The 144,179-nt window shown below is 43.7% G+C and overlaps 2 long non-coding RNA genes across 3 annotated transcripts; both read right to left on the reverse strand.

Annotated features, from left to right (window-relative positions):
- Positions 1-12,439: 12,439 nt before the first annotated feature.
- On the reverse strand, positions 12,440-50,549 carry LOC309376250. 2 transcript variants are annotated; one of them, XR_014171110.1, is made up of 8 exons: positions 50,321-50,549; positions 47,773-47,925; positions 46,685-46,819; positions 22,797-22,998; positions 21,255-21,383; positions 15,418-15,570; positions 14,636-14,791; positions 12,440-12,750 (listed from the first exon to the last, which is right to left on the reverse strand). It is a non-coding gene; the product is annotated as an uncharacterized lncRNA (long non-coding RNA). The 2 variants fall into 2 exon arrangements; XR_014171111.1 differs by lacking the exon at positions 50,321-50,549 and adding an exon at positions 48,544-49,302.
- Positions 50,550-113,337: 62,788 nt separating this feature from the next.
- LOC309376258 lies at positions 113,338-121,774 on the reverse strand. Its single transcript, XR_014171126.1, has 4 exons — positions 121,657-121,774; positions 118,034-118,186; positions 114,908-115,063; positions 113,338-113,568 (listed from the first exon to the last, which is right to left on the reverse strand). It is a non-coding gene; the product is annotated as an uncharacterized lncRNA (long non-coding RNA).
- Between the last annotated feature and the right edge of the window lie 22,405 nt (positions 121,775-144,179).

Below are 144,179 nucleotides of genomic sequence, written 5' to 3' on the forward strand. Positions count from 1 at the left end.
GCCTATCGCCAGGCCCACCAAGCCGCCGAAGTCCCGGGCCGCTGGCTCACGCCCCCAGCAGGCCGCGGGGGCCCGCAGGCACCCAGCGCCCGCAAAATCGGGGCCTCGCCCGGCTCAGGAGGGGCCCGCAAAGCGGAGGGAGCAGGCCGCAGCCAGGCCGACCAGGCCGCGGCGAGCCGCGGTGCCCGCAGGCCCACGCCCGCCGGCGCAACACCCCGCGCGGCGCGGCCAGCCGAACACGGCGGCCATGCGCCGCGCACCGGAACCGGGAAACCGAAAAGGCCTCGAGGCCTAACGCGCCTCACGGGGGCAGCCGGCGGGGCAGGCCGCAGCCGGCCGACCAGCCCGCGACGCGACGCGGCGCCCGCCGGCCCACCCCACAGGCCGCAAAGCCCCGCGGAGCGCGGCCCACCGCCCGTAGCGGCCGCGCGCCGCGCACGGAAGCCCCAGGCCCCACGAGGCCCCCAAGGCCTGCTGGGCTCCGCGGAGGGAGAAGGCCAACAGGCCCCGCCGCAGCACCGCCGCACCCGCGAGCCCACCCACGGGTGAGGAGGGGGGAAACAGGTCCCGGACGGGCCGACTAGGCCTCACGGAGCCAAGGGGGGAGGGGGGCCCGCGGGGACCACCCGAGGAAGGGGACGCGGCCAGACGGACACCCGGCCCAGCAGCGGCCCGCGAGGCCGGCACGGAGGAAAATTAGAGGGCGGGGGGGCAGAGGGAGGAAAGGAAGGTGACCCCCCACCTGGCCCAGATGCACCGGTTCGGCCGAGAGCCGGGCCGTAGGCCCACCTGGGACCAGAGGGGCTGACACTTAGAATAAATTAAAAGAAGGGATCTCCAAGGGATGAGAAAAGAGAATGAAAAGGGGGAGAGGTAAAGGAAAATCACTGGAATATACAACCAGACTCTTCGCTGAAGGCACACGGTGCTGAGAGATCCGATGTCCACAGCAAAAGAGAAAGAGAAAGCTGTGGACCCTGCTTATATATAGCCGTTAATCCCACCCCTAAATTGGCAACATCAAATTTACCCTAGAGACAGCTTCATCCAATCTGCTCAGGCCCATTGCCATCAATGGCCCGGGTACTAACATGTGGTTTTGTCCGGCCCCATCCGCAACACGTGCTCTCTCTTATGAGAACACGCTTTGTCTGTAATGTCTTGCAGCCTCGGTGATAGTCTTGCTAGTTCAACATATTTCCTTAATTTATTTTGCCAGTCTGATTTAGTTGGGATATCTTCTCCATTTTGCAACTAAAATTCTGGCAGCAACTGTAACATACATAAATACTCTCCTGTATTATTATTTCTTTGCGTTTTTTTTTTTTTTTTTTTTTTGAATTTCAGCTCCAATATTTTCTAGTAGGAAGCCTTCAGGCTTTTTTTGGAAGGAGCATTTAAAGATTTTATTTAATTTGTTGTAAATTATACTCCACAACAGTTTAATCTTTTTGCAGTTCCACCACATATAGATCCATGTATCTTCAGTCCTATTCCTATCAACATAGTTTTGAGGATCAATGATATTTTGAGAGGGGCAAATATGCCAAACCCTTCCTTCCTGAAAAGAAGAGGGGATTTGGAATGAACAGATGAGGGACATATTGGCTGATTTGCCCCAGGAGGGAAGAAGCAGAGTCCAGGCCATTCGTGTCTTGATCCTACTTTGGGTATGATGGCAATCTTGAATGATATCTGAGTTACTTTTTTATCTGAACCTCTATGGCAGAGTTCATACACTGGAGTCACAGAGCTATAAAAGCTTTTCCCCATTTGGTATTTGTGATGCTGGTTACATAGTGAGGGTGTTGAATGTGTAGTTTGGCATATCAAGGTGAAGGACGATCCCACCCATGAGGCAAGGTGAGGCAACCATCTTTTTTTAAAAAAAAAATTATTAAAGTTTCAAAAATTATATAAAAACAAAGCAATAATACAAACAGACAAAAATAAAAACAAGTATAATTTCAATCCCTTATTTTCTTATAACTTACTTCCCCGACTTCCTCATACCTCCCCTTTCTGTATTCCAATTTCTAATTTATTAGTTCATCAAATCCTTTCCCTTAATTTTCATTTAATTTTTGACCTTTCTTTTCTTTTTACTTATCCATTACAGCTGGAAACCATGTTATTTCTAAAGCAACGTCATTCTAACATTCATTAATTTTGCAATGTTTCTTAAGATAGTCCTTAAATTTCTTCCAATCTTCTTCCGCTGTCTCTCTCCCCTGGTCTCGGATTCTGCCAGTCATTTCTGCCAGTCCCATGTAGTCTATCACCTTCATCTGCCATTCTTCCAAGGTGGGTAGATCTTGTGTCTTCCAATACTTTGCGATGAGTATTCTTGCTGCTGTTGTAGCATACATAAAGAATGTTCTATCCTTCTTTGACACCAATTGGCCGACAATACCCAAGAGAAAGGCCTCTGGTTTCTTCAGAAAGGTATATTTAAATACCTTTTTCAGTTCATTATATATCATTTCCCAGAACACCTTAATCTTTGGGCACATTCACCAAAGGTGGAAGAAAGTACCTTCATTTTCTTTACATTTCCAACATTTATTATCAGGCAAGTGGTAAATTTTTGCAAGCTTGACTGGGGTCATGTACCACCTATAAATCATTTTCATAATATTCTCTCTTAGGGCATTACATGCCGTAAATTTCATTCCGGTGGTCCACAACTTTTCCCAGTCAGCAAACATAATGTTATGACCAATGTCATGTGCCCACTTAATCATGACTGATTTCACCGTTTCATCCTGTGTATTCCACTTCAACAGCAAGTTATACATTTTTGACAATTTTTTTGTATTGGATTCTAACAATTCTGTTTCCAATTTTGATTTTTCCACCTGGAAGCCAATTTTCCTGTCCATCTTATAAACCTCCATTATTTGATAATAATGAAGCCAGTCTCGCACTTTATCTTTTAATTTCTCAAAACTCTGCAATTTCAGTTTTCCCCCTTCTTGTTCCAAAATTTCCCAATATTTCGGCCATTTGGACTCCATATTAAGCTTTTTCACAGCCTTTGCCTCCATTGGCGACAACCACCTTGGGGTTTTATTTTCCAACAAATCTTTGTATCTAATCCAGACATTATACAATGCTTTCCTGACAATATGATTTTTAAAGGCTTTGTGTGCTTTAACCTTGTCATACCACAAATATGCATGCCACCCAAAAGTATTATTAAAACCTTCTAAGTCCAAAATTTCTGTGTTCTCAAGAAGCAGCCAGTCTTTCAACCAGCAGAAAGCTGCCGATTCATAGTATAGTTTAAGGTCTGGCAGGGCAAATCCCCCCCTTTCCTTTGCATCAGTTAAAATCTTAAATTTAATTCTGGGTTTCTTGCCCTGCCAGACAAATTTCGAAATATCTTTCTGCCACTTCTTGAAACTGTCCATCTTGTCCACAATTTGCAATGTTTGGAACAAAAACAACATTCTAGGCAATACATTCATCTTTATATACAAGGAAAGCTTCAAATTTGACCAGATTTCTAAATCTTTTTTCACTTCTGTCCAAGATTTCTCATAATTGTCTTTAAATAAATTCACATTTTTAGCTGTCATATTAATCCCCAAATATTTCACATTCTTAACCACAGTTAATCCTGTCTCATTCTGAAACCTCTCTTTTTCAATAGCTGTTAAGTTTTTCTCCAATACATTAGTTTTTAACTTGTTCAGTTTAAATCCTGCTACTTGACCAAACTCTTGAATTAATTCTAGGACCCTTTTAGTATTAGATTCAGGCTCTTGTAATGTAAGTACCAGATCATCTGCAAATGCTCTCAATTTGTACTGTTTAGCTCTGACCTGTACCCCTTTAACCAGCTGATCCCTTCTAATCATGTTCAACAAAACCTCCAGGACTGATATAAAAAGTAATGGAGAGATTGGGCACCCCTGACGTGTCCCTTTTTCTATTTTAAATTCTTCCGTAACCACATTGTTTACAATTAGCTTTGCTTTTTGTATATTGCACCTATACCGTTTTCAAACCCTTGGCCTACCCTCATCCCCCGGAGATTCTTCCTCATAAAACTCCAGGAAATATTGTCGAAGGCTTTCTCCGCATCCAAAAATATCAAAACTGCTTTAGTGTTTATATTCACTTCAAGCTTTTCCAAAATGTCAATTATATTCCTTACGTTAACTGACAGATGTCTTCTTGGGAGAAAGCCCGCCATCAAATCTCCTCCATCAAAACTTTTTTCAGTCTCTTAGCCAAAATGTCACCAAGATTTTGTAATCCACATTTAATAAAGAAATAGGGCGGTAGTTCTTAAGTTGGGTCTTTTCCGTCTCTGTCTTCGGTGAGGCAACCATCGTAGGCAGCTAGTTCCAATTGTCATGAAGTTTGCAGATAAAGCAAATCTGCTGAGCATCTGTAAATAATGTTTATGTGTTTCACCCAGTCATGCATGTTTGTGGGTTGTGCTGTGCTGTGGTGGTGCTGTGGTGGAGAGTATTTGTTTGCCTTAAGGAGCAGGTACTCTGTATGGACTGTTTTTGTAAATACCTGTATATAGCTCACATTAAAAAGACTGCACTGGAAAACCCTGGGACTCTGAGCGTTTCTGCTAAAAGCGCCACGAGGAATTCGCGACAGGGTTATGGGCCCAGTACGCTTCCGCTACGCAAGAGTACAGGTGGCAGTTATCTAGCCGTGGGTGCTGGAGGTGAGCTGCAGGGATGGAGCAGTCCAGAACTGGCGTGTTGCTGGAGAAGCTCACGGCCACGAACTACAGCATCTGGTCGGTCTGCATGCAACACTTCCTCAAGCGTGAGGGCCTGTGGAAAGTGGTGGAAACTCCGCCACAACCCCCAGAGGAGGATGAGGACAACGATGAAAAGCTGGCACTAGCAGAGGCCCAACTAGAAAAGGATGAGAAAGCTTTGGCTACAATCATTCTTGCAGTGGACGACAGCCAGCTAGTCTACGTAGCTGATAAGGTGACGGCAAGTGAGGCATGGAATGCACTCAAGGCTGTCAATGTGTGAGAGACAGCTGGCTCATTGATAACATTGACCAGGAGACTGCGCCGGTGTCGGAAGAAACCGGGGGGACTCCCTGGTGAACCACCTAAAATTCCTAACAGGCTGTTTCCAGGAGCTAGCCTTAAGAGGGAGGCCTGTGGGGGAAGAGGACAAAGTCTTTATAGTCCTGAGTTCCCTTGATGACAGCTATGATATGCTGGCCAATTCCCCCGAGTCGCTAGAGACTGATAAGCTGACTCTGGAATACGTTACTGGACGGTTGTATGCAGAGGAGGACAGGCGTGCAGAGCGAAAGATGACCTCAGCCCAGCTGCTGGAGCATCCCAGAGGGAACAACAGCTGGGAGGAGCAGAGGTGTCAGGAGCCGGAGAAACAGCCAGGAGGAGCTGCTGCAGACCAGCCGGTGGTCAACAAAGTAAAAAGGTGTTTTTGCTGCAAGTCCAGTGGACATCTGCTTCGGGACTGTCCGAGGAAACAACAAAAACAGCAGAAGCACAGGAGGCAGCAGAGAGAGTCTATCGCTTGGGTGTCTGCAGATGGTCAAGAAAATGAAGAGCTGTGGGTTCTGGACAGTGGAGCTTCTCAAACCTTTTGTAAAAGAAAATGATTGCTAACCGATGCTAGGGCTTCAAACAAAAAATATGTAAGTCTTGCTACAGGCCAGAAAGCTAATGTAGCCTGTGAGGGGCAGGTTGCGTTCCCACAACTGGAACACACATTCAGGAATGTGTTGTGTGTGCCTATTTTGCAAAACAATCTCCTGAGTATTCCAGACTTGGCAAAAGCAGGCTTTGAAGTAAACTTTGTGGGAGATCAGTGCCAGATAAAGCAAATTGGGGCAGTGTTGGCAAATGCTAACCTTAGAGCTAATATGTATGTACTGCAGCGTGAGTCTAAGGTTACAATGTGCAAAATGTCCCAACCCATGATATGTGTATTCATCTCCTGCACAGGCGTCTGGCTCATGCTAGCTATAAGATGCTAAACAAAACATTGGGGTTGTGTGGGGGGATGAAAAACATAAAAAGTTGTGATAATTACTTAGACTGTAATATCTGCAAGGAGGGTAAAAACAGGGCTTGCCCAGCAGCAAGAGCAAGCCTGAAAGAAACAAAAAAAAACAAAAAACCACTGGAGTTGATTCATGCTGATGTAACTGGTCCTTTTCCACCAAGTGTCTCCCATAACAAGTACTGTTTGATCCTAGTGGATGACTATTCTAGATTTGGCTGGGTCTATCCATTAAAGCAAAAGTCTGCCGTTGCCCAAACTTTGAAGTTCTGGGTAAGAAGAATAGAAAGGCAACTTGGTGAAAAGGTGTGCTCTATTCAGACAGACAGGGGAGAAGAGTTTATGGCAAGCTCCCTAAGAAACTGGTTGCGTTCCCAAGGGATTAAACATAGGCTTACCAATGTGGCAACGCCTCAGGAGAACGGAGTAGCAGAGCGTAGGGGAGGTGTCTTGCAGACACAAATGAAAGCATTATTAGCAGATGCAAATCTTCCAATTAAGTACTGGGCTGAGAGTATTAAAAGCACGAATTATATTGGGAATCGCTTGTGGTCAAGGGTACTAGATGACATAACCTATAAAATTCTCTATAACAAAAGTCCCAGTTTGCAACATTTGAGAATCTTTGGGACAAAGGTGTGGGTTGACATACCTGTAAAGAACCAAAGAAAAGGTGGGAAAAGGGCACAGCAATGGCTATTTCTTGGGTATGAAAGTGGTACGAAAGCCTACAGGTTTGAGGATGATAAAAATCTTTTGCGTTATAGTCAATCAGCCAGCTTTAATGAGCAAAGAAATTGGCCCAAGATACATGCAAACCTGCTGCCAGAAAAAGTTTCCTGCCGAGCATACCTGATAAGGCAGTTGAAACAAAGCTAAGAATTGGCAGCTCTCCCAGAGAAACTGAAAGGGAGGAGGTAAAGGTTGAGCATTTTTCTCCAGCTGCTAGCATGGAGCAGGGGAGAGAAGAAAGTGCAACAGGGACAGGAGGAGGTAAATCTTCAGAATCAATCCACCCCAAAAGCAGTCCTGAAGGTAGCCCAGGGGGTGAGATTAATGAACCAAGGAGCTCTGCAAGAAGTAATAAAGGTCAACCTCCAGACCATTATGGGTTCCCAGCCACCATAAACCAGGTTTGTGTAACTGAGCCAGAAAACTTTGAAGAAGTGCAAGAGTTACCTACTCTAGAGAAAGAAGTGGTTAAAGGCAATGCAGGCAGAGTATAACTCTCTGCTAAACAACAATGTGTTTGTACCTACAGAATTGCCTGAAGGTAAAAAGCCCATAAGCTGTAAGTGGGTTTTTAAAGTGAAAAAGCTGGCTGGTGGTAGTTGTCAGAGGAAAGCTAGGTTGGTTGCAAGGGGCTTTACACAAAGGAAAATGATACATTATGATGAAGTGTTTGCCCCAACAGCAAAGGCTGAAACAGTAAAATCAGTTTTAGCGATGGCAAGTCTGAGAGGGTTAAAAGTTAATCATTTTGATGTTGCCTCAGCATATTTAAATGCTCCTATTGACACTGAGGTGTATTTACAGCAAATAGCAGGTTATGAGCTGGAAAAAGACAACATGGTGTTAAAGTTGCAAAGGGCACTATACGGTTTACACCAAAGTGCACGTCTATGGCGTGAATGCATGGACAACTATGAAAAGGATGGGATTCAAACAAAGCCTGGCTGATTCCTGTTTATATTCAGCAATGGTGCAAGGAAGTGTTCGTTATTTACTTTTATATGTTGACGATATCTGTCTAATAACAACTGCACAAAAGCAAGTGTCTTGGTTTATAAACAGCCTAGGTAACAAATACAAACTAAAGTATTTCGGAGAGATTCAGAATTACTTAGGAGTAGAAGTTCAGAGAAATGAAGAGGGTGTCTACTCTCTGAGTCAGAAGGAAAAAATCGAAATGTTTCTGAAGACATATGAAATGGAGAGGGCAAATGAGGTTGACACTCCCATAATTACCCAGTACAAAAATGAACCAGAAAGACAAAAATGTGAGAATGCACCAGCATTTCATTCTCTGTTGGGTTCTCTGTTATATTTAAGTTGTTGGACAAGACCCGACATAACATTGGCAGTGCACATGTTATGCCAAAGAAGTGCAGACCCGGCTCAGAGAGATTGGGTAGCACTTAAAAGAATACTAAGGTATGTGAAAGGCACAAAAGATTACAAACTGGTGCTGGATACAGGATATGATCAGCAAGTGTATGCATACGCTGATGCCAGCTGGGGGGACAGAGAAAATGGAAAGTCTACCACTGGCTATGCCATATATATTGGAAATGCCCTAGTTCAGTGGAAATCCCAGAAACAAACATTTGTTGCCACAAGTACTTGTGAAGCAGAGTACTCAGCCATAAGCGAATGTGTGTCACAAATAGAGTGATTTGCTTGCCTAACAAAAGAGCTTGGAATACCTTCTGAAATGCCAATCACGGTGCTAAGTGACAACTTGGCTGCACAACAGCTTGCTAACCAACAGAACTTTAAGAGCAAGAGTAAACATATTGCTATAAGATACGGAAATGTGAAAAATGCTTTGGAAAGAAATGTGTTAAAGGTACAGCACTGTAACACAAAATGTAATGTGGCGGAATTGTATACAAAATGTTTGGATGCTCCCAAATTTTGAGACTTAAGAGAATTATTAGGTCTCAAGCCTTTGACTTAAGGAGGAGTGTTGGGATTCGCAGGATACTGAGTAAGTCTGCAGGCTTCAACAGGCTGATGCCATACTCTGTGAAGTGCTGGGTCAGAGTGACTCAGCAGGAGTGTGATTAATGTGATTGGCTATCACCTGTTTTAAAAAGGAAAGCCTGTTCAACAGTAAGTGTGGTGGTTGTGCTGTGGTGATGCTGTGGTGGAGAGTATTTGTTTGCCTTAAAGAGCAGGTACTCTGTATGGACTGTTTTTGTAAATACCTGTATATAGCTCACATTAAAAAGACTGCACTGGAAAACCCTGGGACTCTGAGCGTTTCTGCTAAAAGCGCCGTGAGGAATTCCCATGGTGGATCAATTTGTTAAGCATAATCATGCTGACACAGACTTACTTTATACAGATTTATGGGTCAGCCAGAGGAAACCCGGGATAAGGAGGGGCTTTGTCAAACTGTTACATCAGCAAGAAGCCAAGTTGATTTTCCTTTTTAAATCCTTACACCCCAAAGGTTTAAACAATGAACTAGTCCTAAATTGTTTTGTGTAATTCCATGTTTGGTTTTGCAGTTGTAAGTGTTGCTGCTATCTGTATTCCTGGGGATGTATATATATTAGGTGCTGTACCTTTAAATTTGGATGTTATCTAATTCACCGGCTGGAGGTCTTTATAATGCAACTTTGTACTAACAGTGTCAGCTAATTACAATGCATAGTGAAACCTGAACCATTTGTAATCTATGTACCCTCTCGGACCTCTTATTTAGTAACATATTATTGTTATATTTTATAACTGAATGTAGAATGTTTTGGTATATCATCTCATTGATTGTATCTGAATTTACTTTATTCCGCATCATTCTTATTAGCTGAGCAAGAAAGTTTGAAACAATTGGTTATCCAGGAAGGACTGTCCTGCTACTGCTTCTGGAGCACCAACTTCTTTCAGCGTGTTCACTGCTAAATATATGAATAAGTCATGAATATAACCAGGTTCATCCATGCTGTGGTTGGGTTGTAATTTAGAGATAGTTAAGGTATTGTACACACAACAGGTAGAATCTGCCAGGGGTGTGTTCAAATGGCAGGTGGTTGCACTGCATAAGTGCTAAGGAGCATAGCTGTCAAGTGTCCCTTATTTGAAAGGACAGTCCCTTATTCCAGTACCATGTCCCACTGCTTTCCCTTATTGAAGGATGTCCCTTAAATATCCCTTAAATGATGTCCCTTAAATTTCAAAGGAAGCAGCTCCTCTCCCTCCCTCCCTCCCTGCCGGCCAGGGAGGAGGAAGGCTCCAACTGTGTTGCTTGGCTTTGTTGCTCACCCAATAAGAAGTCTAAGAACGACTGGGGGGTGGAGCTTGCATGCCTTGTGTGTGGCTAGTTAATGCAAGCTGAGGGGTTTTTTGAATGCTGGACGCCATTTTGTTGCATGTGCTGCTGCAAACTTTGCAGTGCAAAGCCAGGCCAGGGAGCCATCTTAAGTTGAGGCTGCATAGGCCTTGTGGTGCATGTGATTCAGACTCTATTCAGTTGAACCTCTGGTTACAAAGTTGGTTGGACAGTGTTCTCGAAGCTACCAGCATGAGTTTGACCAGACTGCAGGAGGACAGGAAGACTGGAGTGCCTGGAACAGGTGAGGCTGCAGGTCCCTTATTTTGGCTGCTGGTCCCTTATTTTCAAATCTGTAAGTTGACAGCTATGCTAAGGAGTCAAGTGATGATGCTTTGCTGTCATGCTTAAATGGCTGGACACATGCAACTCTCCCCATCACCTGCTCTAAAGAGAACCCTTTGCAATTAAAAAACTGTCACCTGTAATCTGATTGAGTAAGTGTTCTGGCCTGGGCAACACACTCTTTCCACATAACATCAGCTGCTGTGTAGAAGTACGAAATATTTCAGACCAACAACATAAAGTGGCACAGATGGGGATAAAAGACACAAATAACCAAACACCAAGCAGACCAACAAAGCCACAGATCGTTGGGCTTCGACTGAAAAAGAAAGATGAAAAGTGTGGCAGTGGTGAGAATAAGAGTGGTCTCACTGGGGATCAGCAGCACTCCCAAGGTTTCGTTGCTGGTCTCATTGATGTATTTATAGTAATAACAGAATGCTTCTTGCAAAGTTTCGGAGATTCCTGGCTGCCCCAGAGGAATAGGGTGGGGTGTCATGATAGCTACACCTCTGGAAATTTCCAGCTGTGCACAACACCATTGTTTTCAATGAATACCTAAAGCTGTTCAGGGTTTGAGAAAGGTATCTTCAATCTTACCTGGAGCTATCAGGGATTGAAATTGGGGCTTTCTGTATGTACAGCTGATGCTCTACCACTGACCAATCTTATCTAATTTACACTCCTCCCCGCAAAAAAAAAAGACATGCACCAAAATGAAACTTCCCTTGAAAGGAAGACTTGGTTGTTGTTGTTGCTATTGCTGTTTTTTCAAAAAACAAAAAAACCCCACAAAAACCAATAAATTTGTTTTAACAAAGTGAAATAGTGGAGATCCAGGAATTATTTTAATGTGTCCGTATCACACTGATCACCTGTAATTTGGGCCTTTTGTGCAGTCACAGTCTCCCATTACAAAGACCTGATTGAAGCCCAGGAACTCCCTGTTATATGAATCCATTCAAATCACATTTTAATCTGGCTCTAAGTGACTGTCAAATTTGGTCATTATAATTATATGTCATATAGTGGAGACATATGTCTCCCTTTATAGAGGGCAGTGCTGTTTTGATGAACTGTCAGAAGACAATCCTTTCTTTCGAGGGCTGGATCTAGACACATTAAAAAAGTGTTTCAGTTAAATGCACACTAAACTTCATAAAAGGGAATAACATATAAAGCACCTTTTCTTTACAAATGTAGCTGTGTCCAAGGAGTCCTCCATTTGAAAGCTTTCCTGGTCCAGTTCTGGTTTACAGACACAAATCAGTATGCATAAATATTCTGCACACCTGTGACCAGCCTAATGCCTTAGAATCATAGAATTGTAGAGTTGGAAGGCTCATCTAATCCAACCCGCTGCAATGGAGGAATCTCAGCTATGACAGATGGCCATCCAACCTCTGACTGATAATGAAAATGAGGTAGGAGAGACCACATCTCCCAAGGGAGACTGTTGCACTTTAGAACAGTGTGGTGTAGTGGTTAACAGCTGTGGACTCGTAATCTGGTGAACCGGGTTCACGTCTCCGCTCCTCCACATGCAGCTGCTGGGTGACCTTGGGCTAGTCACACTTCTTTGAAGTCTCTCAGCCCCACTCACCTCACAAAGTGTTTGTTGTGGTGGAAGAAGGGAAAGGAGAATGTTAGCCGCTTTGAGACTCCTTCGGGTAGTGATAAAATGGGATATCAAATCCAAACAGCTCTTAATGTCAGAAAGTTTTTGTGATGTTTAGTCGGAATTTCCTTTCTCAACTTGAAGCCATTGGTTTGGGTCCTACCTTTGAGAGCAGGAGAAAACAAATTTGCTTCATCTTTCATGTGACCACCCTAAAACGTTGACTTTCTACAGCTGGGAGATGGATCTTCCAATCAATACCTGTTATACGACAGAGGAACTTGCATTTGGGTGTTTTTTGTGGTACTACATAAATTTAGCAGTAGAGAGAAGTAGGGTTGAACAAAATACTATGCCAATTCTCATATTTCCTGTCAAATACCCTTTCTCACCATTCTACATATTCTGCAAATAGGAAACATAAAGATACAGAATACAGATTCTATATGCCAGAAGAGTTTATTTTGATCATGAATTTCACCAATTCTGGAAAAGAAAACCCGGGAGACCTGAGTCCCTCTTCTTACCACTGGGCTCCTAGTATCTTCTGCCACTACCATGAATGGTGGAATTAATAAAGAGGAGAGCTTTCCTCTCCCCTGTTTACCCTTTGAGGTCAATCTGTCTTGAAGATTTCTCTGGTTCGTAGCATTTTGCTTTAACATTCATTAATGCAATATAGCCAAAGCTAAAGTGTTTTCCATCAAGGGCACACATGTCTTCAGATGCACAGCCTTGGAATTTGATGTCAAAAATATCGTGGTCAGCTAGGAAATAAAAAACATAAGTTTTGCATTAGTTCTTTAATGGGACCTTGTGGGGTGTAGGAATTACTATGGTTATTAAAGTTCAGTGTGCTTGGAACCAGCATACTGTATGATTAATCCAGCAGACACATATATCGCTAGTGCATGCCTTCGGAATCTTACCCTGTGAGTCAAATTAAGCCAAGCAGGCGGCATAATTTGTCCATTTTAACCAAGCAACACTCACTCGCCTTTCACCAACATTGTATTACATCACATTTGTGACGGGTATGTTCACAGCTGCAGAAGAAAAACTAGGAGTCTAGGAAATCTCTCTGAATTGTTGCTTGAGAAGCATGGCTTACAGTCACTGCCAGTCATCTGAATCTCCTGTTGAAAGCAATGTTTTCTACCATTGCCAATCAGCCAAGTGACACTGGCAGTAAGCTGTGCTGGCATTGGGATCAAAAACTGCATATTGCAGTTGATCCCTGCAAGCTCCACGTTTGGCAGGGATCTTCCTTTTCAGTTTGGCTTGAGTTGAAGCAGAATGGGGAGAATTGGGTTGCCTACTGATTCGCTGCCTTGAAGCTGGGTTTCCTGAAAACATAGTGATGCCACTTGGCTGGTAGGTATGCCGCACCACACACTTCTCAAAGTCATTTAGAAAGCCTCCCAACATTAAAGGAGAAAAAGCCTCCCAACATTAAAGGAGAAAAAGCCTCCCAACATTAAAGGAGAAAACCCCAACATTAAAGGAGTGGCAATTTAAATTAATGGATTATTTAGAATTGGCAAAATTGACTCAGAAAATAAGAAATCAAAAATATACAAAAGTTAGTAATGAATGGGATAAATTTAGAATATATATGGAAATAGAGACAAGGGGAAAATCAAAATGTTAATCAGAAATATATATGTATAAAAAAAATAAATCACAGTAGGCACGAGATAACGCTTACTACGTTATAAATTTTATTTTGGAATAGATACAGCAGAAAGATAATTAAGATAACATTATCCGAAATCGAGATAAAGGGAAGTCGATCAATGTTGTTGTAAAATTAATGTAAGTCGCGTCGTTTATGTTGTATGTATTTTATGTTCTTTTTCTTTTTTTTCTTTTTATGTTTATTTCATTTACTTTTGTCTGTTGTATGTTTGTGAAATATATTTATGCAAAACTTAATAAAAATATTTTTTTAAAAAATAGAAAGCCTCCCAATGACATGTGTTGGGAATTAAAAATAAGGGTGAGGAGCCATAAGCAGGACAAATCCCCCACTAATCTTCGCCGGCATGGCATAGTAAACATTAAATTACCATCTTCCACCCCTTGTATTTTGCTAGAATAAGGCTGCAGTTCTTTTGCACACTTCTAAGGCAGTAAGACTCGATGAATACTGTGCAACTCATTTCTGAGGAACAAGGAACATATTTGTACTGCTAGGACCCTTCTTTCTCCCAGCTTCCTTTGCTTTTAAACCTTTGGCCAAGGTGTGTGGCAAGACACAGTCCTCCTGGACCAGCATCCAATGGTTCATACTGCTATAAGGATGAGCAGTGATGTGCTGGCTGGTCCTGCACTCTCCCTTGAGTCCCTCTGCTCTGATGCCCCTTGTGCATTAGAAGAAAAGGTGTGCTGTAAGGAGCCTTTTGTACTTTTGTAAGATGCCCACAAAATGTAAAACCCTGCCATGAATGAGTCTGTCCCATCTAGTTCTTATAGAATTCTAACAGGTAGACTGGAATCCAAAACAGGACAAGAGCATCCTCTTTCCCTCAGAGAAAGAAATCAAAGATATAAAGATATAAAATGCAAACAAAGTTAAGTCAGTGCTTTTTAGGCAGTAAGAAAGAGACAGAGAGGAGTGGACTTTCTTGGATGATTGGCAATATTACTCACACACAAGCATACTAAAATAGTCAATGCACTTGGTCTCATAGGCAAGGCAGCTGACATTCCCCTGACTTTGACAATTCTGTGGTGCTCTAGTTCCGACCATGCTGTAGCAGGCTGGACACTGTAGACCATTGGGGGGAAGATCCTCACGAGGTGGAACTACCAAAGCAAAAACCTACAGTTAGCATATTGATATACCTCATTCCCCACTCTCTTTATTGTTAACATCACTTCACTTTTTTCATGCCTTCTAGTAACTTAATACCATAGCTGGAATTGAACCTCCACATTGTGTCCTACAACTGCCATCAACTTTGCAGATTAGGATTGTCTCTTGATCATCTCTGAATCATCAGGCAAACTATCTGCTGTTTCTAGACTTCCATATCCGAAGGTACTGACAGCTGCTTTCCCTTGGAGGCAATATCTCTCCCTCCCTCTCTCTGTAAGTGCAAGCAAGTACTGGGCAAGATCAGAACCCAAATTGGGCAATGCTATACCAAGATTTTCCATATTTCTTTCTACTTCTCTGCCTCCAGCGCCACCTCCTACCTGTATGAAATTTGACTGATGTAAGTAAGAAGCACTAGATTATTCTGCATCCTAAGAGGAGATCATTTACTCTATCCATTCCAGATTCAAAGATCAACTGTATATACTCTTGGACCCTTGCACACTATGTCTGAATGGACCAAAAAACATAAATGCTCTACTATGCCTGTAACTAGGTGGCTCTTATATAATGGTTTTGCAAGCCTTTAAATTTCATAGATGTAGATACTCACGGTGGGGAGGCTCCAAATTGCACAGTTCCGTTCTGCAGCAGATGACCTTTGTCCAGAGAAATTTACCCTCGGCTGCAGTGACGCTATAATCACCTGAGTGACAAAAATTGGGGTCCTCACATTGACGGTAAGTTTCCTCTTGATACCATTGAACTGAAAGGAGCAAAAATAAATAAACCCCAAATCTCCAAAAATTCTAGTTAATTCACTCCAAATGTATTTATTTTTACTCTTCAGTGAGAAATTACGTAATTCACAGTTCTTGAACCAAAGGATGAACCCAAACACCATTATCCTTCAAAATCCCTATATAGAAGATCCCACTGCTTACCACCAATTAATTAAGTAGAGGATTCACCCCCCTAATTGCCTCCAATTAAATATAGCAGACACACCTCATGGTACGCTAATTAAATGAATGTCTACAATTTACCACAGGCTACCTTGGAAGGGGGTGGTCTTGTGTAAGGGAAAATTTAGTGATTTAGAGCCTTGGGTAGAAGTTGAACAATCAAGAAAAGTTTTATTTACAAAAAGAATTTGTGAAACAAGGTTGGATCAGGAGATGCATTCTTTCAGGTAGAAGGTAACTTATTACTTAAACTAAATATAAGGATGTCACAGGCCTAAAGACAGTATTATAGGCACAGCTCTTCTTAAACTTCAGTTGCTAAAAATCAGTTGGTTCACTTAAGGTAGATGTTCAGGTTTCTAGTGAAGGTAGTATAATGCTTAATAGTTCCTCTCGTTCCTTTACTTAGATATAACAGGTGTTACAGTTCCTCTTGCCATAGATAGACTCCGTGTGGATGTTCAACTCAAATTAGAACCAGTTCTCCCTCTATCATATAATATTGTATCCTAATCACTATCTCCCATCTCAAATCTAGCCCTATCTCTCAACCTGAACCTTATCTAACATCTCAAATCAAGCCCTTTCTAACTATCTCCCCCAGAAACAGGGCTGCCATATTTCAAACAGTGAAAATCCAGACAGAAAAGTTGTTGAGCAGTTTTTGGCAAGATCACACAAACACACAAAAATGATGCTTCTGAGCTATTTTAAGGGGAAATTGGCAAAATCAGCACTTCCGACATGGGCTGCCATACGTCCAGATTTACCCAGACATTTAGCCAATTTCTGCCCAGACGCAGCTGATGAATGTGTTATTCCATATATGTCCAGGAAGTCCTGGACAAATGCTGTTCCACCTCCCTCTGGTTAACTGGTTAACAAAACCAGTCAGAGAGAGGCTCCAGGACTCTGGTGAAATTTCTGAGGGACTGCATCACCAGGCTCTGCTGTCTATCAAACCATAATTTTCTGATTTTTGCTAATCAGTTATCCAGCAAAACAGTACACAGTACATTCAAAGATGCAAATATTAAGGAAACATGCGTGTAAACAGCAGGTGGTATTCAATGCTAATCCAACTCATTTTGGTCAGTGAGCAAGGCTATTTTAGGGCCCTTCATTTCAGTTACAGTGGTACCTCGGGTTACAGACACTTCAGGTTACAGACTCCGCTAACCCCAAAATAATACCTTGGATTAAGATCTTTGCTTCAGGATGAGAACAGAAATCGAGTGGTGATGGCATGGCAGCAGCGGGAGGCCCCATTAGCTAAAGTTGTACCTCAGGTTAAGAACAGTTTCAGGTTAAGAACGGACATCCAGAACGAATTAAGTTCTTAACCTGAGGTACCACTGTATTTACTCAAAACAGTACTTAGCTGAATGCAACTCAGCTATATTAGTTAAAGAACTGACACATGTATATTGTATTAAGGGGAAATGGTTTACAATCACATTTTTATTAGTAACAACTGCATGAAAATGTTTTATTAGGAGAAAATTGCTCTCAAATGTTGACACTTTTTCATGAGTTATTTATTTACTTACTGTGCAAAGCACTATATAAGTTTGGGGGAAATGAGAAAGTAAAAGAAACAAAAATTGACACATTCACCCATTTCTAGTAGAGACTGGAATAAATTTGTCTGTCTGGAAGATACTAGTTGAAAGATGTAGCAGATGGGACTTCCGGGTTAGCGCCATCGTCTAATGGCGGATTCCCTCCGAGCTCCGGAGGGAATCGGCTCAATAGGGTTAGGGTTAATTGTTGGAAACAAAGAAGAACTGAAACAAGTTAACTTGACTTTTGGGCTGGAAGTGGAAGGAATACTAAATAACCAGAATCCCTCTAGAGGGGGTTCAGGGACATTACAAGAATGGCTACAGGTGGAAAAATACAGGCTGAACTGGACAAGGCTTTTTTTTCTCTTGGGAAAGTTGCAAGAGCAAAGTGATGTTTTGGCTACAAGTGTCACAACATTGAAGTCAACAGTAAATAAACTTACTGAGTTGGATTCAAAAAGTCCAGGCAGCTGAACAAGAAAAGAAATCTGAGAAATTTGAGGAAGTGGAGAAAGAGACATATGCTGATCAGGAGGAGCAGGAAGGAGGGGCTGTAATGCTGCAGATGGCAAAGGAGAGCCAGAGGCCTGCCAAGATGGATAGAAAGGAAAATAAGGACTGGATGACAAAAATTTGATTTGAATTAAAGAATGAGGAATGGAAAGATCTCCTTTTGTGGAGATCTGAAGATCTATGGATTATAAATTTGATCAAGGTGGAAGTTGGAGCTTTGGGGACATTTGGACTTAAAAGGATTAAGAAACAAGCTCTGAGCTCCACTTTTAAATATGGAGGTCTGGCTGGAAGAAATATGGACATTATTGGGACAGAGCTCCTCCGAGATTTGGTGTTTAATAAAAAGGACTATCAAAAAAACTGGCAGAGAGGAATTGAGAGAGATTTAAGAGCCTCGGACGTGAGGTCTCCAGGCTGATAGCAGATGGACTGATGGACATTGGTTTGGGGATCGAAACCGGGAAAGGGAGGGTGGGGCTTGGGAATCCAAAGGGTGTATAAATATATTCTGATTCTTTTTATTTTTTTGTTTTGTTATTAGTATAAAAATGGGGAATTCGTGGAAGGGAATTTGGGTCGACCTTAGAAAAAGGTTTTAAGTATAAAGACTGAGGTATATAAGTTAAAATTTGATATACAAAATGAATTAAATATAATAATGAATTAAGGTTAAAAATTGGGGATAAGAACTTGTTGAACTAACATTTGGAAATGGAATACAAGAAGGGGAGGCGAGGGGAAGTCGCGGAAATAGGTTATTGAAAATAAGGATTGTAAACGTTGAGTGTTTTTAATTCTGTTTTTCTTTTCTTTTTTTCTTTTCTGGTTTTTTTTTTCTTTTTTTGAAAATTTTAATAAATATCTTTAAAAAAAGAAAGAAAGAAAGATGTAGCAGATGAAAAGGGCATCTGATTTCTCAGATGGGGTGAATTTGCACCATTCTGATGATGGAGGAATCATTTGTCTAGGGTGTTATACAGACAGGTTTCCCTCACTTATTGCACAGTTGTCCCACTCTGCACTTGTTGATCATTGTTGCTGAAGACCCACAAATTGTAGTGGGTCTATAAATTTCTGCTTTTATACCACAGTCTTGTATCTCAGGTTATTATTCCAGGGCATGCAGGCAATGAGAGAAATGGAAGCTGAAACCTAGAGATGCTCAATGTTCAAGGGGCCTTTGTGAAGCCAAGAGGCCATATAGCCCTTCCTTGTGTTCTAAAATTACTGGATACTCAGGATAAAAGGAAGATGTATCTGCTTTTGAGACAACAATCCTATTAATCCCTCCAAAATGCACAGTGTATGAAGATGCATGGCTTAGTATCATTGCACTTTGATTTTACTATCCCCCTGCAACAAACTGAAGGGGACCAGGGTCTCTGAGACTGATGACATCACAACACACATCTTCTTTCACAGGTTTTTGATGTAAGAGACTGACTAGACAAGGAGGAATGGTGGGAGGCTACAGCCAGGGACCGCCCCCCTCAAAACATCAGAGGGGGAAGCCTCTGAGCCAGGAGAATGATGGTGCTATTCAAAAGACAAATCAGAGGTAGAAGGTGGGGGGGGGCAGGCAGACAGGTTGGAGGCAAAGCAAGTAACAGACTTGAGTCAGAGTGAGGCAACTGAGAAGGAAGAAGCTGACACTTTGACAGACACCCAGCAGGCTGACAGTTCCATGGTTTTCCTCTCCCCTCCTCCCCTGTCTCCAAGAACGAGAAGGGTTTTCCATGTAGCAGAACAAAAGGCACAGAGAGCCCCACCTCAGAGGAGACTGTTGGGAAGACAGCCAGCTGGGGAGGGGCTTTAGGATGAAACAGAAGGCTCATATCCTCAGCTCTGGCATATGCTTCATTGGGCTAGACCGGCCTGTGGAATGCTCTGTTTATGTTTTGTGTCTTTGAATAAAGAATGAGTTTTGTTACTCAACTCCATGCCTGGTGTCTCTATGCCTGCTCCAAGTTATCCTGGTTGGTGTCTTTGTTTTGTCCAAGGGAGCCCTCGGATTTTTCCTGTAACAGCTATGTGTCAGCTCCCTTGATACTTGGAATAATGTAGGAAGGAGAAGTAGGGTTCTAGGACAACCATCTGTTTTCTTTGTACAATCTAATCTGGACCATCTGGTGCAGCAGCAAGAAGAGAAAAAAGCTACAGCTGCCACAAATGATTCCTGCATTGAATTTGTAATAATTTAATTAACTTACTGCCTTACCTTATGATGGAAGTCTAACCAAAATCAAACCAGACTTCATGGCTTCTGGTATAGTGCAGATCGCTGGTTAATGCATGGATGGCTAAACTGTGCCCCTCTAGAATTTACTGAACTATAGCTTCCACCATCTCCATCTATTGGCCATGCTGGCTGAAGTGGATGTGGGTGGTGGTCCAGCAACTTCTAGAGGACCATAGCTTAGCCAGCCCTGGTCTGATGCATGCCAGGATCTCTATGCTGAAACCGAAATGTGATCGAAAGAGACAACCAATGTTGGAGTAAATTCATGAGACAGAGGATGGCTGCTATGTGTCAGGCTAGGACATGAGGTGCCAGGGTTCAACTCTCCACTCAGTCATTAAGCTCACTGGGTGACGTTCAACACTCACTGCCTCTCAGCCTAACCTACCTCACAAGGTTAAATGCATGGGGGAAGTGTTAAGTATAGTGGTTTACTTCACACAGAAATGAAAAAATCTGTATGTATGAAAATGGAAAATGACTAAACATGTATTGGTAACACTAAGCATTTCTAAAGGACTCTGAGCTCCTTGCAGAGTTAATGATTAACTAACTGATTATTGTTATTGGTTAGCTAACATGTCAGCGTTGTAAACCTGAGGTCATGAGAGAGGTACTGGGTTGAAATCCCCATTTCAAAAGAGTTGCCTTTGAGTCTTTGCCTCTGTGGTGTGAAGATGCAAATAGAGTCATCTCTCTAAAAGCTACAGACAAAACAATGTATGTAAATGACTCTCCTGAAGGGAGAGCAAACAGCCTTTAGACAGAAAAGCAGGCTGGAGAGAGAGAAAGCGACCTTTGATTATAGGTCAGTTTGGATTATTTCATATTTTATAAGAAGCTGAGCCTGTGCTGGACAGCACAATATATTATATGGATATTTTTGATGTTTTAATTCTGTTTTGAAGAAGGTTCTGCCAGTAAAAGTTTAAACAATATTTCATAAACAACATTTCATTTTCAAAGGAGTCAGTTCTTATGATTCCAGTCACTTCAAACTGTGCAATATTTGATATCTGTAACAGGAAGAACCATGTACACCATCTTGTGCTTTTTGGAGAAAAGGTGGGATATAAATGCAATAAATAAATAATAAATAATACTAATTTACACATGAAAGTCATTCCTTGGGGTGACCAAGAGTAAGTGAGAAGATTTCACTTACGTATATTGCTCTGCAGAACACCAGAGGAGCAGATTCCATAAGACCTACAGACACGACGTGGATATTTAAAGACGTCACAAGCCTCATAGCCACGTGGCAAACGACAATTGGAACATGTCAGAGATGTCACTGCATAAAGGAGACAGAGGTTGCTGCAGGAGATTTATTGACATGGTAATGGAGTTAGTGGTACTTTGGGTTGGGATGAGACAATCTGGCTATATAAAACACATAAACCCTGTATGCAAATATAAAATATATTTCAGATTTATTCTTTGAAATAGTGAAGTCAAATGCATGTTAATCATCCAACTCCTGTTTTCCTAACTAGTCAAAGTATTATAATGTGGGAAAAGATGTCCTTCTTCCTAAGAGGGTAGATGCGTGTTAAACTGGAAGGCTATAACTTTTTTTATTAATGATTGGGTGTCATATTTATCCAAGGCAATTTCCCCTTCTCCAGTAATTAGGAAAAGAGAGATCTCTCTCTTGATGAGTGCCCATGATTTTATGTTTTGAACATACATAGATAAAATTAATAAATTAAATAATATATTAAATAATAAACAAAAAGTGAATAAATTTAGAGCACCTCTTTTTTTTCTTAATGAGTCCTGAAAAAACTCTTGGAGGTGTACAGTACATATTGTAAATAAGAAAGCCTAGACCAAGAACACTCTCCTGAAAGTGTCAGTGAAAGTTAAACACAGAATATCATAGGAGTACTCAAATTCTCTATGGCATTGAAATCTGAGTCAAACTCCATTAAAGTTTTTGAAACTGTGTAGAATTAAAAAAAGAAGCTATACTCTCTACCATCAAGAATATCAGCAGTTTTTATCCAGGTGGAGCGGAATGTGCTCAATTAAAGTATATATTTTTTAAAATTGCTACTATTCCAATGTAGCATTTCCATGCCTTGTGCTATATGGAATTGAATATCAGTATGTTTTAAACTACCTCTAGTTTCTCTGAACTGAGCTCTGCATTGCCCTTGAATAAGTGTCAAGAAAAGGGGATGCAACTAATTAGAAACACCAAAGTTTTCCCTTGGTATCCACTCCTAAGAATAGAGTATTCTAGCACAAGTTATCTGATCAAATGCTTGCCACTTTCCTTAACAAATGCCACTATTGAACTGCCAATTTCCAAGGGATGCCCAACACAGCCTTCAGTGACTGCTACAACAGACAGACCTTGTATTTGTGATCAGCCTCAGGTAGAAGACATCACTCATTATCTCTTAGCCTGCTCCTTATATAGAGACCCAAGAGACTGCTTTCTGAAACCTTTATTGGCACAAGCATGTAGGTATATCAAAGCAGAAATGGTTTGGTCTATTTTATGAAACAATAATAGCATTGTAACACAGAGAGTGGCACTCTATGCATTGAAGGGGGTTCCTTCCAACTTTAAAATTCTATGATCCCCCCCCCATTATTCTCATCTCCTGTCCCCATTCTTATTCCCTCACAAGGAGCAAGGCTTTTCAGTGTCTTCTAAAAAGGATAAAAATAATCCATTTTACTGGTTCCTACTTACCTGGAGAAAGCAGGGCGAAGAGGAGGCAGGTGCTCAGATGTTCTTTCATCATTTTAGAAAAATAAGGAGACTCAAGAACATGGATGGACCAGTCAAGAGGACTGATGGAGGTAGAGGCTTACTTAGAGATATTTATAGGCCAAGGATTCATACTACAGTCAAAGTGTGTGAAAAATGGTTCAGTGAAGTCTGGCAATGGGACCTGTGTATTTGTTAAGAGAACAAAGAGAGACATGTTGAAATTCAAAACTCAGTGTTGAAATTAATTGAATGATTCATCTTTGATTTAATTAGCTGAATTATTCATCTTTGATTTCATTAGTTGTTTCAAGGCAGTTGACAATTATTTTTCTATAAAATTACGTTACAGTTAAAATGGTAACGACACCAAAAGAAAGAAAGAAAGAAAGAAAGAAAGAAAGAAAGAAAGAAAGAAAGAAAGAAAGAAAGAAGGAAGGAAGGAAGAATCCGGGAACAAAAATGACAAGTGCAAAGCCTATATGGCAATCTCTCTCTCCTAGTCAAGTGCACCTGGCAATGTGCAAAGAGCAACTAAGGAAGACATTTTTGGTTCCGCTGCAGATTAACCCAAGTCATTAGTGCAGCCAAGCTGTGGGATGAGCCAATGGCAGTGAAGCAGTCAGCTGGGGTTTAGGGATGTAAGGTTGAGGTAAAAAGTAAGCCTGTGTAAGTGGAAGTAAAAGACCATGATATTCCATGTGTGATATGTTGTGATATCATTTATTACTGCCTACCAAGGAATTATTATTATTTTTTTGGAAAGTTGCATAATCTTCCATCATGTACCGTTATTTTAAAGCCAATTTTAAAATCCATTAATAATGTAGCCTCTGCTTTGAGAAACGGAGTCAGGGGGGTTGCGGCAGACACAATGCTTCTGCACCCTGTGCCTTTGCCTACCCTCGCATTCCATGAGGAAGTGAGTGTCAGACCTCAGGGTAAACCAAGGATGAAAGTGTTGTATTTCTGCCTCTGTCAGAGGTATGTGCCTATCTGTCCAGGCACCGGCTGAATTCCTTTGACCTCCCTCCGGCGACTCCCGGCAGGAAAAACACATTAAGATTAAGATTAAGATAAATTTATTGTCATTGTCCGTATATACACAGTATACACAACAACGAAAATCAAACACCCAAAGACCGGATTCACATACACATTTACACGTATCTCCAACACTCTCATCCCATTCAGACATAATCTATTAAAACATAACATAATCCAGAATATAACATAACCTATTAAAAGCATAGCATAACCTAAAACCTATCTCATTCCTTACTACTCACTGCTTGCTATTTCTTACAACTGGCCCTGAGATCATTATTTAGTGCAATCAGAGCTCTTGGATAGAAACTATTCAGAAGGCGTGTGGTTCGTGTTTTCATTGTCCTGTATCTTCTGCCCGAAGGCAACAGTTCAAAGAGGTTGTGAGCAGGATGAGTGGGATCTCTCAGGATATTGTGTGACTTCTTCAAGCTGCGAGATGTGAAGATCACACGAGGTCCGTTCCGGCGATTTTCCTCAGGCTGTGAGAAAAACACACCAACTGCTTCTCCTCCTACCTGCTCCCTGCATATCCCCAGGGAGGGGAATCAGACACAGACAGAAATGTAACTACATACTTTTATTCCTGTCTTTAGCAGTCATACAGTGAAAGATGTCTGCTCTCTTTGACAAACAGAGAGAAACTCCAAAATCCACCCATGTACATCCTGTACAGGTCATATAACACACACTGAGCTCACATCCTGTGCTCAATAATGAGAATGGACTGCCCCTTCGTTTCCATGGCAACAGTCACAAACATCCTGTCTGGCTTTGCAGCCACAAGCAGCTGACTGAGCTGCTAGACCCTTTGCTTGCTGCAGCATTGCTGCTTTAGAATAACAGAAAGACCATTCCTCTCAAGCCCAGAGAGGACTTCAGAGAACGGTTTAACCCCCAACATTCTCATTATCTTTATCTGCTTCTCCCTGCAATGTTGAGGGAGGCATCCATTCCTGCTGCAGAGCAGAATTGGAAGCCATCCTTGGACATATCTAGGTAGGCTTGTGTGGATGCAGACCCAATCCAAAAAGAATTGATCCCAATGTCCCTTAGACAGACTCTCTCTATGATAAACTAGCATCACAAAAATGTATCATAAATTCTTGGCCTTGCAGCACCACCCAGCATGAAAAATTTAACTCCACTAACTCCTGCAACTCTCATGAAGTAACCTTGAACACTGCTTGACTGAATCCAACTCTATACTTAGCAAAGTTCATGCTGCACTAGGCCCCTCTGTCTTTTCCTTTCCCAGAGGAACCATCAGTTCCTCTACCATATCACTAAATTCCTATGTCAGGTGAGAACATGAGAACACCAGCCTGCCTCAGCAGGGCATATAAAGAGGATGTCATCCAGATAGTAGACCACATCTGCCAAACCTGTCCACTTCTTGACAGTTCAATTAAAAAACAACAACTGAAGCATTCAAAAGTACGTTTGGAGCACAATTCAAAGTGTTCATGCTGACCTTTAAAGCCCCCATCATTCAGCCTGGACACTGAGGTCCAGTACTGAGGGCCTTTTGGCGGTTCCCTCATTGCAAGAAGTGAGGTTACAGGGAACCAGGCAGAAGGCCTTCTCGGCAGTGGACCATACCCTGTGGAACGCCCTCCCGATGGATGTCAAGGAAATAAACAACTATCTTACTTTTAAAGGACACCTGAAGGCAGCCCTGTTTTGGGAAGTTTTTAATGTTTAATGCTGTATTATGTTTTTAATATTTGGTTGGAAGCCACCCAGAGCGGCTGGGGAAACCCAGCCAGATAGGCTGGATATAAATAAATTATTATCATTATCATTATCATTATCATTATCATTATTATTATTATTATTATTATTATTATTATTATTAAAGCTGCACATGAAATAGAGCAACCCATAGGCAACATCTTCAGTGCCAACACCATCCATATCCCCCACATCTTGGTATTTAACCCCCCCCAAAAAAAGGTCTGTTTCCTTTGTTGACATCTGAGCTTATTGGGAATCTCTTCAAAGAAAGCATCCAAGGAGCATTTCTTATCATGATATGAAGTATAGGTAGAAAAACACCACATCTTTCAAAAAAGGCTGCAGTCCAGAGCACACAGCATTATGAACTAGGTAGCCATCTGGCATCAGCGACGGAGCAAGCCGATTGGGTGCCTGGGGTGGCACGCATGCCCAGCACCTAAGGGTAGGGCCAACTGCCCATAGGGGCGGGGACAGCCCAGGCAGGATTGCTCCATGGTGCCTCCGAGGAGTCTGCCTGCCCTCTCCCACTCAGCTGCCCTACAGCTGGGGGAGGCAGCGGGCAGACTGTTTGGGGCAGTGTGGAATCTGTGGGTACCCAAGCCACTGTGTCACTCCCAGGAGAGATGCGTAGCTCCGACACGCTGCGGGCCCCACGATTAGTGCTGCCCGGCATTTTGTCACCCCCCTTAGTGGTGACACCTAGGGCAGACCACCCCCAATGCACCCCCTTCCTCCGCCCCTGTCTGGCGGAGGAAATCTCACAAATGAAGGGCTCAGCCACACTTACCTTTTGCCTTGTGCTTTCCATGTACAGTTTAGTGCTTAAAGCTCTGCCTTGTGTTGGGAAATTCAGGAAATATTGCTTAACAGAAAGTAAAGTAGTTGGGTGTAATTCTAGAGTGAATATTTGAATAATTTCTTTTGTATAACTTTTGTATAATTGAAAGTCCTTTTTAAAAAATTATCCTTTCTGTTTTTCCTGCTTTCTTTTCTTTTGTTTCTTGTTTTCTCTTTATCTTTCAGGTAGTGTCATAGAAGGACACTGATGTGCAGCACACATCAGCAAAATCAGAGAGAGACAGGATCACACAGTGATGTTTAAAAGAATACAATTCTGCTGGTTCCTACTTACCTAGAGAAAGCAGGGCCAAGAGGAGGCAGGTGCTCAGAAGTGCTTTCTGCATTCTTGAAAGATTTAGCGACTCAGAGCAGAGATGTACCAAGTAGAGTACTGGTAGAGTCTTACATGGAGATATTTAAAGGCTATAGATTCATGATGTGGGCATCTCTTGGGAATAAATGGTTCAGTGAGGTCTGGGGGTGGGTACTGTGTGTTTGCCAAGAAGATACAGAGGGACATAGCGAAATTCACAGCTCTGTGCCAAAATTGGCTGATTTATTCAACTTTGAGTTCCATTAGCTGTTGCCAGACACTGCTCAGAATTTATTTCTATATAATTATTCTACAATTTATTCGTAACTCGTGTTAGCTTTATATTACATGGATGCCCTGAAATGGATATACAGCCAATGCCTGAGCCCAAATTCCACCTACACCATTTTTAATCCAGATCATTGTCTGTGTAAGTTCATTCTATTTCACCCCACAGTACTCACTGCACAGGGGTGGGTGGAACTGCAGACCTCAGGTGTATCGCCTTCACATGGGGTTGCATTACGATGACAGTAAGAGCATTTCAGAGTTGTCACTGCATTAAAGTGATAGAAGTCAATGCAGGAGTTTTTGTGAGATGTTTTGAACTTAAAGGTATATTGGATGGAGATGGAACAGTAAGTCTATATAAAACATGAAAGCCCCACTTGCAAGTATGTCAAATATATTTCAGATTTATCCTACAAATTTTAATTTTAAATTTGATAAAAATCAGAATATACAAGAGTTAAAATACTAAAACAGATTAAAATTGCAAAAACTTTCTAAGCATTTCAGTAGGCTTGTCTAAACAAGAATGTTTTTAGCAGGTGCTGAGCAGAATACAGTGAGTGTCCCTGACTGTTCTCAGTGATTTGACCAGGGGGAAGCAATTTTTTAAAAAATAATGACCTCCATCTGTTCCACTGATTTCAAGCTTTGCCTAAACTGATTCATATTAGTCTCAGACTAATATGAGTATATATGACACAGAGTCCTAAAACGTTTAAAATTGTAAGTACTATTATCTAGGTCTGGATAACCCTTCAACACCTTTTGTAAAACTAACAAATTGATGGGGGTGGATTGTTCCCATAAAACCTTATATATACAATATTATACATTTCTGAATGTATTTCCATACACCCCAAAAGTTCTCTTCTTGGACAGCCCCACCACAAGTGCTAGCATGGCTCCCTCTAACTAAAAGCTCTGCAAAACATTGGTTCTATTCAGAAGAAATAAGGACAATTGCTCTGCAACTGTTTGCTATCTCTGTATTACCGCAATGTCCAAGGGACTATGGAAAGTTATTGTGTCCTTGATGGACAAAGCAATATACTGAAAAGAAGCAGTACTGCAGCCTTTCCTATAACTCAGAATGGGTTCTAACTTGCTTCACATGAGTATTTTTTAAAAAATTCCCCCATGCCTCAAATCAAAGGACAGCTAATCCTCCATGATAAAGTGGGCGCAGGATTTGGGGCACAACATTATGTTTGAAGACTGGGAAAGGTTATGGAACACCGGAATGAAATTTACGGCATGTAGTGCCCTGAAGGAAAATATTATGAAAATGATATACCGGTGGTACATGACCCCAGTCAAGCTAGCAAAGATATATCACCTGTCAGACAACAAATGTTGGAAATGTAAAGAGGAGGAAGGGACATTCTTACACCTCTGGTGGACCTGCCCGAAGGTGAAGGCCTTCTGGGAGATGATACACAATGAACTAAAAAAGGTGCTTAGATTTACCTTACCCAAGAAACCGGAGGCCTTCCTCCTGGGCATGGTAGACCAGAGGGTGGCCAAGAAAGATAGAATTTTTTTTATGTACGCTACTACAGCAGCAAGGATCTTGATGGCAAAGCACTGGAAGACACAAAATCTACCCGCACTGGAAGAATGGCAGACGCAGCTGATGGACTATATGGAACTGGCTGAAATGACTGGCAGAATTCGAGACTCGGGAGAAGAAGAAACGGAGGAAGTTTGGGAAAAGTTTAAGGACTATTTGAAAAAGCATTATAAGTTGTATGAATGTTAAAAAATGCTCCTTTTTAGGAATTTACAGCTTCAGCATCGGTAAATTTTTGAATTGGAAAATAAGGTATAACAAGACAGAAGTGGTGTAATGAAATAATTTTATTGTGTTGAAACTAAAAATCAATTGATTTGGATTGAAATGTTTAGAGACCAGATACCACGATAAAATGGAAGATATATTATTATGTTTAAAATAAGTTAACAAATTGCTGAGGTTTTGAATCTACAGAGAATGCAGTGCTCGGAAGATGGGGGGAGCCCACTAGATTTATGGAAATATGTATTTGGAAGTTGGATTTTGTATATTATAAACTTAATAAAAATTATATTAAAAAAAAACAAATCAAAGGACAGCTAAAGACTCAAGATATGGCACAGGGGACTGCTGAAGTAGCCAAGCTAGATAGCGCTCGAGCGAATTGGACAGTGTTAGGGACATTGTGACGTGCACTGAATATTGGAGTGAGTGCCCCTGACTGTTCCCAGTGCTAGAAAAAGTACAAGCAAAAAATCCTGCAGAGTAACTGAATTATTTTCCTGAAAGACTATTACCCAAAATTCAGCCACTTAATAGTACTCTGACTATCAAAGATGATATGCAGCACACTTTTCCATGTCCCATTAGCTGCTGTGCAGAAGTACAAAACATCTTAAGCAAACAAAGCAATTCAAAGAAAACAACAACAGGCAAACACCCAAACTCCAAGCAGCTGAATGAGGACTGGGCATGTCAGAAGCCCCAGAATGTTGCATGCCAGTTGAAATAGAAAGATGAAAAGTGGGGCAGTGGTGGGAAAAGATTTTGACTAATGGTGGGATTAAGACTTTGACCAATTCTCTTGTTCGTTAAAATACTTCCAAGGTTCTCTGTCCACAAAACAATTCAAGATGAATCAGAATTGCTATGCCTAGTTAATTATCCTTTCATGCATACAATGGCCACCATGGATTTTAACACTTTATTCTTTTTAGTTTTCTAGAATGGGCATTCACTGATTAAAGTAACTAAAAGCAGTTAGTTCTGTACTGTAAAAGGCAGGCCCAGGCCTTTTTGGCTTAGCTATGCCGTTGACTCAAATGAAAATGGAATCATGAAAATAAAGTTTTATGAGATTATTAATTTCTCCAACACTGTATCAAGGTGGTGTGAGATTTGTGAAGCATTATAACAATTATTTGCATGGCCCTTGAGAAAATATTTAAGGCAGCTGTTATTATAATTCCTGGAGGATGGTTTCCTATTTTCCTATAGGCACAATAATTTGGTGTGACACATCGTGGGAAAATGAGCAAATCAGGAAAAGGAAAACAAATGTTCACATTAGTCCCTCATCAGAGCATTGGAAAGAGTGGTTGAATCAATGAATGAGAATGTTGATATTTATTTATAAACTTCTTAATCTCATTTATAAACCCCTAAAATCTCATAAGCCGATCAAAAACCTGGGACTTGAGTCAACACAATAGTGTAATTATGAAAGTGAACAAATAATACCACTTTGATGTAAAGTGGTTTTCCTTCATATGTAGCAGAAAGGCCAGAATTGTCTGCTATTGGGTGGTTTTAAATTGTTTAGGTGCCACGCCTCCATTGTTGGGTCCAGCAGGAATTGGGGGTCACTGGGGGGTGGATGTATCTGTGGAAAGTGCGGGCAGGTGTTGGTGGTGGGGTGGTTTTAAGTTTTGGAGAGGTCGGGTCATGTCCTAATTTCCCTCAGTGGGATGTTGGAGGCTATCAAAGTATCTAATCAGCCAAATGTCTTGTTAGATGTATATTTTCTGACACCTAAAGATACATTATGAAGGTGACAGGAAAGGCTCCCTGGGGAGATCATTGCACAAACAGGAAGATACAGTCTTTAGACATGATGGGAGGTATTTAGGAGGGTTTAAAAGCCTTAAATATACTGAATTTAGCCCCACCTGTCATAAGTGCAAGTTGCTCTCTTGGAGTTGTCCATGATCCTGCAAACAATGGCCAAAAACAAGCAAGCATCATTGAGCCCTGTGTGCAGTTTCAGAAGAAGAGGAATAGTCAGGAGCTTAGAGAGAAAGTCCAGGGATGATTATTTTCACCACCTAACAGCATCAGAACATGGGAAAGCTGTCTCACTCAACATTTATTTATTTATCTACATCATCCATATTTTCCTACATTTCACTGTATTTTCTGGCTCATGGATGAGCCCAGAGGGTATTGTCCAACTCCCTGCAATTTAGAAATGCATTGACACACTGAATGACAGTTTTGAAAAAAGGGAAACAATGAGCTTCCATAGTAGCTCAAATGTGGGGATACAAGTCACAAAGAAGTAGACAGCTGGAAAAAGAAGACTGTTTGAGTTTAGCACAGATCTTCAGGTGGGCTGTGGTTGTGTTTGCTGACATGCATATCCTATTAAATTAATGCTGGGAGTGAGTGGGTCCACAAATCTTCATGGAATGCACATCAAATTGTATCAATCAACTTGGAATTCCAAGGCCAGAATTAAATGTGAGGTTTCTTAGAAAATCACATCTCCATTGGTATCTCTCCCTATGCTCCACTGAAGCTGTTTTCCTAGCTATTGCCCTGAGGCTCATGTGGCCCTGATGCCAAGTTGGATATGGAAGACGTGTACTATCTGTCAGAATTACTTTGTGTTTCTGAAAAACAAATTACCTGATTACAAAATTGTTAATATGTATTTAATAACCATCACATGCAAAATTCAGGAGTTTAATTGTAGCTGTACCACTGAGGCGAAATGGACTTTATAATAGCTTGATTTGCACATTTAGAAGTTCTTTCAGTTAAACCATCTTGGGTCAATATTTATCACCATTTTTGGCTTTTTCTATCTAAAGTTGCTAGTGCATAAGATATCACAAGGTGCTTGGTTGCTTTCAGTTCAACAAACACTCACTGCTACTATTCTGGTAAGAAATACTCAATAATACAAACCTCAATAAGAGAGAACTTGACAATAGCACATGCTACCATACCTTAATATATGACAATGCACAATTCCTCTGTGTTACACTTATGTAGGGAAATTTTAATTAATTAATTTTAATTTGAAAAAAAACTGAGAAATAAAGACATTGTCAGCTATCCAGATACTAGCATAGTCAAACTGAGCTTCTTTATTTATTCCAAAAAAATAGAAAATTGTAGTAATGTGTTTTGTAAGGTCAAGCTAAGAAAAACCAAACAAACACTTTTCCTGCTCTGTTTCCCCTTTGGTCCATCCCAGATACCCAGCAATGCTGTTTTACTTATACATTATTTCCTAAGATTTATACATGACTTGAATGTAAAAGAAAAAAAGCAGCAGTTACAAACAGATAAATATGAGAAATCATCAGAATATACAAGAGTTAAAATACTGTACTAAAACATATTAAAACGGCAACAACTTTCTAAGCATCTCAGACGGCTTGTCAAAACAAGAATGTTTTTAGCAGGTGCTGTGCAGAGTACATTGAGTGCCCCTGACTGATCTCAGTGGTAGAGAAGGTAGCAACTGAATTAATTTACTGAAAGACTATTTCTCAAAATTCACCCACTTAATACTGTAGTACTATTTGACCAGGGGGGAGGCATGCAAGGAGTGATGAATGGACCCAGTGCTCTACCTGCAGCAACTTCCTTAGCGATCTTTTTTTAAAATACTGACTCCATCTGTTCCACTGTTTTCAAGTGTCCACTAAACTGAGAAACTATCAGACTGATATGTGATATGTGTATCCGGGCTACTGCAAGCCTTTCATTTTTATTAGTATTCCCTATTAAAATAAAAAAAGGATTTTGACTTTTATTCAGTATATTTAAGGCTTGCACTTCATACTAGCTTTAGAGCATAAATGTCTAAAAGAATCCAATAATGTTTTGGATAGTGAGGGTACAGCAGATTTTCAGCCAACAAGTAAGGCAGCTCCCTCTTGTACTGATGCTGGGGGTAATGAGGTAGGGATATTGTAGGAACACGGACAGCTCCTACTTAGATTCTTGCTCTGAGAAGGCCTCTAAGTCATTGAATCATAAAATTCTAGAAGAATAGAGTTGTAGAGTTGAAATATATGAAGGTATTCTGAGCGCCATCTTGTCGAAGCTGCTGAAATACAGGATTCTCAACTAAATCTTAAATGACACACAGTCATCCAACCTGATGCCTTCTGATTATCTCCCACCCCCCATTTTTTGGTATCTTCTCACAATACTATGACCAGCAACAATGCTCTCAGAGACTGACTGCTGGCCATAATTTGTTACACAAATGTGAACTAGTACTGCTGCTACTCAGGTGTCCAATGCCTATGGGAAGCTGCTGGGTTTTTCTTGGATAAAGGGATATATTTGCTGTGAGACAATGCCTCTGTCTTTGCTCTTTTTTGCTGTGTGGAGTCTAACTCAGATGGAAGGTGAATATGATGTTTTTATCATCTTCCATGCCCCAGAAAAAGGACTGCTGAGGTATTACCGGCACAGCTGGGGTCCGGTCGTGTGGGAGGCAGCCATTTCCCACCACCGGAAACAGGAAGCCTCAGCCCTAGTCAGCTTCAACAGGGGTTAATAATGAGAGTACATGTTGAGAATGTGTGATGGCCTGGGAATCCAATTCAGAGGTTGAACCGGAGGGATCCCAGCCTGCACAGGAGTCCCCGCCTCCAGGGCCTGCTGAGCTGGGGCAGGGCCTTGAAGCTGAAGCGCCTGCACATGTGCCGGATCCTCAGGAGCAGGCACCAGGTGAATCCACTCTGGCTCCGAAGGTGATTGAGGACACATTGCCTACAGGTGCGCCTCTCCCAGCCCTGTCAGGGGAAGGTGAGTCTCCCCCTGGGTCCAGTAACCATTCAGCCTCTCCTGAGCTGCAGAGGCTCAGGGCAGAGAGGCGGAGGGAACTGGTTTCTCCCAGGAGGAGTGCTCGCCTTAAGGCCAGGAGAGGTGGGTCACCTGGGGGCCGGGGCCGCCCCTGGCCTCAGAGAAGAAAAAGGCCAGTCAGCCCGGTCCCAGGTTGCAGGAGCAATGTCGTTGAAGACCTGTTTCGACCAGCACCCAGGCCTATTCTTCCAGAGTTTCCGTCCTTGCCCGGCTCCTCGCTTTGGACCCTGCTTCGCCCTTGGAGGACAGTCTACAGACTCTCGACCCAGGTCCCTGACCACGCCTCACGGTAACCTCTCCCCGGGACCAGCACAGTTTGCTCCCACCACACCCACACTCCCCCTTCGTTGGGTTGCATTCGGGAAGAGCCAGAAGCCATGGCTGACCAGGCAGCTGTGTTGGTGGCACTGGCCCAGGAGAACCAGGCCTTGACTCACACCATTCAGCAGCTAAGCAATGCGGTTACGGCGCTTTACTGGCTCCTGGGGCCGACGACCCAGCTTCTGGCAAGTACCCAGTGGCCCTGCCAGAGAAATTTGATGGGACCCTGGCCAGCTTTCCCATGTTCCTCGCCCAGGCCAAGCTGTATATTCAGGGACGAGCCTGGAATTTTCCTGACAATCGCACCAAGGTGCACTTCTTGATCAGTTTGTTAAAGGACCAGGCGGCCAAGTGGGCTTTGCCACTGCTCCGGCAAGACTTTCCTTTGCTAACAGTGCTAAATGCACTTTAAAATAGCTTGATTTGCACATTTAGAAGTTCTTTCAGTTAAACCATCTTGGGTCAATATTTATTAGCATTTTGGGCTCTTTCTTTCTTCAGCTGCTAGTGCTTATGATACCACAAGGTGCTTGGTTGCTTTCAGTTCAACAAACACACACGGCTAGTATTCTGGTAAGAAATACTCAATAATACAAACCTCAGTAAGAGAGGACTTGACAATAGCATATTCCTCCATATCTTAACATACAACAATTCACTATTTATCTTTGTTACACTTATCTAGGGAAGTATTAATTACCGTATTTTTCACCCTATAGGACGCACTTTTTCCACTGCAAAAATGAAGGGGAAATGTGTGTGCATCCTATGGGGCGAATGCAGGCTTTCGCTGAAGCCTGGAGCGCGAGAAGCGTCGGTGCACACCAACCCCTCTCGCTCTCCAGGCTGCAGGAAGCTATCCGCAAGCCTCGCATGACCTCCCGCCGGGCGCGCAAGGCTTGTGGGCAGCAGCCTGCAGCCCGAAGCACAGGGCAAGCTGCGGAGCCCACCCCCTGCTTCGGGCAGATGTTGGCAAGTCATGCACACCTGGTGGGACCTCCCGCCGGGCGCGCAAGGCTTGAGGCGGCAGCCTGCAGCCCGAAGCAGGGGGCCAGCTGCGGAGCCCACCCCCTGCTTCGGGCAGATGTTGACAAGCCTCGCGCACCCTGCAGGAGATCCCCCCGCGCGCGCAAGGCTTGGGGCAGCAGCCTGTTCTGGGGGCTGGGGTCGAGGGAAGCTCAGGCTTCCCCCGCACCAGCCCCCGCGCCTGGGGGGGGGGATAAAAATCCCCCCAAAAAAACCTAGGTGCGTCCTATGGGGCGGTGCATCCTATGGGGCGAAAAATGTTGTGTTTGCAGAGTCCCGTACACAGCAGAAGAATGAGCAGTACATGCCACATGCTTAATTTCAGTTTATTTACACTTCAATGCTGAGAGTTTACAAGCAGGCATCTTGCCTCTGCTAGAGCAGAGAGACAACTCCTCTCTCCTCGGAAACAAAGAACTCCGAGAGAACAGTGAAAAACAGGAAACCAGTGTACGTCACATCCAGTCTCCTCTTCCCGTGGGAAAACCCAACAGCAACTGACTGTGGAATGTAAACACCTGTCTCGTGACAAGCACTTCGCTGCACAGAGAAGAAAGCAGAAACCAACAAAAAATACGGTATTAGCTTTAAGAAACAGAGAAACAGAAAACATTGTCAGCTACCCAGATACTAGCATATTCAAATTGAGTTTCTTTATCTATTCCCAAAAAATTGAGTTTCTTTATCTATTCTCACTGCACAGAGAAGAAAGCAGAAACCAACATCCTCCCCCTTTCTGTGAACATCACTGGGCAGCGTGTTCGTACAATATCAGTACAAACCTAACTTCTGTACATAGGTACAGTGTTGATCCCTTGATACAATCTTGGACAATACATCAGCAGGAATTTCATTACCTGGCATATAGGACACTGTTACGAGTCCCTTCTGAATACATTCCCTAGCATGTTGCAATTTCAATTGCAAGTGCTTCGTGCTTTGCTTACAGTCTTCAGAATTCAGCAAAGCCAAACATGCTTTGTTGTCCTGGTAAACCTGGATTGGACATTTGACAGGAATTTTCATGTCTTTGCACAATTGTAACAACCATTCACAATCCTTAAGTGAATAAGACAGTGCATTCAGTTCAGCTTCACAAGTACTTAAGCTAACTGTTGTTTGCTTCTTGCATGACCAATCAAATAGACCCTGATTGTACATATAGCAAACTCCAGACGTACTTTTCCTGTCTGTAGTGTCACTTCCAAAACTTGCATCTGCAAATATCTCAAGACCACCAGACTTCTGATTGTTAAATCTCAGTCTGTAATGCATAGTGCCTTTCAAATAGTGCGCTATGCGTTTCAGAGCTTTCCAATCCTTAACACTAGGATTGTTGACTTGTCTGCTTAGCAAATTACAGCTAACAGCAATGTCAGGTCTTGAACATCTGGCAATGAAGTTTAGCTTGCCTAGCACACTTCTGTATAGTGTAGTGTCAGAAAATGCTTCTTCAGTGTCTTCTACCTGATAACCTGTTGTCATCGGTGTGTCTACAGGGTTAGCATCCATCAGGTTTAGTTTGCTTAACACATCAGCAATTTTCCGTGACTGGTGTACTAGAATGTTACCATCTTGATCTCTCTCTATTTCCAGAGATAGGTAGTTGTTTACCTCACCAAGATCTTTTATGTCAAAGTGCTCTTTCAATTGAGCTAGGGCGTTATTGTACATTGTGACATCATCCCAAAAGAATAAAATATCATCAACATAAAACAAACAATACAGCTTCTTTTGCCCCTCCTCTTTGACAAATACACATGGATCAGCTTTCCCTTGCTGAAAACCTAGAGAAAACAATACTTCAGTGAGTTTTGTGTGCCAACACCGTGCACTTTGTTTGAGAGCATAAAGGGACTTCTTCAGAGCACAAACAAATCCCTGTTTTACCTGTACGCCATCAGGTGGAAGCATATAAAGTGACTCACCTAGAGATCCGTACAGAAAAGCTGTATTCACATCATGGTGACTAACGTGTAGGTTTTCCTCTGCAGCTAGCTTGAGCATAAGCCTAATGCTTTCATACCTCACTGTGGGTGAGTAGGTCTCGTGATAGTCTTCACCTGGTACCTGTGCAAAACCTCTGGCTACCAATCTGGCTTTGTGTCTGACTATCTTGCCAAAGTCTTCGCTTTGAAGACCCATTTGCTTCCAAGCAGTTTCATTCCTGGAACTACTGGAACAAGTTCCCAAGTCTTGTTCCTTTCTAAGGAATCAAGCTCAGCCTTCATGGCATTTAACCATGGCTCAGCTTCCTTTGAATCCAAATCCTGGATTTCTTGGAAACTTGAAGGTTCAAATACCTTCTTGGAGCTTTTAACAGCTGCTACTGCTGTCTTAGCAAATTCATCAGCAAATCTCTTTGGAGGTCTGCTTTTTGTGGCTCTTTGTGACCTACGAATTAGCCTTAAGTCCTCAACACTTTCCTCTTCCTTCTTAGGAGAAAAGTGACCTATTCTGAACAATGGTTCTTCCAATTCTTGATCAGAGCATTCAGAGGGTCGCATAGAGGCTTTTGCACTCTTGAAATCCTCTGAATCATCCGATTCAGTTTCAGACTCAGAATCAGAACCTATCCTCAGTCTCATCATTGTCATCAGGATAACATTGGAAAATTCCCACATTCTCCCCCCACTTTGCATTGTACTCAACACTTCTTGTGAGCTTAATTGTCTTAGAGTCAGTCATCATTATTCTGTAAGAACCTTTCTGATAACCTAGAAAGATACCATGCGATCCACGCTTGTCTAACTTGGAGTTTTGTGGCGAGTGAACCCACATGTCAGAACCAAAAATTCTCATGTGTTTGATATATGTCTTCTTGCCAAACATCTTCTCATAGGGGGTACAACCAATCGCTGAAGATATCCTGCGATTGTAACTGTAAACAAAACACGAGAGAGATTCGGCCCAATAACTCTCTGGAAGATTTGCATCATGCAGCAAGGTTTTTAACCCTTGAAGCAATGTCTGATTTGCCCTCTCGCAAAGTCCATTCTGCCATGGCGAGCGAGGACTAGACAAATCGTGTTGAATTCCTTTCTCAGTCAGAAAAGCTTCAAACTGCTGAGAAGTGAATTCCCCCCCCCCCGCGATCAGTGAAAAGAATCTTTATCTTCTTACCATGCACATTTTCCAACCAAGCACAGAATTCCTTGAATCTTGGAAAAGCCTCTGATTTCTGCTTGAGATTGTACACATAAATATACCTGGAAAATGCATCAATGAGAACCATGAAGTACCTATTTCCACCCAAAGAGGGCGCTAGTGGTCCAACCAAATCAGCATGAACAACCTGGTATGGTTCTGTAGCTTGCCTACTAGACACCTTACCTTTTGCAGCCATTTTCACCTTGTTTGCTGCGCATGCCTTGCACTTCATGTGGTACCTGCAGGGTGTACTAGTCATACCTTCAACCAAGGCAGGCATTTTAGATACTGCCTCAAAATGCAAATGACCAAATTTTCGATGAAAATCGTGAATACATTCTGCATGCAAACTTTTGTTAGAACCTGCAATGCAACAAGTTTCATCCTGCACAACATCATCATAATACAAAACAAACAAACGATCAACATATTCAGCATGCAATACATAATCGTTTTTCTTTGTGATGGTGCACCTCTTGTTCTTGAAGGAAACGTCAATGTTCCGTTCATTCAGCTGCGCAACGCTGAGTAGATTATGTTTGGCGTCCGGTACAAAAAGCACATCCTGTATCGATAAGTCCAAACTGTGAAGAACAACAGTTCCGTAGCCTTTACTGGGGATTGTGTGGTCATCCGCCTGGTGAATCGCACCTTCCTGCAGTGTAAACAACACAAACAGTCGCTTATCGTTGCACATGTGATGTGTTGCAGCCGAATCCACCACGAAGAAAGATCTAGACATCTTCTGGACCTTTGCAACCTTTGGAGTGAAGAAGAAGAAGAAGAGTTTGGATTTGATATCCCGCCTTTCACTCCCCTTCAGGAGTCTCAAAGCGGCTAACATTCTCCTTTCCCTTCCTCCCCCACAACAAACACTCTGTGAGGTGAGTGGGGCTGAGAGACTTCACAGAAGTGTGACTGGCCCAAGGTCACCCAGCAGCTGCATGTGGAGGAGCGGAGACGCGAACCCGGTTCCCCAGATTAGAGACTACCGCTCTTAACCACTACACCACACTGGCTCTCACTGAAGCGTGAGACCATTGCCTTGTGCTGCGTTGTCCTGGACACCGGACCTTTGCCTCTGCTTTGGCCTTTTCCACGCGATGAGCTTTCGCTACGCTGCTCTGTCTTGGCCCTGGGATATCTGCATTCCCTCTTCATATGGCCTAGACGTCCACACAAGTAGCATTTCACTGCCTTCAAAGCTTTGGCGCCATCTGGTGGTTCCACTGCACTCTGGGATGATGTCTGTGAAGACTCCCCCTTACCCATGCAGCTAGCACCCTGGTGGTCTGCTTCATTCTGAATCACGGCAGTGTCACAGGCTACTCTGAGCTGAGCATGTGGCTGATTGGCATCAGATTCCCCACTTGCATCAGCCAGCCTTCTGCAGCTAGCCATCATGACTCTGGCATTAGCCTTCTGCATCATCTCTGCTGCTTTAAATCAAGCTGCTTTATACAAGCTGCGTCTCTGCTGCTTCAAACCTCATTCCAAAGGCACTTCTAAAAGTTACTTTCGGTTTCCCAGCCACCCAAGCCTCTACGCTTGTGCCGTGGCAAACGGCTCTAAAAGCTCAAAGTCCAGCCTTAAAGCCATTAATTAGGAGCTGGCAGGCTGCCCGGAGCATGAGCACATACCTCTCAATCAATCAACTTGACGCAGAGAAGATAAGACCGGTCCGTTTCTCTGTTCCTTTGCCGGAACTCCGACTCGACCTACGGAGTCCATCCTTCAGCTTGATTGCGTTTTTCTGGGCCCAGGACCAAAAATGTTGTGTTTGCAGAGTCCCGTACACAGCAGAAGAATGAGCAGTACATGCCACATGCTTAATTTCAGTTTATTTACACTTCAATGCTGAGAGTTTACAAGCAGGCATCTTGCCTCTGCTAGAGCAGAGAGACAACTCCTCTCTCCTCGGAAACAGAGAACAGTGAAAAACAGGAAACCAGTGTATGTCACATCCAGTCTCCTCTTCCCGTGGGAAAACCCAACAGCAACTGACTGTGGAATGTAAACACCTGTCTCGTGACAAGCACTTCGCTGCACAGAGAAGAAAGCAGAAACCAACAAAAAATACGGTATTAGCTTTAAGAAACAGAGAAACAGAAAACATTGTCAGCTACCCAGATACTAGCATATTCAAATTGAGTTTCATTATCTATTCCCAAAAAATTGTAGTAATGTTTTTCCTAAGATCAAGCTAAGAAAAAACAAACAAACCCTTTAACTGCTCGGTTGTCCCCTTGGTCCATCCCAGATACCCAGCAATGCTGTTTTATTTATACATTATTTCCTAAAATTTATACACAGCCTGAAGAAGAAGAAGAAGAAGAAGAAGAAGAAGAAGAAGAAGAAGTTACAAGCGGATAAATATGAGAAAGCATCAGAATATACAAGAGTTCAAATACTAAAACTGATTAAAATTATGACTTTCTAAGCCTCTGAGTATGCTTGTCTAAGCAAATATGTTTTTAGCAGGTGCTGAGCAGAGTACAGTGAGCACCCCTGACTGTTCTCAGTGCTAGAGAAGGTACTGGCAAGAGATCCTGCGTAGCAACTGAATTAATTTGCTGAACAACTATTTCCCAAAATTCTGTCACTTAATAGTACTCCAACTAACAATCAAAAATAGGCCCGTAAATTGTTCTACAACAATCTTGCCCATCTGGATTCCCGTGCCACACCTGGGCAGCAACCCCACCGCACTGTCAAAGGACACACAGTGCACTAAGCCCAGGTGCACGTCTTGACTGACCCACATTTTGGAAAGGATCAAAGATGCATGAATCAAAATTTGTTCTATACTGTTTTCAGGACCACAAATAGCAGGGATATGACCAGGCGGAAGGCATGTGAGGAGTAATGGACCCAGTACTCTACCTGTAGCAACTTCCTTAGCGATCTTTTAAAAAAATAATGACCTCCACCTGTTTCACTGATTTAAAGTTTCCGCTAAACTGAGAAACTCTCAGACTGATATGTGTATATATGATACAGAAATCCTAAAACCTTTCAAATTGCATGTAATATCATCTAGGTTTGAATAACCCTACAAAAATTTCTGTAAAGGAAAAAAATGATGAAGGTTGATTGTTCCTATACAACCTTATATATACAATATTATACATTTTCTGAATGTATTTCCACCCACCCCAAAAGTTCTATTCTTGGACAGCCCCACAAGTGATGGCATGGCTCCCTGTAACTAAAAGCTCTGCAACTTATTGGCTGAATATAAAATTGTAAAATACAATAAAATTGTTTATGTGTAGCCAAGCTACTGCAAGCCTTTAATTTTTATTAGTATTCTCTAATAAAATCAAAAGGGACACGGGTGGCACTGTGGGTAAAACCTCAGCGCTTAGGACTTGCCGATTGCATGGTCAGCGGTTCGAATCCCCGCGGCGGGGTGAGCTCCCGTCATTCGGTCCCAGCTCCTGCCCACCTAGCAGTTCAAAAGCACCCTAAAGTGCAAGTAGATAAATAGGTACCGCTTTATAGCGGGAAGGTAAACGGCGTTTCCGTGTGCTGCGCTGGTGCAGGCTCGCCAGAGCAGCTTCGTCATGCTGGCCACGTGACCCGGAAGTGTCTTTGGACAGCGCTGGCCCCCGGCCTCTTAAGCAAGATGGGCACGCAACCCCAAAGTCGGACACGACTGGCCCGTATGAGCAGGGGTACCTTTACCTTTACCTAAAAAAATCAAAAAAGAGTGTGACTTTTATTCAGTATATTTAAGGCTTGCACTTCATAGCAGGTTTAAAGCAGACATGCCTCAAAGAATCCGATAATGTTTTGGATAGTGAGGGTACAGCAGATTTTCAGCCAACAAGCAAGGCCTTGTACTGGTGTTGGGGGTAATGTGGTTGGGTTTTTGTAGGCACATGGACAGCTCCTACTTAGATTCTTGCTCTGAGAAGGCCTCTAAGTCACTGAATCATAAAATCCTAGAAGAATAGAGTTATAGAGTTGGAAGGCACCTTTTTGTACAACCCGCTGCAATACAGGATTCTCAACTAAATCTTAAATGACACACGACCATCCAACCTGAGGCCTTCTGATTATTCCCCCCATTTTTTAGTAACTTCTCACAATGCTATGACCACCAACAATGTTCTCAGAGACTGACTGCTGACCATAATTTGTTACACAAATGTGAACTACCACTGCTGCTACTCAGGTGTCCAATGCCTATGGGAAGCTGCTGGGTTTTTCTTGGATAAAGGGATGTATTTGCAATGAGACAATGCCTCTGTCTTTGGTGTGGAATCTTACTCAGATGGAAGGAGAATATATTTTTATCATCTTCCATGCCCCAGAAAAAGGACTGCCTAGGTGGGAAAGCCAAACATAGCTCAGGGGTATTGATAGATGCCAGGGACAAAGAGATATTTACTGAATCTTGTACATTTACTATAAAGTGATTACCAAGAGCTGATGAAATCATTTCCTGCAACTTCATTTCTACTTGTTTCAATCGCATCAGATTCTTGGGAAGGAGTGAAGATACTTTGAGTTATTTGGACTCCTTGCCTTTGGTCACACTGTCTTGACTTGAACCAAGCTAGTTGTTTGCACCTGCTTCACACCCTTCTTCTGTAACAACCTCATCCATATGCCCTGAATTCCCCCTTTTACTGGAAACCAACTTTATTTCTGGTACCTGACCATTTTCCCAACAATGTATATTTTAATTGTTTTCATAAATGTATTACAAAATATCACATAAACAAGATACACACACACACACACACACACACACACACACACCCTCTGAAATCTTGGCAGCTACCACATACATATTCATACCTTTATAACATTTGTTTCTCTCTTAGATTCTCTACAAAATTATCTGGTTATTCCATCAGGGTTGTATGGAAGCATCCACCCAAACTGTGGTCAGCTTCTCCAACCATAGTATCAAGAAGTTCATGACATGGCCACAACATCTGGTTTTGCAGTGATGCTGCAGATAACACATTGTTTAGAGGCTTTTAGCTAAGATATGAAGTAAATGGCCACAGAATAGAAAAAAGGCATCCATTCTTTCTTTCCTTTCAGCACTATTGCATTACAGGTCATTTCCCCAGTTATAGTCAATTTCCATTTCCATACATTGGTGTGATTTGTTCGGTCACCATTTTAAGACGCAGGGGGGGGGGAATCCTGCAGGCAAAATGGCCGCTCTGCAGGTTTTCACCTATTTTGCAGCAACCTTGACAGCTAGGGAGGATAGGGCATTGGGATGGGTTGAGGAGGGGAGCCTTTGTCTGTGAGTCCACACAGGGCCCAATGGGTCATGACAACCCTCCCAATGGAGGTTCAAGCAAGATCATAGCACCTGGTCCATGTCAGGAGTGACCTCACAACTCTGGCTTGAACCCATCCTGTTCATCAGCCAACAGGTGGGTTACTTGATACTGGATCCATATCCAATGCCTTGGTCAAAGCATACACCTGTAATCAATACAAGTTCTGGACTATTTCAACCCAAGACAGATCTCCTGTGTTCCTTTCTATGGTTTGCCCCTCATTTACTATGGACACAGTATGCAGTTGACAGCAAATTGCACTGGGGAAAGCAGTACCACATAGATAGCATTGGATCCAATGTAGCATAGAGCCCACAAATCAAATTCTGCAGAGCTGATAAAGGAGGGTGACATGCTCAATCTTATCAAAAGGCACAGAGAGATCAAGCAGGAGAAGCAGAGTCACACTCCTCCTGCCACACTTCTGGTAAATGTCCTAAATTTTGGTGACCAAGGGTGCATCTGTCCCATAACCAGATGTGAATCCATGTTGGAATGAGTTTAGAACATTCTTCTCATTTAAGAATGCTTGCAGCTGCCCCTACAAAACCAAAATGCTCTTGGAAGCATGACTACCATATAACATGCAAATATAAAGACAGATAAAACAATTACATATGCTAACAGTATGTTTTATTTTGGCACTTCCAGATCCCAATGCTCTTACCCTGAATGGTCTGTAGTGCCCAGCCTGCTTCACTTACAAAGATAAAAATTGTCTGAATGATGAGATCATCAACTCCCAAGGGAATGAAAATCAGTGTGTTGATACTTGAAGTTTATATGTTCAGAAGTAAGATTGTTACTGACCCAGAAAACAAATCCTGCAAATTCCATGACAAAAACATGCCCACCTCATTCTGTCTCTCCCTCCCTTTTTTATTTTGCCACAAAAGGAAAAAGGAACCTTTTGTTCTTCAAATTCCAATATCAACACACACACACACACACACACACACACACACAGAGAGAGAGAGAGAGAGAGAGAGAGAGAGAGAGAGAGAGAGAGGTTTTGGCTCCAAACAACTCTGATGGGCACTGCAGCCCTAATCAGCATCAACAGGGGTTAATAATAAGAGTACATGTCGAGAATGGATGAATTAAGCATTGGCTTTATTTTATTTTGTCCACATCTAACTGATCACAAAGTCTTTACTTTCAGGCGCTTTTCATTTTCTGTTTGAAGAAGGCACCACTTGGTCCAGTGACCTGATTCAAACCTAGGAGCACTTTGTTCTATTAATCCATTCAAATTGTATTTCAATCTGTCTCTAAACATCTGTCAACTTTGTCATTGCAATTATATGTCATATGGGTGAGTCATATGTCTATCTTTGTAGAAGGCAGTCCTGAATTAGATGAACAGTCAGAAGACAACCCTCTCCTTCAAGGCGTCCTTCATTTGAAAGCTTCTCTGGTCCAGTTCTGGTTTAAAGACCAAGAACAATAAGCAGAGAGAATAGGGCTTTCCATCAGCCACTAGAATTGGGAGGACTAAGTGGGCAGGCAAACAGTTCAAAATTAAGCCTGCACCACTATAGTGAGATGAATTTCTAGATTATGAATTTGAATTTATAGAGAAAAATCAGCAAAGATGAATATTGTGCAAACCTGGCATCTCTTCTTTGGCGATACATTTCCCCTGTCTTGTGATGCACAACTGACCAGTCTAATGCTTAGACTGCCTATGACTGGCTGACGGATCTTCCAATAAATATCTGTTTTAGGACAGAGGCATTTGTGTGTGTGAGGTTTTGTGCTACCATGTAAATTTAGCAGTAGAAGCAAGTAGGGCTGAATAAAACACAAAGCCAATTCTCATATATCCTGTCAAATACCCTTTCTCATCATTCCACACATTCTGCATATATAAAACATACAGATAAAGAATACAGATATGTCAAAAGAGTTTATTTTGATCATGAATTTCACAAACAGTGAAAAAGAAAACCCAGTAGGCCTCAGCCCCTCCTCTCAACATAAGCTGTTATTATATTCTGCTGGTACCATGAACAATGGAATTGACAAGGAGGAGAGCTTTCCTCTCTCCTATCTACCCTTCAAGAACGATCTGCTCCGAGGCTTTCTTAGCATCAGAGCATTTGGTTACAATCCGCTCTAAGTGAAGATAGCCATATGTAAATCTTTTCCCATTAAGGGCACACATGTCTTCAGTTGCACAGCCTTTGAGTGTCAGTGGTGGAAGGAAACCATATACATCTGGGAAATAAAAAGTATAAGGTTTGCATGAGTTCTTTATTAGGTCCTAGGGAAGACCATGTTTATAAAAGCTTAGTGTGTTTGGAACCAACACATGGTAGGATTAATCTGTCAGCCAGTCACCACTAGTGCATGCCTTAGGAAACTTAACCAGTGAACGAATGAAGCCCAGCAGGTGGCCAAATGTGTCACTTTTACCAAGGCTATACCCACTTGCCTTTCTCCCAGCCTCCTTTCTTTTCAAATTTTGGCCAAGGTGTGTGGCAAGACACAGTCCTCCAGGACCAGCACCCAATGGTTCATACTGCTGTGCAGAGGAGCAGTTATGTGCCGGCTGGTTCTGCACCTTCCCTTGTATCCCTCTGCCCTGGTGCCCCTTGCACATTTGAGGGAAAGGGTGTGCTGTAAGGAGCCTGCTGTACTTGTTTATGCTCCCCACACAATGCAAAACCCTGCCCCTGAGTGAGTTTGTCTCTAGTTCTTAAGTAATTTTAACAGCGGTAGATCGGAATCCAAAAGAGAATAGAAACTTGTCAGCTGGAAATTCTCAGCTTGCACCAGCTTGTATCAGATGTAGAAATTACCCAGAGACTATAAATGATTTCTACACATTGAACCAATGCTTTCAAGGCAGAACAGTGCTATCTGGTCCTACCCCCCCCTTGTATCCCTATTTTTTGATGCCCCTTGTCCATTAGAGGACAAAAGTGTGCTGTGTGGAGCCTACTGTACCTTTGTAAACATCCCACACAATGCAAACCCCTGCCCATGAGTGAGCCTGTCCCCTCTGGCTCTTACACAATTGTAACAGGGGTAGATTGGAATACGAAACAGGACTAGAGCATCCTCCTTTTCCTCAGAGAAAGAAATCAAAGCTACATACAAATAAACACATATAAAAAGCAAACAAAGATTAGACATTGCTTTTCTGGCAGTGATAAGGAGACAGAGGAGCAGATTTTATTAGCTGACTGGAAATATTACTCACATATAGCCCCGCTAGAATAGTCAATGCACTTGGTCTCATTGCCAAGGCAGCTGACAGTCCCCTGACCTTCGCAGGTTTGGCCGAAGCAGGCTGGGCACCATAGACCATTGGGGGAAAGATCCTCACGAGGTGGAACTACCAAAGTAAATGCCTACAGTCAGTATATTGATAAACATAATTCTCCCCCCCCCCCTTCTCATTACTGTTAACTTTATTTCATGCTTTCTAGTAACTTCTGATCTTACCTGGACTTGCTATCTCCACATTGTGCCTTACTTTGGCCATCAACTTTGCAGAAAAGGCACAACTGCTGAGTGTCTATAAATAATGATTTTGTTTTTCATCTTTTCTCAGGCATGCTCATTTTCATTCTATTTTCCACAGTTCTCACTTTGTATATGGGTATTCAAAGCTACAGTTTATGGGTATTCAAAGCTTTGTATATGGGTATTCAAAGCTATATGGGTATTTGAAGCTACAGTCAGCTGCATTCTCTTGGAGATCATTTCTCTTACTATGGGTGCAAGCAAGTAGTCAGCAGACCCAGACCCCAAATTTTTTAGAGCTGTGTCAAGATTTTCCATATTATTTTCTCTTTCTCTGCCTCCAGCCCCAGCCCTTATGCATATAAAGTATGACTGATGAATAAAGAGGACTAAAGTATTCTGCGTCCTAAGAGGAGACCATCTACTTCATCCATTCCAGATTCATCACAGAACTGTTGAGCTGGAAGGGACCCTAAGGGTCATCTAGTCCAACCCCCTGTAATGCAGGATACCGAGCTAAAGCCTCCAGGACAGATGGCCATCCAATCTCTGCTTCAAAACCTCCAATAAGGTGATTCCACAATGTCCTGATTGAGAACATTCCACAGTAAAACAACTCTTACTGTGAGAAAGTTTTACCTGAAGTTTAGGTGGAATCTCCTTTCTTGAACGATTCAAAGATCAGTTGTAGATACTTATTAGACCCTTGCACCTAGTGTCTGAATGGACTGAAAAACAAAGATGCTATACTTTGCCTGTAACTGGGTGGAAGTTATATGATGGGTTAATAAGCCATTAACTTTCAGAGATGCAGAAACTCACCATAGAGAGGTTCCTTATTACACTTGTATGTTCCGCAGCAGAAGACCTTCATCTGGAGGTATTTACCATTGGCTGAAGTTAAACTGTAATCACCTGAGTGGCAACGTTGGGAATGACCACATCCCCGGTAAGTTGCCACTTTATACTGTTGAACTGTGAAGAACAAAAGGAAACAAATCACAAGATCTGCAAGAATTCTGATTAATTCCCTCCAAATGTATTTATTTTTAATGATGGTTCCTATTAACTAAATTCTTTACTCTTCCATGAAAAACTACGTAATGCACAGTTCTTGAATCAATAGATGAACCTAATCACCCTGTGCTGAACCAGCAGCGTAATCAGGGTACCTCATTAGAAGGGTCTCGATGGAAGTCTCCGTTCCCAGTGGTGGCCTTAGCAAGTCAATCTGGGTAGATTGGCGCCTGGTGAGAGGCCATATTTCATGACATGACCCTGTGGTTTCACCCCTTCAGTAGGCAACTGGAATGGATTTATAACCAAAGCCAGAGCCAAAAGTCTACCTACACCAGTAATCAATAAATTTGTGGCCATTTTTAATCTAGATCATTTTGTGAATGAGTTCATTCTATCACACCTCACACAGGGGAGGGTGACACTGCGACTGGTACCAAAACCATGTACAGCACATAGTGCTCTTTGGAAAAAAGTTGGGGTTTAGATGCAAGTAATAATCAATACATTATATTAATTTGCACATGAACAACATTTATTGGGGTGAACAATAATAAGTGAAAAGTTCCAGCTCACCTATATTATTATCCAGAACACCAGAGACACAGATTGGATTAGAGCGACAGATCTCAGATTTTTTACCTTTACATGAAGTTGCATTACTATTACAGGAGGAACAAATCAGAGATGTCGCTGCATAAAGGAGATAGAGGTTATTGCAGCAGATTTCCTGAGATGGTAAGAAGCTTAATGGTCTTTTCAGTGTCATTAAAAGATGATTAAAAGAATCCAATTCTGCAGGTTGATTCTTACCTGGAGAAAGCAGGGCCAAGAGGAGGCAGGTGCTCAGAAGTGCTTTCTGCATTCTTGAAAGATTTGGTGACTCAGAGCAGAGATGTACCAAGGCAGAGAACTGATGCAGATAGAGTCTTACGTGGAGATATTTAAAGGCTATAGATTCATGATGTGGGCAACTCTTGGGAACAAATGGTTCAGTAAGGTCTGGGAGTGGGGGCTGTGTGTTTGCCAAGAAGACACAGAGGGACATAGTGAAATTCAAAGCTCCATGCTGAAATCGGCTGATTTATTCATCTTTGATGGCACACATATTTTTGGTATGATAAGGTAAAAGCTCATAAAGGATTTGGGAACCACATATTTTGAAAGTCATTGTATGAGGTGTGAGATAGATATAAGCATTTATTAGAATGTAAGACACCATGATGACTATCACCTCTTTAGGCAATGAGTGTGAAAAAGATAAATATGAGTAAAAATTGGGCCACCTATGAACAATTAGTGAAGGAGATGGATAACCAATGGAAATCAAAACCTTATGAGGAGGTCAAAGGTTTTGTGAATGACTGGTTCCATTATCTTCAAATTAATGAAATGTTTAAAGATGATAAAAAGAAAAATGGATTTGGATATATAAAATCGAGATTTGAATTAGAATTATTAAATAATAAATTTAAAATATTATCTAAAATGTATAAATTATTATTGGAATGGCATTTGAAAGATGAAAAAGTTAAATCAGTTATTATACATTGGGCTAAAGATATTGGTCATAATATATAATTAGAGAATTGGAAAAAATTATGGAGAGAGAGGGAATACATTTTACTGCCTGCAGTGCTTTAATAGAAAATATAATGAAAATGATGTACAGATGGTATATAACACCAGTGAAATGAGCTAAAATGTATAAAACAAATAATAAATGTTGGAAATATAAGGAAAAAGAAGGTACTTTTTACCATATGTGGTGGGAATGTAAGAAAGTGAAGGACTTCTGGGAAATGATTTCTAATGAGATTTAAAAGATGTTGAAATATATATATTTTTTAAAAAACCAGAAACCATTTTACTTGGTATTGTTGGTACAGATATTCAAAAGTTTGATAAAAAATGTTTTTATATGCGACAACTGCAGCAAGAATACTATTAGCCCAATGATGGAAGCAGGAAGAATTACCAACAAAAGAAGAATGGCAGGTGAAATTGATGGATTATGCTGAGTTGGCAAAATTAACTGGGAAAATTCGGAACCAGGAAGACCAGACTTTCCTGAAGGACTGGAAGAAATTCATGATATATTTGAAAGACAATTGTAATCAATTGACATCGCTTGTAGGGTTACAATAAGTTTTGTAAGGAGACCTATATGAATTATTGCGAAGGAGGACTAAGAAGGAGTTTATTTAGGATTTGGATTCAATAGCAATAACTATAATAATAAAATGCAAAATTAGAAAGGAAGTAAGAAAACCATCAGTCGAGGTTGATAATAATCTCCACATGAAAGTCATTTCCCAGGGTGACCAAGAATAAGTGCGAAGTTTCAGCTCACCTATATTGTTATCCAGAACACCAGAGGTGCAGGATGCATTAGATTTACAGCCCTCAGATGTATCACCTTCAAATGGGGTTGCATTACTATGACAGTAGGAGCATTTCAGAGATGTCACTGCCTAAAACTGCAGTGTTTCTCAACCTGTGGGTCCCCAGATGTTGTTGGACTACAGCTCCCATCATTCCTAGCCAGCATGGCCACTGGTCAGGGATGATGGAAGTTGTAGTCCAACAACATCTGAGGACCCACAGGTTGAGAACCACTGTGGTAGAGGTTGATGCAGGAGATTTTGTGAGATGGTTAAGAACTTAATGGTATATTGGGTGGAGATGGAACAGTTAGTCTGTATAAAACATGAAACAATTCTCTTTCTGTGTGTGAGCATCCTTTGTTCCAGAAACAGAGAAGAAGTTTCAAGAAGCAGCAGAAGGCTAATTCTTTTGTCTATGGAAGGACATTTTCTTTGAGAACTGTTCTTTGGATGTGCGCAGTGTGACAGGAGATACTGATAACAATGGTTCTGTATAACTTGTAACTTGTTGTGAGTCTGTTGCTTGTTCCTTGTGGTGAGAGAAGCAGAGAGAGATTCATGGACTCTTACTGGACTCTAAGCCTGCCTTGACCACGGCAGTGGTGAATGTCTGCATATATTTGCTACCAATATGCTATTATGTCCATCAAGTAATGTCCTACACTTGACTGAATCTTAAGGCGGCCATGAGTGTTTATTGCCTACTGTGTGTACCTTCCAACCCTGAAGATGCTTCCAAGGAAGGAGCTGCATTGAGATGTAACTCTGCTGAGTATGGATACTCTCTCTCTCTCTCTCTCTCACACACACACACAGAGAGAGAGAGAGAGAGAGAGAGAGAGAGAGAGAGAGAGGAGAGAGTGATGCCCGACCCAGTCCTTCTAAATCATCCATTAGAGGTTGATGGATTGATCCAACACTTTCATCATTTTCAAATGATAAGAAGAATCAGAGAGGAGATGGACCAGGAAGGGGAAGTGATGCAGGTAGAGACTTACATGGAGATATTTATAGGCCAAGGATTCATGATGTGGACAACACTTGGGAACAAATGGTTCTATTAGCTGTTCCCATCTTCAGCCTCCTTAGCTTGATATTGCTTGAATGCACTGGAGGCTTCAACGAGTAAAAACAATCCTCGTATCATGGAGGTAGTCAACTTCCCGGGGGGTAGGGAGTCATGACAAAAGACCTCAGGAGCTGAATGTGTCAATGACTAAGAAATGTACCACGTGAGAACCAAGCACTCACAGAGCCTGGAGCTATCTGTCTCCACCAACTATGCAAACAAGGTCATACCATCAACCACTCTCTACTAGTCATGTGTAAGGCAGCAGGCAATGTACAAAGGGCAGTTGAAGGAGACATTGTTGTTCCCCTGAAAATACCCCAAAGGCCATTAATGCAGAGCCAATGACAATGAAGCATTCAACTGGGTTATAGGGAATCAAGGTTGAGGTAGAAAGTAAAATTGCTCGTGTGTAAAGGTACCCTGAAGGTCATCTTGTCAAACCCGTTGCAATGCAGCATTTTCAATTAAATTTTAAAAATGGTGGCCATCCAACCCAAAACTTTCTGACTATGCCCACCACCAAAATAGAACAACCAATGTCCAAAGCCTAACTGATGTTGCTAAAACACAGTGTCATGCAAGGAGAGAGCCTACCAGAACCCCACCTCACAAAGCAAACTTCCAGGATTGGAAGTGTCTCAGTTCCACAGTTTGGAATTTAGAGATAGTTGAGGTATGCTAAACACAGTAAGTAGAATCTGCCAGGAATATGTACAAAGGCAAAGTGGCTACATGAGCAAAGTGGTTGCTAATGGTTTACAGCTGCTTCAAAACCCATCTTCAGTACAAACCTCATCCATCTTCCCCAAATAGGAGCTATTCAGAACAGGGTGGACAGTCATCCGCTGGGGATCTGCTTCCTGCATTGGAAGTATTCATCAGGTCCAGCTATCCATGTTGGTCCCACATGAGCTGATAAAAGGGTCAAATAGGCAACTTACAGGGTCCAATAGAGGGGGGTCAAACTGGGCCTGGACCAAAGGCCAGGCGGAACAGCTCCATCTTGCAGGCCCTGCGGAAGGATGTTGAGTACAGATTCCTGGCTGTACCAGAGGAATTGGGTTGTCATGAAAGCTACACCTCTGTAAATCTCAGCTTTGCACAACTGTTAAAGGTGAAAAAGGTTGGCCCTGACATTTCTAGATTATGCCTGTGTATGAGGGAGAGACGGGGGGGGGGAGGGAGTAGACAGAGAGTTCTATGTTACTCGAAGCAAGTTAATCCCTTTTGTAGTTGCAGAACGGCTTTCTGTGGGTCTGCTGCAGGGGAAAGGAAGATTCTTCAGTATGGGAAAACATCCCAGGGCTTAGGTTACTGTCTGTCACATCCATAAATAATGTCATGTAAAGGGGTTTGAGGGGCTGTGTCTCGTCAGTAGACGAGACAGTAGTTGCACCATAATTTTGGAACTGGAACATTTCTGAAATGGGGCATTCCTAGCCTATCTGGTGGTTCTGGATATTAAACCTGGGGTTTTCTTCATACAAAGCATCATTGAGCTATCATTTCTCTCAGAAATATTGTTTACTGCAGATTCTTGAATTTGGGCTGAAACCAGCTTCATAGATACTTTAGTCCAAATACTTTTCCAATGTATTGGGTCAATAATTTTGCCTATAACAGTCTCGCAACAAGATTGTAACCCTGTTATGTCACCTGTTTATTGTCCTATTATCATTGTACTTATCTTGCACTAGGGTTATATGACATAACCATACTGTATTCTATTGTTTGAAGTTACATTATAGTTTTTTGGAGCTATCTACATAATTGCTGGGACGCGGGTGGTGCTGTGGGTAAAACCTCAGTGCCTAGGGCTTGCTGATTGCATGGTCGGTGGTTCGAATCCCCGCGGCGGGGTGAGCTCCCGTCTTTTGGTCCCAGCTCCTGCCCACCTAGCAGTTCAAAAGCACCCTTAAGTGCAAGTAGATAAATAGGTACCACTTTATAGCGGGAAGGTAAACAGCGTTTCCGTGTGCTGCACTGGTGCTGGCTTGCCAGAGCAGCTTCGTCACACTGGCCACGTGACCCGGAAGTGTCTCCGGACAGTGCTGGCCCCCAGCCTCTTAAGTGAGATGGGCGCACAACCCTAGAGTCGGACACGACTGGCCCGTATGGGCAGGGGTACCTTTACCTTACATAATTGCTACCCAACGTCAACATCCTGAACCAATTAAAATCATTTTGTCTTCAGATCAGCCCTCATCACAATATCATGCCATTACATATAATCATTTGTCAGTGTCTTTCTTTATTAAGACTTTGACTAATTCTCTTGTTCATTAAAAGTCTTAATTTGAATCCTAGAATTGTAGAGTATAAAGGAGCCCAAAGGGTCTAGTCCAACTCCCTACAATTTAGACATACATTGACACACTAAATGACAGTTCTGAAAGTAAGGGAAACACTGAGCTTCCAGAGTAGCCTGAATGAGGGATACAAGATAAGTCCCAGAGAAGCAGATAGCTGGACAAAGCAGATTGATTTTTATAACAGCTTGATTTGCGCATTTAGAACTTCTTTCAGCTAAACTGTGTTGGGTCTATATTTATCAGCATTTCTGGCTTGGCCTAGTGCTTAAGATACCACAAGGTGCTTGGTTGCTTTTAATTCAACAGACCCACACTGCTACTATTCTGGTAAGAAATACTACATAATACAAACCTAAATAAGAGAGAACTTGACAATAGCACTTCCTACCACATCTTTACATATCTTAACATACTCCAGCATAGTGATCCTACTTTGCAGAGAACTCTGCGAATCGCATCTCTGTGAGGAGAATAGGAGTTCTCTTAGGACTACAGTTCCCATAATGCTTTGGTTGAAGCCTTGAATTATTCAGATTAGCATAACACTGTCTTGCATACATAATACAGATGGGGCCTTAGTTCAATATCACCCACTGGCCTCAGTCTTGTATACCTGAAGGAGCGTCTCCACCCCGGACACTGAGATCCAGCGCCGAGGGCCTTCTAGCGGTTCCCTCACTGCGAGAAGTGAGGTTACAGGGAACCAGGCAGAGGGCCTTCTCGGTAGTGGCACCCCCCCTGCGAAACACCCTCCCACCAGATGTCAAGGAAATAAACAACTATCCTACTTTTAAAAGACATCTGAAGCCAGCCCTGTTTAGGCAAGTTTTTAATATTTAATGCTGTAATGTGTTTTTAATGTTGGATTGGGAGACACCCAGAGTGGCTGGGGAAACCCAGCCAGATGGGTGGGTATAAAGAAATTATTATTATTATTATTATTATTATTATTATTATTATTATTATTACTGTACTTGAATGCACTCTAGAGTTTCAGTTCCCCCCAGTATACATATTTTAATTCTCCTCATGATCTTATTTTTACTTGACTCCCCTCTTGAAAAACTGGTGGGGGGGAGTGCTAATATTTTCCCCTCATTAACCATTTTAAGGAGTTGGTCATACTTGCATTCTGTGGTGGACAATATCAGGTGGGAAAAATGCTTTCTGAACTGCAAATGCTGCATACACAACCATATATCCAACATTCTGGTCAGTGACCAAAATAAATCGATTCATTCATACACCCAAAGCACATGATTCTGCCCCCACCCCCCAAAAAATGGACTCCTGGGAACTGTAGTTTGTTGAGGATGCTGGGATTTATAGCTATCTGATGGGCAAACCATGATTGTTTTGGGAAAATAATGTGGTTTATATGGTGTGTGTATGCTGCCTTTGCCTCATGGCTAGATTTACTGGATAAGAAATAGCTTCTTATGGACAAGAGATAAGAGAGCCAGTGTGGTGTAGTGGTTAAGAATGGTGGACTCGTAATCTGGTGAACCGGGTTCACTTCCTTGCTCCTCCACATGCAGCTGCTGGGTGACATTGGTCTAGTCACACTTCTCTGAAGTCTCTCAGCCTCACTCACCTCACAGAGTGTTTGTTGTGGGGGGAGGAAGGAAAAGGAGATTCTTAGCCGCTTTGAGACTCCTTAGGGTAGTGATAAAACGGGATATCAAATCCAAACTCTTCTTCTTCTTCTTCCCTTTCCAGGGCTCACAGGGGGCAGAACTCTGTCTTCCTGGGAAAAGGTAAGCATCCCTACCTGGCCTCTCCATCCTTCCCAATGATCTGCCCCTTGGAGCAACACTGTATAGGATTGTTGAGCTTTTGCTGGAAGTATGTTGTGGGTCCAATGATCGAACAGGATTGAACACGGACACCCCATGATTGGCCAGTAGATCACGATCAACCTGTTGGACATGCCTGCTGTAGAGAATGAAATCCTACGGTGCAGGGTGCAAAATGCTGCTCCTTTGCAAAAGGTGTTCCCTGCAGAGAAGGTGGTTGAATGTGAGCATCACCACACAGGTTGGACTGTTCTGTTTACCAGCTGCAAGGAACCTAAGGACTCGATCCTGCCAGGTACATTCCCCATGTATATATAAATATATTTGAAGACTTTATAAATCACCTTTGATTTAGAAGCACCTTTTATATAAAGCACATATATAAAGAAATTCCACCTTATTATTCCAGACTAGGCAGAAACACACACACACACACACACAGAGAGAGAGAGAGAGAGAGAGAGAGAGAGAGAGAGAATATCATGTCATTTTAAATAGTCACAATGGCACGCACTGCCCTAAATTCGCCTCTGTGTGTTCTTCCATCCCTGCTTTGTTCAAACTTCTGCTGCTGTTTAAAACTACCAAATAAAAACCTACCTTATCTTTTGCTCCCCTCCCCTGACTTCATGCAAATTCACAACTTTCATTTTCTCTCTCTCTCTCTCTCTCTCTCTCTCTCTCTCTCTCTCTCTCACACACACACACACACACACACACACATCCACACAAAACCTATGCCTCTTCCAGTAAAAATGGAGTATCCCTGCCAGTTAGGGTTTATCCAGACTTCCTCTTGTGCCACAGCATTCCACATTTTAGCACTCAGTAGGGAGCAAACAGCAATTCAGCTTTTTCTCGGATCAACATTTTCTTCTGATTTATCGCTAAAGTGTGGGTTTGCCCTGGGAAAGGAGTGGGGCAAGGGGGAAACCACTTGGACCTTGCTTTCCAGGAAGTGAGGATTTACTTTTTAAAAACTTGCCTTTTATAGGTTTTATATAATTTCATAAATACAAATTGCAGAAAGAAAATTATCTTTCCCCACATAATTAAATAAGCACAACATAGGTTTGGGTTTGAAATTTAATTGGGAACATGTCATAAATAAATGTTATTCCCACCCCCTCCTTCCAAAACAATTACTTTTTTACATGTGCAGCACCACACATGAAACAGTCTCCCCTTTTCCGCTGGCAACTCCAAAATTTATCTTCTCCTATCTTATATATTTCAGTCTCCAGATGCCCACTCTGCCCCTTGTCTAAGGGCTCACCTACCCTTGCCCTATGATTTCTAGGAAGGGGTCTGAGAGACATTTATTTTGTCCCATCCCTTTCCCTGGGAAAACCTACTGTTTACCACTGAATCTGCACAAATGCCAGTCGAGTTTTCTCTGTGGACTGACATATGTTCTGATTCAGCAGCAAGCAGTGGGGAAGTGGTGAGGCAAAAGAAAAAAATCTCATGGACCCATGCCTGAAAATCAAGGGACAAAATGGAAGAAAAGACAGGACAAACAGAAGTGTAGATGACTCCTAACAGTAGTATTTATGTTTCTCCGCATCAATGGAGTTAACTAACATTGTGATCTGTTCAGTTCCTCTCAAGCCTGATTCCTTGCATGTATTTCAATGGAGCCCAGTCATGTTAAATGGCATTTGAGTCCCATTATTTCCTATGGACAATCTTGTCATTCATTTTAGTGCATCCCCACCTAGCCTCCAACAACAGTTCATCTATCAATCTTGGCAGGGAGGGATCAAATGGCTAATGAAAGAATTACCTCTTGCAATCAGTTCATCCCCTGTCCCCCCCTTGGTACCTCCATTTAATTTATTTTTTCCCATCCACACACTATCCTAAAAGCAGAGCAGTGGGGCTGCAGGGGTCCAATGTGCTTGCACAAAGCTTACACAGAGGTAAGATGAAGTCCAGCCTAGAGGGAGCGTTTGTTCCAATTTGTTTTGCAGGAAGGTTAGACTTCAATGATAAATCCAAATCCTGGTTTGCATTTCCGGCGGTTGGTGATACATCTTCCCCTTTACCAGTCATTTGTTCCACATATTTTCCACACCACAAAAAGTCCTAAAGAGAGAGCAGATTTGTTGCGACAGAACACTTTAATCCACTTTCACTGGGCAATTTCTGGGATGTGATCGAATCCCTCTTTGCAAAGGACTGATAGCCTGGAGGCAATCCTAGAGGAGGCGAAGAGCGATGAAGGAAACGGCAGTGGAGATCTCCAGCTCGAAGTGGAAAAGAGGCAGAAGAAGAACCTGCAGCCTTCTCTCACACGTGATCCCACCTCTCTCCTTCCTGCTTCAGTCTCTGAAAAGCAAATTCTAAAACACCCAAGTGTAATATCCACAGTTGCAACCGCTTCTTGTCCACATCTGTGATTTTTACAAGTTTCAGCTGCCTCCCTCTCCCTCTCTTCAGCTGGCAATGACGTCCAGACAGGAGGAGGAAGGTCTTTAAAATAAGGGAGGGAGGCTAGGTGGGAAAGAGCGGGGTGGGGGGAAGCACGGAATCATAGAGAAGCTACAACAGAGGAGGGGGCAGGGAATTCACTCTCACGCCTGCTGTTTCTGAGGTTGAAATTTCTAAAGCTGATGGAGAGTCTAAGAGAGGTAATAGGAAGCGAACATGGGCTCCACACACAAAAACACTGGAACTCCTCAAGAGAAAGCATGTCTCCCCTTCCCCTTTTTAATAACTTTCCAGAAAGTAGTAAATAACAATTAAAACAACCTTTCCTTTCAAAGAAGGTTTTTTTGCTTGTAGAGGGCTGTTTCATTGCACTGGTTTTTGGCTTTTGTTATGTACTGGGTTGAATAGGATCCAAACTGCAGCAGTCTGATTGGTCCTAGAACAATAGGATTCAGAATGTAGCAGTCTGATTGGTTCTAGAACAATGCAGCAGTATGATTGGTTAGCAGGAACCACCCAATCATGCTCCAGATAGAAGTGAATCCACAACCTGATTGGCTTACAGTAGAATTCCGGAATTAGCCAATCATGTGCAGCCCATTGTGTAAATAATGTATATAAAGCAGATACTTTGAGGGGACATTCATTCATTCCTCCTCACCACTATGAGCTGAATAAAGAGCATGAAATCACTTTGCGACTCTGAGTATATTTCAGCTTTCCTTTGTTTTTTAACAACTACAGCTTCTTTGGTTTATCCCAGTCACTCTGCTGCGGATGTTTTTTCTTTTCTTTTTCTATGCTGTGGTTTTGCAGCATTTTAATATATCTTTTATTTTGTAAGTGATGCTTGAAGTAGTTAATCTGGGGTTGGATTTTTATGTGGGCCACTTTCCACTGTTTGTGAGAAAGGGCAAGGTACAAATGTTTTTTAAACAAGGAAGGAACTGAACAGACCTGACAGAACCCAGGGTTCAAACCTGTTCTCTGTCAAAACCTGAAAGCAGCAAAATCTGCAGATCGACTTTGGAGACAGGAAGCCTCTTGGATATTTTGTTTGCTGATGCTCCAAGCCCCCATTTACTCAGGGTTTATGTTCCAGGGTGTATTTGAAGAACTACTGAAGAAGCCTGCAAACACTCCATTCTGCCCCTGCCCCCTTCCAACCCTTTTTGTGACTTTCTTGTGATCTTTTCAGGTCACTTCCGGGTTTGATGTGAGGCATATATGTGCAGTCGCACACATAATGAATGCACATAGATGGGTTGTTTTTTCTGTATAGCACTTATGGAACATTTAACTTACCATTGGAGGGTGATAAGAGGAAGGCAGCTCTGTTTAGGGAACTTTTAATTTCAGGTAGGTAGCCGTGTTGGTCTGACACAGTAGAAATATATATATATATTTAAAAAAATGTCCAGTAGCACTTTAGAGACCAACTAAGTTTATTCTTGGTATGAGCTTTTGTGTGCATGCACACTTCTTCAGTTCTGATCTTCAGGCAGTTTGTGGAAGTGTTTGCTCACACGCATTCCTGTTAAACTAATGCTGGGAGTGAGTGGAAGAGGGGTCCAGAAAATCTAGATGGAATGCCCATCAAATTGTATCAATCAAATTTGAATTCCCCTGCTAAATGTGAGGCTTCTAAGCAAGTCACATCTCCATTTGTTTCTCTTCCTATCCTCCACTGAAGCAGTTGTTCCTAGGTACTGCCCTGAGGCTCATGTGGCCCTGATGCCAAGTTGGATATGAAAATGTGTTACTTTGTGTTTCTGAAAAACAAATTATCTTATTACAACACTTTTAATATGTATTTAATAACCATGACATGCATAATTCAGGAGCTTAATTGTAGCCATACCACTGAGGCTAAATGTACTTTAGAACAGCTTGATTTGCACATTTAGAATTTCTATCAACTAAACTATAATTATTAGCATTTCTGGCTTGGTCTAGTACTTAAGATACCACAAGGTGCTTGGTTGCTTTCAGTTCAACAGACCCACACTGCTACTATTCTAAGAAATACTAAATAATACAAACCTAAATAAGAGTGGACTTGACAATAGGACATTCTACCATGTCTTAACATACAGCAATTCACTATTCCTCTGTATTACACTTATGTAGGGAAGTGTTAATTATTAGCTCTAAAAAAACAGAGAAACAGAAAACATTGTCAGCTATCCAGATACTAGCATAGTCAAACTGAGCTTCTTTATTTATTCCCAAAATAATTGTAGTATTTTTTTCCCCTTTTTCAAGCAAAGAAAAACCAAACAAACCCTTTATCTGCTCGGTTTCCCCTTTGGTCCATCCCAGATACCCACCAATGCTGTATTATTTATATATTGTTTCCTATGATTTATGCATGGCTTGCTTGTAGAAGAAGAAGGAGAAGAAGAAGTTACAAGCAGAGAAATTTGAGAAAACATCAGAATATACAAGAGTTCAGATACTAAAACAGATGAAAATGGCAAACAACCATCTAAGTATCTGAGTAGGCTTGTTTAAACAAGCATGGTTTTAGCAGCTGCTGAGCAGAGTACAGTGAGAGTCCCTGACTGATCTCAGTGCTAGGGAAGGTACTGGCAAGAGATCCCGCATAGCAACTGAATTAATTTACTGAAAGACTATTTCCCAAAATTCAGCCACTTAATAGTACTCAGACTAAAAGTGGAATCATGGCCCTTAAATTATTCTACAACAATCTTGCCCATCTGGATTCCCATGCCACACCTGGGCAGCAACCCCACTGCACTGTCAAAGGACACACAGTGCACTAAGCACAGGTGCACTTCATGACTGACCCACATTTTGGGAAGGATAGAAGATGCATTAATCAAAATTTTCAGGACCACAAACAGCAGGGATGTGACCAAGAGGAAGGCATGCAAGGAGTGATGAATGGACCCAGTACTCTACCTGCAGCAACTTCCTTAGCGATCTTTTTAAAAATAATGACCTCCATCTGTTCCACTGATTTCAAGTTTCTGCTAAACTGAGAAACTCTCAGACTGATATGTGTATATATGATACAGGATCCTAAAACCTTTCATCTAAAACTAACAAATTGATGAGGGTTGATTGTTCCCATACAAGTTATATATACAATATTATACATTTCTGAATGTATTTCCACCGAGCCCAAAAGTTCTATTCCTGAACAGCCCCACAAGTGGTGGCATGGCTCCGTCTAACTAAAAGCTCTACAACACATTGGTTCTATTCAGAAGCAATATGGACAATTGCTCTGCAACTCTATGCCGTCTATGTATTACCTCAATGTCCAAGGGACTATAGGAAGTTACTCAGTCCTTGATGGACAAAGTAATTGACTGACTATGAACCAGTACTGCTGCCTTTCCTATAACTTGGTGTGGGCTCTAACTTGATTCACAGAAGCATTTGTAAAAAATAATCTTCCATGCCCCAAATCAAAGGACAGCTAAAGACTCAAGGTATGGAACAGGTGACTGCTTAAGTAGCCAAGCTAGATAGAGCTCAAGGGAACTGGACAGTGCTAGGGACATTGTGATATGCACTGAATATTGGACAATGGAACCAAAGTTATTACTGAGAGAGATTAAAATCATTATTAGACTCGTGAACATTGTTTCTCTTTGTTCCAATTGCATCAGATTGTTGGGAAGGAGACAGAATACTTTGAGTCATCTCATCTGTTTGGTGAGACTGTATTGAATTGCACCTAGCTTGTCATTTACGCCTCCTTCAAATCCCATCTTCAGTGCCAACCTTATCCATATGCCACATCTCTCTAAGGCAGGATTTGGAGAAAGTGGTTGGCTTGTAACTGCAGATAAAATGGAGAACACTCTTGTCAGAGCTGCCTCCAGGTCCCAGCTCACAGAGGACCAACGCTAGCCGGTTGTAATGTACAAAAGTCTTTATTGAAGTTCAGTTTCCATTTACAAGCCGCAGCGTGCAGCTCTACGTCTAGAACCTAGACCGGCGAAGCTCCGTCTGAGTCTCCGCCCCCTATACACCAGTTTAAGACCCTGGCCTTACTCCACCTCTTCCGTTGTTCTTTCCTCCTCTGGGTCCGTCTGCCCCCCGGGGTCTCCTCCTTCCTGGACTCCTCTGATGCTGACCCCCCTGACTCTTGTCCCTCCTTTCGGCGGGCTTTAGGACCTGGTTCCCTATCCGGGCTACCTGCTGTGCCGCTCGCCTGTACATTTGAACTTGGCGCACGCGCCCAGTGGGCAACCTTTCTCTTGACCGTTTCCGCGCTCTCCGATGGAGGCGTGGTCAATCCTGACTCATCTCCTCTCGCTGGTGGTGAACACCCTGGTCCCGATACCTGGGACTCCTCCCCCCCACTGCGCTCTGGTGGGGAAGCTGGTCCTGATTTCCAACTGCTGCTCTCTGAGTCCCCTCTGGCCCCTTCCTTCTGGGGTGTCCCCCTTGGCACCCCTCTTGCCCTGGCCATAGGCGCCCCCTTCTGTGAATCTTCCGATTCGCTGGAGAGACTCAGGGAATCCCTCGGACCACTGTCATCGCCTACGCTCCCCTCGGATTCCTCCCCCTCGCTTTCCATTTCCTCCCTCTCCTGTGCCTCTGCTCCTGAGCCCCTGACATCCATCCCCCCCTCGAAGCCCCCCTTCCCCCTCCCCTCCTTCAGGTGTGGGTTCTGGGTGCTCCATCGTTATGGGGGTGAGTGCAGGATACAGTTCGTCCCCCGTGGTGTGCATCCAGCCGGATAAGTCCGGATAGTCCTCCATGGTCTCGCCGACGGCGATCTCCTCTGCTTCCATCTCTTTGCCTCCGTGCTCGAACCCAAGGTCCTCCCCCAACACGTCCATGTCCGTCTCTCCCCCGGTCGCCTCGGGGGATGTTGCCTCCAGTTGATTGTCCCACCAGTAAGAGCGGTCTGTGGCAGACCCCGAGGGTGATCCCTCCGGGGAACGTGTGTTGGGTGCTGGTTCCTCGTCCGATGAGAACCCCTGGAAAGTGCTGGCTGAAAGTGTGGGTGTGAAAAGATATTCATCGAAATAATCTGCCGGCATAGGTCTGTGTGGGAAGAGTGTGTGGAACTCGTCCTTGAGGTAGTGCTCCTCCACCGCATAGTACGGCACCCAGCTGTTGGCGCTGGCCGGGGTACCTTCCCTGGCGAGGAGATACTCAACCCCCTCTTCCCCCCATCTCGAGTCTAAAATCTCTGTGACCTCGTTGATAGGCTCCCCCCTTGGTGACCCCCCCTCCGTGGGCGTTTCCCTGAGCGGGTCTGGTACCGTCCCTGGCACCTGAAACCTGTGAGGTGCCTTGTAGGGCGTGAGCACTGATCTATGAAAGACCGGGTGCATTCTGGATCCCTCCGGAAGTGTCAACCGGAAGGCCACTGGATTGATCCTTGCCTTGACTTGGTAAGGCCCTATCTGCTTATGTGCGAGCTTCTTCTTCGCTAACGATCTGGCCGGTACTGCCTGGGCTGCTAACCAGACCCAGTCTCCCACCTGTATGTCTTCCCCAACCCTTCTGTGTCTGTCAGCCTGCAGCTTGTATGCGTGTTTCGCTAGTTCTAACTGCCTTCGGAGCTGTTCGTGGACCTCCTGCAACTCCGACGCGAAGGCGTCCGCTGCCTGTGGCTCCCCCTCCCCCACGCTCTTTAATCCTGGGAAGGTTCTGGGATGCCTCCCATTGTTGGCCAAGAACGGTGTCACCCCCGTGGACACGTGCTTCGTGTTGTTGTAGGTGAACTCGGCGAGCGGCAGGTAGTCCACCCATGTTGCAGGCTGCTGATTCGCGTAGCATCTCAGGTACTGCTGCATGATGGCGTTGACCCTCTCCGCTTGTCCGTTGGTCTGCGGGTGTCTCGCCAATGCTAGGTTGATCTTGACGTTCAGGATGCCCATCAGCTTCTGCCAGAAGTTCGAGATGAACTGGCGCCCCCGGTCGGAAAGGATAGACCGTGGTAGACCGTGAACCTTGAACATGTGGTCTATGAACAGTTTGGCGGTCTGTTCCGCTGTGGCCACCTTCACGCACGGAATGAGGTGGGCCATTTTGGTGAACATGTCCACCACCACGAGAACTGCTGTTTTGCCCCGTGAGCTGGGTAGATCCGTGACAAAGTCCAGAGCCACCCTCTCCCACGGTTCGAGCGGGGTCTGCAGCGGTTCCAGCAGTCCCGCCGGCGGTCTGTGTACTGGTTTGGCCCTTTGGCATGTGTCGCAGCTCGTGACGTAATCTGCGACTTCCCCCCGCATCTTGGGCCACCAAAAGTCTCTGGCTACTAATTCTACAGTCTTCTCTTTGCCAAAGTGCCCGCCGGTGGGTGCGTCGTGCAACTGCTGCAGTACATTCGCACGGAGGTCGTCTCCCGGTACATAGAGGGCCCCTTTGCGGATGAGCAGTCCGTCGCGTATCTGGAACTCGTCATCCTTTGCTGTGCCACTGCGCACCTCCTCCATCTTGGCTCGTGCAAAGGAGTCCGCCTGCAGCGCGCGACGTACGGCGTCCAGGTCCACGGTGGCCGAAGCGCACGCCCACACTTTCGGTGCGAAAATGTGCTTGGCCGCCGCCGGTGCCGCTTCCTCGAGATACTGCGGCTTCCTGGACAGTGCATCCGCCATTACGTTGTTGTCTCCTGGGATGTACTCTATCCTGAAGTCGAAATCCGCAAAGAACTCCGCCCAGCGTATGTGCCTCTGGTTCAGGAACCTTGCCGTGCGCCAGTACTCCAGGTTCTTATGGTCCGTGCGGACCTGCACTGTGTGTTTGGCTCCGACGAGGAAGTGCCGCCATGCCTTGAATGCTGCATGAATGGCCAGCAACTCCCTGTCCCAGATGGCGTAGTTCTGCTCCGACTTGCTGAGTTTCCTGGAGTAGAAAGCGCACGGCCTCCAGTCCCCTTGCGGATCTTGCTGCAACAGGACCGCTCCCACAGCCCTGTCTGAGGCGTCCGTTTCAACCCTCATCGGTTTGCTGGGGTTCACATGCAGTAGCTGCTCTTCGGACGCGAAGAGACGCTTGAGCTTCTGGAAGGACTGCTCCGCCTGCTCCGTCCAGATGAACTTCTTCTTCTTGGAGCTGAGAGTGTCGGTAATGGCCGCCGTCTGCATAGCGAACCCCTTGATGAACTTGCGATAAAAGTTGGCAAAGCCGACGAACCTCTGGACCTCCTTCCGATTGCGCGGGCTCTTCCAGTCCAACACTGAGCGGACCTTGGCGCTGTCCATGGCGAGCCCCTTGTCGGACAATTTGTAGCCCAGGAAATCCACCTCCGTCATGTTGAACTGGCACTTCTCCAGTTTGGCGTACAGTCTGTGCTCCCGTAGCCTCTGCAGAACTTCCTTGACATCCCTCTCGTGAGCCTCCTGCGATTCTGAGAATATCAGGATGTCGTCCAGGAAGCAGACACACTTCTTGTAGAGGAGTCCCGCTAACACGTGATGCATGAAGGCTTGGAAACAGTGGGAGCCATTTTGTAATCCAAACGGCATAACTCTGTATTCATAGGTGCCCAGGGGCGTGAACATGGCTGTCTTCCACTCGTCACCCTCCCGTATGCGAATAAGGTTGTACGCCCCTCTCAGATCCAACTTGGTGAAGACGTGTCCTTTCCTCACCGTCGCAAGTAGGTCGTCGATTTTGGGCATGGGAAAAGCCGTGGGCTTGGTTTTCGAATTCAAAATTCTGTAATTAACCACAAGTCTTTTTTGGGGCGTGTTTTTTTTCTTCACGAAAAACACGGGACTGCCCCCCACTGCTTTGGACTCCCGGATGAAACCGCGCTTCAAGTTGTGATCTATGAACTCCCTGAGTTCTTGCAGTTCGTCTTCCGACATGGAATTCAGTTTCCCGGTCGGCAGCGTCGCCCCCGGCAGGAGGTCAATCTTGCAATCATAGGACCTGTGGGGAGGCAGCTTGTCCGCTTCCTTCTCGCAGAAAACCTCCAAAAACGCTGCGTACTTGTGGGGCACTGCTTGCAGCGTGCCTAATCGTAGCTGCGGGTCATCCTCTTCCCCCTCCGGGCTAGGCAGGATGCAGTGTTCTGCGCAGTAGGAGGAGCAGAAAGTTAGTTGGTGCTGGTACCATGCCAATGCCGGGCTGTGCCTGTGCAGCCAACTCATGTCCAATACTACAGGCGTGTCCGACAGTTGGGTGACATTGAAGCTGATGACTTCCCGGTGATTTCCAATTTGCATCACCATCGGCGGCGTTTGCTTGACCACCTGCCCCCCTAGCAATTCTCTTCCATCGACCGTAACAACTTTCAGGGGCATCGTGGCTGGCAGGAGCGCTATGCAATGTTGCTTGATGAAATCCAGTCCTATAAAGTCTGCATTACTACTAGAGTCGATCGTAATGGGCACTTCCATAGTGAGTCCATTGGGTAGCTGGAGTGATGCAGTGAGTTGCACCACTGGTTTGGGCGGGAGTGGGTCTGTGGGCTGTAAAATCTCTGGGGACTGCTTCACTGACTCGTCTGGCTGGGCCCCAGTGCCTCTGCTTCCAGCCAGACTCCGTCATTTCCCTGCTGTGGTTCTTTCTGCTGAACTGCTTCTGTTACTGTTGCTGAGGCTGCAGTGTGCTTGTGGAGCCTCTGGGGACACTCTTTTGCCATGTGCTGAGCACTTTCGCAGATGTAACACTTCCTGTTCCCTCTAGGAGGCTTCGCTTTGACTGCTCCCGGTGTTAGGGCTCTGGTTGCTGACTGAGCCCTGGCACCACCTATCTCCATCTGTTCCTCTCCCCCTCCCAGCGGAGGCGTGGATTGAGCTCGGGTTGCGTCCCTGGGAAAGAAGGGAGGTGCTCTCGCCGGCGTGCGTCCCCAACGCCCTTCGTCTTTGCTCCACGGACGTTCTTCCAGACACACCCCAACCGTCAGCGCTCTCTGTACAACTTCCTGAGTGCTTTGGGGTCGTTCCCCCCTTGCAATTTCGTCTTTCACAGCTCCGTTCAACCCCTCCCAGAAAAGGTCTCTGACCGCAGCTGAATCTTTCTCCCATCCCAGCGCGTTGACCAATGCAAAAAAGCGGGAGTGATACTGCCTTACAGTGGCTCTCCCTTGTTTCAGTCCATGTATCTCTTTTCTGGCGATATCTACGTCTATTGTTGATAAAAAACACGCATCCAAAAAACACGCTTTAATGAAGGCATCCGCACTTCGGAGAGCGGGATCCTCATCTCTCCACAGATTGCGCAGCCACGCTTTAGCTTCTCCATGGAGATGAGTTAGTATAAAGCCCACCTTCTCCTGCTCATCTCTAAAGTCCTTCTCCAGCAACTGTAGCGCAAATACCACGTCTGCTCTGAAGTTAGGGTACTGCTGCAGACTCCCATCGAAATGAGACACAAGGCTGCCTCCTCTCTTTCCCAGCCCAATCCCCTCTGGTCTGGCTCCCGGTAGCCCCTGCTTAGTCAACATTTCAAACCTGGTTTGCAGATCCCTGCAGGTAGCAGCAGTATCTTCTTCCCTCTTCCTGGATGCTAGTATCTCCACGTTAAGTTGTGTCACTGCATTTTGCAGGGCTACCATTCGTTTTTCGGTAGTCATCCTGTCCTGCTTTTGTGAGCTCGCGAAGCACCAATCTTCGCCCCTCGCTGCGTCCACTCACGTTGCGAGGTTTTAGGGGACGGAGCTTACTGTCAGAGCTGCCTCCAGGTCCCAGCTCACAGAGGACCAACGCTAGCCGGTTGTAATGTACAAAGGTCTTTATTGAAGTTCAGTTTCCATTTACAAGCCGCAGCGTGCAGCTCTACGTCTAGAACCTAGACCGGCGAAGCTCCGTCTGAGTCTCCGCCCCCTATACACCAGTTTAAGACCCTGGCCTTACTCCACCTCTTCCGTTGTTCTTTCCTCCTCTGGGTCCGTCTGCCCCCCGGGGTCTCCTCCTTCCTGGACTCCTCTGACGCTGACCCCCCTGACTCTTGTCCCTCCTTTCGGCGGGCTTTAGGACCTGGTTCCCTATCCGGGCTACCTGCTGTGCCGCTCGCCTGTACATTTGAACTTGGCGCACGCGCCCAGTGGGCAACCTTTCTCTTGACCGTTTCCGCGCTCTCCGATGGAGGCGTGGTCAATCCTGACTCATCTCCTCTCGCTGGTGGTGAACTCCCTGGTCCCGATACCTGGGACTCCTCCCCCCCACTGCGCTCTGGTGGGGAAGCTGGTCCTGATTTCCAACTGCTGCTCTCTGAGTCCCCTCTGGCCCCTTCCTTCTGGGGTGTCCCCCTTGGCACCTCCCTTGCCCTGGCCATAGGCGCCCCCTTCTGTGAATCTTCCGATTCGCTGGAGAGACTCAGGGAATCCCTCGGACCACTGTCATCGCCTACGCTCCCCTCGGATTCCTCCCCCTCGCTTTCCATTTCCTCCCTTTCCTGTGCCTCTGCTCCTGAGCCCCTGACAACTCTATTCCAAACGTTTTTAACATAGGAGCATTCCCACCCCACATGGATAAGTTTTCCATAGCTGTTTGAACATAAAGGGAAAAGGGAGGGTTTAACTTTTGCCAAGCAGATTGGCATCCAGTGCAAGTGGAAGATGACCTTGAGAGTGGTTTCCTGTAAGTGAGCAGAGATCATTTAAGGAGGGGAATGGTCCAGCTCCCTCCCCTTTGTGCTATTCAGTTGTGTGGCCTAATTCTGATTCCCATACAATTTCAAGGCCTCTAACATTCCCCGCTTCATGATCTACTAGATTGCTGTGTATTAGGGAAGCAGCATGTCATATGCTAGATTGCTGCATAAGAATCCTCAGCCTCAGCCTGTGAACTGCTAGCTCTGGAGTTTAACCCTTCTGCCTCCTCAAGAAAGTTAGTCTCTTGTTCACTTTCTGAGGCTAACCCTACTTCTGGGTCCTGGGGGGGGGGCACTTTCCTGACATGGACCTATGGAACCCTATATAGCAATAGAGGTTCTTTGTAAAAAAAGAGCTTTAAAATTTCATTCATGGGAGGGGAAATAAGGTAACCCTACCTGAAACCCAGGAAGAAGAACTGTTCTTAAATCATAAAACCCAAAGGTAAATATATAAGTAATTGGAGACTTTGAGAATAACAATCCTATAAGTGCCAACCACAAGTCTGAAAATGACTGTGTATCTAGTGTGTGTCCTCTTTCTTGTGATCTCATGCCTGGCCCCTCAGGTAACTGAGTGAAGAAAAAAGAATCCATAAGCAATTGAGTTGGGTTCTGCTAAGCTGCAGTGTCTTGTAGTGCTCCAGTTTCCCAGTCACTCACTAGTCACTAGCCAAGGGCTGCCAACTTGAATATTAGGGGGCAGATAAGCCCCATCCCACATAATCAATCACCATTTGACTAGCAATGCCCATAAGCTTTGGGGGAGCCAAACCCCCTCCATTGTTTTATTTGAGGGCTGAAGGGACCTTGGCCCCTGGGAGTTGGGTTCTTCTAAGCTCCAGTGTCCTGCAGTGGTCAGTTTCCCAGTTACTCGCTAGCTTACTAGCATGTGACTCAACTAACTCATCTGCTCTGCCTCTGAGTTCAAGGTTGGGGCCAAGAAGAGTCGGCTGTGAAAGTTTCCCTAATTTCCTTCTCTTGTCACTACAGTTTGTGCTCCCCAGCACCTGAGAGTAGCAGGCTAGCTTGGGCACACTGTTCCACCTTGAGTCTGTTTGTAGCTTCTTCATTGTGACAGTAACAACACAGGTATGTGCCACATAAACAGGTCAATGCATGAGCCTACATAAAACCTACTGTATTCATGACCAAGGTATCTTTCCACTCTGCCTCTGCACAGTCAATGGGATTTCTTAAAGGCACTGTTGGTGGCATACTGGGATGAAGCAACTTGGAGAGCAAGAGAGCCCAGTCACCATGTGTCTGGCCTCCATTTCAGCATGAGGGAAAGATCACCCAGCGGAATATGGGAGTTATATACCATTTGCTGGGGAACTGGACTAAGTGCCTGATACTGAACCTGAGCATAGTAGCCTGTAGAACTCAAATCAGAATGCTCACAGATGCCTTTCCCCTGCTCAGTCCACCTGTTGAGTCGAGTACCTCTGCTTCTACCATGCTTGCCCAATGGCCATGCAACCTTAAGCCTGCCTGCCTGCCTGCCTGCCCAAGGACACCTACAAGCAAAAAAAACAAAAAACAAAAACTGGTGCTGGGTCAGAACAACAGGAAGGAATGGGATGAGGGAAGGGTCAGAATGAAAGGCCAGGAATAGTAATGAACTTTGAATTCCCATGTTAAATGTGTGGTTTCTAAGAATTTCAAGACTATTTCTATCCATTCCAATGCTCCACAGCAACAGCTGTGCCTAGGTTCCCTGAGTCTCATGTTGCTCTGATGCCAAGTTGGATATGGAAGTACTAGCTGTGAAAATTACTTTGTGATTCTGAAAAATATATTATCTGATTAAAGGTAAAGGGACCCCTGACTGTTAAGTCCAGTCATGGACAGCTCTGGGGTTGCAGCGCTCATCTCACTTTAAAGGCCAAGGGAGCTGGTGTTTCATCACAATTTGATGAAAGATAAGTTGAGAGTATTTCAGGAGTTTTACCAAGAGTTATATTCAGCAGATAAGGCATTTGATTGTGTTGAATGGCCACCTTTAAAAATGATTATCGAAAGCTTAGAATTTGGAGAATGATTTAAGGAATTAATAAATCAATTATATTTGAGGAACAAGGCACATGTCATAGTGAATTATGGTATAACAGAACAAATAACACTAGCCTAGTGCACAAGACAAGGATGCTCCTTTTCCTCAATTTTATTTGTATTGCTCATTGAAACTATGACCAATGTAATGGGTGAAGATAGAAATATGAAAGGAATAAGCAATAAAGGAAAAGAGGAAATAAGCTTATTTGCAGATGACATTCTGCTAACAATCAAAAATCCACTGGAAAATATCCCGGTAATAGAGGCACATTTGAGGAAAAATTGGAGAAATAATAGGGTTGCAAATTAATTGGTCCCAATCAGAGATAATGACATTTAACTATGATGAAGATGAAAAATGATTTTTTTTAAGGAAGTAAAAATAGATATAAAATTAAGAAATGTAATAAAGTACTTGGGAATAAATATAACAAGAAATTTAGACAGTTTAGAACAAGAGAATTCTGACAAATTAAAGAGGGAGATTAAGGAAAACATGGAAATTAAGTTTTCATGGTTCAGAAGAGTAATATTAATTAAAATGATTAAAAAATTCTAGATTTTTTTTTTTAAATTTAGAATATTACCAATTAAAATGTCGGAGACAAAAGAAAGGGTTGGCAAAGTATGATCAATATATTTTGTAACTGGAATAAGAAACCTAGAATCAATAAAAGATGGCATAAAACCCAGAAAAGAGGTGGACTGGGTCTCCCCAACACCTAGCTATATTATCAGTTAAGAGATATCATAGATGGGCAACAGAACAAAGAGAGTAAGAATGGTTCGAGAGTGGTACACTGGAAATGAGGGGGAAGTTACTGAAATATAAAGGGAAATTGATACTAGCAAATTCTGCACTAACTCCAGTTGTGATGATAGAAGACTTCCCAGTAAATTTTTAAAAGGAAATTGAAAAAGAAGCGAAAGAGAAGGAAATACTTAAAATAAAGAATTGGGTGGAGAAAATGAGAAGCAAAGAAGAAATAAGAGAAGCTCTAACAGGAAGTACTATAGCTTGGTTTAACTGTATACAACTGCAGCAATGCACAAAGAAGTGGTTAAGGGAAAACAAGAACTGCAAAGAATATACACAGTTAGAAAAGAATGATTATAAAAAGGGGAGATAAAGAAGAAAATACAGTTATAAAAGGGGAAACCAGTGATATTCACAAAATATTTGTAGAAATTGAGGATCAAGAAGTTCAATAAAGAGAGGTGTGGGAAAAGGAGACAACATGGCAGATAAATAGTCAAAGCTGGGGGAAATATGGAAGAATCTTATGTTGAAAATGTTGTCTATAAGTAGAAAAGAAAATTATTATGAATTAGTATTGATATGGTATTTCACACCAGTCAGATTAATTCAAATAAACGAGGAATATTCAGTGTTATGTTGGAGGGGATGCCAGGAAACAGGAAATTATGTTCACATGTGGTGCGGGTGTAAATATGTGCAATTTTTCTGGGAAAGAATATTTAAGGAGATAACAGAAATCACTGGATTAAAGCTGACCGAAAATCCAGAGCTATTATTATTATTATTATTATTTGATGCGGTGGAAGGTTCACTGGTTGTGAAGGACTTGGTCACAAATTTATTGACAGCTGCATGAATTATGATACAGTGGTACCTCGGGTTACAGACACTTCAGGTTACAGACTCCGCTAACCCAGAAATAGTACCTCGGGTTAAGAACTTTACTTCAGGATGACAACAGAAACCATGCGGCAGCGGCGCGGCAGCAGCGGGAGGCCCCATTAGATAAAGTGGTACCTCAGGTTAAGAACAATTTCAGGTTAAGAACGGACCTCCAGAACAAATTAAGTTATTAACCTGAGCTACCACTGTACCCAGGAACAGGGCAAGCAGAATATAAAATGGAAGAATGGGATGAGGAGGTGTGGGATGGAGCTATTAATGATAAATTAACATGTGCCATTAAGGTAAAATGGGGAATACACAGGTGAAATGATTTTGAGGAGATATGGAAGGTGTTTGTAGAATCTGTACTGTTGAAACAGAAAGGGGTCAAACTATTGCAAGTGGTGTTGAAATTTTGGGACTTTGGATAGTTACAATGGAATGGTCTCATTGCTGGGGTGCACATTTTTATTCTTATTTATTTATGATTAGTACTTTGTCAAAATAAAAAATAAAAACAGAATACAGAAGAGTGCCAGAAGAGTTTATTTTTCATGATGAATTTCACCAATTTTGAAAAAGAAATTTCATGAGGCCTGAGCTCTTCCTTTCACCATCAGGCTCCCAATTTCTTCTGCTGCTACTTTTAGGATTCCTCAGCATCATAGCACTTGGCTTTAGTCTTAAAGAATGGAAACTGATAACCGCTAACAGCTTTTCCATTAAGGGTACAAAAGTCTTCAGTCGCACAGCCTTTGAATTTCAGTTCCCACATTTGAAAAGCATCTGGGAAATAAAAGGCATAAGGTTTGAATGAGTTTGCATGATGGTGGGTATGAAAGCCCAGTGTGCTGGCAGCCAGATATCATGAGTGCATGCCTCTGGAACCTTACCCTGTGTACCAGATTAAACCCATCAGGTGGCCAAATTTGACTATTTTACCAACGCTACACCCACTTGCCTTAGAACGACATCTTATTACCAGAGGCGTAGCAAGGTAAGGTAGTACCCAGTGCAGAAATCCCCCCCCCCCGCACTTTGCCTTACATATTATGTATGATATGTGGCAGATAAATCTGCTGCTGCAGCAGAACAGCTGGGAGCTTTGAAAACCACTCTGAATTGCTGCTTGAGAAGCAGGGCTTGCAGTCACAGTCAATAGGCTCAGGTCCTTCTTGAAAACAAAATCTGCTCCCAGTGTCAATCACCCACTTGTCACTTAGGAAGCTGTGCTGGCATCAGGACCCAGAACTCAATGAAACATATTTCTGAGGGAAGATTAACAGATGCGAACTGGTAGTACCCTTCTTTCTCCCAGCCTCCTTTATTTTAAATGTTTGGCCAAGGTGAGTGGGTTGAAACAGTCCTAGTGGAGAAACACCCAATGCTGCATACTTCCTCCACCCTCCCTTGTATCCCTCACCTCTGCTGCCCTTTGTGCATTAGAGGGAAAAGGTGTGCCCTGAGGAGCCTGCTGTACATTTGTCTGCCCCCTCTAGTCCTTATGCAATTCATATGGGGGAATAGTTTGGAATCCAAAAACTGAATAGAGACCCTCCTTTCCCTGGGAGAAAGAAATCAAAAGTATATACACATAACATATACAATTTCCTTGGCTGAATGGCAATATTACTCACGTCCCCCTTGACCGTAGAAGTCAATACACTTGGTCTCATTGGCAATGCAGCTAACATTCCCCTTAATTAGGCAATTAAGTTTCCCTCCAAGAATGACACGACTGTAGCATGCTGGGCACTGTCGACCATTGGGAGAAAGATCCTCACGTTTCACAACTACCAAAGTAAAAATGCAGTGTTGGCCTATGAATGCAACACATTCCCTCCTCTCTTTCTATTCTTAACTTTACTTCAGTAGTTTTCACACCTTCTAGTAATGTCTGACCATAGATGGACTCGGAACGTCCCCATTGTCTCCTACAATTGTCATCAACTTGGCAGATCAGACATGTCTGCTGTGCTTGCTCTAAATAATGTTTTTGTGTTTCACATTCTGTTATGCATTTTCTTTCTCTGTGGATTTTCCAAAGTTCTCACTCAGTATAAGGGCATCAGGCAAGCTATCTAACCTGTGTTTCTAAAACTCCATGCGTGAACGTACAAATAGCTGAATTCCCCTGGAGGTAATCCCCTACCCACCCCCCTTTTTAAAAATATGTTTATTAAGATTTAACAACAAGTTTTAACATAGTCAAAAATTCAAATTACATTTTACATTTTAGATTAGCCCCTCCCCCCTGCGACTTCCCCCAACTTCCCTTTCTGGTTTATAACATATTCGTTTCTTCTGCTTCTAATTTTATATGCCTTATATACTAAACTTAAAATTGTACCTATTCTTAAAATTTCAACCTCATATTTATATATTCTGTTTGTATTTGTTGATTGTAAGTGTCTTGGTCAAATCCTGCAAGTGAGTCCATTTCATTACATTGTTTCTGTATATACATCATAAAAGGTTCCCAATCTTTTTAAAAGTCATTATTATCCTTGAGTCTTTCTGTCAGCTTCCCCATTTAAGCATATTGCATCAACTTTTCTTGCCATTGTTCTTTCACTGGCATTTCATCACTTTTCCACCTTTGAGCTAATAATATTCTAGCCGCGGTTGTTGCATACATGAATAAGTTCTTCTTGTCTTTTGGCAAATCTTGACCTAAAATAGCGAATAAAAAGGCTTTTGGTCTCTTAACAAAAGTCATCTTGAACTTTCTTTTCATTTCATTATAAATCATATCCTAATAATTTTTAATTGTTTACAATTCCACCACATGTGGAAAAAGGTACCTTTCATTTCCTTATATTTCCAAAATTTATTGGACCGTGTTCTAAACATGTTTGCCATTTTCGCAGGTGTGCATCTATACATCATTTCATATAATTCTCTTTTAACAATATACCACCGGTAAATTCTAAATTAACTTTCCATAACTTTTCCCAGTCCTCCATTTGTATATTATGTCCTATATCTTGTGCCCATTTGATCATTACCAATTTGACCTCCTCATCTTTCATCTCCCATTCTATCAACAAATTACAGTCGTACCTCTACTTATGTATCCCTCCAGATAAATGAACTTCGGGTTTCAAACGCAGCAAACTCCGAAGTGTATACTTCCTGGTTTTGCTGCGTGCACATGCACAGAAGTGCTTTGCGTACCATGCGCGTGCGCAGAAGCGGCACCTCTGGATACAGATTTTTCAGGTTGCAGGTTTTTTCAGCTGCCCTGGAATGGATTAAGTTTGTATCCGGAGGGTCCACTGTATACATTTTAAAAATAATTTATTATTAACCTCTATAATTTCTCTTTGGAATCTAGATATAGTATAACCAAATCCTTTCTTATTATCTAATAAATGTTGGAAATGCAAAGAAAATGAAGGTACATTCTTTCACCTTTGGTGGACATGCCCAAAGATTAAGGCTTTCTGGGAAATGATTTATAATGAAATGAAAAAGGTATTTAAATATACCTTCCTGAAAAAACCAGAGGCCTTTCTCCTGGGCATGGTCGGCCAAACGGCGCCAAAGAAGGATCGGCAAGCCCTAGGCGCTGAGGCTTTAACCCACAGCGCCACCCGCGTCCCAACAATTTCGTCTTACTTTTATTTAATTTAAATCCTACTACTTGCCCAAACTCCTGAATTTTTTCTATTACTTTTGGAAGGGAATCTTTGGGATCTTCTACAGTAATTGCCAGGTCATCTGCATAAGCTTTCGATTTATATGACTTTCCTCCTACTTTAATTCCTTTAATATTTTCATCTGTCCTTATGTTTCTTGTTAGGACTTCTAGGACTAAAATAAATAATAAAGGTGACAATGGACATCCTTGTCTTGTACCTTTTTGTATTCTACATTCCTCTGTTACCACCTAATTAACAATTAATTTTGCTTTTTGGTCTGAATATATGGCCTGAATTCCTCTTCTAAATTTATATCCAAAATTTATTTCTTAAAGATTTTTTTTCATAAATTCCCAAAAGACATTGTCAAAGGCTTTTTCAGCATCTATAAACATCAATGCTGCTTTTTTTTTCCATTTCTCACTTCCAGGTATTCTATAATATCAATGATATTTCTTATATATAATATATTTCTTATATTATCCTTCATTTGTCTTCCTGGAAGGAAACCTGCCTTATCATGATGTATATAATCTACTGATTTCATTCTATTGGCAAATAACTTATAATAACTTATAATCATTATTTAATAATGAAATTCTTATGTTGGCTTTATTCAGGCCATTTGTTATGAAATGGAATCTCTGGCATCTTTGTTTTATAATTGGGGGGATTTCCTTGTACATGGCCACCAGACTGCTGTCCACCTGGAGACTGTTTTCATAGCTTTTTCTTTCTTTTTTAAAATATTTATTAAGAGTTTTATTAATACAATAAAAAGAAAAAACCCATTTTATCATAGCTGATTTGACCGTTTCATCCTGTGTATTCCATTTTAACAGCAAGTTGTACATTCTTGAGAGTACCTTAGTCTTAGGTTCTAACAGTTCTGTTTCCAACTTCAATTTTTCCACCTGGAATCCTATCTTTTTATCCAATTTAAAAACCTCTTTGATCTGAGCATAATGTAGCCAATCTCGCACTTTATCTTTTAGTTTCTCCATACTCTGCAGCCTCCAATTATCTCCATCTTTTTCTAGTATTTCCCAATACTTCGGCCATTTGGCCTCCATATTGGGTCTTTTCAGAGCCTTAGCTTCCATAGGTGACAACCACCTTGGGGTCTTGTTTTCTAGTAAGTCTTTATATTTTGTCCAGACATTAAACACTGCTTTCCTAACAATATGGTTCTTGAAAGTCTTATGAATTTTAACCTTGTCATACCACAAATATGCATGCCCTCCGAAAGCGTTGTTAAATCCTTCCAAATCAAAAACATAAGTGTTTTCAAGAAGCAGCCAATCTTTCAACCAGCAGAAAGCTGCTGATTCATAATACAACCTCAAGTCTGGCAGGGCAAACCCCCCTCTTTCTTTAGCATCAGTTAATATTTTAAACTTAATTCTGGGCTTTTTGCCCTGCCAGACAAATTTGGAAATATCTCTTTGCCACCTCCCGAAACACTCCATTTTATCCATAATCTGTAAAGTTTGGAACAGAAACAGCATCTTTGGCAGTACATTCATCTTTATAGCAGCAATTCGGCCCAACAAGGAAAATTTCAATCTTGACCAACTTTCTAGATCCCTTTTAATTTCTGACCAACACTTTTCATAATTATCCTTAAATAAACTCAGATTCTTGGCTGTTATGTTTACCCCTAGGTATTTTACTTTTTTAACCACATTTAACTCTGTCTCTTTCTGAAACCTTTCTGATTCTGAAGATGTCAAGTTTTTTTCCAGTACCTTAGTTTTTTGTTTGTTTAGTTTAAATCCCGCCACCCGCCACCCGACCAAACTCAATTGTAATACCCTTTTTGTACTAGATTCTGGCTCCTGTAAGGTCAAAACTAGGTCATCTGCAAAAGCTTTAAGTTTATACTGTTTCGCTCCGACCTGAATTCCTTCAACCAACTGGTCCCCTCTAATCATATTCAAGAGCACCTTCTTTTTCTTTTTCTTTTTTGAAGGATAGCACCTTTAATTTTTTTAGAAGTGAATGTTACCAAACAGTCTCCAGGTTGTTTTCTAGCTCTTTGTTTTTGAGTGAATTTGGTAGCAACTCTATTGATTCCTCCGGATAGTCCTGACTCTCCATTCATGGAGGGCAAGCTGTAATTCAAATTGATCCTGTCCACCTGATAAACCTCTCATATCAGCCTTCCTGCACATCTTGAGTGATTCCCCCACCCATTTTTTGAGTTTTGGTCTCCAGGTTTTTTACCATTATTTCCATGGCATCCAATTTGTCTGCCACTTTTTCCCCACCTCCCCCCTTATATCCTCCCTGACATTATCAAATTGTAATTGCATTTGTGCCAACATTTCCTTTTTAAAATCTCCCAGAATGAACGACACCTCTGATGCAATATTGCCTTCCGTGACTGAATCCCTTTGGCCTGTAAGGCCTTTGCATTTGGTTGAAGTTGCCATCCCTTATTTCCCTACAGTTTCCTGTCTGTTCTCAAAACACTGGCAAAGCAATAAAATCTCAACACCACTCTTATCAGTTGTTCAAGGCCACCTCTGAGACTTTGTTTCAGTTCTCAGCCTGCTAACAAGAGCAAACAGGGTCAGAACATAAATGGCAAAAAGTTCACAAAAACAAAGAATATGCAGTTAAGAAATATGAACAACGTATCTTAAAGCTTATAAAGATTTAAGCCTTAAGGGTTAGGAACAAATAAAGAAAAATAAAGGCAATATCGTTATTATACTGTTCACAGCTATATATATAAAAAAAAACCAAAAGGAGAAAAAAGAAAAAAGGAAGAGAAGTTTTACAAGGTTCTTTGTGTTCGTATACTTGCTCCTCTTCTTTTCCCTTCAGTCAGGGTCAGTCTTTCTGTAATTCCACTTGAGTCCTGCCACACATGTGTAATTGTAAATCCCAAATAATTGTAAATCTGATTTCATCCAAAATAATTGTAATTAATTGTAAATCCAAAGTAGCTATAAATCCAAGTTAGTGGAAAGGTTCCTTACACTGGTCTTCACCAATCTTCCTATTACATCTTTCAATATATGCCCTCCAGCTAGTTCCAGGCACTCACCCTTCTCAAGTGCCCCCCTCCCCGAGTTGGATGAGTGTTAAGCTGCTTAGCTTTGGGTCAGATTGTGAAGATCCAGGTATTATAAATCCAAAACAGAAACCAGAGAACTAATATTCCTTCATCAAACTCTGAAATAAAATATATCCATCTGATTTGGGACCAATCAGGTGCATGTTCAAAATTCAAAGTCAGGGTCAGTACTCTTAAACTCCAAGTTTAAAGTGAAGGTCAGTGCTATTAAGTTGCCCAAAAAATAAAAGAATAAAGATCTCACCAGGATAATATCGAATATTGTTCCTTTAGCCACTTAATAATTTTTCCCTTGCAGTTGGCTGTCTGCCAGAAAATTGAAGTTTCGCTGAATTTTTGAAATTAAATAAAATGAAATTTTGGGTGCTTACTGTCCACTCAGCTCCAAATGTTGTTAGCAAAATCTTCTGCTTTCGGTGGCAGCCTGTGACTTCAGTTGGCAGAGCCATGATTTAGCCAGGAATGCTCTTGACCGCTCCCTCCCTCACCTTTCAGCTTGGTTTTGGGGGGGATAAGCAGGAGAACGGAGGTTCTGCCCGACCTCTTGACACCTCACAAACCTTTGTGAGGCTTTCTGGGTGGATGCCTAGCCCAGGCACTCTCCCCTCTTGCTCTTATCAGCTTTGGACCAGTTGCTTTAATCAGAGCGATCCGATCTGCGCTGCCATTTCCAAGCAGCAGAAGACCAGAAGTCCCCTAATCACTCTCTCTCAATGCAAGCAAGGAGTAGGCAGGCCCAGAACCCAAATTGGGCAGAACTAAGCCAACAGTTCCCATATTTCTTTCTATTCCACTTCTTCCAGAGCCCCTGCCCCCATGAAATTTGACCAGTGTAAGTAAGGCAGTATTCTGCTTCCTAAGAGGAGATCATATACCAGTACTCTATATATCTGAGATTAAAGAATCAACTATAGATACTCCTTAGAACACTTGCACTCAGTGTCTGAATTGACTGAATAACATAAATGCTATACTTTGCCTGTAACTAGGTAGCACTTCATGTAATGGCTTTATAAGACTTTAAACTTCAAAGATAATTATACTCACAGTGGACATTCTCCTCATTGCACTGCTCGGTATGGCAGCAGTAGACCTTCATCTGGAGGAATTTACCGTAGGCTGAACTGGTGCTGTAATCTCCTGTGTGGCAAAGTTTAGAAAGAACACAACCCATGGCAGATTTAAGTTTCAAATTTCGATCTGTAAAGAACAAAAGGAAATAAATCACAAGATCTGCAAAGATTCTGGTTAATTCCTACCAAATGTATTTATGTTTAATGATATTTCCCATTAAGGGGTTTTTTTTTTTTTTGCCCTTTAATGAGAAACTAAAGCAATTCAAGGGGACGCGGGTGGTGCTGTGGGTAAAACCTCAGTGCCTAGGACTTGCCGATCAAAAGGTCGGCGGTTCGAATCCCTGCGGCGGGGTGCGCTCCCATTGCTCAGTCCCAGCGCCTGCCAACCTAGCAGTTCAAAAGCACCCCCGGGTGCAAAAAGATAAATAGGGACCGCTTATTGGCGGTAAGGTAAATGGCGTTTCTGTGTGCTGCGCTGGCTCACCAGATGCAGCTTTTTCACGCTGGCCACGTGACCCAGAAGTGTCTCTGGACAGCGCTGGCCCCCGGCCTCTTAAGTGAGATGGGCGCACAACCCTAGAGTCGTACACGACTGGCCCGTACGGGCAGGGGTACCTTTACCTTTACCTTAAAGCAATTCAAAGTTCTTGAAGCAATAGATAAACTAAAATTCAATTTTCCTTCAAATTCCACTATTTCTGATATTGCTAAGCAGTACTCCAACCAAACAGTGCACACAAAGATGCAAATATTGAAGAATATGTGCAAAGAAACAGGTGGCATTCCATGCTAGTCCAATACACAATAGACCTACAGCGATTAATGAATGTAGCTATCTTTGGGTCGTTAATTTCAGTTGCTTTCTATGAGCAGGACTTAACTGAATGCAATCCAGCTATATTAGATAAAAAATGGAATTAAGAGAAATGGTTTGCCAATACCTTTATATTAATCAAATCTGCAGGAGAATGTTGTATTAGGAGATAATTGCTCTTAAATGGTGGTGCATTTTATGTTATTTATTTATCTACTGTGCAGAATTCAATGTAAGTTTGGAAAAGAATGGAAAGGTGAGAGAAAACAATATTGACCAATTCACCCACCCCTATCAGATAATACACCCCTATGTGTATTAGATCTGTCTGTCTGGAAGGCTCTAGCTGAAAGACATAGCAGATGAAAAAGGCATCCCATTTATCAGATGAGAGTGAATTTGCAGCGTTCTGGTGACGGAAGAGGGTTTCCCTGACTCAGTGGCATATCATGGGTTGCCAGCACCTGGGGCCATACAGAGGGAATGTCTAACAGTGTCCACATCACCCAAGAGTTTGCAGCCACAGAGATAAGTCATTCCGTTGTCTGCAAAGGTCACTTCCTGGTTTACATAGAAAAGCTGTTTTCAATGGAGCCAAGCAATGGAAGCTCACTGAGTGTTGAAATTTTGCACCCCTAAAAATTTTGTGCCCAGGGCAATCACCCCTGCATGCCAAAAACTACCTCACTTTATGCACAGTTGTCCCAAGTCAGCCTTTGTGTACTTTGTTACTGCTTAAGACTCACAAATTGTGACAAATGATGTCTAACTTTTATACCACAATCTTGTATTATTTGTTATTGTTCTTTATTTCAGGGCCTGCAGGCAATGAGATAAGTGGAAGGTGAATATGAGAGATAGCCAAAATGCCAGGGGCCATTGTGAAGCTGAGGACACACAACCTTTCTTTGTGTTCCAAAATCACTGCATACTCAAGATAAAAGGAAGTTGGATCTGCTTTTAAGACAATAATCCCATGTGTCCCTCCAAAATGCAATTTATGAAGATACATGACTTAGTATCATTGCACTCTGAGTTTCGCAACCATTGTAAGAAACTGAAGGGGACCTGGGTCTCTGGGCAGAATGGCATCATGGCACACATGAAATGCAAAGACAGAAGCAATGCTGGAATAAATTTATGAAACAGAGGATAGCTGCTGTGTGTTGGATTAGAACCTAGGCTGCCAGGGTTCAACTCTCCACTCAGCCATGAAGCTCACTCAGTGACCTTAGACACTTCCACTCACAAGGTTACATGCAAAGGGGAAGAACCATGTACACAACTTTGTGCTCCATGGAGAAAAGATGGGATATAAATACAATTCATAAATAATAAATAATGTTAATTTGCACACAAAAATCATTCCTTGGGATGACGAAGAGCAAATGAAAAGATTCAACTCACCCATATTGGTTTGCCTAACACCAGAGAAACAGGTTTCATTAGGCTTACAGATATGGGTCAAATCGCTTTTACATGTTGTGGTAAAAAGACTATCACAGAATTCGCATCTCAGAGAAGTCACTGCAGAAAGGAGACAAAGGTGGGTGCAGAAGATTTCTTGAAATGGTAATGAAATGGGGAAGCTGGTGGAGCATAACTGCTCAGCTTTTTAATGGGAATTGTTGAACTGAACCTTTTAATCATGGTGGCTTATATTTTAAAGGGTTTTTATAGCAACAGCAGCAACAACGTATTATTTATACCCTGCCCATCTGGCTGGGTTTCCCCAGCCACTCTGGGTGGATTCCAACAAAATATTAAAATGCAATAGTCTGTTAAACATTAAAAGCTTCCCTAAACAGATGTCTTCTAGAAGTCTGGTAGTTGTTTTTTTCTTTGACATCTGGTGGGAGGGCGTTCCACAGGTTGGGTGCCACTACCGAGAAGACCCTATGCCTGGTTCCCTGTAACTTGGCTTCTCACAGCAGGTGAATCACCAGAAGGCCCTCGGCACTGGACCTCAGTGTCTGGGCAGAATGATGGGGGTGGAGACGCCATTTAGGGCTTTAAAGGTCAGCACCAACACCTGAATTGTGCTCGGACACGTATTTTAACTATGGTGTATATCTTAATCATTCTGGATTTTAACGAAAATGCAGATTTGTTCATTTGTGGTTTTTTTTGTACGTAAATGATGTTGAAGCAATTTAGAGATGGATAATTTATTAATTAATAATGGTATAATCTAGGTAGATTTGCTATACCCAAGTATCCCAGACACTGTAGCTTTCACTTATTGGGCCTGAGTGTGGTTAATCAGATTCCTCCATTGCATCAATACATGTTTGGAGCATGCTATACTTGGCTGTCGAGGCTTAAGTGCTTAAATTCTTGAGCTGACTCTCCCCTACTTCTCCTTAGTAACCCAGCAAAATTTGTTCTCTGTTATGCTGACCTCCTTTCCTCACTCTCCTTCCCTCCCAAGGAGCAAGTCTTTTCAGTGTCATCTAAAGATGAAAAGATTTTCATTCTACTGGTTCCTACTTACCTGAAGAAAGCAGTGCCAAGAGGAGGCATGCGGTCAGAATTGATTTCATCATTTTCGAAAGATGAGGAGATACAGAGCAGAGATGGACTAGGAAAGAGAACTGATGCAGGTAAAGTCTTACAATGAGCTATTTATAGACCAAGGATTCATGTTGTGGGCAACACTTGGCAACAAATGCTTCACTGAAGTCCAAGAGTGCTGGAGGGACATAATGAAATCCTAAGCTCCATTTCGAAATTGGCTGAATTAGTCATTTTTCAGTGCCAGATACTTTTCAGAAATCATTTCCTATGTAATTAATTTATGATGCACTCTTAACCCATCTTGGCTTTGTATTGCATGGATGCACTGGAGGCTTCAACTTGTAAAACAGACACATGGCAGACCCATAAGCTGGAGTTGAACTGAGCTACTTTTATTTTGACCTCAAATAAAAATCAACCCAAGGGGTGTACAATGGGGTGGGATATGTGAGCCAAGATGTGAGCCTCAGAAACAATCCATCACCTGAAAAGTGCCTAAATATGCTCACCAGGCTAAACCAAACAATTTCTTTTCCTGCATGTAAACCACCACTGAAAGGGGAGAAATCTCTGTTTAGTCCCCTTTCCTCACCCATGCAGCTCCCTCTACAGGTCGGTAGGAAGATGTCATAGCTGACATCCATCAAATGGACTCCATCTGGCCTATATAGTTTAACCCCAGATAACCCCAGCAGACCCAGATAATTGCTGCCAAGGTATCAACAAAGGGAGGAAACCAGTCATAACACATGCCGCTGTGGCCCAGCCACCCAAGTGAAATCAACTGGCTCAATCCCAGTAGTGTGTCAAAGTTGGAAGCCCGCAGATAGGCCCCAAAACACCATGCTGTGACCGCAGATAAGGACCCTGTATCTCTCCCTCCAGACATAATGCATTTCAAGCATTAGGTCCCAGCTTGCCCCCTAGGGGGCAACAGTAAATTTAAAATACCCTTCAGTGCTACTGCCCCACCACCTGCAAGTGTTGATCAGAAAAACCTAGGTGAGTCATGGTAAATGCTACACCAATATGAAAAGAATGAGTCCCAAATCCAAGCCCAAGTTGTACAGTGCCACCTTAATGACTGCCCAAAATGGAAAATGTATTGGTGGTAAAAGATGCACATGCATAAACAAATATGATTTGAGGATAGGGCAGCATTGGAGCATTTTGCTTTAATTCTAGGGAATGTCAGCTCACCATATTCTAAGCTTCTTCTTTTAAGGGCACAACAGTCTTCAGTTGCACAGCCTTTGAATTTGAGGGTCTCAAATTTCTGAGCACAATTTGTGTAATAAAAAGAATAAACTTTGCATGAGTTCTTTATTGGGTCCTTAGCGACAGGGATTACTGTGGTTATTAAAGCTCAGTTGTTGGGGAGCCACAGTCTGTGGCTGTCTTATGAACATGGGAGTCTGGGGGAATGCTTCTCTACCAGAACAATATAAAATCTTCAACTGCCTGTAGTTTCTTAATTCAATTAAATTTGGTTTTTAGTTCCTTCAGGAGTGATATTCAGTGAGTATTGTAAATTGGTTCCAAAGGGATTACCAAAAGCTGAGGAAATCAGGTTCTGCAGTTTTACGCCTACTTGTTCCAATTGCATCATATTGTTGGAAAAGAGTAAAGATATTTTGAATCATCTGATCTGCTTGCTTTTAGCCATGTTGCCTTTAATTGAATCAAACTTGTTGTTTACACCTGTTTCTCTACCCATCTTCAATAACAACCCCATCTATATGCATTATATTTCCTGGAAACCTTTGTTTTCTGGAACCTGAACCATTTTTCAACAATATATATTTTATTGGTTTTCTTAAATGAATGTGTGTGGGTGGGTGTGGGTGTATACCAAACAGCTACACACAATCAAACTATCCCATTCTTTCTGCAATCTCACCAGCTACCGCATAAGGATTCATATTTTTCAAACATTTGTTCTTCTTTTAGATTTTCTACAAAACACTCCTATGTTCTTTCATCGGCTTTGTATGGAAGCATCAATCCAAAGTGTGTTTATCTTCAATTAAAGCATCAAGAAGGTGGCGACATCCAGATTTGTGGTGATTCTACTGATAACACATTGCTTAGATACTTTGATATCAAGTAAATGGCCAGAGAATGGCATTTAATGCATTCATTGTTTATTTCCTTTCAGCACTGTTACATTATGGGGTTTTTTCAATTATATCCAATAATAATAATAATAATAATAATAATAATAATAATAATAATAATAATAATATATTTCTACCTCGTCCATCTTAGCTGGGTTTCCCCAGTCACTCTGGGTGGCTTCCAACAGAAGGTTAGAAATACATTAAAACATCTGTCATTAAAAACTTCCCTAAACAGGACTGCCTTCAGATGTCTTCTAAATGTCATATTGTTGTTTATTTCTTTGACATTTCATGGGAGGGTGTTCCACAGGGTAGGTGCCATTACCGAGAAGGCCCTCTGCCTTATTCATACATTTTAATAACTTTTGTCTCTACCCCTTTGGTATCTATGCCACCTATGCATTACCTGAATATCCAAGGTCCATGGGAACTAGTTTATTGCGGGATTAAGAGATATGTTGACCATGAACCAGTACCTCCATCTTTGCTCTCACTTGGTGTGGGGTCCAACTTTGTTGGGAGTACAAAGTTAGTTCTCAGGGCAAAGTTTTGGTCTTCAAGGGCCCAGATCAAAATGTAGCTAAAGCCTAAAGGAACAGCTCAGGTAAGTGCTCATGTGGTAAAGGTGGACATAGTTCAGGGGTACTGATGGGTTCCAGGGACACAGTGTTGTGTCATGAATATTGGACAATGACTTCAAAGTCATTACTGAAGCCTGATGAAATCATTTTCTAGAACTTTGACCCTCCTTGTTCTGCTGTGCACAACATCTTAAACAGACAAAACAAAGGAGAAGAAAGAGCCGAGAAAGCAATAACACCCAAACACCCAAACTCCAAGCAGTGCAATGAGGACTGAACATGTCAGTAGTCCCAGAATGTTGTGTGTTAGTTGAACTAGAAAGATGTAAAGTGGGGTAGTGGGGGGAGGGGGGAGAACGCCCTTCCTGAGGAAGAGCAGCATGGCCAACGTTTTGTTGCTGGTCTTATTGGTGTATTCATAGAAGTGACAGCATGGCCTACTGTCTGACTGTTCCATAAATTAATCCAGGAGCATGGATGTGAGGGGCTGGACCTCTTCAGTGGTTACACTATAATTTTGGAATTGGAATGTTTCTGAAATGGGACATTTACAGCCCTATGCACAGGTTTGGGGATTTATATCTGCAAAGCAGCATTGAACTATCATTTTTCTTAGAAATGCTTTTTAGTGCAAATTCTTGATTTTGGGCTGAGACCATCTTCATAGATAGTTTAGTCTAAATATTCCTCCAATATGTTGGGTCAATAGACTTGCCTATGATAGTCTCTCAGCAATATGATATCCCCGTTATGTCACCTGATTCTTCTCTGATTATCATTTTAATTATTTGAAAAACTTGTCTTCCACTGGGTTATATGCTGTATCAATTAATTATGTGGTAGGAAGCTTACATTTCTTAAAATATAACAACCCAAGGCAAATACACAAGTAATGAGAGATCCTGAGAAAATCATTCAGAAGTGCCAGCCAGAAGTTTGAAAATGACTGTGCAACTTAGACATTCATTGACACACTGAATGGCCGTTCTGATAGTAAGAAAAACATTAGAAAAAGTTAATTTTATGTTCGGAAAAACATTGTCAGTTACCCAGATACTTGCATAGATAAACCAAGCCTCGTTAGTCACTCCCACATTTTTCTTAACTACAGCTCTTCTTCTATTTTATATTCCATCCCAGATATCCAGCATTGTTATTTTATTTACAATTTATTTATTTCACTAAATGTATGCACTGCTTATCTGTGAAAATCATCAAAGGGGTTTGCAGAAAGGATAACAATAAGATCGCGATGAATTCACAACCATACTCTAAAACATGCATATATAAAATGCTGAAACAGATCATAAAAATTTTGCAAGCATCTGAGTAGGCTTGTCTGAACAGGAATGTTTTTAGCAGGGGCCAAAAAGAGTACAGTGAGAGCGACTGCCTGATCTTGAGGCTAGAGAAGGGATTGGCAAGTGATCCTGTGTAGCAATTGAATTCATTTCCTGAAATGCTCTTTCTTATAATTCTACCACTTAATGGCACTCCCACTAAAAGTGGAAATATGTTTCTCTAATCTTTTATTTGTTTTGCAACCATCTGGGTTCCTGTGCCAAACCAGGGCACCAAACCCACTTTACTGTGTTTTAAGCACAGTATTCTAAGAACTTACATGGTCCTACAGTGGTGGAATGTGGAGTTATTGATAAATGTTTTAAAGCAAAGTCCCACAACTCAAGCGCATGAGAGAAAGGCTTTAAAATGAAGTCAATCAATATGTGTATCTCAACTTCACAGTTTAGACTTTGGAGACAGTAGAGGTATATACTACATGCACTTGGATATATCTGCTAGGGATGTGTCCATATCAAAGTGCAACACTTTGCTGTCACACTAAAATGGCTGTAGATGTGCAACATCCACTTCCCCCTGCCTAAGGAAAACTCTTAAATTACAAAACAGTCACCTGCAATCTGATTGAGCAAATGTCCTGGGTTGGGGGGTGGTTGTACATGACATGAAGGCAGATGATATGCACCTCAGTATTCCATGTCCCATTAGTTGCTGTGCAGAAGTACAAAACATCTTAAGCAAACAATGAAAAGCCGAAGAAAGAGCAAAGAAAACAACAACAGCAAATTCTAAACAGTCCAATGAGGACTGAGCATGTCAGTAGCCCCAGAATGTTGCGTGTCAGCTGAACTAGAAATATGAAAAGAGGGGCAGTGGGGGGGGGGAGGACGCCCTTCCTGAGGAAGAGCAGCACTGCCAATGTTTTGTTACTGGTCTCATTGGTGTATTTATAGATGTGACAGCATGGCTTACTGTCTGACTGTTCCATAAATTAATCTAGGTGCATGGATGTGAGGGGCTAGACCTCTTTAGTGGTTGCACTATAATTTTGGAACTGGAATGTTTCTGAAATGGGACATTTACAGCCCTATACAGAGGTTTGGGGGTTCATATCTGTGTTACCTAAATGTCAAAGGGACTATGGGAAGTTACCAGTTCCTTGATGGATAAAGCAATATACTGACTATGAACCACTACTGCTGCCTTTCCTATAACTCAGTGTGGGCTCTAACTTGGTTCACAGAAGCATTTGTTAAAAAAAAAAAAATAGTGAAGAATACACTATTCCAAATATTTTTAACATAGGGGCTAAATGCACTTATTGACAATTTGATTTACGCATTTAGAAGTTCTTTCAGCTAAACCATTTTGGGTCTATATCAGCATTTCTGGCTTGTTCTTTCTTAAGTAGCCAAGCTACCTGGATGGTGCTAGGGACATTGTGACATGCATAGAATATTAGACAATGTTGCCAAAGTCATTACTGAGAGCTATTAACATCACTATTAGAATCTGGAACATTGTTTCTGCTTCTTCTAATTGCATCAGATTGTTGGGAAGGAGACAGGATCCTCTGAGTCATCTGATGTGTTTGGTGAGACTGTTTTAAACTGATCTAAGCTTTTCATTTGGGCCTCCTTCAAATCCCATCTTCAGTGCCATCCTTATCCATATGTCACATTTCTCTAAGACAAATTTTGGAGAAAGTGGTTGGCTTTTAATTGCAGATAAAATGAGAATACTCTATTCCAAAAAAAATTAACATAAGGGCATGACCACCACACGTGGATAAATGAACCAAGCTTTCCACAGCTGTTCCAACATGAAGGGGAAAGGGGGGGTTAACTTTTGCTAACCAGACTGGCATCCAGTGCCAGTGGAAGATGAACTTGAGTGTAAGTGAGCAGAGGTCATTTAAGGAGGAGAGTGGTCCAGGTACCCTCTCATTTGTGCTTTTCAGTTGTGTGGCCTAATTCTGATTCCCATACAGTTTGAAGGCCTCTTGCATTCCCCGCTTCATGATTTACTAGATTGCTGTGTATTAGGGAAGTGGCACCCTTCAGGTCAAATGCTAGACTGCTGCATAAGGATTCAAAGAAGGTAAGTGTAAGTAGGTCCTCTCCTCTCTGCTCCAATGAAAGTGCAAAAGAATGTGCCTGAGCTACTTGAAACCCGGTACAGTAGTACCTCGTTTTGCAGCCGGGATCCATCCCGGAGCACCGGTCACTGGTTGAAAAGGATGCTGGACAAAGCGCTGCATCTGCACACGCACGGAGCAGTTTGTGCTTCTGCACATGTGCGAGTGGTGAACCCGGAAGTAACTTGTTCTTGTACTTCTGGGTTTGCTGCAGGCATTCGATGGAATGGGCGCTCGACGAGGCGGGTGCTAGACGAGGTACCACTGCAGTCTGAATGCCTTTTAATTTACCTTGCACTTCCTCTTTGGAGATTGGTTTCCCTCTGAGAAGCTTGCCATGGAGAGTGTAAATGCTTGCATCTTCCCACAAGATGTTCACCTGGTCCCATTCAGTTAATATTTCTGCCAAGATTGGGTTGCAGATTTTGTTCACTGATTGGTGCCCAATTTGGTCCTTTGTTTTATCTCTGAAGTTATTGAAGTTTGTTTTCTTTTAAAATTGTTCTAAATCTGTTAGCGTCTTCCAGAGCATGTCTTGTTGTGCTGTGTTGGGTGTATATAGACTGAACAACATACACAACGTGACAGGCTGTATGTAATTATATTATTATTATTATTATTATTATTATTATTATTATTATTATTATTATTAATTCTTTTAAAATTCTTTTTTTAATGCTATTCAGCGTCATATCAAAATATGTGGTTCTGTAGACCAACTTATCATATAAATCAAACATATTACAAGAAATTAGAGTCCAGCAGATTGACCAGGAAATACAATCTATTCAGTTCTTACGTTAGCAATAACCACAATGTGAAATTCTTATATCAATCTTGTAATGTTCCATGTGAAGATGCTTTTAAGAATTCTAGCCTTCCTCTCTCCTTCCAAACAATCCAATGCAATTGGAACAAGGAGAAACAATGTCCCAGAAACCAATTATAATACCTCACTCTAATGACTCTGGCTCCATTGTCCAAAATTCAGTGCATATCGCTGTGTCCCTGGCACCATTCAATATCCCTGAGCTATTTCCAGCTTTGCTACCCAAGTAGTCACCTGTGCCATGCCTTGAGTCCTTTGATCTGGGGCTTGGAAGATCTGAAAAAAGTACATACTCCTTTTTAACCAATTAGACTCCACACCAAGTTAGAGGAAAGGCAGGGGTACAGGTTCATGGTCAATACATCACTTTAACAACCAAGAACCCAGTAACTTGATTCAATAGTTTCTTGAACATTAAGGTAATACATAGATGGAATAGAATGGCAGAGCAATTGTCCATATACTTTCTCGGCAGCATCAGTGTCTTTGTATGAAGGTTTCAGACATGCAGAAAATAAGAAAAGGATTGCAGGAAAATTCCTTGTTTTGCCCAACCATGCATACTCTGTATTATATAAATGAACAAGATATGATATAGTTTTATACAAAGACAAGTAACATAACACACATACAAAATACAAAATAGTAACTCTACATACTATTTTGTAAATTGTATGTGTAAATATTTGAAGGATGTAAAATGGAGAAACAATTAGATTGGCTATAGTAAAATGTGCAGGAATGATAGATAAGTAAAGTGAACCATGAAAGGGAAAGCAGGGAAGTCAATTGTTACATGGCATTATGTAAAATGTTATAAATAAAAGACTTCACCAAACCTGATTCATATAGTCTGATTGCTTTAATAAATGTGGATGCAAAACTATTCACAGCTGTTGAACATAAAGTAACTTTGTTTGCGGATTGGTGATTGTGCAAGATCCAATTGTTGTGCCTTAATCTTTGAAAGAACATTTAGGAAGTTTCCATTGAATCACAGGACTGCAAATTAATTATGCAAAATAAAAAAATATTACCAATTCATTTGACAGCAAGAGTTCAAAGGCAGCTGACAGAAATGTCAAAGATAGCCCATGGGGGGTTTAAATACCTCAGGATAATCTTCACAGCTGACCTTAATCAATGAAATCAAAGAAATTATAAACCTTTGCTCAAAATGACAAATAAACAACTGTCAAAATGGAAACAAACAAGCCTTAGCTGGCTATGTCATATTGCAGCTATAAAAATGTCAATTCCACAAAATTCGCTTTCCTGTTTCAGGTTTTACCAACATTCTTTTAAAAAATTGCAAAACAAATTACTCTCCTTTATCTCATTAGGAAGAAGACCCAGACTCAGTCAAAAAAATCTGACTTAGACATAGCAATAAAGAGGGGCGAGGAATACCCAATCTTGAATTATACTATGCAGCTTTCAAAATTAAATAATTGATGCTACTCATTAAAGGCAAAGTAGATATTGCATGGGCACAGAGAGAAAGTACCCACACAAGACCATCAGTACGTGCTCTGCCCTTCCTGAAACTGCCTCAAATGGAACACGAAAAGGTGGACAACCGATTTTGCAAAGTAACATTGATGGTGTGGTGGAATTGGAACTCAATATTGGCTCCTAGGCCTTCATCACTGATGCCCCTGCTAGATCACCCCTTATTTAAATATGCAAACAAATACAGTATAACCCATTTGTAGATCTTGAAACAAGTGGTTTCTATAGGATTAAAGTTCTCTTTGTAGGAGGTAAAGCAATCTCAAAAGAGGACATGATGGTAAAGACAAAAGCCATTAAATGGTCCTGGTATCAACAGTGCACTTTTGCAAAGTCTCTGGAATGCAATGGTGAGGGCTTGAGACCCTTGACAGCTTTTGAATCACTATGTAACAGACATAGTCATGACAGGAAAGAGGCAGTTTTGGTGATATGTGGTATGATATTAGACAGCTTTGTGGGCAACACAGAAGAGATGGGAGACAGACATAAGAACCTCAATAAATGAAAAAGCATGGAAATCTATATGGCGTAACCCATCTATAAAAACAATTTTGCCTTGCCTCCAGGAAATTTCCCTTAAAATTACCTTTTGGTGGCGAGGACCCCCACATGCCTTGCAAAGATAAATCCATCAAGCTCACGATTAGATTGGAAAGACTGTGGAGAACGAGGTTCCTACTTTCACCTTTGGTGTGGGGTGTACTGCAGGCCACACCTTTTGGCACAAAGTTTTTCATCTGACCTCCAAAGTTACCAAACAATATATCTATCCTAATTTGGCACTTGCTTTATTATCATGGGATTTGACCCCAAATTCCAACCTTAAATGTAAAGAACAAATTTTCTTCCTGTTCACAGCAGCTGGACTAATTATTGCCCAATAATGGAGAGAATCCTCTAGTAAACCGTATTCGATGACACATTAGAGTTGAGTAAATACGGTACATCTCAAAGTTAAACTGAGCAAGTCCATCCCTCCTTCAAATCTCTGTGGCCGCCACTACTATCTCCTCCTCCTCCCACTGGCTGAGTATGGGGGGGTGAGGTCGGTGTGGGTCTCCCTGGGTGTCATCCCTTAAAGTTACCTTTTGGTGGCATTGGACCACCACAAGCCTTGCAAAGATAAATCCTTCAAGCTCACCATTATGTTGGAAAGGCTGTGGAGTATGATGTTCCTTCTTTGAAATTTGATATGGGTGTCCTGGAAAGAAACCTCTAGTATACCGTTTTCAATGGCCACTACCACCTCCTCCTCCTTCCCCAACACCACAGGAAAAGTTGCTTAAATAAGGCGAAGTGGCTGCTAGCTTTGGAAGGCAAGGGGTGGGAAAGAATTGTGAGTCACCCACCAGTGTCCCCACTCCCGGCCTTTTAAAGCAATGGAGATCTGCAGCAACCACAACACAACCAAGCAGCAGATTTTTACCCATCAGGCTGGCTGGGCCTTGCTCAGAAGTGCCACTGGACATTGCATGTGTGCTGCTCTCTCCCTCTTGCCCCCCCCAACACACACTCCGCTCCCCAAACCCCAAGCCTCCCTCCAGTATGGAAACACTGAGAGAGAGGGGGGGGGACTCAGTGTGGGACTCGAGGAAACCCATGGCTGGCAAGCGAGTGACCCATTCACCAGGGAAGCTGGAGTCGCTCTACTAGGTTGGAGTTTGGGCAGGCAGGCAGGCAGGAGAACTGAGGCTCATTGGGCTTCGCGGCATGCAGGCAGCAGGGTCAAATTGCTTTATGAGCAAATAAAAATAATTAGAGGTTTGATTGATGAGATGGAGAATGAAAGGGGGTCAGAGAAAGATTAAATGGAAAGAGCAGACAGAGACTTTGGAGGACAATATGGATGAAGCATGGCCAGAGCAGGAGAGTACAGGTGTAGATGGGGGCGGTGACAGGCAAATGGTGGAGTTTTGATGCTGGAGGAATGGAATGAAGTCATGAATAGAGAGGTGAAGATGCATCCTGAGCTGGCAGGGAGAACGAGAAAGGACTCTGCATGCAACTTGGAGTGATTTTAGAGGAAATAGCTATCAAACCTCTGGCACTTTTCTTAGAAAACAGATGGAAGCATAAATGGGAGATTTTTTAAAAAAAATTCAAAAGCAAGTTGGAAATCCATGGTAATTACAACAGGAAATGGGAATGAAAGAGACAGAAGTGGGTGTGAATTAATGAGTACATAATAAGCAAAGAACAATGGGATATTATTTTTATTTTTTATCACAATGGAGAAACAACTGTGGATAAAGATGAAAAGATTTACTGGTATATACTGGTAATTTACTGATTTACTGATATACTGGTAATTTAGGTGGCTCCAGCCATTTGTGTGGGGTTTTTTTGCCTACCTGGTAGCAATTGACAAAACCTTGTAAGGTTAAGCTTTGGGTAAGGCTTTGTTTGGATGGGATGGAGGTTGTAGCCTTCACCTGCCCCCCTCACTAAGGGTATCCTATTAAAAGGATCTGGGGGTGTGGTTTCTGTCCAATGCCTGGACATGGGCTGGGGGAATGTCACAACCCCAATGGGGAGCCCACAGGGGTCCCTATTTGATGTAAGTCATAGGGCTCCCCCTATTGGTGGTTTACCCTGCAGATGGGCGGGAGTCAAGATATAGCCTGGCTTCACTCAATGCCTAAGCCAAACCACCCGCATCTGTAAACAATAAAGCTGTGGCTTATTTGAACGCATAAACCAAAATAATTGTGTCTGTGTAAATATTGTCTGTAAGGGTCACAAGACCTTGGCATGCAAGTGGGGCTGAACAAAATAACATGCAAATTCTCATGTTTTGCTTCAAATGCCCTTTCTCAGCATTCTACACATTCTGCATGTATAAAACAAAGAGATATAGAATACAGATTCAATGTGCCAGATGAGTTTATTTTTTTATGATGAATTTCCCCAGTTGCGAAAAAGAAAACCCATGAGGCCTGACCTCTTCCTCTCACCACAAGGCTCCCAATTTCTTCTGCAGCCACCATGAATGGTGGAAACAACAAAGAGGAAAGCTTTGCTGTCTTGTATCTACCTTTCAAGGTCAATTTGCTTGGAAGATATCGCAGCATCAGAGCATTTTGTAGCCATGTTAAAGAGACTCAGGTCACCATATACTAAGACTTCTCCATCAAGGGCACAGAAGTCTTCAGTTGCACAGCCTTTGAATCTGAGGATATTAATATTCCGTTCATGGTCTGTGTGATACAAAGGATACGCTTTGCATGAGTTCTTTATTGGGGCTTTCGGGATAAGGATGACTGTGGTTATTAAAGCTCAGTGTGCTTACAACAAACACACTCTATGATTAATCTGACAGCCAACTATCACTAGTGCATGCCTTGGGAACCTTAGCTTGTGAGCCAAATTAAGCCCACCAGGTAGCCTAATGTGACCATTTTACCCAAGCAACACCCACTTGACTTACACTAACCCTGTATTACATCATATATGTGGCAGGTAATTTCACTGCTGCAGCAGAACAACTGGGAATCTTGGAAACCACTCTGAATCATTTGCTTGAGAGGAGGGCTTGCAGTCACAGCCAATCAGCTGAAACCCTTGGTCAAAGCAAAGTTTGCTTCAGATGCCAGCAGCTGAGTAGCACTGACAGGAAGCTGTGCAGGCATTAGGATCAATAGCAATTGATCCTGCCAAACACAGAGCCTGCAAGCTCCACTTTTGGCAGGGACCTTCCTTTTCAGTCTGGCTTCAGTTTATGCTGTGCTGCAGAAGAAGAAAGGAGAGAACTGGATTGCCTGCTGATTATATGCATTGTGAGCAGGAAGTTACCCTCTGCCACAGTGCTATTTTTCTAGAGAAAGTGGTACCAGAACTCACCATGAGTGCCTCCCTTGTTCCCTTAGAATGTCAATGGCGCCCACCTGAGAGTTGTTAGAACTGAGTTCTGGCTGGAAAAAAAGGTTAGGTCTTCCACCCTATGTATTTTACTTGACTCAGGAATCAGTTCTTCTGTACTCTTGTGATGCAGTAAGATTCAATTAACACAATGCAACTTATTTCTGAGGAAATATGAACAGAGGTGCACTATTAGTTCCTTTCTTTTTCCCAACCTCTTTTACTTCTGAATGTTTGGCCAAAGTGTGTGGCCAGATACAGTCCTCCTGGACAAGCACCCAATGGCTCATACTGCTGTGAGGAGAAGCAATGATGTGCTGGCTGGTCCTGCACCCTCCACTGTATCCCTCTCCTCTCTTCCTCCTTGTGCATTAGAGGACAAAGGTGTGCTGTAAGGAGTCTGCTGTACTTTGTAGGCTCCCCAGTCTCACACAAGGTAAAACCTTGCACATGAGTGAGCCTTTCTCATCTTGTTTTGATGCAATTCATGTGGGGATAGTTTGGAATCCCAAACAGAACTAGAGCATAGCCCTTTCCCTCAGAGAAAGAAATCAAAGCTATACACAAATATTGCTTTTCTGGAAGTCAGAAAGAGACAGAGGCAGGCAATATTACTCAGATGTAATAAAACTCCCATAGTCAATGCACTTGGTCTCATTGGCAAGGCAGCTGACATTCCCCTGACTTGGGCAACCTATTTTGCGTAAAGCAGGCTGGGCACTGTCGACCATTGGGGGAAAGATCTTCACGTGGTGTAACTACAAACAGACAGCTGCATTCTCTTGGATGTAATCTCTCTCTCTCTCTGTGTGTGTGTGCAAGCAAGTAGTGGGCAAGCCCAGAATCCACACTGGGGAGAGAGATGCCCATATTTCCCATATTTCTACTTCTCGTTCTTCAGCCCCACTGACTGCTTGTTTGAAATGTCACAGATGTAAGTAAGGAGGTGATCATCTTCTCCACCCATTCCAGATTCAAGGATCAACCATAGATACCTCTTACACCCTTGAACTCTGCATCTGTATGGACCAAAAGACAGAATTCTAAAATTTTCTTGTAACTAATTGACACATATATTTTGTTCATACAGTGCTTTTTTCTAGAAAAAGGGGGACTGGAACTGTGTTCAGCGCATAAACATTGGGACTAGCCTAGCCATATGTTTAGACAGTCGATGCAAGTTTTAATGTGATTTTATTCTATTGTAATTTTAACTTTTTGGAATTTTATTTTTATTGTTTTACAATCCAGCAGTGTATAAATTTAATTTTAAAAATTAAGTGATGTGCCAAAGGATTTCCAACACTTCTACATATGTCTGCTAAGAATTTATTCCAAGTGAATGGGTCTTGAGAGGCAGTTGGCACACTTAGGATGGCCACTTCAAGGGTGACATACTGATTACCAGCCCCATTGGGAAACCCCTGTCCTTGGTTTACTGTCCCAAGCACTCTGACACTGAGCCCCTTCTGCTGGAGATACTGACTTTGGGTAGGAGGCAGCAGGATTCCCAGCTCCTGTCATAGCCAAGTGCCTTCTTCCCCAAGCCCAGGAAGCATTTGCTCAACTTTGGTCAGGAGGCATGATGTTCTGACAGGGTCCAAGAGTGCTCCCATCACCTCCTCAAAGCCCACCTGGATTTGGGTTGGAGGCAGCAGGGTTCCAAGATCCTGTCTCAGACTCATGCCTGCTTTCCCAAGCTTGGGAAGAATGTGCCCAGCTTAAGAAAGGAGGTGGTCTGATGGGGTCCCCAAGGCCTCCTGCATCCTTCCCCCCAAAAGTTGGCAGAACTATGTCCTAGCATTTCCGCCAGAAAAAGCACTGCTTTTATAAGCCCTTGACCTTCAGAGATGCAGATATTCACGGTGGACAGGTTCCTTATTGCACTCCTTTGTTTGGCAGCAGGAGCGCTTCAGCTGGAGGACTTTACCTTTAGCTGCACTGAAGCTGTAATCACCTGAGTGGCAAGCTTGGGGAGGCACACATCCCTGGAAAGTTGACACTTTATACTTTGGAACTGAAAAGAACAAAAGGAAATAAATCACAAGACTCGCAAAAATTTTAGTTAATTCCCTCCAAATATCATTTTTACTGATACTTTCCTTTAACTACATTATTTTTCTTCAGTGAGAAACTACATAATGCACAGTTCTTCCACCAAGAAATGAACCAAAACACAATTATCCTTCAAAATCCACAATTCCCCAACCAAACACTGCATACAAATATGCAAATATTAAGGAAAAACAAGCATAGAAACAGTGGGTGGCATTTATTGCTAGTCGAATTCATGGAAGACTCAACATAGTTAATGATTGTAGCTGACATAGGTTCAATGATTTCAACTGTTTACTCTGAGTAGGATTTAGTTGAATGCCACTCAGCTATATGAGTTCAAACAACCAACAGAGTTACTTAGTATTAGGGAGAATCACCTGATTTCTCAGATGGGCTTGCAGACAAAGAGAGAACTGGAAGCTGAAACCTAGACTGACCAATGTTCCAGGAATCATTGTGAGGCCAAGGAGCCATATAGCCCATTGTTGTGTGCTTAAATCACAGGATGCTCAGGAGAAAACGATGATGTGGCTGCTCTTGAGCCAGCAATCCCATGTATTGCTCCAAAATTCACAGCCAGTGAAAATGCATGGCTTAGTCTTAGTGTCATTGCACTCTGAGTTTCCCACCACCCTTCTGGGTTAGCGCCATCGGCGAATGGCGGAGTTCCTCCGACTGGAGGAACTGGCTCCGTGGAAACTGGGTCTTCCCGCCGCGGCGAAGGTGGGTACCCGCTAGAAATCCCAGGTGGAGGAAGCCTGGGAACGTGGGGTTCGGCAGGGCACCAGGAGTGCCTCCCCTACTCGCGGGGAACCCCATTTTGGGGCTCCGGAGTGAAGTGGGGTTAGAAGCAGTGCTGCAAACTGATTGCTATTTTCACGGAGGGAAGCCGCATAGCCATTGCCGGAGAGCGCTGACTTTTTCCTGTGGACAATTGGATTCTAAACAAGTACCCGTGAGTAGAAATGGAAAATTGGATCAAGAAACGTTCTAATTTGGAATCGAAGCGGGAAGGTTTAAAACAGGAAGTCCGCCTTCCGCTTTCTGTAAATAAACTGAAGCAAAAACCTTGTAAGCTAACAGCCTGGAAAGTCGTTTGTAAAGGTTGAAATCTCCTTCATTTATAACCACTAAAACCCCCTTGGAAGCAGGAGAAAAGGGGGAGGGGGTTGACTGTTCAAGCCTGCAGGAGAAAGAGTAAAAGAAAAGTAAGTTTCCACTGCCTCAAACCTGGGAACGGGGTGTCAGAGACAGAATTTGTTGGAGACGTTCATTGACTGTGAATGGAACATTTTGACAGATAGCAAGAGAGAGAGAGAGAGAGAGAGAGAGAGAGAGAGAGAGAGAGAGAGAGAGAGAGAGAGAAACTGATTCCAATGTTGCCTTTTGCATCCTAAAGAAACAAAATATCTGAAAAATGAAAGTAACTTTCCTTTGTTGGTTATGTTTTAAAAAGATGGATACAAATAGAAACTGTCTCCTCTAGAGGGAGCTTGTTAATTTGTTGCTGCAGTCCACTAGGGGACTCTACAGCTGCAAGATTAAGATCGTGGGACCAGTCTTCCGACCTTGAATAAAAATGTGTTGGGAGGAAGTCTTGGTGCTGGCTTTTTGTAAAACAAATGCTTTGCTGGAGCATTTGCATGAGAAGATGGATCTGATGAATGAGAAGTTGGATTTGATGACTGCTGTACTCAGTAAATGTGGACAAACAGGGAATACTGACACAGAAATCATACAGGGACTAACTCAGGAAACTGGTTCGATGGGGCAAGTGCAAGGGCAGATGATAATGGAGGAGGTGGCGGATGCACCTCAAGTAATGCAAATGGAGAGATCTGAAGCCCTGCAGGAGCATAAGCTGCTGTCTTTAAAGATGGAATTTGGAGTGGGCCAGGGGGAGCCTGGAGCGGAGGAGGCTCTTAACTTTGGAGGGACTTTGAAATATGCTGTTAACTATTTTTTGGATCACACTGATGATTGCGGGGAGCGGGACTGTGGGGAATGGGCTAGTCTGATGAGGGGAGATGGAAATAACTGTTGGCTGGAATCCCCCAGGGATCTACTCCTCAAGGAGAAAGGAAAGAAATTAAGAAAGAGACCAACAAAAGACAAGGAAAACTGCAAGTATAAACAACAAGAAGAAAATCTGCAGAAGGGGCATAGAAGAGACTTAAGGGCCTCGGACATAAGATCACCAGGTTGATGGACTGGATGGAATGGACAGTAAGGGCTGACATAACCCGAGACCAGGAAGAAGGGACGTTGGATGAAAATTAGAAGAAAGTCTATAAAGGGGAAAAAAAATTGGGAATTAGTGTAAAACTAATGAATATTAGGGAAAATGTTGGAATGAAATTATCTGGCTTTAGTAGAAATGATATAAGGAGTTATGTATAAATAAGTATTTAAATTTTAAACTTTAAGGTATTTTATGGTAAGATAAGGTCAAACAAATTAAGGTAAATTGAATAACAGAATATGGTAAAAGATGGAAAGGATTTGCTAAGTTAATTAATAGGCTAGACTGTCAAGATAAAGTATTCAAATAAAAATTGAGAAAGATGGAAAGAATTTGCTGAAACAACTAATTAAGTTAGAATACAAAAAGGGAGGTGTGAGGAGGTCAAGGAAATAAGCAAATGAAAGATGTAATATGGGATTTGTATTTTTCTCTTTTTGTTGTGGTGTTGCTGTATTGCTTTTTATGTATTTTTTCTTCTTTTTTGTTTTTTTCTTCTCTTTTTTGTATTCTTGAAACTCTGAATAAATATCATTGTTTTTTAAAAAAGAGTTTCCCACCACCCTGCAAGAATTTGAAGGCAACAGGGGCGTACCAACAGGGGTGTGGGGGTGCTGGCCGCACTGGGTGTCGTCCTGAAGGGGGGTGACATTTGGCACTGCCGCCCCTGCCTGTGACTCCCCCAAGTCCAGTGAGTGGCAAAGCGACATGGCAAAGCAGTTACTGTGGCTCTCCCCCTCCCCCAGCTTGCTGTAGGGTTGGGAGTCACGGGAGGGGGGCAACAAATGTCACTCCCTTCAACCCGAAGGGGGGTGAGATTCAGTGCACCCCGCCTTCCACCTCCTAATCCCAGCGACCGGCAAAGCCATGAGCAGGCAAAGCAGTGAGGCAACGGCGCCCCCTGACTCCAAATCCTACAGCAGATAGGACAGGTGTCATCCCAGTGGAGCGGGCGTGATATTAAGTGTGCTCCCCGGGAGGATCAGGTGTTGTCGATGGCACCACAGGGAGGATCGGCATGTCCTAGTGGGCAGATCCCCTCGCCCCCAGGTGCACATCGTGTTTGCCGCTCCGGGTGCCCCAGCGGCTTCCTCCCCCACTGCTTTGAGCATGACAATATGTCACACCTTTTCCTTCACAGGATGTTAGTTGGAGTAATGCAAGAAGGAGCGATAAGGTTGCCAGAAAACCATTTTTCCATTATAGTATCTCATCTGGAACAGCTGGCGTAACAGCAAAGAGAGAAAGAACTTGCAGGTGCCCAAAATGGTTTGGCACCTGCACTGAATTTGTAATAATATATTTAACTGAATACCTTGCCTTATGATGGAAGGCAAACCAAAACCAAACCAGAGTTCACAAACCAGAGTGTGGACTACTAGTTAAGACAGTGTTGGCTAATTTGTGGCCCTAAAGAATTTACTGAACTACAGCTTGCATCATCTCTAGCCATTGGCTATGCTGGCTTAGGTGTTAGGGAGTGGTAGTTCAGAAATTTCTAAAGGGTCATAGGTTAGCCAACCCCAAGGTGATGCATGCCAGGTTGTCTCTGATGAAGCCTGCATGTGATGGAAAGAAAAGGGGAATGCCTTTCCGCCTTATGTGACTGAGTATGGGTGCTGAGTGTTGGACTGGAATCTGAGATGCCAGGGTTCAAATCCCCACTCAACCATGAAGCTCACTGGGTGACCATGGGGAGTCCCTGCCTCTCAGCTTAATATCCCTCACAAGGTTAAATGCATAAGAGAAGAACCATATATGCCACTTTGTGCTCCTTGGAGAAATGATGGGCTATAAATGCAAAAAATAATAATAAATAATGGTAATTTACACAAGAAACAAATAGGTAGCCGTGTTGGTCTGCCATAGTCAAAACAAAAAAAATTCCTTCCAGTAGCACCTTAAAGACCAACTAAGTTAGTTCTTGGTATGAGCTTTCGTGTGCATGCACACTTCTTCAGATACACTGAAACAGAAGTTTCCAGACCCTTCTATATAGTGAGAAGGTGGGGAGGGGTATTACTCAGAAGGGTGGTGGGAATGGGTGATTGGCAGATAGCTGTGATAAGCCTGTTGACGACTCTTAACAACTGCAATAGGTCTTACAAGAAAAAGCAAGGGGTGAGAAGGTGAAAAGTGGCTTTGTCATGTATAATGAGATAAGAATCCAATGTCTTTGTTCAGGCCAGGTTTCTCCATGGTTTTAAGTTTGGTGATAAGTTGCAATTCAGCAGCTTCTCTTTCCAGTCTATTTCTGAAATTCCTTTGTAGTAAAACAGCTACTTTGAGATCTTGTATAGAATGTCCTGGGAGATTGAAGTGTTCTCCTACTGGTTTCTCTGTTTTGTGATTCCTGATGTCCGATTTATGTCCGTTTATTCTTTGGCGTAAGGTCTGGCCTGTTTGTCCAATATAGAGAGCTGAAGGACACTGTTGGCATTTGATGCCTGGCTACTACGGCACTACGTTACAGCCGCATCTGTTCCAATTCTACAGACAGAGACTCTCACCTAAGAGATCTACAGCAAACCTTTTTAGAACTAAAATACCCAGCAGATGAAGTTAGACCAGTGTTTCCCAAACGTTTTTGGGCAACGGCACACCTGTTTACTGAAAAAAAATCTCGCGGCACACCACCATTAAAGCCCCGCCCCGTGACGTCAGCGCGCAGCGTCACGCCGGGAGGGACGCACAAAAGTGAAAGTTTTTTCCCTCCCCCTTGCTGGGGAACCTCCAAGCTTTGGGGGTGGGAGGAGGCAGCAGAGCGAGGGACTGAGGGACGGCGGCAACTGAGGCGGCGGCGGCTGAGGCAGAGCTGGGAAGGGGGTTTCCAGGGGACACGGCAGCTCCTCGAAAGGCTTCTCTCAGCTGCGCTCAATCCGCCTCGGAGAGGATTTCCCCTCCGGTCCCATGCGTTCGTTTGGGGCATCGCTCCGGCTGCTCCCTCTCCCGCCGCGCAGGAGCGATGCCTCTCTCTGGCTCTCCCTCCGCGCAGGCTGAGGGAGGGAGGGAGGGGCGCGTGTGACCCGTCTCTGCTGGGAGACCAAACCCAGCGAGGCAGAGTCGCGCGGAGGCGCCCAGGCAGCGCTGCCGGCTGCGAGGAGGAGCGCCAGGCAGCAGCAGGAGGCGCGGCCTCTCCTCGCCGCCGCCGCCCCGCCTCTCGCCGCCCGACTCGCCCGCCTCCCTCCAGGCATCTCGCGGCACACGAGGCAACGTCTCACGGCACACTCGTGTGCCGCGGAACACCGGTTGGGAAACACTGAGTTAGACAACAGATCAACAGAGCCAGACTGATACCCAGAGAGAACTTGCTACAAGACAGACCCAAAAAAGAAAATAACAGAACACCTCTAGTCATCACATACAGCTCACAAGTTAAAACAGTACAACGCATCATCAGAGATCTACAACCTCTCCTGGACAATGACAGTTCTCTTTCTCAAGCTCTGGGAGGAAGACCTTTCATTGCCTACAGACAGCCACCCAATCTCAAACAACTCCTAACCCACAATAATACTACAACCAGACCTAACATGGACACTGGCACCAGAGCCTGCAATAAACCCAGATGCCAACTTTGCTGCCACATACACCCAGACAACACCATTACTGGCCCCAACAACATCACACATACCATCTCAGGACTATTTAATTGCTCATCGTCTAACATTGTATATGCCATCAAATGCCAACAGTGTCCTTCAGCTCTCTATATTGGACAAACAGGCCAGACCTTACGCCAAAGAATAAACGGACATAAATCGGACATCAGGAATCACAAAACAGAGAAACCAGTAGGAGAACACTTCAATCTCCCAGGACATTCTATACAAGATCTCAAAGTAGCTGTTTTACTACAAAGGAATTTCAGAAATAGACTGGAAAGAGAAGCTGCTGAATTGCAACTTATCACCAAACTTAAAACCATGGAGAAACCTGGCCTGAACAAAGACATTGGATTCTTATCTCATTATACATGACAAAGCCACTTTTCACCTTCTCACCCCTTGCTTTTTCTTGTAAGACCTATTGCAGTTGTTAAGAGTTGTCAACAGGCTCATCACAGCTATCTGCCAATCACCCATTCCCACCACCCTTCTGAGTAATACCCCTCCCCACCTTCTCACTATATAGAAGGGTCTGGAAACTTCTGTTTCAGTGTATCTGAAGAAGTGTGCATGCACACGAAAGCTCATACCAAGAACTAACTTAGTTGGTCTTTAAGGTGCTACTGGAAGGAATTTTTTTTGTTTACACAAGAAAGTCATTCCTTGGGATGACCAAGAGTGAGAAGATTCAGCTCACCTATGTTGTTACTCAGAGAACCAGAGGAACAAATGTGAATATCATTGCAGGCTTTGCTCTCGGTATTTTCACATGAGGTACTCATTTCATGACAGTAGTCTCTGGCTTTTGGATGGAGTCCAGCACGCTTCCCTGTGCCCCACTGGACTCCCGTGGATAGCTCTCCGTCAGCTTCCTGTAGCAGAGTCGTCGCAGCGGTTAGAAACTGTTGCAATGTGTGTGTAATAAATCAGACTGCACGCAAGTGTTCTTGATTATCTCCAACAGTCTTTAATCGCGTAGAAAAACATCTTAAATCACCCCGACGAGAGAGCGCACATCTTGCTGCCTCGCCGCAAAAGCGAAAGGAAAAAAACACAGAGAAACACTCCCCTCTGTGAATATAGCCACGCCTCAGAATGTGAGACGTCACTCAGAACTGCTTAACCCTGTAAGTTCTGATTCTCTCCACACCCCCTCTCGTCTTGCATCCTGAGGGAAACTGTGAACACACATCTACAGACCTCTGAGAGTTCAACTCCCTTACCCTTGCCTCCTGTCCCTTTCTGGCATTTGTCCCAGGCAACCGTTGAACCTCCTCAAAACTCCCAGGTTCGCACTGTGCGAAACCAATCCACGCACTGGTGACCTGAAACCTCTCAGGTGGAACTCCCTTCGTGGTGCGAGTGGACCGTCTGAGGACAAACCCAGGTGCTCCTTCTGACCCACTGTGGCCAGCAACTGTGTCCTCTACATCAGAAGACTCCCCCTCTGACCTAGTGCGTCTTCGCGCCTTCTGAACTTTGCTAACAGGAGACGAAGACTCACTCTTGGGCTCTCTTTTAACAACCTGTAGAGATGCCCAACCCTGTTCTTGACCCTGTTCAGAGACTTGGTCCTCAGCAACAGGTTCAGCCTCTAGCTCTCCCTCCTCCTCAGAATCAGACAGACATTCTGAGAAAACGTCAGGACTCGCATGGATCCTTGACCAACCATTCTGCTCACAGAACTCAGCATGTTTACTGATCAGAAGCTTGATCTGATCACCTTCTGGATATGCAAACCTCCACCCCTTTGTCGCAGGTTCATATCCACAGAAGATCATTTTCTGGAACCTCGGGCCACCTTGCTTTCGTTGCGCCTTTGGCACAGGCACCCAGGCCTGTGAACCGAACACACGGAAGAAATGCAGCTTTGGCTTCATTCCGTGGAGCATGAAATATGGGGTGTCATCTACCACTGAATTGTAGGACCTGTTCATCGTGAAATTGGCCGCCCTCCAGGCCTCGCTCCAAAAACTCTGAGGCAAACCGGAGTCACACAGTAGAACCTCTGTTGCTTGAGCCAGAGCTTTACTCCTGAGCTCCACCACGCCCCTCTCCTGAGGAGAAGTAGCACCCGTCACCTTGTGACGTATTCCCTTCTAACGGATGAAACTCTGCAGAGCAGACCCAGTAAACTCTGCACCTCGGTCACTCTTGAACCCCTGCACTTTGGTGGAGAACCGTAGTTCCACTGCTACAACCCAATCTTTGATCAGTTGCGCTGCTTCACCTTTCGTTCTCAGCGAAAAGCACCAGCCATTCTGGCTAAAATCATCTGTCAGTGTCAGCACAAACCTGGCTCCGCCCAGACTCGGCTTTGGCATGGGCCCAAAAAGGTCTCTGTGCACAAGCTCAAAAGGTTTTGTGGTTACCCTCTCCACCCTGGGATAACTGCACCCTTTTACCTTTGCCTTCCTGCATGCCCTACAATCTAGGGATTGGTCACATGATTTTATCCTGCACCCTACTGTGTACTGGGGCAACCTTTGGATATCTCCCCAAGAGCCATGTGACATTCTTTTGTGCCACAAGCAAGCACATGAATCATGAGTCGGAACGTTTGCACACTTTGCCTGTGCTCCCTCACCCTCCAGAGGTGTCTCCAAAACGAAGAGATTGTTCTGGCATGCAACACTGACAAGTTGCCTCCCACCCCTGGAAATAGAACAGACATCATTTTCAAAGCAAACCTTGTACCCCTCCTTTAAGAGACAAGATACAGAAAAAAGACAGTGTTTCATCTCAGGCACAACGTAAACCTCCAGCTCTGCCTGCAAGAAAGAAACAAAAACATTTGCCACGTTAGACAAAGGCCTCTGTGACCCATCAGCAAAAACAACTGTTTTCCCAGTTGAAACAGCCCTGCAGTTCCACATTTCAACACCAGGTGTCGCTGTTATCAGGTGATGACTCGTTCCAGAGTCTATGACCCAGCGCAGCACTCTGCCCTCACTGCAGTTGTCCTTAAGCATTGCCATGGCAACAAACTTCTCACTGCCCCCGTCCTTGGGGCCTCTGCAGATGTCCTCTCTGGTTGTCACGGCAACAGACTCCCCCTGGCAGGAAGACTTGCCCACGACCTTCACAGCTTCCGTAGATGCAACTCTTTCAGTTGCCTTGGAGACCGGACTTGTCTCAGCGTTCCCACACAACTCCACAGCTCTTACCTGTACTTGTCGCAGGTGGCTGGCCTTGAAGCCTCCAGCACGGCTAGGCTTCAGTTCATGGCGTAAACAACTCTTGGCAGCCTTTGGAAGATGAGGTGTCTCTGAGCTTTCACCGCTCACTGCCCCCCACTGCTCCCAGGGCTCCCAGGACGTTTTCCTGCACCCCCTCTGGTAGGTAAAGGGCCCCCAACTCTTGGCCTCTCTCCTGGCTCCTCACACAGACACGTTGCAGCAACAGCAACAGTCCCTTCGTCCCCCCGTGGGGGCTCCCAGCTCCTCCCAGCTGTGTGTCGGCTCTCAAGAATGTGGCCAGCGCCATCTTGCCTCTCCCCTTCGGATGCAGCCACATCTTGGCCTTTGCTTCCCACCCCAGCTTCACAAGCCTCACGGAGTGCTAGCCAAGCAGCCTCTGGCCTTTTAGCATCCAGGACAACTGGCCTTAGATGAGCATTCACATTCTCTGCCAAAAAAGCAAGCACACGCTGCTCAACTTCACTTTGCTCTGCAGCCCTTTCAGCATCTGCTTTCCCAGTTGCCTTCTGTGGGGGCTGGACTACATCCCACAGCTGTTCCCCGACCAGGAAATTCTCTGCTTGAAAACTCCACTCCACCAACTTTGGCTACTCAGCTTCTGACATGGCAGCTTAAGCCCAAAGCCATATTCTTGGGGCTGAGCCATTTCTCTCCCGGGGCTGAGCGTACTCACGTAACAGCAGCTCCTCCGGCACCCAGTCCTTGGAGATCCGATTCCTCCCAGAGAGCTCCTCTGCCTCAAAACGTTAGGCAGGACTCCAGCTGGCTTCAGCTTCCTCTCAGCTGGCTTCCACACACACCTGCACAACTTGGCAACAGTTTCAAACGTTTGGCTGACCTCCCATAACCTCTGGCTTTTGGATGGAGTCCGGCACGCTTCCCTGTGCGCCACTGGACTCCCGTGGATAACTCTCCATCAGCTTCCTGTAGCAGAGTCGTCGCAGCGGTTAGAAACTGTTGCAATGTGTGTGTAATAAATCAGACTGCACGCAAGCGTTCTTGATTATCTCCAACAGTCTTTAATCGTGTAGAAAAACATCTTAAATCACCCCGGTGAGAGAGCGCACATCTTGCTGCCTCGCCGCAAAAGCGAAAGGAAAAAACCACAGAGTAACACTCCCCTCTGTGAATATAGCCACGCCTCAGAATGTGAGACGTCACTCAGAACTGCTTAACCCTGTAAGTTCTGATTCTCTCCACATAGTCACATGTAAGAAATGCCGCTGCAGAAAGGAGATAGAGGTTGGTGGAAGAGATTTCTTGAGATGGTAAAGAACTATAATGTGGAAAAAGGTGTCCTTCTTTCTAAGGAGGTGGAATGCAAAAGGGTAGGTGTGTGTTAGCTGTAATGTTCATATGAATTATTGGGTGTCATATTTAGCCAATGCAATCTTCCCTTCCATAGAGTGGCTTCTTAGAGTACCCCTATATGCACCGGCTGAAAAAAAATAGGAAAAGGAACAGAAATATCTCAATCTTGATGCATGCCAATGGTTCTATATTGTGAATTGCCCTGCTTCATGGTGTGAAAGCTTATGTATAAATAACACAGGTGTTTAAAAGCAAGAAACTACAGTGGTACCTCAGGTTACATACACTTCAGGTTACATACGCTTCAGGTTACAGACTCCGCTAACCCAGAAATAGTGCTTCAGGTTAAGAATTTTGCTTCAGGGTGAGAACAGAAATCATGCTCCGTCGGCGCGGCAGCAGCAGGAGACCCCATTTGCTAAAGTGGTGCTTCAGGTTAAGAACAGTTTCAGGTTAAGAACTGACCTCCGGAACGAATTAAGTACTTAACCCGAGGTACCACTATACACAGGAAATCTGCTCATTTATATACCTATGTGTATTTGTTAATGAAACCCTCTATGGGAAGAGTCATATTGAGGCAGTGAAAGTCAAAGCACCAAAAACCAAAGGAGCATTAATGAAATTCAATTACAATAAGGGAGGGCAGCTGAATGAAGCTGTCCTAAAGATAATTTGTAGCAAAGTGCTTACTGAAATGCTCTATGGCACTGAAATCTGGGGGTCTGAGTCAAACTCCATTAAAGTTTTCAAAACTGCTCAGAATAAAGATTATTTTGAAACTACACACCATACCACCAGTAATATCAACAGCTTTTATTTCTACAGAATCTAGGTGGCCAACAATTAAAGCAAGAGTGAAATGTGCTCAGTTAAAGTTTGTGTATGTGTGTGGGGGGGGGGGATATCCAGACAGACCAGGGAGATTTTGATAGGCAACGTTTTCCCAAGCGGGGTAAAATGCACAACCCCTCCTTCCTGCTTCCGCAGGGGAAAGAAAATAAGTCAGAAATCTATTTACATGATGTTTATTTCTGACATTACAGCACTAGAGAAAAACACGTCCTTTCAGTTCAGTTCTTCTAGCACGTCTGACAAACTTCCTGAACATGCGCACACAGAAGGTTTCAAGTTACACTCTTCACAAAGACTTATCCAGCCTGTGAACGTCCTGGGAAATTCTTCTTTCCCACAGATGGGCGCATCATGTGATGTCAACAATCTGGGTGTCTGCAGCTTTGATGTTTCCATATACTGACATCGTGTGTGTTTAAATTGCTTCTATGCCAATGCAACATTTTCTTGTGCTGTACTATATGGAATTGGGGGCCAAGTTGGTTTTGGTGATTGTTAGGTTTAATCTGAAATCAAGCTAGAATTTAGTTTGTTGGTGTCTCTGGTATCTTCTCTCTCTTACATCATGGGAGTTAGCTTATATTATGGATGTCTGATCTGTATTCTTTTATTAATACAAGTTTGTCATGGCCTTTGGCTTGTTCAATAGTTATGAACTATACGTGAAATGTTCATTGCTGCTCTAGTACTTGAGATTTCGTCCCACTCCATCTCTCACTCACACACCGTTTCCCTATTAGTTGACTTTTGTCTTGGAAGAGAGCCTGGCTTAGGGAACACTTACTAAGGACAAGGATGTTAGAGAAGCAGGTAATGGTTGGTGTGAATGTATACACACAGAGAGAGGGGGGATTACCTTTTAATCAGGGTAGTTTATATGTTAAGGTTTTTTTATTCGCTATTTTAACTATAGTGTATATTTTAATCATTCTGGATTTTTAAAAAGATGCAGATTTCTTTTGTTGCTATTGTTTTCTAAATAGCACAGAAGCCATTTGGGAATGAAGCAATATATATATATATATATATATTAATGAATAAATAATATATTCTAGATTGAATGGCTATCCTAAGTATCCTGGAAACTGTGGCCTTCACTTATTAGTATGGTTAATCAGATTCCTCCATCACAGAAATACATGTTTGCAACTGACTATACTTGGTCACCAAGGCTTAAGTGCTTAAACTTGAGTCTACTCTCCTTGGTAAGCCAGCAGTCCTGACTCTCTATTATGCTGCTATCCTGTCCTCACTCACATTCTTGCCCAAGGAGCAAACATTTTTGCAGTCATCTAAAGATGATAATTTGACCAAACTGCGGGAGGCAGTGGAAGACAGGAGTGCCTGGTGTGCTCTTGTCCATGGGGTCACGAAGAGTCGGACACAACTAAATGACTAAACAACAACAAAGATGATAAAATGAATCCCATTGCACTGGTTCCTACTCAACTGGAGAAAGCAGGCCCAAGAGGAAGCATGTGCTCAGAAGTGTTGTCATCATTTTTGAAAGATCAGGAAACTCAGAGGTGGACCAGCTAAGAGAACTGATGCAGGAAGAGGTTTTACTTTCAGATATTTATAGGCCAAGGATTCATGCTGTGGGCAACACCTGGGAACAAATGGTTCATTGAGGTCTGGGGCTCAATTGCTGGTGTCAATGACTCAGTCAATGACTTTCAAGTCAATGACTCGAAACCTCACACAGCATGGAGCCTGCTGTCTCCACAAACAACACAAACAGGATCATTCTCTCAATCACTCTTCATCACTCTGAACAGTCAAGTCGAAGGTACCAGTCAATGTGCAAAGATGCAGTTGAGGAAGCCCTTGTGGGTTCAGCTGCAGATTAACTCAAAGGCCATTAGTGCAGCCCAGCAGTGGGATGAGCCAATGGCAGTGCAGCCGTCAAATGCAGTGTAGGGATGTAAGGTTGAGGTAGAAAGTAAAAGTGTGTATGTGGAAGTAAAAGACAATGATCATCCTTATGAGGAGGCCTCCACTATGTTGTGATACCATTTATTATAGCACGATATAGGAAGAAGAAAGTGGACAGAAATTTGTGTAGCTACCTTGCATTGAGTGTAGGCAAGGGAAGCAGTTGGAGAGAAGAAAACCTTAGACACATTACAGAATTATTGGGTTTAGGATGCCTTTCAGGGATCAGCCTGGTGGGACTTAGGGATACACTTGAGGTCTCACACCCATATTTTGGGTGAATGCTGGGGAGTGGGACCACAGTGCCTTTGCTGGGTTTAGGCATTTGCTGGCGGTCAGGCATTGGGAAGGAGCATTGTTAAGCAAATGAGAGGGGGGGAGGAAGCGGCATCACTTCCCCCACATAAAAGGGTAGTCGAATAAAGGATTCTGGGGGGCGTGGCCCTGTCCAAAGCATATGGAGGTATGGACCTAAGGCATGCCCCCGAGCGGTGACCCTGGGGTAGCTCCTAGTTGATGTGCATCAGCAGGACTCCCTCTTCTGGTGGTTAACCCTTTCCGGTCTTCATGCAATCAGGCTGAAGCCGGATAGTCAATAGGACCAATGCCTAAGCCAATACTGCTCATTCCTGTAATCAATAAAGTTGTGGCCTATTTCACCCATTAACTTGAATCATGGTGTCTTGTGTCTTTATTTCCACTGGGGGCGGAGGAGGGAACTCGCCACGCAACTTGGCTTCTCGCAGCGAGGAAACCGCCAGAAGGCCCTCGGCGCTGGACCTCAGTGTCCGGGCAGAACGGTGGAGGTGGAGACGCTCCTTCAGGTATAGTGGACCGAGGCCGTTTAGGGCTTTAAAGGTCAGCACCAACACTTTGAATTGTGCTCAGAAATGTACTGGGAGCCAGTGTAGAATGGATGGAGAGATGGAGATATCCTGAGCTGGCAAAGATAGAGTGGGGAGAGAAAAGACTCTGTAAAATTTGGAGTGAATTTAGAGGGGAAAGTAAAGGTAAAGTTATTCCTTTGATTACATCCTTGACCTGCCAGTTACAATGAAACTCTTCCTCTGGCTTCTCCTCAGGCTGCTGATTGCTCTCCCTTGTGTTATTACCCCATCCTATCATTCCTGCTTGTGGTAAGCTTGCAAGTATAATATCAGTTGTAGTAGATGCTTGTCTGTACTGTGATTAATATGTGGATTACCAAGATGGGGCAGAACAAATCACCACCTCTGTTTTGACACAAGCCACCTACTTTATTTTGGGCAAGCCCCAAATCCATCTCAGACACACACTTTGGCTCAGCGTAAGAATATGACTCTGATGAACTCTTCAGACCTCTAGTTACAATTAGCAGAGGTTTATAATGAGATAAATGAGGAATTATTTTAATGTGCCCGTGTCTAACTGGTCACATTGTATTTGGTTAGGAGCTTTTTTTCATTTTCTCTTTGAAGAGGGCTCCACTTGCTTCTGTCACCGTCTCCCATTACAAGGACATGGTTCAAACCCAGGAACCCCTGATTATGGGAATCCATTCAAATCCTATTTCAATTTGTCTCCCAGTGTCTGTCAAATTTGTCCCTCAGGGGTATCGTAGCCTCCGCTACGACCGAGCTACTACTCCTCCGGTCGAGGCCTTCATTCTCTCCTCTGACAATAATTAACGATCTGAGCCTTTGATGAGGCTCCGGGCACATTCCCAATACCCAGAGTATCCAGCACGCAGGGAAGGAGCTGAGATAGTATGAGCTACATGGCTAAGAGTTTTATTCCTAACTACGCAGACAGTAAGAATTTATATCCTCTCTCTGTGGAAGGCAGAGAGCAACTGAAAAACAAAGGAACAGGAAACCAGTAAACATCACATCTGTCTCCCGTCCTCCATGAGACTTCCAACAGTCTGGAATCCCTGGAAAGTAAACAGAGTCCTGTGACTCCAAGCAACTGCACAGTGGCAACACACAGAAACCTAACAAGGGAGTCCCTATTTTATGTAAGTCATAGGGCTCCCCCTACTGGTGGTTTACCCTGCAGACTGGCGGGAATCAAGATATAGCCTGGCCTAAGCTAAACAATGCCTAAGCTAAACCACCCGCATCTGTAAACAATAAAGCTGTGGCCTATTTGAATGCATAAACAATAAAGCTGTGGCCTATTTGAATGCATAAACCAAAATAATTGTGTCTGTGTAAATATTGTCTGTAAGGGTCGCAAGGCCTTGGCATGCAAGTGGGGCTGAACAAAGTAACATACAAATTCTTATATTTTACTTCAAATGCCCTTTCTCAGCATTCTACTCATTCTGCATATATAAAACAAAGAGATACAGAATACAGATTCAATGTGCCAGATGAGTTTATTTTTTTATGATGAATTTCACCAATTGTGAAAAAGAAAACCCATGAGGCCTGAACTCCTCCTCTCACCACTAGGCTCCTGATTTCTTCTGCAGCTACCATGAATGGTGGAATTAACAAGGAGGAGAGCTTTGCCGTCTTGTATCTACCCTTCAAGATCAATTTGCTTTGATGATATTGCAGCATTCCAGCATTTTGCTTTAATTCCGTGGACTACCAGGTGACCATATTCAAAGTTTTTTCTATCAAGCGCACACAAGTCTTCAGTTGCACAGCCTTTGAATTGGAGGCTATAATGTGTCGTATTATGATCTGTATAATAAAAAGGAGAAGCTTTGCATGAGTTCTGGGGCTTGGGGGTAAGGATGACTGTGATTATTAAAGCTCAGTATGTTTACAACCCTGTAGGATTAATTTGACAGCCAACTATCACTAGTCTTACCTTGTGAGCCAAATTAAGCCCACCAGGTGGCCTAATGTGACCATTCTACCCAAGCAACATCCACTTGACTTACACGAACACTATATTACATGAGATATGTGGCAGGTAAATTCACTGCAGCAGCAGAACAACTGGGAATCTTGGAAACTACTCCGAATCATTTGCTTGAGAGGAGGGCTTGCAGTCACAACCAATCAGCTGAACCCCTTGTTCAAAGCAAAGTTTGCTTCCAATGTTCAGCAGCTAAGTGGCACCAACAGGAAGTTGTGCTGGCATTGGGATCAAGTTCTCAATATTACAGTTGATCCCTGCCAAACACAGAGCCTGCAAGCTCCAGTTTTGGCAGGGACCTTCCTTTCTGTCTCGAGTTTATGCTGTGCTGTAAAAGAAGAAAGGAGAGAATTGGATTGCCTGCTGATTATTTGCTTTGAATTTGAGTTTCTTGGCTAACACCATGGTGATGCATTGTGAACAGGAAGTTACCCTCTGCCATAGTGCTATTTTTCTAGAAAAAGAGGTGCTGGAACTCAACATGAGTGCCTCCCTTGTTCTCTTAGAATGGCAATGTGGCCTACCTGAGAGTTGCTGGAAATGAGTTTTGGCTGAAAAAAAGCCCTGGTCTCCCACCCCATGTATTTTGCTAGACTAAGGCTGCAGTTCTTTTGCACACTTGTGATGCAGTAAGATTCAATAAACACAATGCAACTTATTTATGAAGATAGATGAAGAGAGATGCACTAGTAGTGCCCTCCTTTCTCCCAGCCTCTTTTACTTTTGAATGTTAGGCCAAGGTGGGTGGGTACTCCTGGACCAGCACCCAATGGTGCATACTGTTGTGAGGAGAAGCAGTGATGTGCTGGCTGGTCCTGCACCCTCCCTTGTACCCCTCTGCTCTGATGCACCTTGTGCATTTGAGGACAAAGGTGTGCTGTAAGGAGTGTGCTGTACTTTTGTAGGCTTCCCAGTCTCACACAAGGTAAAACCCTACCCTTGAGTGAGCCTGTCCCCTCCAGTTCTTATGCAATTCATATGCAGATAGTATGGAATCCAGAACAGGACTAGAGTATTGCCCTTTCCCTCAGAAAGAAATCAAAGCTATACACACCTATCATAAATAAAATGCAAAATAATATCAGTCATTACTTTTCTTGAAGTGAGAAAGAGACAGAGAGGAGCTGAGTTTCTTGCCCCATTGGCAATATTACTCACATAACATCCTACTAGAATAGTTAATGCACTTGGTCTCATTGGCAAGGCAGCTGACAGTCCCCTCACGTGGGCAACCTGTTTTGCCGGAAAAATCGGTCTTTCTGAAGCAGGCTGGGCACTGTCGACCATTGGGGGAAAGATCTTCACGTGGTGTAACTACCAAAATAAAAACCTACAGTCAGCATATGGATACACCTCATTCCCCCGTCTCTTTATTGTACCTTTATTTTGATTTTTTTTTTCATGCCTTTTAGTAACTTCTGACCCTAACTGGACATGTTACCTCCACATAGTGTCCTACATTTGCCATCAACTTTGCAGAACAGGGACCTCTGCTGAGCATCTATAAAAAATGTTTTTGTCTTTCACCTTTTGTCATGCACACTATTTTTTGTGTATTTTCTGGAGTAGAAATGTATCAGGCTAGCTATCTGCTCTCTTATTCTAGCTCTCTGTATCTGAAGGTACAGACAGCTGCATTCTCTTGGATGTAATCTCTCTCTCTTCTCTCTCTCTCTCTCTCTCTCTCTCTCTCTCTCTCTCTCTCTCTGTGTGTGTGTGTGTGTGCAAGCAAGTAGTGAGCAGGCCCAGAATCCACACTGGGGAGAGCAATGCCCATATTTTCCATATTTCTACTTCTCTTCCTTCAGCCCCACTGACTGCTTGTTTGAAATGTGATAGATGTATGTAAGGAACATCTATCTACTCCACTCATTCCAGATTCAAGGATCAACCATAGATACTTCTTAGTCCCTTGCACCCCGCATCTGAATGGACCAAAAGACAGAATTCTATACTTTTCTTGTAACTAATTGACATACTGTATATCATTGGTTCATACAGTGCTTTTTTTCTAGAAACAAAAGTGGGTGCCTGCTATAATAATAATAATAATAATAATAATAAAAAAAAAAAAAAAAATTATTTATATCCCGCCCTTCCCAGCCGAAGCCGGGCTCAGGGCAGCTAACAACAATAAAACAGTACAAAAGTACAGCACAAACAACACTCTAAAATCATTCATTATAAAATTAATTAAATTCAAGCCACTGGCCACCATTGGGCCAGAGCTCTGCGAAGGTTGCCAAGGGAGGGAGTCAGGCTGTGCCCTGGCCAAAGGCCTGGCGGAACAGCTCTGTCTTGCAGGCCCTGTGGAAAGATGTCAAGTCCCGCAGGGCCCTAGTCTCTTGTGACAGAGTGTTCCACCAGGTCAGAGCCACAGCCAAAAAAGCCCTGGCTCTAGTTGAGGCCAGCATAACTTCTCTGTGGCCTGGGACCTTCAAGATGTTTTTATTTGAAGACCGTAAGTTTCTCTGTGGGGCATACCAGGAGAGGCGGTCCCGTAGGTACGAGGGTCCTAGGCCGTATAGGGCTTTAAAGGTTAAAACCAGCACCTTAAACCTGATCCTGTACTCCACCGGGAGCCAGTGCAGCTGGTATAGCACCGGGTGAATGTGATCTCGCAGCGAAGACCCCGTAAGGAGTCTCGCTGCAGCATTCTGCACCCGCGGGAGTTTCTGGGTCAGTCTCAAGGGCAGCCCCACGTAGAGTTACAATAATCCAGTCTGGAGGTGACCGTCGCGTGGATCACAGTGGCTAGGTCAGGGCAAGAGAGGTAAGGAGCCAACTTCTTAGCTTGGTGGAGATGGAAAAATGCCTCCTTTATTATAGCTGCAATCTGCGCCTCCATGGAAAGGGAGGTGTCGAAGATTACACCCAAACTCTTAACGGATGGCGCTGGCACTAATTGTGCCCCTGCAAGAGATGGGAGTTGCCCCTCCAATCCCATATCGTCCCGTCCCAGCCACAGGACCTCTGTCTTCGAAGGATTTAGCTTCAACCGTAACCATCCAGCCACAGCTTCCAAACATCTGGTCAGTGTGTCTGGGGCCGAGTCAGGATGGCCATCCATCAACAGATAGAGTTGGGTGTCATCGGCATACTGATGGCAACCCAGCCCAAAACTCCGGACAAGCTGGGCGAGGGGGCGCATAAAGATGTTGAATAGTATCGGGGAGAGTATCACACCCTGAGGTACTCCACACACCAAGGAGTGGCGCGATGACAATTCTCCCCCCCCCAAGCGCCACCCTCTGTTCTCGACCAGAGAGAAACGAGCGCAGCCATCGGACTGTGCCCTGGATCCCCACGTCGGCAAGGCGGTGGTCCAGGGACTGGTGGAGGATGGAGAAACCCCGGGGCGCCATCTCTCATAAGGTAACTGTTGCCCCTTTGCGCACCCAGGTCTCCGTCACACGAGCCAGGTCGACCCCCTGCGAGATAAAGAAATCTTGCAGGGTGGCGGTTTTGTTGCCTATAGACCTGGCATTGCACAGCACCAGTGACGGAGGTGAGTAATCCTTGCTCACCCTACCCTCGTCCCTCGGGATGAGGCACAGATTGGAAGGGGTATGAGCCTATCCATGTTTATACAATAGATGCAAGTTTTAATATGCTTTTATTTTATTGTTATTTTAACTTTTTTGGATTTTTATTTTTATTTTTTTACGATCAAGCAGTGTATTTAATTTAATTAAATAAAGTGATGTGTCAAAGGATTTCTAAAACTTCTACAAACGTCTACTCAGAAGATACTCCAAGTGAATGGGCCTTGAACGGTAGTTGGCACACTTACAATGCCTCAAGGGTGGCAAACCGATTACCAGCTCCACAGGGAAGCCCCTGTCCTTGACTTACTGGCCTGAGCACTCTGACACCGAGCCCCCTCTACCGGAGATGGGTGGCTTTGGGTAGGAGAAAGCAAGGTTCCTGGCTACTGTCATAGCCTAGTGCCTCCCTCCCTAAGTCTGGGAAGCATTGCTCAGCTTAGGTAAGTTGGTGTGATGCTCTGATGAGGCCAAGAGTGCTCCCACCACCTTCCCAAAGCCCATCTGGATTTGGGAAGGGAAGGAGGCAGCAGGTTCCAAGATCCTGTCTAAGACTCATGCCTGCTTTCCCAAGCATGGGGAGAATTTGCCCAGCTTAGGAAAGGAGGTGATCTGATGGGGTCCCAGAGCCCTCCTGCATCCTTCCCCCCAAAAGGTGGCAGAACTGTGTTCCATCATGTTCTGCCAGAAAAAGCACTGTTTTTATAAGCCCTTAACCTTCAGAGATGCAGATACTCACGGAGGACAGGTTCCTTGTTGCACTCATTTGTTTTGCAGCAGTGGACCTTCAGCTGGAGGAATTTACCTTGAGATGCACTGAAGCTGTAATCACCTGAGTGGCATAAATTGGAATAAATACATCCCTGGAAAGTTGACACTTCATACTCTGGAACTGAAAAGAACAAAAGGAAATAAATCACAAGATCTGCAAAAACTCTGGTGAATTCCCTCTAAATGTATATATTTTCAATGATACTTCCCTTTTACTACATTTTATTCTTCAGTGAGAAACTACATAATGCACAGTTTTTGAACCAAGAAAATGAACCAAAACACGATTATCCTTCTAAATCCACAAGTCTCTTATGTTTATTAAGCCTTGCTGACCCCTGACTTAGTTGAATGCCACCCAGCTACATGAGTTAAAACAACCAACAAAGTTACTTTGTATTAGGCAAAATGGTTTGCAACTGCATGAAAATATTTTTGAGGAGAAAATTGCTCTTAAATGGTGGTACATTTTAATGAGTTATTTATTCATTTACTTATTTACTGTGCAGAAATTGAAGTTTGGGGAGAATGAGAAAGTGAGAGTAACAAAAATTGACAAATTCACCTACCCTTAGCAGAGACTGGAATAGATCTGTCTGTCTGGAAGATTCTAGTTGAAAGATGTAGCAGATGAAAAAGTCACCTGATTTCTCAGATGGGCATGCAAGCAAGGTGAGAACTGAAAGCTGAAACGTAGAAATGACCAATGTCCCAGGAACTATTATGAAGCCAAAGGAACATATGGCCCTTCATTGCATTCTTAAATCACAAGACGCTCAAGATAAAATGAAGATGTGGCTGCTCTTGAGCCAACAATCCCATGAATTGCTCCAAAATTCACAGACAGTGAAGATGCATGGCTTAGTCTTAGTGTCATTGAACAGTGAGTGTCCCACCACCCTGCAAAAATTTGAAGGCGGCGGGGTCTCTGAGGATGACATCATATCACACTTCTTCTTTCAAAGGATGTTAGTAGGAGTAATGCAAGAAGGAGAGATAGGGTAGCTAGAAAACCTTTCCCCCCATTGTAATATCTCATCTGGAACAGCTGGCGTGAAAGCAAAGAGAGAAAGAACTTGTAGGTGCCCAAAATGATCCTTGCATTGAATTTGTAATAATATATTAAACTTAATACCTTGCTTTATGATGGAAGGCAAACCAAAACCAAACCAGAGTTCACTGCTTCTGGTGTAGTGTGGACTGCTAGTAAATGCAGTGATGGCTAATTTGGGGCTTATTATTATTATTATTATTATTATTATTATTATTATTATTATTATTATTTTGTATTGCAGCCTCCCTGGCCAAAGTTGGGCTCAAAGTGTCTAACAACACGTAAAAATAGCACAGTGTACATAAAATAGCACAGTCAATTAATTAAAATACATTCTAGAATCAGTTCAGAATCAAATTAATGGCAACCATCGAGTTAGAGTTCTATGAAGATTACAGAAGGGGGGTCAGACTGTGCCTTGGTCAAAGGCCTGGTGGAACAGCTCTGTCTTGCAGGCCTGCGGAAAGATGTCAAGTCCCTAATTTCTTGTGGTAGAGTGTTCCACCAGATCAGGGCCACAGCTGAAAAAGCCCTGGTTCTGGCCGAGGCCAATCTAACCTCCCTGTGGCCCGGAATCTCCCCCCAATATTTATTTGAATACTGTAAGGTCCTCTGTGGGACATACCAGGAGAGGTGGTCACGTAGGTACGAGGGTCCTAGGCCATATATGGCTTTAAAGGTTAAAACCAGCACCTTAAACCTGATCCTGTACTCCACCAGGAGCTAGTGCAGCTGGTATAGCACTGGGTGAATGTGACGTCGTTTTTTGACAGAATTACAACCCTGGTAGATGAAGGGAACACAGTGGAAGTAGCCTACCTTGATTTCAGCAAGGCATTCGACAAGGTGCCCCATGATATTCTTGTAAAGAAGCTGGTAAAATGCAGTCTTGACTATGCTACCACTCAGTGGATTTGTAACTGGCTGACTGACCGAGCCCAAAGGGTGCTCATCAATGGTTCCTCTTCATCCTGGAGAAGAGTGACTAGTGGGGTGCCACAGGGTTCTGTCTTGGGCTCGGTCTTATTCAACATCTTTATCAATGACTTGGATGATGGACTCAAGGGCATCCTGATCAAATTTGCAGATGACACCAAACTGGGAGGGGTGGCTAACACCCCAGAGGACAGGATCACACTTCAAAATGACCTTGACAGATTAGAGAACTGGGCCAAAAAAACAAGGTGAATTTTAACAGGGAGAAATGTAAAGTATTGCACTTGGGCAAAAAAAATGAGAGGCACAAATACAAGATGGGTGACACCTGGCTTGAGAGCAGTACATGTGAAAAGGATCTAGGAGTCTTGGTTTACCACAAACTTGACATGAGCCAACAGTGTGACGCGGCAGCTAAAAAAGCCAATGCAATTCTGGGCTGCATCAATAGGAGTATAGCATCTAGATCAAGGGAAGTAATAGTGCCACTGTATTCTGCTCTGGTCAGACCTCACCTGGAGTACTGTGTCCAGTTCTGGGCACCACAGTTCAAGAAGGACACTGACAAACTGGAACGTGTCCAGAGGAGGGCAACCAAAATGGTCAAAGGCCTGGAAATGATGCCTTATGAGGAACGGCTAAGGGAGCTGGGCATGTTTAGCCTGGAGAAGAGGAGGTTAAGGGGTGATATGATAGCCATGTTCAAATATATAAAAGGATGTCACATAGAGGAGGGAGAAAGGTTGTTTTCTGCTGCTCCAGAGAAGCGGACACGGAGCAATGGATCCAAACTTCAAGAAAGAAGATTCCACCTAAACATTAGGAAGAACTTCCTGACAGTAAGAGCTGTTCGACAGTGGAATTTGCTGCCAAGGAGCGTGGTGGAGTCTCCTTCTTTGGAGGTCTTTAAGCAGAGGCTTGACAACCATATGTCAGGAGTGCTCTGATGGTGTTTCCTGCTTGGCAGGGGGTTGGACTCGATGGCCCTTGTAGTCTCTTCCAATTCTATGATTCTATGATTCTATGATCCCGCGGCGAGGACCCCGTAAGGAGTCTCGCCGCTGCATTCTGCACTCGCTGGAGTTTCTGGGTCAGTCTCAAGGGCAGCCCCACGTAGAGTGAGTTACAATAAGCAAATAATTTACTGAACTACAGCTTGCACCATCTCTATCAATTGATCACGCTGGCTGAGGTGGATGGGAGCAGTAGTTCAGAAATTTCTAAAGGGCCAAAACCCCAGCCTGATGCATGCCAGGTTCTCTCTGATGAAGCCTGCATGTGATGGAAAGAGAAAAGGAAGGCTGGAGTAAGGTTATGTGGCTGAGTATTGATGCTGAATGTTGGACTAGACTAGAATCTGAGATGCCAGGGTTCAAATCCCCACTTAGCCATGAAGCTCACTGAGTGACCTTGGGGAGTCCCTGCCTCTCAGCTTAATATCCCTCACAAGGTGAAATGCATAAGAGAAGAACCATATACGCCACCTTGTGCTCCTTGGAGAAAAGTTGGGATATAAAGGCAATAAATAATAAATAATGCTAATTTACACAAGAAACTCATTTCTTGAAGTGACCAAAAGTAAGTGAGAAGATTCAGCTTACCTATGTTGTTATGCAGAGCACCAGAGGAACAGGTTTGATCATCTCTGCAGCCTTGACTTGCTGGAGCTTCACATGAGGTACTATTTTCATGACAGTGGGTACATGTCAGAGATGTTGCTGCACAAAGGAGATAGAGGTTGGTGCAAGAGATTTCTTGAGATGGTAAAGTAGTACAATGTGTTCTTCTTCTTAAGGAGGTGTCATGCAAAAGGGTAGATATGTGTTAGCTGTAATGTTCATATTAATTGTTTGGTGCCATATTTAGCCAATGCAACCTTCCCTTCCATAAAGTAGCTTCTTAGAGTACCCCTCTATATACCGGCTGGGGAAAAAAAAGGAAAAGGAGCAGAAATATCTCAATCTTGATGCATGCCAATGATTCTATATTGTGAACTGCCCTGCGTCATGGTGTGAAAGCCTATCTATAAACACAGACCACAGTCAAAAGTAAAAAAATGATGTTTAGAGCAAGAAGCTATAGAAGAAACCTGCTCATTTATATACCTGGGTTTAAAGGTAAGGTAAGGGAAAGTCCAGTCAAAGGTGACTATGGAGTTATGGCGCTCATCTCACTTTTAGGATGAGGGAACCGGTGTTTGTCCACAGACAGCTTTTGGGATCATGTGGCCAGCATGACTAAACCACTTCTGGTGCAACAAAACACCATGACTGAAGCCAGAGTGCACTGAAACACTGTTTACCTTCCTGCCGCAGCAGTACCTATTTATATACTGTACTTGCACTGGCGTGCTTTCGAAATGCTAGGTTGGCAGGAGCTGGGAGAGAGCAATGGGAGCTCATCCCGTTGCAGGGATTCAAACCACCGACCTTCTGATCAGCAAGCCCAAGAGGCTCAGTGGTTTAGACCACAGTGCTACCCATATCCCTTGGTGTACTCTTTAGTGAAACATTCTCTGGGAAGAGTAATATTGAGTCGTGAAAGTCAAAGCACTGAAAACCAAAGGAGCATTAATGAAATTCTATTACAATAAGGGAGGTCAGCTAAATGAACCTGCCCTAAAGATACTTGGTAGCATAGTGCTTACTGAAATGCTATTTGACACTGAAATCTGGGGGGCAGAGTCAAACTCCATTAAAGTTTTAGAAACTGTCTTTTTCAGTTTGATTTCTTTTGTGAGACCATATTGGCTTCTTGGAGTGCCCTTCTATGCACCAGCTGGAAAAAAATAATAGGAAAGGAAATTAGATAAAATTACTATATGTTGTTTTGATGATTGTAAGGTTTAATGTGAAATCAAGCTACAATTGCCATGGCCTTTGGCTAGAGAAATAAAGTTATGAACTTTATGTGAAATGCTCATTGCTGCTCCAGTACTTGAGATTTTCTCCTATTCTATCTCTCACTCACACACCATTTAATCAGGGTAGTTTTTATGTTAAGGGTTTATTATTGGCTATTTTAACTATGGTGTATATTTTAATCATTCTGGATTTTAACAAAGATGCAGATTTCTTTTGTTGCTGTTTTCTAGATAGCACAGAAGCCATTTGGGAATGAAGCAATACATATATTAATGAATAAATGAATAAATAATAATAAATTCTAGATCAAATGGCTATCTTAAGTATCTTGGAAACTGTAGCTTTCACTTATTAGCATGATTATTCTGATTCCTCTGCCACATAAATAAATGTTTACAACTGACTATACTTGGTCACCAAGGCTTAAGTGCTTAAACTCTTGAGTTTACTTCCCTTGGTTAGCCAGCAGTCCTTACTCTCTTTTATATTGATATCCTGTCCTCACCCACATTCCCACCCAGTCATCTAAAGAATCCCATTGCACTGGTTGCTACTCACCTGGAGAAAGCAGGCCCAAGAGGAGGCATGTGCTCAGAAGTGTTTTCATCATTTTTGAAAGATCGGGAGACTCAAAAGAGATGGACCAGGGAAGAGGAATGATGCAAGTAGAGGCTTACATGGAGATATTTATAGGCCAAGGATTCACGCTGTGGGCAACATGTAGGAACAAATGGTTCCCTAAGGTCTGGGAGTGGGGGCTGTATGTTTGCCAAGAAGACACAGAGGGACATAGCGAAAATCAAAGCTCAGTGTTGAATTGCTTAATTAATTCTCTTTCATTTCATTAGCTCTTGCCAAAAACTTTTCAGCATTTCCCTCCGATGGCATTAATGTGTGATTTAAATTGTAATGTCACCAAAGAAAGAATCTAGAGACTACAAAGGCAAGGGCAAAACCAAGATGCAACCTGCAAAGAAATCCCCATACTGTATTTTACCTTGTATAAGACTATATTTTCCTTCATATTTTTAAAGTTTGAAATTGGGGGTCATCCTATACATGGAATAGGGGTCATCTAATACATGGGGGTGTCCTATAAACAGAAAAAAATACAGTATCCCCCACCACAGGATTCCTCTTCTGAGGAGGAAGGTTTGGATATTAGATTGTTCTTGGTAAGACTGTAAGCAAGAAAGTAATCTGCAGCTAAGAAGAGTAGCCCTCAGCCTTCAACATCTAAGAAAACCCTTAACCCATCATGGCTTCATATTGCATGGATGTACTGGAGGCTTCAACCAGTAAGACTGATTCTCCTGCCATGGAAGTGGCCCTAGGGAAAAGGGGCCACTTTTCCCCCTAGGGAAAAGGGGATGGCAAGTGAGCTCAGCTGCTGCTGTCAATGACTCAGAAGTGTACTTGGTGAGAATTGAAATCTCACACAGCATGGAGCTAGCTGTCAACACAAACAAGACAATACTCTCAATCACTCTTCATCACTCTGAACCAGTCAAGTGGAAAGTACCAGGCAATGTGCAAAGATGCAGTTGAGGAAGCCCTTGTTGGTTCAGCTGCAGATTAGCTCAAAGGTCATTAGTGCAGCCCAGCAGAGGGATGAGCCAATGGCAGTGAAGCAGATAAATGGGGTGTAGGGATGTAAAGTTGAGATAGAGAGTAAAAATATGTATGTGGAAGTAAAGGACAATGATCTTCCTTATGAGGAGGCCTCCACTATGTTGTGATACCATTTACAGTGTTACATCGGGTTAAGAACATAATTCGTTCTGGAGGTCTGTTCTTAACCTGAAACTGTTCTTAACCTGAAGCACCACTTTAGTTAATGGGGTCTCCTGCTGCCGCTGCACAATTTCTGTTCTCATCCTGAAACAAAGTTCTTTTGCTTATTACCCAAGGTAATATTTCTGGGTTAGCGGAGTCTGTAACCTGAAGCGTATGTAACCAGAAGCGCATGTAACCCGAGGTACCACTGTATTATAGAGAGATATAGGAAGAAGAAAGTGGAAAGAAATTGGTGTGTCTACCTTGCATTGAGTCTGGGCAAGGGAGGTAGTTGGAGAGAAGAAAACATTAGGCACACTCTGAAATTATTGGGTTTAGGATACCTTTTAGGGATCAGCCTGTGCTTTGTTCCTCATGGGGCTTAGGGGTACATTTTAGGTCTCACATGCATATTTTGGGTGAATACTGGACAGAGGGACCAAGGTTGCTTTGCTGGGTTTACAACCAAAGCTCACCCAGGAGTTGGTTCTTCTACTTCCATGGTTGGGGAGCCACAGTCTGTGGCTTTCTTACGAGCCTGGGAGTCTGTAGGAATGCTTCCCTACCAGTGCTATATAAAATCTTCAACTGCCTGTAGTTTCTTAATAAAATTTAATGTGGTTTGCAGTTCCTTCAGGAAATGGATATGAGACCAACTTACAGTCACATCAGGATTAGAAACCTCAGAATACATTTTCCACATAGGATTTGTTTCCCCCTATAAAATTCATGCTTCTTAAGTTATAATTTTAAAAGATGCCGTACTGAAATCCCATTATTTTTTGTCTTGCCCCTTTCCCATTTTCCTAATGCAACGTGTATAGAAACATACAATCTGCTCCTTTCAGACATTATTGTTTCATGAGCAGGACCCCTAAAAGTTTTTCATTTTATTGGGTTTTTTTGGTTTTTTTTAAAGAATGATGGGTTTTAATTGGAAAACAGGGTGTATTTACCATGAGTCATAGCTTTTGCCTTTGCTTTTGTTTTATGTGGTGTCTAACTTGGTTGGAAAGAGCATATATTTTTTATCATCTTCCAGGCCCCAGAAAAAAGCACTGCTGAGGTGGTAAAACTAGGCATTGCTCAGGGTTATAGACAGGTACCAGGGTTCTGCAATTTCATTCCTCCTTGTTCCAATTGCATCACATTGCTGGCAAAGAGTGAAGACACTTGGAGTCATCTGATCTGCTTGCCTTTAGCCACGTTGCCTTTAATTGAATAAAACTAGAAGTTTGCACCCACCTCACTACCCATCTTCAGTACAACCTCATCTATATGCATTATATTTCTCTATTAACTGGAAACCTTTTATATTTTCTGATACCTGAACCATTTTTACCAATGTATATTTTATTGGCTTTCAAAAATGTATAACAACAACAACAACAACCATAAGCAGCTACACAAAATCAGAATATGCCACCCTTTCTGCAATCTCTCCAGCTAACACATAAGTATCCATATTTTTCAAACATTTGTTCTTTTTTAAGATTTTCTACAAAATTCTCCTACGTTATTTCATCAGCATTGTATGAAAGCATCCATCCCGACTGTAGTCATCTTCAGCTAAAGCATCAAGCAGGTGACGGACATCCAGATTTATGGTGATTCTGCTGACAACACATTGCTTAGATGCTTTTAGCCAGGATACGAAGTAAATGGCCACAGGATGGCATAAAATGCATATGTTGTTTATTTCTTTTCAGCACTGTTACATTATGGTTTATTTTCTCAGTTAGATTCAATATCCGTACATTTTCATACTTTGGTCTCTTCCCCAAACATGTAATTTCCACCACATTGGGGCAAACAATAATCTCGATGCAACATGCAAGTATAGAAAGTGATCTGTTCCCTTAAGAGACTTTTTAAACCATGTAAAGAGTGAAAGTAAACCTTTTAAAGAGTGAAAGGAATCAAAACCGTGGGGTAAAATCAATCTGTTCTCATAGAATATTGAAAATATGTATTCTGTGGCATCTCCATCTCAAATGGTAGTATGTCTCTCTATAACTGGAATACCTCCACCACATTGACACTATTCCAAAATTAATGTGGGAGAAGTTCACTGGTGTGCTTTGCCACCTATGCATTACCTGAATATCCAAGGTCCATGAGAACTAGTTTATTGAAGGATTCCATCTTTGCACTCATTGGTGTGGGGTCCAACTTTGTTGGGAGTGCAAAGTTAGTTCCCAAGCCAAAGTTCTGGTCTTCAAGGGCCCAAATCAAAATGTAACAAAAGCCTAAAAGCACAGCTCATATGGTAAAGCTGGGGTACTGATGGGTGCCAGGGACACACTGTTGTGCCATGAGTATTGGACAATGACTCCAAAGTCATTACTGAGACCTGATGAAATAATTTTCTGGAACTTTCACCCCCCTTGTTGCAATTGCAGCAGATTGTTGTGAAAGAGAGAGGATAATTTGTGACATCTGATCTGTTTGGTCAGATTATATAATTATAATAATTTGGTGGTGGCTGCCCTTAGCTGCACTGTTTTGAATGGAACCAAGCTAATGCCTTACAGCTGCTTTGAACCCCATCTTCAGTACGAATCTCATCCATATGCCCTAAAACTGGAGCTATTCAAGAACAGGCTGCATAGTCATCTGTTAGGGATGCTCTAATGTTGACTTTTCTACACTGGATAGGGTGTTAGACTAGCCAACCTCCTAGAAACCCATCCCACACACCAAACTTACATGGTTCTACGGGAGTGGAATGTGGAGTTATTGATAGATGTTTGAAGGCAAAGACCAACAACACAAGCAAGTGAGAAAAAGGCCTGAAAATGAAATTACAAAAATGAAATAACAAGGCTTGTTGTTGAAATCAAGGGTGGTTGCAACAATTTGCTGCCACTCTTACATGGCTGTAGATGTGCAACTACCCCAACCCCCTGCCTAAAGAAAACTCTGCAATTACAAAACTGTCACCTGCAAATTGATTGAGCAAATGTCCTGGGTTGGGAAGCAGTTGCACATGACATGAAGGCAGATGATATGCACCTCACTGTTCCATGTCCCAGTAGCTGCTGTGCACAACATCTTAAACAGACAAAACAAAGGAGAAGAAAGAGCAGAGAAAGCGTGTTCTCCAATAAATGAGAGCACATGTTGCGGTGTGGGCCGCCGGGCCAGGCCTCTGGTTGCCAGGTAGGTTAATAGTTGTTGCCTGGCATTGCGATTGGATAACCGGGTTGCTGGGGCAAATTGTATGTTGCAAATTGGGTGGGTGGGACCATAGTCTTTAAATATCAGTGCACTCTATCCCTGGAAAATCCACAAGAAAGTGTTGGTAAGGCCTTGGAGATGTTAGAAGAATTTGGTAAGGTGTCTGGTTTTAAATTAAATAAATTAAAGACCAAAATGTTGACGAAGAATTTGGGAAAGGATGAAAATGAAAAACTAGAGCTACAGCATGGAATTAAAGTGGCAAAAAAAATAAAGTATCTGGGAATTTGGTTAACCACTAAAAATATAAATCTGATCCAAGATAATTACCTTATGACATGGAAGCAGAAAAAGAAAGATCTGGACACTTGGAGTAGAGTGAAACTTTCGTGGATGGGAAGGATGGCGGCAATAAAAATGAACTTACTTCCAAGAATGCTGTTTCTCTTTCAAAACATCCCAGTGATCAGAGGTTCTAAAATGTTTACAGATTGGCAAAAAACTCTTTCGAAATTTATATGGCAAGGAAAAAGGCCAAGAATTAGGTTCAAACTTCTTACAGATCGGAAAGAGAGAGGGGGATTCTCGGTACCCAACCTGAAATTATATTTTGAGGCAGCCTGCCTTTGCTGGATCAAAGATTGGATTAATTTGGAAAATACCGATTTATTAGACCTCTAGGGGTTCGACAATAGGTTCAGCTGGCATGCCTACTTATGGCAAAATAAAGAAAAAGTACATAAAGGGTTTTCAAGTCACATTATTAGGGGGCCTCTTTATGAAGTCTGAGAGAAAAATGAAAAGCTCCTAGAAGGGAAAACACCCTGGTGGCTATCACCAATCGATATCTCAGCGATCAAAAAAACAAATATGGAAGGAAAAAGACTCACCTATGAAGACCTACTAATAAGATCAGAAAATGGATGGAAGATGAGAACATATGAGGAGTTGAAAGGTAAATTAGCAAGCTGGCTACAATTCCACCAAATAAACACAATATGGACAGAACACAAAAAAGTAGGAATGAATGAGAAGAAATCCAAATTCCAGATAGAAATAATTGAGGGCAAATCTAAATTATTATCCAAAATGTATGATATATTATTGGAATGGGACACCAAAGATGAAGAAATAAAGGAGGTTATGACAAGATGGGCAATGGATCTGGGATATAATATAGAGTATGATAAGTGGCGGAATTTATGGACTAGTGGAATGAAATTCACAGCATGTCTAACACTGAGGGAAAATTTAGAAAAGATGATGTATAGGTGGTACATTACCCCGGCAAAACTGGGGAAAATGTATAAAACAGGTAATAAGTTTTGCTGGAAGTGTAAAATTAAAGAGGGTAACTTTTTCCACATGTGGTGGACATGCGATGTAATGAAGAAATACTGGGAACATATTCAAATATACATTCCCCAAAAGACCAGAGGCCATTCTACTAGGAATAATTGGGGACGAAATTAAAAAAGAAGACAAAACGCTATTTCAGTATGCCACAGCCGCCGCTAGACTATTAATTGCCCAAAATTGGAAAAGCCAAAGTACCCCAGAAATTAGAGATTGGCAAACAAAGTTATTTGAATTTGTAGAACTTGCAAAAATGACACAAAAAATTAGAAACCAAAAAAATACAAAGTTCATTAACGATTGGAACAAATTTATGACTTACATTGAAGGGAACTATAAACATAAAAACTACAGCAGGACTGATATAGATCTTATAATGTGTAAACCATTATAATTATTAACTGCAAGAGAAATAAATTACTCATATTAAGAAGCCTGAAACCGGGAGGGATGGAAGTCAATAGGTGTACAAAGGAACGACTTAAGTATTTAAAGATATAAAGAGATAAATGAGAAGACAAAGAATTGTAATGGGAAATGGTCACTATTTTTCTGTTATGCTCAGAAATTTACTTAATTTCCTTTTTGTGTTTTGGGGGTTTTATGTAACGGTTGAAACTGTTTTTTCGTTTTTCTTTTTGGTTATTTAAGCGAAAATCAATAAAAAGAATTTATATATATATATATATATATATATATATATATATATATATATATATATGCAGGTTTTGGTGTCCTCGGGTGTCTTCCCGTGTAAAAGTTGGGGTGTCTAGGCGACGTTTCGACGAGGTCTCACTCGTCATCTTCAGGCTGGTGCTTTCGGCTTCTTGTTACTGGAACAGAGCAGGATCTCAGTGTTTGAGTTCCTATAAATACTGTTGAGGGGGTGTGGTGTATAGCCTCCAATGTTCTGGGCAGAGAGGAAGTTCCCAGGCTAGTGTGCCTTTTCTTCTTTTGTTCCTTAATTACTTGAGGGATATCTTGAGTGATTTGTTGAGTGATATCCTGAGTACCACTTAGGTGGGTCATTAGGTGTGGATTAGTTGCTAAAGTCTTTGTGTCTTGACCTCTTGAACTTTGTGAAGAGTTTTTCTGAGAAGATGGCTGTACTGCACTTAGTTGTGCTCTGGCTTGGCTTCGTGTATAGGGGCGAGCTGTGGTTTTGTGGCCTGTGTCAGCCAGATCTGTGTAGGGATTGCAGGGGGGTGCAGCATCCGGAGGTGCCACCATGGTTTGGCTACTGGATGGTGTCTGTAATTTATCTGTGGAGAGGGTCTGGGTTTGGGTCTGGTGTGGTTGATTGGTGATGGCGTTCTGTGTGCCTCTGGATCTGGTGTCAGTTTTTGTGGGGAGGGCTAATTTCCAGATGTCTGGCAAGCGGGATGTGTCGTCACGTTTGTTCATGTTGTGAGGGTGTTTCTCTATCTCGATGGCTTCCATGATTATTCTCTTGTGGTGATGTTCCATGTTAAAGAGCAATTTGGAATCTGCAAAATTAATTTCGTGTCCTGTTTCTTTCATGTGTCTTTTCCAACACCAAAACCTGCATTCCTGTACCCGTGAAAATCTACGAAAGCATATATATATATATATATATATATATATATATATATATATATCAGTGCACTCTGGTTTCTCTTTCTCTTTGCAGAGTGCATCGGATCAATCGGATCAGAGCCAACACTGCAGGAGACCTTGTGATATTTGTGCCTTATTCCTTTTCCCTTCACCATTTCTTCCCTGCCTAACCCACGCTGTGGGTGAATTTAGGCCCATAGGGCAAGGTTGGTTGGGGGGTGCAGGGAATTAGGCTCACCTTATTTTCTTGTTGTCGTTTAAAGCCATCCTCGGCTTAAGCGGCTCCGGGGAGGCGGCACGCCTTCAGGATCCATTTTTAAATTTAATTTAATAGCTGGCCGGTGCTCCCCAAAATTTAATTAAATTTAATTGAATTTATTCGGCCCATTTGGGCCTCCTGGGACACCGGGCAGCCTTCGGGGGCTCTGGGCGGCCCCTGCGAGTGCGGGCCGTGCTGCCCAGGCGCCCAGGCCGTGGCCTTCACGCGGCCTAAATTTAGGCCTTTTGGCGCTGCAGCCTTCCCCGACCTTAAATTTCGTCCTCGAGCCTAGGGAGACCGGAGGAGGAGGCCTGCTGGGCCCTTGGAGTGCTCCTCCAACTCAAACTGCCAGGCCGCGGCCTCCATTTTCAGCCCTCAGCGGCCATTTGTTGTGGGGGCCTATTCAGGTTTTTTTCAAAATCCATACGGCCACTGGGGGTGCTTGGCGCGGCCACCACGGCCTTTAGGCGACCCCCTTTTGGGGCGTAAGGGGTGTTTTGTTTTGTTTTTTGCCCCTGGGGGGCTGGCGCCATAAACGCGGCCTTCCCAGCTCTCCGGTTCTCTGCACGTCTTTTTCAGCGCTTTACGAGCGTTATTTCTCAATTAATTGTGCAACAGTGGTCACCTGTGGCCACTAGCTGCAATTGCACTTAACAAGCGTTCTTTTCCAATTTATTGTATAACAGTGACTTCCTGTGGCCACTAGCTGCAATTGCAGTCTTTTACTTTATTGCTGCGCTGAGAGCGCCATCTGGTGGCGTCTGAAAGGTACTGCACCCTGATTTATTTTATTTCAGTTTTGCTGTTCTTTTGAAGCAAATAGGTGCTGTTGCTTCTATTTGATTTAAGTGGTCTCTTTTCAGGCCAATCCTTTTCTTTCTTTATTTATTTTATTTACCCTGTTACTTCTTTGTGATCTGATTTGGCTTACTCATTTTATTTAATTTTAATTTAATTGGAGTTTAATTTATTTTATTTACTGGATTAATTTGGATTGAAAATTAATCAATTTTTTAATTTATTTTAATTTTAATTTTATTGGTAATTTTATTTTTATTTTATTTTTATTTTTAATATTTTTATTATTATTATTATTATTATTATTATTAACTTTGTCATTTTACTAAAGTCCAGCTTTCTTGCTAACTTTACTGTCTTTTATTATCAGACATGGCCCCAAAAAAGGCTGGAAAAAAGGCGGTGATGGTCGTCTCTGCTAAGCGGCCCATTAAGGGCCCGTCACAATCCCTGCGTTCTCCAACCCCTCCTCAGTATGGGGGTCAATTGGAATCACTGGTTCCAGGGATATCAGGTGACCCTGTGGCTTTGGCATGTCTTGCTGCGGAGGTGGATGGCCTTATCTGACGCTGTGCTTCCCGACCATCGACTTCGCTGGTGCCTGCCCCTACAGCACCTGCCTCTTCCCCAGTTCCGTCATCATCTAGTGAAGATGGGAGTGAAGTTGCAGGGGCTGGGGATTTCCTTTCGGAACCCCCGCCCCGGTCCCTTGCCTTACCTGTGCCTCAGGTTGGCTCAGGGAGGGGAAGACACTCAGCTAGGCGACGTTTAGGAAAGCGGGTCAGGGGATCGACTCCTGCCAGGGCAATTTTGCCGGCTCAGTCCTCCCCTGTTTTACCGTCGGGTTCGGGTCTCTCACATGATTTTTCTATTCAGTCTACCTTAGGTGCCGCACAAGTTGAGGCAGATATGGACTCTTCAATGGAGTACAGCTTGCCTGTTCCGGCTAAATCTTCTTCCGGGGGGCATCGCCACCGTAAGAAGAGTTCCAAAAGATATGCCAAGAGGAGGAGGGGTGAGTCATCATTTTCTTCCACAGGTACATCTTCTGAGAGTTCAGGGGACGAGGCCGACACCTCCCTGGGTCTTTTTGGGGTTTTGGAGAGCCCATTGGTGGTTTGCCAAAATGGGCTTGGCAATGCAGGGCTAATTCACATAGGGCCAGGTATGGGGCAATCCTTGATTGCCGCGATGGTAGATTGGTTCCTGATGCAAGAGTCTCTACTAACTCTGTTAGAGACATACCAGGGGCTCATTTGTCCTCTAAATTGCGGTCCAGGATTTTGGATGGTCGCTATGTGGACATTTTTGATCTGGCACCACCAACCGCAAGCCTGGATGCTCTTGACAAAGCTGTATCTGCCCCTAAGAGGCAGACTGCGCTTAGAAAGACAGATAGGACTTTTAAGCGCTGGCTGGATAGCTTCCAGGTCTTTGCTGGGGTTGTCTCGGCTTCTTATCCTTGGAGAGCTTTGCATCTCTTTGTGTACCTGTCTATTGTCCGCTCGGCTCAGGCCATGGCTGGCAGTGAGGCAGCAATCCTTTACGATGAAAATTTTCGACGTCGCGCTGCAAAAATCCCTACAGCTTGATGGGACCGTAGGGATTTGGACGTGTGGACCACTTACGTGGTCCCACATTTTGAGAGGAAGGCCTTGGAACAACCCAAGCCAAAGGCAGCCCCTGTTCAGCCCGGACGTAAGATAATCTGTTGGGGTTTCAACAAAGGAGAGTGCCAACGGCAGTCTTGCAGATATCCCCATGTGTGTGATAAGTGTGGCGGGAGTCACCCCACTACCAATTGTCAAGGGGTAAGCGGCCCTTTCGAGGGGGAAAGGGGGAGCTCAGAAACCCCGAAAGGCCACACCCTCTACCTCTTCCGCTGGAATTGGAAAGTAGTGACTTACTGTCTCAGTATCACTACAGAGCCTTTGTATCACTACAAAATAATACCATTTGGCATAAAAACCTACTAGACATTCTATCCAGATACAACCTACCTGAGTTTAATACTCTCAAATTGTGGAGCCCTGATAAAGTTCGGGAATGGATCTGTCAGGGAACTGCCATCGGAAGGACAGGTGGTGGAAGGGCTCACGGAGGCTAGGAGAGACTTAGCAGCCGAAGAGGGAACCAGCAGGGGGAGAGAAGGAGCTCCGAGGGAAAGTGAGTCGGAGGGATGGCTCAGAGACACTTCCAGCGAAAACAGTGGGGAGGTTTCGGGACCTCCTATAGGGACACCCACCCCCCACCGGAAACTGTCGCGTCGAGAGTCCAGAAGACGCGTTTCCGTTAAGGAGCTCTTATGTTGGAAGAGATTCCGTAAACGCCCACTGTCGGATTCTGCCAGCGATTGAGGGAGCCATGCTTAAGGGGCTCCGTTATACACAGAGGTTTGCTAACCTGACCAAACTCTGAGGGACTAAGCTTTTACGCACAAGCAGCTCATCATCCCATCACAGGAACTTTGAAAAAGACGCCTTTTTGGACTCCACTAAGATAAAAAACTCTGGGTTTTCCTACTGGTTCCCCCGAGTAAAAGCAGTCAAAATCTGTGCCAACTACTTGGTGGAGATCACTGATCCCACCCTTTGGAGAGCTTTCACTATGGCACGGTTTCAAACATTGCCAACTGCTTATCTGACTGGTAGATACACAAAAACCCCAGTAGAACATCGTTTATGTCCTTGCCCTATGAAAATTAAAGAGGATCTTACACACTACTTCCTCTATTGCCCCATTTACTCGGGCTTCAGAGACGCATTGCTGCAAATTATACCCAACTCTATAACCAGTCCTGAAGATAGAGTAAAATTTTTGCTAGTTGATGCAAACCCACGCATTACCCATGTGGTAGCGGTTTTTGTGATGAAGGCCATGAAAGCCAGGGAAAGATTTATGGACGACAATGTAAAGACCCCTTCATCGTCTATTTAATTCGTTGCTCGTTTTCCCTCCTTTTCTGCCCAGGAGGACTCCCCTGAGTGAGTGCTTGAGGGCCCTGCTCTTGCCACTTACCATCTGGCCTGGGGTGGGGCCTGAAGCCTCATAAGGACTGCGTGGTGCCTGCTGCCTGCTGCCCAGGAGGACTCCCCTGAGTGAGTGCCGAGGGCCCTGCTCCTTTCTGCCACTTACCATCTGGCCTGGGGTGGGGCCTGAAGCCTCATAAGGACTGCGTGCTGCTTGCTGCCTGCTGCCCAGGAGGACTCCCCTGAGTGAGTGCTTGAGGGCCCTGCTCTTGCCACTTACCATCTGGCCTGGGGTGGGGCCTGAAGCCTCATAAGGACTGCGTGGTGCCTGCTGCCTGCTGCCCAGGAGGACTCCCCTCAGTGAGTGCTTGAGGGCCCTGCTCTTGCCACTTACCGTCTGGCCTGGGGTGGGGCCTGAAGCCTCATAAGGACTGCATGGTGCTTGCTGCCTGCTGCCCAGGAGGACTCCCCTGAGTGAGTGCTTGAGGGCCCTGCTCTTGCCACTTACCATCTGGCCTGGGGTAGGGCTTGAAGCCTCATAAGGACTGCATGGTGCCTGCTGCCTGCTGCCCAGGAGGACTCCCCTGAGTGAGTGCCGAGGGCCCTGCTCCTTTCTGTCACTTACCATCTGGCCTGCGGTGGGGCCTGAAGCCTCATAAGGACTGCGTGGTGCTTGCTGCCTGCTGCCCAGGAGGACTCCCCTGAGTGAGTGCCGAGGGCCCTGCTCCTTTCTGCCACTTACCATCTGGCCTGGGGCGGGGCCTGAAGCCTCATAAGGACAGCATGGTGCTTGCTGCCTGCTGCCCAGGAGGACTCCCCTGAGTGAGTGCTTGAGGGCCCTGCTCTTGCCACTTACCATCTGGCCTGGGGCAGGGCCTGACAGGCCTCACTAGGACAGTGTTACTGCAGGAGGGGCACAGAGTGTTTTTAAAATGTTTTTTAAAAAATTCTTTTGGATTTTTTGTATGTGGGGGTGGGGGTGGGATGGATGTTTGTTTGGGTTTGGGGAATTATTATTTTTTATTTTGATGTTTTTGTAATTTTTACATTTTTTGTATTGTTTTATTGGTTTTGTTTGTTTTGTATAAGTTGTTATTTTGTTCTTAGGGGGAGGGGTCAGGGCTGCCGGGGAGTGGGCCCCAGCCCACAAAATGGCTGGGGCATGTTCCACAGGGGGGAATGCACTGGGACAACCAATCTCAGTGATCACGGGTAGGAGGAGGAGTTATGCTAAGACCAGACCATGTCATTACAGAGGAGGCAGGTTTAGTCGTTGTCTGAGGACTATTCCTGCCTCCGGGTCTGGTCCTGACCGGATGGATACTAGAATCTGCAAGGGATACCCTCATGACCTGAAGGTGCTGCTTTGCAATGCCAGGTCAATGATTCATAAGACCACTGCCATCCATGACTTGATCATGGATGGAGGACTTGACCTGGCATGTGTAACAGAGACTTGGTTGGATGAAGCAGATGGGCCTGTCCTTGCCGCTGCTTGTCCACCAGGTTTCTCTTACGCACAGCAACCCAGGTCATGTGGGCGGGGAGGGGGGGTTGCAGTGATTTTTAGAAAGTCATTAGTTTGCACCAGGCGTCCTATTGGGAAGACCCAGTTTTCTGAGTGCATGTTCTGGAAGTTGGGCAATAGGGGCAGTACAGGATTCCTTTTGGTGTACCGACCTCCCCGCTGCACCAAGGATTCCCTGCCCGAGCTGCTTCAGGTCGTGGCAGATGTTCTCCTGGAGACACCTAGCTTGGTCGTCCTAGGGGATTTTAACATTCATGCCGACACGACCTTACAAGGGGCAGCTCGGGACTTCGTGGAAAGCATGGCCTCCATGGGGCTGTCCCTGAATAAGTCTGGCCCAACCCATAGCCGCGGACATGCCTTGGACCTGGTGTTTACCTCTATGGATGTTGGTGATCTGACACTAAGTAAAAGTGAAACAAAAGAAGTGCCATGGTCAGATCACTTCCTGGTGCAACTGGACTTCTCTGCGACCCATCCCCTCTGCAGGGAGGTGGGACCAATTCGGATGGTCCTCCCCCGCCACTTAATGGATCCAAATGGTTTCCAGAGAGTGGTAGGGGATGCTTTATCCCATGTTGATGGCCTTTCAGCTGATTCCCTGGTGGCCCGCTGGAATGTGGAGTTAACCAGGGCTATTGACTGTTTGGCTCCGAAGCGCCCTCTCCGATTGCATGGAGCCCGGAGAGCCCCGTGGTTTTCCACGGATCTGAGGGCAATGAAACAATCGTTGAGACAGCTAGAGCGCCGGTGGCGGATAACTCATTCCGAATCTGACCGGACACAGGTTAGAGCTCAACGTCGAGCCTACCAAGTGGTGATAGCGCCGGCGAAGAAGAATTTCTTCACCGCCTCTATTGCATCTGCAGAAAACAGCAGCAGGAGACTTTTTCAGGTGGTTCACAATTTAGCGGAACCGCCTGTAACATCGGGGCCCAGTACGGGCCACATATTCTCCTGCAATGATTTTGCAAAGTTTTTTGCAGATAAAATCGCTCAGATTCGGGAAGAAGTAGACTCCACCGTGGGAGCAGGGCCAGGGCGGGAGAGTGCTAGAGTTCTGTCTAGTCAAGTTGAGTGGGATCAATTCCAATCTGTTACCTCCGAGGATGTGGACAGGCTGCTTGGACGAGTGAAACCAACCACCTGTCTCCTGGATCCTTGCCCATCCTGGCTTATAAAAGCTAGCCGGGAAGGACTGGGTGATGGGCTTCGTGGGGTGGTGAATGCTTCCCTCCGTGAGGGAGCCTTCCCAGACCCACTGAAAGAGGCGGTTATTAAACCGCTTCTTAAAAAACCATCTTTAGATGCGGCCACAATGGCCAACTATCGCCCAGTCTCAAATCTTCCATTCTTGGGCAAGGTGATAGAGCGAGCGGTTGCTGAACAACTCCAGGCACGCCTGGAAGAAGCGGACCATTTGGATCCCTTCCAGTCGGGATTCAGGCCTCATCATGGGACTGAAACTGCCTTGGTCGCACTGGTTGATGATCTCCGGCGGGCTAGGGACAAAGGTGAGAGCTGTTTCCTAGTTCTGCTGGATCTCTCAGCGGCGTTTGATACCATCGACCATAACATCCTTCTGGACCGTCTTGAGGGGCTGGGAGCTGGGGGCACTGTCCTACAGTGGTTCCGCTCCTTCCTCCTGGGCCATGTTCAGAAAGTGGTGGGGGGGATGAGTGTTCAGACCCCTGGGCTCTCACTTGTGGGGTGCCTCAGGGTTCTGTCCTCTCCCCCATGCTTTTCAACATCTACATGCAGCCACTGGGAGAGATCATCAGGAGGTTTGGGCTGGGTGTTCATCAGTATGCAGATGATACCCAGCTCTACCTCTCTTTTAAATCAGAACCAGTGAGGGCAGTGAAGGTCCTGTGTGAGTGTCTGGAGGCGGTTGGAGGATGGATGGCGGCTAACAGATTGAGGTTGAATCTTGACAAGGCAGAAGTACTGTTTCTGGGGGACAGGAGGCGGGCAGGTGTGGAGGATTCCCTGGTCCTGAATGGGGTAACTGTGCCCCTGAAGGACCAGGTGCGCAGCCTGGGAGTCATTTTGGACTCACAGCTGTCCATGGAGGCACAGGTCAAATCTGTGTCCAGGGCAGCTGTTTACCAGCTCCATCTGGTACGTAGGCTGAGACCCTATCTGCCTGCGGACTGTCTCGCCAGAGTGGTGCATGCTCTGGTTATCTCCCGCTTGGACTACTGCAATGCACTCTATGTGGGGCTACCTTTGAAGGTGACTCGGAAACTACAACTAATCCAGAATGCGGCAGCTAGACTGGTGACTGGGAGCGGCCGCCGAGACCATATAACACCGGTCTTGAAAGACCTACATTGGCTCCCAGTATGTTTCCGAGCACAATTCAAAGTGTTGGTGCTGACCTTTAAAGCCCTAAACGGCCTCGGTCCAGTATACCTGAAGGAGCGTCTCCACCCCCATCATTCTGCCCGGACGCTGAGGTCCAGCACCGAGGGCCTTCTGGCGGTTCTCTCATTGCGAGAAGCAAAGCTACAGGGAACCAGGCAGGCCTTCTCGGTAGTGGCGCCCACCCTGTGGAATGCCCTTCCAGCAGATGTCAAAGCAAAAAACAACTACCTGACATTCAGAAGACATCTTAAGGCAGCCCTGTTCAGGGACGTTTTTAACGTGTGATTTTACTGTATTTTTGGTTTTTATGGAAGCCGCCCAGAGTAGCTGGGGAGACCCAGCCAGATGGGCGGGGTATAAATAATAAATTATTATTATTATTATTATTATTATTATTATTATTATTATTATTATTATTTTCTATTTTGTGGGAAGAAGGTTTTGTTGGCATAGTATGTAATGAATTTTAATATTTTTAACTATTGTAGTGTTGATTTTTGTGTACAGGCATGGTCCTCACAATAAATGGATTTGTTGTTGACTTACTGTCTGTGGCATATACGCCGATAAAACTGTCGGCATTGTTGCCTTGGGTGCAGTCTTATCCCAACCGCGAGGCTGCAGCTTAATTGAAAGAAGGGTTTTCAGTGGGTTTTAGGATTCCTGTAGCCACGGCGCCCGTGGCACGGAATCCTCACAATCAGAAGTCCGTGCGGGAAATGCCAGATATTGCCCGCAGGAAGATTGGAAAGGAGTTGGCTTTACATCGTATGGCTGGCCCTTTTGCAGTACCCCCGTTTCCTAAGTTGCATATTTCGCCTTTGGGTATTTTCCCGAAGAAGGCTCCAGGGGAATTTCACCTTATTCATAATTTATCTCACCCTAAAGGCACGTCAGTAAATGATGTTTTTCCCTCAGAGCTTTGCTCAGTGAAATATGCATCCCTTGATCAGGCGATCAAGATGATCAGGAAATTTGGCCCCGGGGCCTTGCTGGCAAAGTGTGACATTGAGTCGGCTTTTCGCTTGCTGCCTGTTCATCCTGAGGACTTTTGGCTGCTGGGTTTCCAATTTGAGGGGAAGTTTTATTTTGATAAAGCTATGCCTATGGGCTGTTCCATTGCATGTGCTGCCTTTGAGTGTTTTAGTACCTTTTTGGATTGGGCCTTGTGTGTTAAGACCGGCCTTGGGGCTGTGTCCCATTATTTGGATGATTTTTTGTTGGCGTCAGCACACGACACGGACAACTGCGTTGTGTTACTTGAGGCCTTTGCTTCCCTTATGGAAGAATTGGGGGTCCCCTTGGCGGTGGATAAAACTGAAGGCCCAGCGACCCAATTGACATATTTGGGCATCCGGTTGGATACCAATGCCCAAACATCCTGCTTACCTCCAGATAAGATAATTATGTTGCGTAAGGTTATTTGGGAGATTCTTCCTTTGCGGAAGGTTACTCTGAGGCAGCTTCAGTCATTATTGGGTCATTTGAATTTTGCTTGCAGAGTGGTGGCACCTGGTCGCCCCTTCTGCTCCCGTCTGCCCAGGCTCATGGCTGGACTACGGGCCCCACAGCATCGGGTGAGATTGTCCGCGCAGGTACGGGCGGACTTGAAGGTCTGGCTGGAATTCCTAGAGGAATTCAATGGTGTATCCTTGTGGCAGGACGTTTTGAACCTCCACAATGATTTTCAAGTGCACTCTGATGCTGCTGGTTCCTTAGGCTTTGGGTTGTACTGGAATGGAAGATGGTGTGCCATGCGTTGGCCGCCTGAATGACAAGGGGAAGTGATTACGCGAGACTTAACATTTCTCGAGTTTTTTCCCATTGCAGTAGCAGTGCATTTATGGGTCGCTGAATTCAGGGATCGTCGGATATGTTTCTGGTCCGACAACCAGGCAGTAGTGAACATGCTGGCAAAACAGTCCCGTTCTCCCAGGGTATCGGCCCTTCTCCGGGCCTTTGTCCTTCATTGTCTGAGGTTTAATATTGTGTTTTCAGCACGCTTCATCCCCGGTATATCTAACGAGATTGCTGATGCTCTATCCCGTTTTCAGTTGGAGCGATTCTGGTCCCTGGCTCCAGAAGCTCAGAAGCTTCCAGAGTATTTTCCACCGCACCTTTGGAATCTTGGCAACACTTAGTCATGCAGGGAGTAGCAGCTTCCATTTCTATGTCTACTTTGCGATCCTATAAAAAAGCTTGGGCTGACTTTTTTAAATTCACGCAGTCGGCGTCCAGAAATTTTAAACCCCCTCCTACCACTTCTCAGGTCTTGCAATACTTAGCTCATTTGTTTCAGCTGGGCCGCGCTGCCAGAACTTTGAGAATTCATTCTGCAGCAATTTCTTTTTTCAGCAAGTCCTTGTATGACAAGGATCCTTGTAAAAGGTTCGTGGTGCATAAGGCCATGGAAAGGTGGGGCAGACTTCCCCCCCCCAGGACGGCTGCCAGGCGTCCTGTCACCTTTGAGTTGTTGTCCAGAATGCGCTCCAAGTTGAGGAGTGTGTGCTGGTCTAAATATGAAGCACGCCTTTTTTCCCGTGGCATTTTCATTAGCATTTTTTGGAGCCCTCCGGGTGGGAGAGGTTGTAGTGGAGTGCAATTCTGCTGGCGGTTCCCGTGGGTTGCTCTTCCAGGGTATTAGCGTATCCCCCCTGGAGTTGAGACTATTAGTGCGCAACTCAAAAACTGACCAGTTGGGTCGGGGGAGGTTATCCGCCTCCCTGCCACTGGGGAGGCGGGTCCATGCCCGGTCAAGAACATAAGGAGGTACTTGGCCTTGAGGCCTCCTGGGGATGGTCCCTTGCTCTTGCATGAAGGTGGTCGCCCTCTGGCGCGTCACCAGTTTGCAAAAATCATGCGTAAGGTTATCGCAGCGTGTGGAATCTCGGCATCTGATTTTGCCCCTCATTCTTTTCACATAGGGGCAGCGACCATGGCAGCCCATTGGGGTTTGTCAGCAGCCAGGATTAAGGATCTGGGGAGGTGGAAATCTGATGCCTTCAAGGGTTATGCACATAACAAATATTGATTTTGTTACTAATGCTTGTTGTTTCCACTTGTAGAGCCAGTCCGCGTCTGGATAGTGGGACACAGCATTATTCATTGGGCTGGCATCAGAGCAAGGCAATCTGCCAGGGGATCGTGTCTCGGCCTCCCCCAGCACGCGCAAGTGTCATGGATTTCCAGACGCGGAATGCTGTGGGAAGAGTTTTTGCCGCTTATTGAGCGTCGGCTGCTTTCTTCCCCTCCCCCTTTGGCCATGGTAGTACAGCTGGGGGGAAATGATGTGGCAACTGTTGATTGCCTTTCTTTGCGCTCCATTATCATGAGGGACTTGGAGCATTTGGCCGCCTTGCTTCCTTCTGTGAGAATTATTTGGTCTCACTTGTTGCAGAGGCAATCCTGGCAAGGCGTTCCCTACCCGGAGGCTGCTGAGAAGGCCAGAAAAGCCATTAACTGCAGTGTGCAAGAAGGTTTTGGAGCTGGGTGGTTTGGTGATTCCCCACCCCAGCATTTATTTTAAGGCGGTAGCCCTTTACCGGGCGGATGGAGTGCACCTTTCTGATTTGGGGAATGATATTTGGTTGGATGTTGTGGCTGAAAAATTAGGTTCCTGGTTGGGTTTGTGAGTGGTTGGCGGCGAGCGTTAAAGCTCAGGTGGCGGTTAGGCATTGGTTATAATATGCTGGTGGTGGAGGGTCAGGTTAGGCCATGCCTGCCCCTCCCATTGCGCTGAAGGGAATTCCGTTAAAGGAATCCTGGGGCTTGCCATGATTTCGTCCAATCCCTGTCATGGGACCAGGGCTGCCCAATCCCTGTCATGGGAATCCTTGTCATAGGACCGGGTCAGCAAGCTTTCGGGGAGCTGCTGGGGTGAGTGGCGTGGGTCCGACGCTTAGCTCAAATGATCCCCAAGTTAGACTTTCCCTTCTACTGGCTACCGATCAGACCTCGGGATGTCAGTTCTGTCCCAGGCGGGGGGGGGGGGACAGATAGTCATAACCAATGTCTAAACAACCACTCACTGATTTTGTATTTTAATAAAGTTGTGGCCAAAATAGTGCCCCAAAACCAAAACTAAATTTCGTGTTATGTGTGAAATTATTTGAGGGGTGGCCTGGGGACCTACACACACAAAACAATAACACCTTACCACCCAAATTCCAAGCAGTCCAATGAGGACTGAGCATGTCAGTAGTCCCAGAATATTGTGTGTCAGTTGAACTAGAAAGATGTAAAGTGGGGCAGTTTGGGGGGGGGAGAATGATAGCATGCTTCTTGCAAACATATGCAGATTCCTGGCTGCCCCAGGGGAATAGGGTGGGTTGTCATGAAAGGTAAAGGTAACGGAACCCCTGACCATTAGGTTCAGTCGTGGCTGACTCGGGTTGTGGCGCTCATCTCACTTTATTGGCCGAGGGAGCCAGCATACAGCTTCCTGATCATGCGGCCAGCATGACTAAGCCACTTCTAGTGAACCTGAGCAGCACACGGAAATGTCGTTTACCTTCTCGCCAGAGCAATACCTATTTATCTACTTGCAATTTGATGTGCTTTCAAACTGCTAGGTTGGCAGAAGCAGGGACCAAGCAACGGGAGCTTACCTCATCATGGGGATTCGAACCGCCAACCTTCTGATCGGCAAGTCCTAGGCTCTCTGGTTTAACCCACAGCACCACCCGCGTCCCTGTCATGAAAGGTACACCTCTGGAAATGCACAACTGTTAAACATTTAAGAGTTCAGTTTGAGCCTAGATTATGTTATGCATATGTTCAATGTTATTTGAAGATTGGAAGCCCTTTTGTAGTTGCAATACATCTTTCTATGGATCTACTGCCGTGGCAATGAAGCTTTTCAGCCTGGGAAAACGTCCAGTGGCTTAAGTCCAGGTTATGTCAGAGGCTGCTTGCTCCCATATGAATCTTTCCTGTTAAGTTGTGGGTGAACATATCAAACAACACAATGATTCTTCAAACAGCTCTTGTTTATTCACAGGCCAGAACAGAACTGAACTGAGGGGTTCAACCAGCCTGCTTATATAGAGCTCCACTACAATGCAACTGTAACCACTTTCTGTAACTATCCAATCACTGAATGTCACTTTCAATCCCTTATTTGCATATGTGAACCTGAGTGAAAACTATCTACAGTACCCCCCTGCTGGCCTAGGGTGACAACTTCAGTACATAACACCCCTCCCCACCAAGATAAGGTGTTAGTTACAATTGTAATGGTTTCCTTATATACAGCACTACACGTAATGGTTCCATTAGGCACAAAAGCATATCGGTTACATTTCACCTACTTCCATTAGACCGACAGTGTTACATGTCCAACAACATAGTCTTTTAAATAAGTTGGGCGCTTGGAAACTCTGCCAGACCGCCGGAGACCAGTACCCCGGTCCGGAGGGGCCGCCCAATTCTTGCTGAGGCTGTGGCGCGA

The sequence above is a fragment of the Podarcis melisellensis genome (assembly GCF_964234715.1).
Source record: "Podarcis melisellensis genome assembly, chromosome: 8".
NCBI lineage: Eukaryota > Metazoa > Chordata > Lepidosauria > Squamata > Lacertidae > Podarcis > Podarcis melisellensis.